Source organism: Lactuca saligna, chromosome 6, assembly GCF_052625555.1.
Source record: "Lactuca saligna cultivar CGN05327 chromosome 6, ASM5262555v1, whole genome shotgun sequence".
In the NCBI taxonomy this organism is placed as follows: Eukaryota; Viridiplantae; Streptophyta; class Magnoliopsida; order Asterales; family Asteraceae; genus Lactuca; species Lactuca saligna.
In genome coordinates, this window is record NC_136422.1 from 91,033,642 (window position 1) to 91,177,820 (window position 144,179).

Genomic DNA, 144,179 nt, shown 5'->3' on the forward strand with positions numbered 1-144,179 from the left:
AGTTTTTGGCATTTACCTCCTCAAATGCCAGAGAAATCCCATTCTTGTTGTTATTGTTTTCCTGATCCATCCTGCAATTCTTCATTTTATTACTTTCTTTCCCTATTTTACCCTCCTCACCCTCATTAGAAGGAAGCACCTTATTATTCATGATTTCATTAACATAAAAAGTAGAACCAACACATTCTTCTTTCTGATGTATAACAACCTTCTCACCCTTAGCATCCTCTTCCATTCTATCCATCACTTCCTCTTCAATCTCTCCCAAAATTTCAAACCTGTTTTTATTACTGAAGCCATCACCAGTGTTAGTCTTACTTTCCAAACTTTTATTACCCTCCTCCTTTTTATTATCCTTTTTTATAACATACCCCTGCATCTTATTCTCCTTTATCCCCTAACTACCAACCAAATTCTACCCATTAGCAAACTTCTCATAACTTCTATTCTTTTCTAAATTCCAATGACTTGTCCCCTTATTGTTCCAATTTCGATTATGCCCTCTACCATTACCACCTCTATACCCATTATGGCCTTTGGAACTATTACCCCTGTTCCAATTCCCATTCTTCCCATTATATCTTTGATTATTCGATTGTGTATAACCCTCCTGATATTTGCTAGTGCCCTCACCATTATTGCTTCCTGACACCTTCTTATAATTGACATTTGTAAATCCATCCCCATTAACCACTCCCTTCCCTTTATTATTCTTAATGTTCCCATCATCCCCATTCTTAACCACTCTCTCTTCATTCATAGCTGCAAGACACACTTTATCCACATGCCCATAGACTTTACAATGATTACATCTAGATAGAATCCAAGCATACTCTACATCAAAACTTTGAATCACAGCAGAATTAGAAACAAAATCCCATTTAGAAACTTCAATTTTCCTTTTCCATTCCTTCTCAGCTGCCATTTCAACAAGAATTCGAGCATAAGCATTTCTACCTTTATGTTCCAAACACATCTCCTCAGTAAAAGAATCAAAAGACAACGGAATCCCTATCTTGCTAGCAATGATACACAAATTTTCACCACTCCATACTTCCAAAGGTAAATCAAAAATTTTAATCCACACCGGAATTTTATCATGCCTATTCTTAGTTAAAGTCAACCCTGGTCTCCACCTTTGAAGAAATAATGGCATATTATTAAACAACAACCATGGGCTGCCCTCCAATATAGATAACATCCCCTAATCATCACTAAATTTAAAAAAGAAAAACCCTTTGCTGTTCATGAATACCTCTTCTATACCCACATTCTTTCATAACCTTCTAACCTCTTTCTGAATCACAGGAAACGCCAGCTTCTTATCAATCATATATCCACATAAAGTATTAGTATAAATACTCGCATTCTTTAAATTCTCAATCGGGATAATAACAGGTCCATCATCTTCACCATTTCCCCCTGGAATGAATCTAACATCAATCTTACCCTTATGTCTATTACCCTTTAGCACACCAGCATAAGAGTTCAACAAATTCCCCTGCATTTCACAATCCACCTTTTTGCAATTATTAGCATCACCCAAAATAGAGGGAAGCATATTAATACTATTGATAACAGTACCAGACTTCATCTTGCAACTAGGTTCAATATTTATCTTAGCATTAGCCTCTTCTTCCATTTCAATTTCCTCATCTACACTAGTCTCATCCTCATTAGCTTCATCTTCCCCATCCTCTTCAGAAGAACCATCATCTTCAGTATCACCTTCTTTCTTATTAATTTGCATCTTCAAATTTGACATATCAACATCCATTTCCTGATTCATCACACTATCTAATTCCTTCCTCATAGATGTCTCCACCTTCATATCACTAAGAAATTGAAATCCAACCCTCGGAATAAATTCTTCATTACTGACAACATTCTTATCCCCATCAGATCTAGACTTCACAACTTCATTATCAACCAACTTAGAACTTTCATTTTTATTGACATCAATCACCGCAATGTTAGGATTCACCCTAATCATTTCACTAGTAACATTCTTTAATTCCGAATTAGGACTCAATAAATCATTACTCATCTTCGAACCATCCCAATTTTTCATCAAATTAGCAGTGTTACCCGAAGGAATAGAAACAACTTGAGATCCAAATTCTTCATCTCACCAGAACCTCCATCCTTCGATCCCTTCACCTTACAATCAAATCCAAGAATATAAATGTTAGAATTCGACTCCCAAGATGATACAGATTCCAAACCATCTTCCGTTTCCTCCTCAGTAGCTTCTTCAGTGTAGTATTCCTCAGCATCCATCGAGGATATCCGATCCACAAGCTTATGAGCTCTATTCTTAACTCTGAAAGCTTTCCTCTCCATTTTCCATTCAGCTTTACCAATCCCTGAAGCAACAGCTCCAGAAGCACTTGGCTAACGACGAGCTTTATAGATCGTAGCTGAAGATTGATCAATGACCCCAGGAGGAACTAGCTCTTTCACATCCACATCAGTCCTAACATACCGAACAACATCACTTTTATCTGGAGGTTTCACTTTCACTTCCTTCAATCGATCCACTATGCACCCATTAGGACAACGAAAACAGAAGAGAAATTGCTTCACCGAACAAATGAAATTCGTCGAAAAAACAACACTGATGAACTGAAAACTAGATCACACCACCGATAGAGAGAATTAGGGGAAGAGAGAGAAAGTAGAGAGAGAAAGCGAAAAAGTCATACCTTAAAACGAGTTTAGCATTGTTTCATTCTTGAGTTCCACATTAGAAGTCTATGAAATTTAGCAAACCTTTGATGAGCATTGTTTAATTCTTGAGTTCCATAATAGAAGTAGTCTTCGCAATTTAGCAAAGCTTTGATGAGCATTTCTTTATTCTTGAGTTCCAAAATAGTAGTCTATGCAATTTAAGCAAAGCTTTGATGAGCATTGTTTCTTTCTTGAGTTCCACATTAGAAGTCTATGCAATTTAGCAATGATTTGATGAGCATTGTGTAATTCTTTAGTTCCACAATAGAAGTCGTCTTCACAATTTAGCAATTCTTTGATAAGCATTGTTTAATTCTTGAGTTCCAAAATAGAAGTCTATGCAATTTAACAATGCTTTTGTCACACCCCGAAACCACCGGCGGAAACGTTCCGGGGCGAAGATGACTTCATGTATATCATAACCAATGCACATAGTAAGCAAAGTAAACAACCATTACATTACATATGAAAATTTACAATTGTTTGAAAACAAAGTTGTACAAGTGTTATACATAAGTATATATTAGAAAAAGTTTAGACGTGTCTTCAACGCACTCCGTCTTCGTCAAAAGGATCACCAGGTACCTGTCTAATGCGGACCTGAGAATACAAGCATTTTAAAAATTAGCATAAAGCTGGTGAGTTCATAAGCGGTTTTGTTTTCTGAAAGTGTACAAGTTTCCTTTCGGTATCTGAAAAAGTTACGAACCCAAGAAAATCCCATATTTTCTTATATGTAAAGTTTAGTTAATTGTTTTGTTACACAATTATGCTTTTGTTCAGTTGTTATCCCAGGAAAATCCCAAATTTTCCTAAAAGTTGGTTACCGATCCAAAATGTAATGTAAAAGATGTATACTGAAAACCTGGTTATCCTTATCAAGTGTATGTTAGCTTACCAATCCGAAATGTAATATAAAAGATGTATACTGAAATGTATTAGTTTTAACACGTATATAAAACTAATAAGTACAAAGTAAACTAGTTACTGAAATCCATTATTACTAAAAAGTAAATCTCTGTTATCCAAATTGCGAGTTCCATAACTATACAATAGACTAGATATGTCAATAAATAGTCCAAATTACTTTATGACTTTCGTCACCCTTGAACCTTTCGGTTCGGCTGTAGCTAGCAGCTAGGTGCGGGGTACTCAGCCCCGTATAGATCTATACACTCAAGTCACGCTCCCTATCTAAGAGATTCTGGTTACAGAAGCGGTCCTCGACTCGCGTATCTCTGTGGAGTGTTCTCCGATGACGTGTCTCCAATTTATAGGAGTAACAAATTTACTAGTAATAATACAGAAAGATCCTATTACAAATGGCGATCCTCCACTCGCGTGTCTCTGTGGAGTGTTAGCGAGGACAAAACAATGTACTAAGTTTCATGTTCAAAGTTCAAATGTTATGCTTTTAACTGTTATAATGTGGGAAACCATTTGTGAAAATATAAAATACAACATTTTATAATGTTTTTCACAAATAATATGACAATGTGTTCTGTAAGTTCAAACGGTTATCTGTTATGATTGTCACTGTTAAAAGCATATGCAATATGAAACACAACACATATAAAACAAGTTTTTAGTAGAAGTATTCCTTGTACTTTGCTTGTATTCCCCCCTGAAAACAGTGAAAAACATTGAAAAATGGTAGGGGTATGAACTCACCAGACGAGAAAACATGTTGATTTGGATGCTATGTATCGGTTCAAGGCTTGATAATGCGCGAAGTTCCTATGTAAAATGAAATGATACATAATTGTATCTAATTAGACTCTGAATCGCTAATTAGATATGATTATTATACACTCCAAAACGAGAAAACACTTCAAATCAAGTGTTTGGAGTGACCCGGGTGACATCTAAGCATGTATAAGGATTGGATATGGAGTTTACTCCTCAAGAGCAAACTCATAATAGGGTTTACAGCCCTAATGACCCATTCCCCATGAGTTTACGGCCGTAAACTCATGGTGGGGTGTTCTTGGTTGCTAAATGGCCTTTAAACACTTGGGAAAGTTGGTTAGGATCAAATCTAGGGCATAGGAATGGATTAAACTCACATATGGACCATATAATGGAGTTTAAGGCAGTAAACTTGGAGTTTACGGCCGTAAACTCCCCCACACTCAATCCTTTGATGTTTTGGTGGTCCTAGGTGTCACACCCCGAAACCGAAGGCGGAAACGTCTCGGGGTGGAGGTGACTTCATGTGAATATCATAACCAATGTACATAGTAAGCGAAGTAAAACACAAAACATTACATTACATAGATTTCATTACATCAGATGAAAAGTAAAGTAGTACAAGTTTCATAGGTACATAAGTTTGAACAAAAGAAAGACGTGACTTCCATTCGCTCCGTCTTCTGCAAAAGGATGCGGGGTACATGTCTAAGTAGAACCTGAGAATACAAGCATTTTAAAAATCAGCATAAAGCTGGTGAGTTCATAAGCAGTTTGTTTTTATGAAAATGAGCAAGATTCCTTTTAGTTTCTGAAAATGTTACGACGCAAGAAAATCCCATATTTTCTTAAAAGTAATGTTTGGTTATTTGTTAGGTTACACTGATCTTGTTATGTTCAACTGTGATCCCAGGAAAATCCCATATTTTCCTAATGTGAAAGATGTAAAAGATGTAATGTAAAAGATGTAAAAGATGTAATGTGTAATGCATATGTTAGTCCACCAACCCAAAATGTAATGTAAATGATGTATACTGAAAACCTGATTATTATAGTAAACTAATTCTTATGGTTATTAATTTACTATATCCATTATTACTAAAAATGTAAATTTCTGTTATCCAAATTATGAGTTCCATAAGCATACAATAGACTAATTATGGCAATAAGTAGTCCATCTTACTTTATGACTTTCATCACACTTGAACCTTTCGGTTCGGCTGTAGCTAGCAGCCAGGTGCGGGGTAGTCAGCCCCGTATAGATCTATACACTCAAGTCATGCTCTCTAAATCCCAGAGATTCTGGTTACAGGGGCGATCCTCCACTCGCGTATCTCTGTGGAGTGTTCTCCGAGGACGTGTCTCCAATTTATTGGAATAACAAATCTACAAGTAATAATGACGAAGGTCCTGTTTAAGTTCTATCTAAAAAGACTATCCTCCACTCGCGTATCTCTATGGAGTGTTACCGAGGACAAAACGATATACTAAGTTTCTTGTTCAAAGTTCAAAGATTATATTTTTAACTGTTTATAATATGGAAACCATTTGTGAAAATATAAAGTACAATAATTTATAACATTTTTCACAAATACTATGATAATGAGATGTGCAAGTTCAAACGGTTAACTGATGTGATTAACAGTGTTAAAAACATATGTAGTATGAAACACAACACATATAAAATAGTTTTGAGTACAAGTATTACTTGTACTTTGCTTGTATCCCCCCTGAAAACAGTGAAAAGGGGTAGGGGTGTGAACTCACCGGTCGATAAGCGTGTCGGATTGGATGCTAACTATCGGTTTGGGGCTTGATAACGCGTGAGGTTCCTATGCAATATGAAATGATATGAAAATGTATCTAATTAGACTTTAAATCACTAATTAGATATGATTATACACTCCAAGACGCGAAAACACTTCAAATCAAGTGTTTGGAGTGACCCGGGTGACATCTAGGGATGTATAAGGCTCGGATATGGAGTTTACTCCTCAAGAGTAAACTCATAAGAGGGTTTACGGTTCTATGACCATATTACCATGAGTTTACGGCCGTAAACTCATGGGTGGTGTGTTCTTGGATGCTAAATGTTCTTACAATGCACAAAGGAAAGTTCTAGGGTTGATTCTATAGCTTAAGAAGTGATTGGGACTTGAAAGGGCCTTGGAAAATTAGTTTACGGTTTATGAAGATGCTCTTGGGGAGTTTACAACCTTAAACACATGAGTTTACTACCTTAAACTCATGTTTGTCCATGAATCATGCGTTTTTGTGGTTGAAGGTTACGCATACTGTGACAACCGTCAAATTCTGGTCAATTCAAAGTCAAATAAAGTCAACGAGTCAAACCGGTCAACTCAACTAACCCTTGTATACTAGGGCTTACGTTATGTATTTACTAAACAACTCGCTATTCTGATGAGAAATCATAAATCGAAAAGTACGTACAACTAGATCTCCTTAACCTAAATCTGTGGTAAGTGGCAAGCCAAACCGATAAAACAATGATGCTTACTCATCGGGAGTGTGTAAAATCCTTAAACAAGGCTTAACAGGGTTTACGAACCATGCATTGCGATGGCGGACACTCACAACTGTCCCACATGGAACCTCTCTCAATTGTTTTCACTCTATCTCTCTCTATGTCAAATCTCTCCCAAATCCCTCTAAGTATGTGAAATCTCTCTCCAATAACTCTCTGTATGAGAAATTTCTCCAAGAATGTCAAATCTCTCCCAAATCTCTCTAAGTATGTGAAAACTCTCGCAAATATCTCTTTGTATGAGAAATCTCTCCAAGAATGTCAAATCTCTCCCAAATCTCTCCAAGTGTGAGAAATCTCTCCCAAATCTCTCTCAAAAGTTCCCGTAACTTTTTGGGGTCATTCGGGTCATTCCGACCCTTAACCGGGTTAAAAACGGCTCAAAACGGGGCGAAAACGAGAAAAATAGGCTTTAGGAACCGAAACCAAGAAGAGAGGCCTCTTAGGACCAGAACCGAGCCTCTGTTGGCTGTGGCACGCGAGGACCGAGCCTCTGTTGGTTGTGGCACGCGAGGACCGAGCCTCTGTTGGCTGTGGCACACGAGGACCGAGCCTCTGCTCTGGGTCTCCCCTCTCGGTTCCCTACTCCGCCTCTCGGTTCACTTGCTTCCCTCTCTGTCTCCTCGCCTACTCTCGGTCTCTGTCTCTCTACCCGCCTCTCTGTCTTCTCGCACCTCTCTGTTCTCTCTTCCCTCCTCTCGGTTTCAGCATCAGAAGACCGAAACTCGGCCAGATTTCGGAATTTTGTCATTTTTAGCCCATTTTTGATATTTTTAACATTTTAAGCCCGTTTTTCGTGATTTTAAAGCGGGATTTTCTCCAGAAATTATATTTTAACATAATAAACTCTAAATATTCATAATTTAAACATATTTTGATGAAAATCATTATCTAAATAATAAAAATCAAATGGGTGAATTATTAAAGGTGGAGTGTTGACTTTGCCTTATCCAATGTCACAAGCAACCACCCCACACCCACTCTTTGACTAACCACACCTCCCCACCTTACCTAGGTCACTTCAATGTCCCTTACACTCAATTTACACTCATTCCCACGTTTTTAGAGCTGGAACAAACATCCTCTCTCCTCATTTCTCTCATTTGCCCTCATTTCACTAAGTATCAAACACCACTTTTCTCTCAAACTTTTTCCACTCAAATTTCAAGATTTAAGGCTGATTTTCAAGTGTTCTTCCACTCTTAGTAAGTATAATTCATCCTCCTTATGATTATTTCACTTCATTCTACTCAAATAACGGATATCTTACACAAACTCCATCATACTTGCGTTAGGGCTTCGAATCTTCAAGTGATTCTTCAAGTGTTCTTGGGTTGAACACTTCTCTTCTTCAACACTTATCTACTGAAATCACTCAAGGTGAGTTCATACCCTTACATTTTCATGTTTTCTCAAGTTTTCAGGGGGGAATACAAGTTAAAACACCAAGAACATAACTAAAATTTTCTAACAGCCTTCATCAGAAAAGTTCAACTCCATTCACGGACTGTTTTGGACAACTTAAACATTTTACTTTTTCAAAACTGTACAAGGTGCAAATAGTTCAAGTTCTTAGCTTTAAAATGACTACTTGCACATCTCCATACGATTTTTCTACAATTTATGGTGAATTTTACAAAACTGCCTATCATTTCAAACACCAATCCGGACTAGTCTGTGATTATGGACTTTTTCACCCAAATTTGAGGTCATTAAAAATCTTGATAAAAATTATGAGTAAACTAGACACATTTTGTGAACTCTCAGAATTTACGGATCTAGTTTTCAACTTCGTATGATTTTTCTATGATTTTTCTAAAACAGTGCTGAAAGACTAAGAATTAATTAACAGCTTCTAACTATTAAAACACTTTGTAACATGTTGAGCAAAGTGTTAAAACTTTGATAACTTCATACATTACATGTATTTCTTGTTATGATATATTTATATAATAGGAAATTACTTGCTGAATTTATAAGAATCATCCATCATAATCATTAGTATAAGACAAAACAAGTTAAACATAGCTATATTGTACTATACATTTGACTTCCATAGAATGAGATTCTTAAACACCACAAAGCAATATACTAAACTATAATAGGTATAGTTAGGGTACATATACATTTCAAACATTTTAATAAACTATAATAGGTATAGTTTATGATCATTTACATAACATACTCGTACAAAAAGGGGTACAAATACAAAGTGCCGGGTTTATATACAAAAAGGGGTACAAATACAAAGTGTCGGGTCTCTATACAAAAAGGGATACAAATACAAAGTGTCGGGTCTCTATACAAAAAGGGGTACAAATACAAAGTGTCGGGTCTCTATACAAAAAAGGGTACAAATACAAAGTGCCGGGTCTCTATACAAAAAGGGGGTACTGATACAAAGTACCATGTTCACTTAAGATAGTTATTATGATATTAAAACTATATATCATCTAGGATTGTTAGACTTCAACTATAATCGCTGAGCGTATATGTTTGAGTCCTATAAGAATTTAGTCTTGATTGGCCTAGAATTGGTGGTGCCCGCCTCATCTCCTGTTCCTCGTTGGGTTGTGGACCTAGGGCAGACCCACTATATTCAATGTTTTATCTAATTTAAATCTTATATAACTTATATACGCTGGTCGATTATAGAGGAACTCTACGGGTCATGCTAGGGTTCATTAATGCATCATAAAGGAATATTTCTATTCACACTTAACTAAGAAAATATTGGGTTTTCTGCAAACCAAACTATATCGATTTTACAAGGAAAACGGTTTCTACTTAAAACAAAACTCTTATGAACTCGCCAACTTAATTGTTGACACTTTTCAAAACTAGTTGTATTCTCAGGAAATCAGTGAAACAGGAAAACTTCATCGCTTTGAGGATGGGACGTTAAACCGTCAACAATTTATTCTTGTCATCATAATGTAATTGATTTTGGATCATGTAAACATATACTTTGGTATAACTTTTTCAATTATATTTATGATTGGTTGTATTTACTTTGAGCACTATTATATTCGTTGTTGTGATACTGTACATGAAGTCCTCCACCCCCGGACGTTTCCGCCATCCTTGGTTTGGGGGTGTGACAGATTGGTATCAGAGCATTGTTTATAGTGAGCTAAGTATATCGAACCACATAAGATATACAAACTATAAATGCATTAGGACTAAGGTCTCTGATTTAAAGTTTTCAAAACAACTATACCTTTAGAAATAAATAGCTTTTTGTTAAAAGTATAGATGCATGCATACATACTAAGGTCAGCATCATTTTAAGGACAAACAAAAGTAATGATTGTTGGATATCACAGGTAAGCTTGGGGATGTATGGTCAGTCTTGGGAGTGGCATAGCCTGATCAACTATGCTGGTCCGAGGAGTGATTAGCATATGCCCAAGAATGGTTGTGATGTGGCAACAAGTCTAAAAACTTACCAACACTACCATAATGAAATACCATAGGGGTATTTTGGCATTATTATAATTACATATGTGAGAACTAAATAGATTTTTATCAATAGGTCAATAGTTGCTTAGTGGATACATTAAAATTTTATGTATCCAGGACGTCATAGACTTAGAATCTGTGGATCTTTGCTCTACTTCCTGTTCTCGTTGGATTGGGGATTTAGAGTTAGGGTCGCTTATTCGAAGGTCTATCCTGTCCCGAATACATATAACTAGTATGCACTAAAGAATATGTTGAAGTACCTGATAAAGATCATCTTATAATTTTCTAATTAGTACGTCTACTTAGTTATTTCTTATATTCCCATTTCTCACGAAGATATCATGGCTGGATTCCATCCCCACGACGACCCGTACTACCCTAACCACGACAATACCAAATGGCTCGGAGAGGAGCCAGAGAATGATTACCCAACCCCTGGGAATGGTCACCAAACTGAAGGCTATGCTGATGATTCTGACTCCGATCCTGAAGTGGAGAACTTAACCCCGATGACTCTTGTTCCAAATCCTAACAAGGTTTCAAGGCCCGATGCCTCCTTGGGTAGAGTGCTTGAAACCTGGAGCTAAGAACAAGACCAACATGTGTCGTTTAATAGAGAACGGAGCTTCTACAACATAAACGAAGGAAGCTCAGCAGATAGAATTTTTCCAATCCTGGTCCGTAGAGTTGCCCGAAACGAGATTCAGGGTTGAACTGTTGGATTATGAGCATTCTAACACTCCTAAGTGTACATGCAACCCTAAATACCTTGGATCTATGTTTTCTCTATTATACATGCAAATATGAATATCCAAGGTATTATCCTAAACTAGCATACAAAACTATCAATATAACAAGATAGAATACATACCTCTTTGATGGAGCTTGTCTTCATGAAGCTTGAGTGCCTAGTGCCCCAAGTGTGACACCTCAAATGGTTCACAATCATCAAAACACTTAGAATAACTTAGAGAGAATTCTACACTTCATGAAAATCGGCTAGCCCTTTGTTACTCTCACTAGTGGCCGATTTTTCCTCAAGAATAAGATGCTTATATAGTTATACAATTAGGGTAAACTCTAATTGTCATGAATTTCCATTTCCTTGGATCCATGGGTTCAAATATACCATGGAACATCCATGGAGCATCATATGGGTTTTGGCCCAACTAGATAATCCATGGAGCATTAGCCCACTATACAAGTATGGATGATTTACACAATCAACCCATATATTTAATTAGTCTTCTTTTGATCACTTAATTAATCCTAGATTAATTCTTGATCAATACTAATTAAATAATCTTATTATTCTTATTATTAATATACTAGAACTTATAATATATTAATAACCATAAGTGTCTTATTTCTCTCATTATAGTCTATCCAAGTGCATGATGGTATGCAACCCAAATGGACCATGCCGGGTCGGGTCAAGTCTTACCAATTATAGTTATGGACTTAGACATTAATCCAACAGTCTCCCACTTGGATAAGTCTAAAACTATTATTGCGTATGACTTCAGGAACCAACTGGCAATCGTAGCTCTCAAAAGCTTCTGTCGAACTCTGACCTTGTAGATGAACTCTGATCTTGTCAATGACTTGTCCATTAGATAAGGGATCATATATTCCTCCATTCTAGATATCATATGGACTGAGACATGGATTATAATCATTCTCTCTGCCCATTTGTTGTTTCCCGATTTCCAATTTATGACGACTGACTAATTGAACAAATCAAATCAGTCCTGGCCCGACCGAGCACTTCCATTTGTCATCATCAAATCATCGAGGGGCCCACAGATATCGCTTTTATCCCGAAGGTAAAAGGAATGGATAAACTTCGACTCATATGGATTGTTCTACTACTTGTTGAATCATACACAAAGACACGTTTAATAACATCGAGTTACCAATGCATTTTCGTGCAATCAATGTACAATCAACTCATAGTAACAACTCACATCTCTAGGTTTGAAGAATATAAGATATTATCGTCTCATGATCACTCGTGATAAAATCCATGAAGTGATTCCAATGAGCGCGGGTTGAATCCAATACTCAGAACTTATGAGCACTCATGAGTGTTGCAGCCATTTGTCCAACACCTTAGACCTCTACAAGCCAACCCATGACAATCTTAATTCATATCCACTTCCAACATATGACCGACTGTGGATGGTTTGAATAACTTAGTCATTCCGGAAGAATAACCTAGTTTATTCGGGAAGTCAAAACATGCAAAGTGAAACACAAGAATAATTGAATCCAATATGGTCTCAAAACTTATGAATATAAATAAAACACTTTTTATTTATCACCATTTGATTACACATTATTCATTGTATACTGTTTCAGCTATCAACATTATTCTTGAATTTAAAACAATAGTTGTCCCATGCTCCAAGCATGTACACTATGTTTTTCTAAACACTAGTCATGCCATACACCAAGTATGCATACTATGTTTGTCTATGATCTTCACTTTGTGAACTAGATCAATTGAACATAACTTCAATGATTCTCTTTTCACACTCTCAAATCCTTACTGTAAATACAAGAATTCCAAATTCATGTCATTTACTGAAATCTATTAGATTCTAAACTTATATGCATTGATCCTCTTGTAATGATTATGCACAAAGTCAGAAAGACTTGGCAACAATCATTACAGAGTATTCCAAAGGAGATCAATTCCTTGGAAACATCCTTCTTGCATTAAGTTTCCTTAATCTTACACAGATTGAAATTTCTGACTTTGAAACATTTCCAGATTCATTTTGACTATCACTTCTGAACAAGAGTTGCCTCCTTACAGATTATGTCAATATGGTCCTTCCAGAATTATCACTATACTTCTAACTGTCCTTGAGCAACCAATCTTTGGTAAACCTTAGATTTTCCTCGACAATTGTTTAATCCTTTTAGTCATATCCAGTTCTAAACCTTTTCCCTTCTTAATGCCCTAGGCATTTGGAAAATTTTAGAAAGGATGAATATAGCACATGTAATCGGTCCTATATCCGAAGCATATGGGACACGATTCATGATGTCTCACATAAAGACTAAACCAATCTTTTGCTATAACATTTCCATTTCTATTTGCCAAGTTCTCATAATTCAGATTATGAAAAGGGATGCCGTAATCATAATTGAATTTAAGAACGCAAATAATGGACCCATATACAGAATTTCCTTATGTTGAGCCATTCCAACATGAAATTCATATATATCCTTGACTAAATGATTAAAACCTCACGATCTAAACTTATAGATTTGAGATGAAGTATAATTTCCTCTCCCTTAATTATAGCAAAACAACTTTTTCCCAATTGAAACCTTTTGTTTTCTATAATTAACATTGCTAACTTGCAATCTTTATCATAATTATCATGCTCCCACTAACATGATGATTATTAGCATAACACTTATGCTCCCACTAGCTTTGACATGTTCTCAAAAATCAGCTGGACTTCTAGAAATCAATACTTTATTGACTTTCTTACCAAAGTTCAGATTTCTGATACTAGATTTCCTTGATAAGACTTTATCAGTATCATACACCTCTCTTAGATAGCTCACATGTGTGTCTAAACAATTATGAAGAAGGATGTCGTAATCATAATGGTTAGACCTTTTTGCCACTTCTCACAAGTCCAAGTTAGTGTGCCGGTAAACCACACACGCTCCACTAACGACTTTGAGAATGCAAATATCACAATTGCTATCTAACTAAAATCTACTTAGTGAAAGTGTTTCCTCACCATCATTTTCGTGAATCGGAGAGAAACCTTATGACACTTAGATTTATATGGTGTATGAGTTCCTATCCATATGAATTTGTCAAAACCATAGTCACAAGACAAGGATAATGACAAATCCAAACTCATATGGACTGAACTCAATCTTAATTTCTTGCCACCTGGCAGCTCAAGGGCCTGCCATTGCTTCCAAGTTGTTGTGCAACACATTGAGAACTCTAAGAACTCATATGCAAAGCCAACTTTGATTAGAATGGGCACAGAATATGTCAACACGATAGGCTATAAACCTTAAGTCGTGTGCTAGTGAAGAACTTCAGGTTTTATTCTTGATTAGTTCTTGAGAATTTCAAGACCTTTAAGACTCCCACTGTCCTCTTGACCTATAAGACTCCCTTGTCAAACATCCAAGAGATAGTGTGGATTCTAATCAAGACAAACACTTCACACAATTGGCCTAAGTTGGTCTTTGTTTTATCCAAAACATCACAACTTACCAATTTCAAATGTACAAGAGTAGAAAACTTTTACTCTTACATTTATCAAGTGTTTTAAACCTTCTTTAAGACATGTCACTCAAATTACAATCTTGGAGTATGACTCTAAGACTTGTATTGGAACGAAGTATGACTCATCTTCTTGATTTAACCATTTCAACAATTCAAGATCCCTTCTTCTCAGTCATAAGAATGCACTAAGACTTCCTTAGAGAACTAATTTTGATATGGTTTCTTAATCATTAAGATGATCACAAAACTGATACTAAAGTACTCTCCCATCTTTTCAGATTTGAGGAAATTTTATCCTTCTGCCTAATTTGATTCTTCTTATTTGCTCTTCTATGCATTGAAACCTTTTCCAGTGTCTCAGAGTTACACTTAAGCTTGTAAGTATAATCATATTTACTGAGCTTTAGTAAACTATGACGAATAGCCTTACATCTTTTGTGGTGGACTTAATCAGTGCACATGACTATGTACTCGATCCCTTAGTCCATTACTTGACTCACACATCCATGTGAATAAGTAATTAGTCTTAATTTTCCAATACTTGAAAATTCTCATTCATCATGCTATACACCTTGCATGATTCCAAGTTCCGGTCCAATTGAGACTTGGGTGATGAGAATCTTTCCTTTATTTGATAAATTTAGACATTACCACAAATGAAAGAATCAATTTCATATTTCCACTCTTGCTATTAATGGAATCATATAAGCAACAATTTTTCCTCAAATGCCATTGTAAGGATATTTAAAATAAATAAAATCAAAAATTTCTTTTATTTTAAAACTATGCGGAAAAACTTATCCTTACAACCCATATGAAAACTTGTTGTTATCTATTCCTAAGCAATATCTCATAACTCCTAAGAAGTAGCTCAAGAATCCGATCTTCAAACTACGCGATAGAAATCCATCTATGCGATCAGATTCAGCATATTCTTTCTTTAAGTTCCTTTACTTTTCTTTGATTCTTAAAACATTACCATGTGACCCAGTCACATCATGTATCAGGAATCTCAGAATAGAAGCTTAACACAGTTAGATAGTGGACTTTACCTAAAGTAGAGTCAAACTTATTGACTTTAACATCCTTAGGTAAATTAGGCAGCTTCGCAACTAATGACCCTTACTTTGGCAATATAAACATGTGGACCCTTTGATAATGGTACACAGGACTATTACAGACTTAGCCTTTTTCTCTTTACCATTTGGTCAACCTAGTTGACTATGGTCAATCCCTTTCCTTAGGAAGAGAATGTTTTTTTTTTTTTTGTATTTCCAGTGTCACCATTGTCAATGTCCATAAAGTTTCAGGAAGTTGATCTTAGCAAATAGATAAGATCATTAAGGGTCTTGTCATAGTCTGTTTCATAGGTGTTCCAAAAGAACTCACTATGTGACTTAGAAAGTGATTGAACCACCAACTTTCTCAAGACTTTGACACCCAACTCTCCCGGCTTGTCAATATGTGACTACATCTCCAAGATGTGATCACACCAAGACCTTTACTTGCCAATAGGGCTCGAGTGACCTTAAACTTTTTAAGAACTTGTGGGGTAGGGAGAATAATTGGAGGAGGTGAAAGAAGTATGATTTCCATGGGACGTCATCTTCATTAGGAATGCTTGTTTCAAGAGATTTGGGAAGATCATAAATGTCTAAACCAGACATCTTTTGGGAGATATTCAAGATAGTTGATCTAAAGTCCTTAATATGACACCCAATATGAAATATTAAGACTAGGACCCAACAAACTATTTTATAACTTAGAAGAGGTATGCCGTAATCCAAGCTATAAAACAATTTGAAGGTAGGTGAATGACGATTCACCAATTTCCACCAAGATAAACGAAATGTATTATTAGGTTTTAATTGGATTTGAAACTCCTAGATCTTTTGAGATTCATTGAACTGTTCAATGGCATGTTTCAATCTCGAGTGTGCCCTTCAGGTTTTGTGACTGGGATGCCGAGGATCACAAAACAAGGTGTGAAGTAACCATGCAAATTACTTGGTACCCTTAAGTGTTTACCCCTCAATCGATGTGCCGGTTAACCACACACGCTCCATCGATACTATGATAAACATTAAGTTACCCTTTGCCTACCTTGTTAAATACGAGTTAGTGTGCCGATTAACCACACACGCTCCACTAACCGACTTAGACAAAGTGTAAAGTGTAATTTCATGGATTAGCACCTTATTCATATTTTCCTAAGTAACTAAGATTGGGTATTATTAAGAGTTTAGTTACTTAGTATTTATCATTAATACTTTTAATGAAGGTGATACGTGTATGGGCTTGATTTAGTGAGTAGGGTAGTGTTTAGGTAAATTAAGAGAGAATAGCAACCACAAATGATATGTGAATGGAAAGAAATAGATAGATTAGTATAGTAACAACTCAAGACCTATTAAGTTGTATACCGATGAAAACAATCCAAGACCTATTGGATTGAGTTCGTATCAAGTCAAGAACACGTCCCAACAAGATAATTTGAGAATTATAACAATAATTCAAGGTGAAAATAATGGTTCTTTGATTAAAATTCGTGTATTACTTTTTCCATGCATAATTTGGCTTTATATGAAGCCTTTATTACAAATTTGGTGGTTACAAGCCAACCAACCAATTATTCATTAAAACTAGTAAATAGAAATTAAGGTAACTCTTGAAAGAACACAAAAAAAGCGTCCATGAGACTTGTGAATGAAAAAAAAACGGCTATGCTTGCTTAAGGAGCCATAAGAAGCATTAAGGAGTCATTATAAGCATTAAAGTGTAACCCTAATCCACCAAAGAGTGTCAAAAACGGCTAGGAGGCTTTATGAAGCAAATAGTAACGTTTTTAGCACTTATGAAGCCTTAAAAATGTTGCCCTAGTCTTCATGCAACCTTAACTGAATTTGTGGGTTACCATGCACAACCCAACCATTGAGCCCAAACCACCTTCTAGCCCACTAGTAATCACTAATCCATCACATTTTGGGCTTTCATGATCCATGCATGGATCATCCCTTCCCCCTTTGAAAGGAATTGACCTCAATTCATCAAGTCCATCATCATCAAGATAAGGTGAAAGATCTCCCACATTAAAGGTAGCATGCATTCCATGGTCTCCTCCCAAATCCACCTTGTAACCATTATCATTTTCATAATTTGTCACTTCCACACATGTATCATTCCCTCCTTCTTCGAAAGGAATTGTCCTCAATTCAGTAAGAACGAAATTGTGTTGTTCCCCTATACGAACCTTCCCTGACAGCAAGTCTTGAAAACAAAATTTTATTGCATAATGTGACCTTTTCTTTATTTCAACTTGGTCTTTTCTCCACATACACATGTTCTTCTTCAAATAACTCAAATAACTCGCCAAATTCAATCCTAACCGTATCTTCCATTTGTGGATGAAAAACCACTTCCATACATTCCCATGAACTCGGCCCTGCAAATTAACCTTGCAATAATTTAAATGGTTAATTGTAGTCATTTTAAAGAATGGGTCATGGTTTGTATTTGTAAGTTGATGAGCAGCATGCCCCAATATCACGGCTTCCCAATTAAAGGCACACCAAAAGAATATGAGTCCAAACATCATGAGCTCCCTCCTATGTAAATAATTAGGACTTGCATCTTCATATTTTCTCTTAGAAAGATGGTTTGTAAAAAGATGGATACCATCCTTCTTCTTTCGTTCCCAACAAACTTCACGCCGTCGGTCTTGGTGTTTTTGAACAATGAATGAAGAATTAATGAAAATATGTTTTGTTTGTGGATAACATAGAAAATAGGCATAAGAATTGCCACACAATGCCTCTTTTGGTGACTGATTGATACCACCATGAACACATATTTTTTTGGAAATCATCATAATGTCTTTTGAAGGGTACAAAATTCTGCCATCATCCAAAAATAATTGGTCTTGCTGTTTTTGAGCCACGAATGAAAAGTCTCCATCTCTAATTGCACAAAACTTTTTATCAAAAGTAATACACAAGTCTTTTTTCTCCTTTTGATCAATGAATGAAGACAAAACAAAAACATCATCATTAAGATCATAATTAGTAAAATCAAACCTCTCACCAAGGCCTTCAAAATGCAAAATATAAGCATTCCATGGCCTCCAAAGTGTAAAAATCTCCCACACTTTGAAACGAAAATGAAGATGAAAAACGAATAAACCTTCTTGATCAATGAAGCTTCCAATTTGGATTTCTTTAAGATCTTTAGAAAAGAAATTATGTTCATAAAAGATATGAGAACCTGAATTTTTGTGACACTTACAGTCATTTGTTCTCGTGGTTGTAAGCTCTTGGAATGAAATTTGTTGTTCAACAAAAATCACAATTTCTTCAACAATTTTGTCCATATCAACAAAATTGATTTCTTCCACAATTGCTTCAACAAATTCATCTCCGATCACGAAATTAGTTTCTTCTTCAATTTCTTCAATAAATTCCTCTTCATCCAAGAAATTTATTCTTTCACAAAATTCCCCTTCTCCATCGGTGTCGTAGATGGGACCGGAATCTTCTTCCTCCTCTTCTTCAAATTTATCTTCCTTTATTTGTTCTTCATCATATAATTTGCGCAACATTTTTGGACAATAACTTCTGAACAACTTAAATAAAAAAATAGCAAGAATTTTTCTTGAAGAAGAACTCAGTTACACCCAATCGGAACTAGGCTTTGATACCACTTATGATACGTGTATGGGCTTGATTTAGTGAGTAGGGTAGTGTTTAGGTAAATTAAGAGAGAATAGCAACCACAAATGATATGTGAATGGAAAGAAATAGATAGATTAGTATAGTAACAACTCAAGACCTATTAAGTTGTATACCGATGAAAACAATCCAAGACCTATTGGATTGAGTTCGTATCAAGTCAAGAACACGTCCCAACAAGATAATTTGAGAATTATAACAATAATTCAAGGTGAAAATATGGTTCTTTGATTAAAATTCGTGTATTACTTTTTCCATGCATAATTTGGCTTTATATGAAGCCTTTATTACAAATTTGGTGGTTACAAGCCAACCAACCAATTATTCATTAAAACTAGTAAATAGAAATTAAGGTAACTCTTGAAAGAACACAAAAAAAACGTCCATGAGACTTGTGAATGAAAAAAAAACGGCTATGCTTGCTTAAGGAGCCATAAGAAGCATTAAGGAGTCATTATAAGCATTAAAGTGTAACCCTAATCCACCAAAGAGTGTCAAAAACGGCTAGGAGGCTTTATGAAGCAAATAGTAACGTTTTTAGCACTTATGAAGCCTTAAAAATGTTGCCCTAGTCTTCATGCAACCTTAACTGAATTTGTGGGTTACCATGCACAACCCAACCATTGAGCCCAAACCACCTTCTAGCCCACTAGTAATCACTAATCCATCACATTTTGGGCTTTCATGATCCATGCATGGATCATCCCTTCCCCCTTTGAAAGGAATTGACCTCAATTCATCAAGTCCATCATCATCAAGATAAGGTGAAAGATCTCCCACATTAAAGGTAGCATGCATTCCATGGTCTCCTCCCAAATCCACCTTGTAACCATTATCATTTTCATAATTTGTCACTTCCACACATGTATCAGAAGGGAGAATTATAGTCCTGTCAAACCCATTCGGCTAACGACCCTCCACCAGTCAAGCAAGCGGTGGGTGAGAGTGGACACCCATTAAGTTGCCATTTTATAGGCAACAACCTTATACCCACCTTATAGATCGGCTTCGTGAATGAGGCGTACTAGCGGTAAGACTGACTTTACTCTTATACATATATATATAAATATTATTAACTTATAATATTATAAAGTATAAGGGTTGAATTTTAACTTTTAAAATTCTAAGGGCTAACTTGGAATTAAAGTATTCATAAGAGAAAACTTTACAAATTCCAAAACTTGAGGGTAAGTTTTTGAAACTATTCAAAACTAATTAATTCCATAACTTATGTGTTTAAAGTAGTTTTAATCCAAAAACTCTTCAACTTCCATAACTTGAGGACAAATTATGGAAGACTTTAAACTAATAAAGAATTAACTTTTTCTTTATTTTATAACTTATGAAATTAATTAAGGTTACATTATTTTTATGTATATATATATATATATATATATATATATTTATTTAATGAAGAGACTCTTGGTCCTCCATAACTTGAGGACAAATTATGGAGTCATAACTCCAATTAATTAGAACTAGACTCTTCATTTTTGTAACCTTTGCCAACTTTATGAGTTTTATGAGTCTTTAATGTGACTCTTCATGTAACTTGAGGATAAGTTACACAAACACATTTTATACTCAACTCTTAGATTAAAATGGATTGAAAACAACTATTTCAATCAACTTTTCTATTAATCTAAGAAACTCATAAGAACAAGATAATTCAAATCAAACTTTTTCATGTAATTAGTCTAACCTTTAAACTAATACAAAACATGAATCTATTGACAATTATCTTTGAAAATGGATTAGCATGAACATTACCACATCAAAAAACAAGTTTATAAGTTCAAAAACAACTTAGGGTAATGTTCCTAGTCCATTTCTAGCCAAAAACCTCGAAAGTATGCTGTCTGGGGTCCAACTCGTCGAGTGCATGAACACAACTCGGCGAGTTGGATGCATTTTGCCTTGGACTCGGCGAGTCTGCTGGGCTGACAGCATCAATTTCGATTTTTCAGCTTCTATTGCAAGTATAACAAGAAAACAAGCCTAGGCTCTGATACCACTGTTGGATTATGAGCATTCTAACACTCCTAAGTGTACATGCAACCCTAAATACCTTGGATCTATGTTTTCTCTATTATACATGCAAATATGAATATCCAAGGTATTATCCTAAACTAGCATACAAAACTATCAATATAACAAGATAGAATACATACCTCTTTGATGGAGCTTGTCTTCATGAAGCTTGAGTGCCTAGTGCCCCAAGTGTGACACCTCAAATGGTTCACAATCATCAAAACACTTAGAATAACTTAGAGAGAATTCTACACTTCATGAAAATCGGCTAGCCCTTTGTTACTCTCACTAGTGGCCGATTTTTCCTCAAGAATAAGATGCTTATATAGTTATACAATTAGGGTAAACTCTAATTGTCATGACTTTCCATTTCCTTGGATCCATGGGTTCAAATATACCATGGAGCATCCATGGAGCATCATATGGGTTTTGGCCCAACTAGATAATCCATGGAGCATTAGCCCACTATACAAGTATGGATGATTTACACAATCAACCCATATATTTAATTAGTCTTCTTTTGATCACTTAATAAATCCTAGATTAATTCTTGATCAATACTAATTAAATAATCTTATTATTCTTATTATTAATATACTAGAGCTTATAATATATTAATAACCATAAGTGTTTTATTTCTCTCATTATAGTCTATCCAAGTGCATGATGGTATGCAACCCAAATGGACCATGCCGGGTCGGGTCAAGTCTTACCAATTATAGTTATGGACTTAGACATTAATCCAACAAGAACAACTCTCCATAGTATCGCAGAGGTCGATGCAAATGCAAGAATACATACGATCCGCACCAATCGCCTTGAGCACACTCGTGAATTGTCTGAGGGAGACCATGAAACCTTGCTGCGAGCACAGGATGAAACACGAACCGAAGTCATAGAACTCTGAGTACGCCAGAGGGTATACAAAAGGCACCTGCCTAATATGGAGTGGCAACTAGCTGAACTGAGGGTTCACAAAAGGGATGACCGCCGCCAGTAGTAGATGCCTTACTTTCTTTCCCTATTAACAAGGAAATTTTCTTTTCCCTATCTATGTCCTATGTGGCATTCTTTATGAAACCATCTTGTACTGTAAGTACTTTTAGTTAGGCCTTTAGGCGGCCAAAACTCTCCTGCTCCGGATGTGATGTAAGACCCTCTCCAAGGTCAATTTTCCCCAATTTGCTACATCTTAAACATCAATGACGTTCTCAGTCAGATGAATTTTGTGACACTCTTTGTTCAAATACTTCCTGATGAGTCTATCTGAAGCCCACTTTAGTCAAGTTGTTGGACTAGAGTAATTTAGCTCCGGGATCGTTCCCAATTTCTTTCAAAGGTTGAATCATGTTATTCACCAACCAATGGAACCCGGTTTGAATGATAAACGTCATTAGATCATTCTCTGAACTTACTTCTACTCTATAGGTGGAGAATCGAAATACATATAGGTTCAATGATAGCCCTTACTAGGAATTCTAGTTCATCAAGAAGGATTAGTAAGAATGTTATTTGTTATGATTTCCTCACTTATACATTCCCCAGTTATATATAATGAAGACTTGGTAGACAATAGAATGTGAGATTTCTAACCTAGTTTCTTTTCCTCGTTGGGATGTGAAACTAAAGGAGAATCACACATTTTACTATCCGCCCAGTCTGGGTTATATCATAATGTACATAAGCTAAGTTTTCATGTATAATAACTTATCTCTTAGTTAGAATCAAAATAATACAGAGCCAACCTTAGTCACTCACAAATTCCTTGTCTTTCGTATTACAGCATCATGTCATCATCCGGAAATAGTCAGCCGAACAATGAAGCCCCTAACCTTCATATCGACGTCGCAAAATTTCAAGCCGCGGTAACAGTTGCTGTGACAGCTGTCCTTACAAACTTCAACACTGACGACGCAATCATGACTAACAAGGGAATTGAAAATTTCGATTGTTGTATCGATCTAGGAAGCCAACAAAGGACAACAGTCTCGGACATACAAAGTCGTAAAACCGAGAAGAGGAAACGAAATCGTTGAGCTCAAAAGGAGCGTCAACAATCCCAAAGACTTGCCATGCAACAACAACAAGTGGCAACTCCTGCCCCTTCAGCAACGGCACGACCAATTCCTTAAATCCCTGGCATCGGGACAAACCCTGCACACAAGGTTGATGGTAAAACTGGACCCCATAAAAGGAAAGTTTCAAAGTGGATGAATGAGGAGGGCACCCGTGTCCATGTAACTCTAACTAAACACCTCACTTCCACCACCAATGCTAGTGTAAGCCAGATATGTCATCAATGCGGCGAGATTGGACACCTTAGAAAGGACTGTCCAATCATAAAGAACTCTGGTGCAGACGGGAGGATACTAAGGATCACTACCGCAGGAGAAACTACTCAAGGCCTCGTTAAAAACATCTAAAGCATTCGTTGTAACAGACTTATAAACTGCTTAAAACTAGTGAAACTAGAGTCTTATCTTTTGCGAGACCCCGTCCATAAAGGTGCCCTCGTGTTGCTTGCACTTATCTTTTGTAGTATACCTAGTTCGCAAAAATAGTCTTGCAGTAAATCTATAGTAGTGTAACTCTGTTAAAAGTTGCACAGTGGTGTTTTGTCTGTAACGCCTTTATGATCAAATCTAGTGCTTTATTTACCAAGTGACGTCGATTTTTTTTCATACGGCTAGAATACTAGCCAAGGATCTGGATTCACTTGAGAGCGTGAGAATCAATTGATTAGGAAGTATCCCCACTTTTTGGCTCGATTATTCATGCTTACTCCGTGCCTAAATTCAAATTTCGGGACAAAATTCCCTCTAACGGGGGGATGATGTGACAATCGTCAAATTCTGGTCAATTCAAAGTCAAATAAAGTCAACGAGTCAAACCGGTCAACTCAACTAACCCTTGTATACTAGGGCTTACGTTATGTATTTACTAAACAACTCGCTATTCTGATGAGAAATCATAAATCGAAAAGTACGTACAACTAGATCTCCTTAACCTAAATTTGTGGTAAGTGGAAAGCCAAACCGATAAAACAATGATGCTTACTCATCGGGAGTGTGTAAGATCCTTAAACAAGGCTTAACAGGGTTTACGAACCATGCATTGCGATGCCGGACACTCACAATTGTCCCACATGGAACCTCTCTCAATCGTTTTCACTCTATCTCTCTCTATGTCAAATCTCTCCCAAATCCCTCTAAGTATGTGAAATCTGTCTCCAATAACTCTCTATATGAGAAATCTCTCCAAGAATGTCAAATCTCTCCCAAATCTCTCCAAGTATGCGAAATCTCTCTCAAATATCTCTCTGTATTAGAAATCTCTCCAAGAATGTCAAATCTCTCCCAAATCCCTCTAAGTATGTGAAATCTCTCTCAAATATCTCTTTGTATGAGAAATCTCTCCAAGAATGTCAAATCTCTCCCAAATCTCTCCAAGTATGTGAAATCTCTCTCAAATATCTCTCTGTATGAGAAATCTCTCCAAGAATGTCAAATCTCTCCCAAATCTCTCTAAGTATGTGAAAACTCTCGCAAATATCTCTTTGTATGAGAAATCTCTCCAAGTGTGAGAAATCTCTCCCAAATCTCTCTCAAAAGTTCCCGTAACTTTTTGGGGTCATTCGGGTCATTCCGACCCTTAACCGGGTCAAAAACGGCTCAAAACGGGGCGAAAACGAGAAAAATAGGCTTTAGGAACCGAAACCAAGAAGAGAGGCCTCTTAGGACCAGAACCGAGCCTCTGTTGGCTGTGGAACGCGAGGACCGAGCCTCTGTTGGCTGTGGCACGTGAGGACCGAGCCTCTGTTGGCTGTGGCACGCGAGGATCGAGCCTCTGTTGGCTGTGGCACTGTAACGACCCGTTCCCGGTATGTTAATTCATTGGTAATTGTTGTAAGTTTTGCAAGAGGGACTCGACGAGTCCATCCGTCTGGGTGAAACCCTAAATCCCCGGGTTGCCCACTATTTAAACCACCTTATAGCCCCCATTCTCGCCTCCCTCACCCTGAGAACACTGTGAGAAAGAACCCTAATCCTCCCTTGTGTGAGCTAAGTGTTTTGTGCCATTTTGTGAAGGTTTGAAGAAGGAGAAGAAGAAAGGAGCAAGGAGAAGAGGTGTAGTACAAAGATCCAAGGGCAAATCTGAGTTATTTGAGGTATTTTCAGATTTCCCCTCTTGTTATATGCTTTAAACCTCCATTAGAGCTCTCCTAGGATCTAGTTGATGCTTGTTCCAAGCCTTATGTTTGCATGAATGCCTTAATAAGTCGAGATATCTTTAGATCTGAATGATTGGGTGTTGTAGAGCCCAGATCTACTGCCTTTTTGGAGTTACTTTGCATATTAACCATAGATCTACCCTTTTTATGCATCTTTTAGCCTTATTTCCCTTATTCATGAGGTTGTACACGTAAAGTTGGAAACTTTACGTGGTAAATCAGCTTTTTGGACCCAGATCTATCAATTGTATGCGTTGGATTCAAACAAAATCGAGTAAAAATCAGTTGCATGGCGGCAACTCGGCGAGTCGGGAAGAACGACTCGGCGAGTTGGGTCGCGAGTTCCCGATTCCTTCATTTTTACCAGTGTCGAGTGAACCCAATGAGCTAGAGAGTGGACTCAGCGAGTTGAGGGTAAACTCAGTGATGGAGGGACTCGGCGAGTTGTTCATCAACTCGGCGAGTCCAAGGCAATCTCCTTAAGATCAAGAACAACTCGTCGAGTTTGTTCATCCGGCTCGGCGAGTCGGATGAAGATTTTCTGAGTTCTTGGATTAAGAGGGTACTCGTCGAGTCGATGCCAGACTCGACGAGTAGCAGCGAGTAAGAGTGAAAAGTGAGAGTAGGACTCGGCGAGTTGGGTGGCCCAACTCGGCGAGTCAGTCCAAATGAGACTAACTTTGACCAAGGGTAAAAGAGTCATTTTACCCCAAGTGCAGTGTTTAGTATTTGATTGAGTGTGTTTATGGACTTGTAGCCGAGGAGATTCAGGAGCAGCAGCCATTAGCTTCCCGAGCCACACACTCAGCAGCCAGCTTACGAGGTGAGTTTCTTCCAGTAGGAACGGGTCTAAGGCCACAATGCCGGCCCGTTCAGTTAGCAGTGGTTTCCGGATTTAGGTCCGATGCAGTAGCTAGTATGTTCGATGCCTTCGTGGCTCGAACATGATTTGTGTGCTATGTTTTATGCGTTAAGTATTTTGTGTTCCGGGCTACGGCCCGATGTAGTATGCCGTATATGTGTTTATGCTAGTTGATGTGTTATGCTATGCCATATTCAGTCAGTCAGTTCCGGACTTCGGTCCGATGCAGTTAGTTCCGGACATTGGTCCGATGCAGTCGGTTCCGGACATCGGTCCGATGCAGTTAGTTCCGGACATTGGTCCGATGCAGTTAGATCCGGACTTCGGTCCGATGCAGTTAGTTCCGGACTTCGGTCCGATGCAGGGGACAAGGTCCCAGTCAGTTCCGGACTTCGGTCCGATGCAGTTAGTTTCGGACTTCGGTCCGATGCAGGGGACAAGGTCCCGGTCAGTTCCGGACTTCGGTCCGATGCAGTTTCCGGGCTTCGGCCCGATGCAGTGGGCAAGGCGCAATATGTGTTTATATGTTATTGTATGGTATGTAGTAGTTTGGGGGAGCTCACTAAGCTTCGTGCTTACAGTTTCAATTTTGGTTTCAGGTACTTCCGCAAGCAAAGGGAAGAGCTCGGGGTGACGGCATCGCACACACCACAGCTTTAGCTTTTAGCCTGGGATTGATTTAGTTTGTTTTGATTTGCCGTAGTATGATACAGTTTCCGCACAGTGTTTTCTATTATGTTGGAATACATCACGTATGGTTTTATTATATGACACACTGATTATGGTTTTGATTATATCGAAAAACGAAATTTTTGGGTCGTATTTTTGGGTCGTTTCAAGTTGGTATCAGAGCCCTGGTTTGAGGGATTCGGATACACTTCCGGGTGTATCTGAACTCAAACTAAGGGAAATAAAAGATTTTAGTAAAATAAAAATGTTTTACAAAAAGAATTTTGAAAGCACTTAAAAAGAAAGAATTGTTTTTAACAAGATAGAGGTGTGTGCATGCGGTCAGCCGAGCTCAAGTAAGTACTCCCAAATTACCCATACAAGTTATTTGTTCAGTTTCAGTTTCAGTAGAACAGCATGCTAGTATAGGGCTAAGGATCTAGGAGAATGCCTTATGTGCCTGCTTATGTGTTACAGCTTTATGAGTATTGCATGCTAGAATTGAGTAGACAGCAGTAGGATAGCCTGTTTAGGTTATGCCTGATAGTATGAGTTTAGCATCCTATGCTAGTGCAGTTTCTTGTTATGAGAATAGCTTTTGCCTGAGTCTGTTTCCCTTATCCGAATGCTGCTTGCTTCGTGCTTGGTGGGGTTCTGAGTACTGGGAGTTAGCCATTAGGTGAACACGTCACACCACATGTAATCAGGTTTGAATAATCCCAGAGTGCTGGAACTGGCCCTATTGCGCAGCTCTTGTTTGAGTCCAACTGTTGTAGGGATGGATCTTTTACTTGAAGGATTATCTGATCCTCATCACATGTGATGGTGTTTAGGTGGTGGCTAGCTGGCATTATGAGGAGACCTACAGCAGCTGAGGACCAGTCGTGTTGAGCTTGAGGTTTCCCTAGGGCAAGCCTAGGATGAGAGTAGCAGAGAATGGCAGTAGTAGAAGTGACTTGGTGGAGTCAAGGCAGTTCTTGAGGAAAGTACGGATAGATGTGGAAGGTAGTATGGGCCCGTACTACTGAAAGCAGAGGATCCGTACTCGAATCAAGGAAGGCCAAGACAAGACCAGGAAGCTAGTAGTAGTATCATGATCCATTGAGATATTTCAGTGTTCTGATGTTGTTATGAAATGTTTCAGAATGGTAGTTTTGCATCCGAGACCAGCAGTCGGCAGCTCAGATGCCGGAGGGGGATCAGGATCGGGATCAGGCTCGGAGGTCGGGCAGATGGATGAGCAGACCAGAGAGTTCCTTTCTTCTGAGGTTACCCGCATCATACTGGAGCAGACTCCTGTGATCTTCGGTTCGATCAAGGAGGGTATTTTAGAGCTGATGGATGAGAGATTGAGTACTTTCCGTGCTGAGATGGCGGCCGTGATGGGGTCGCGCACACTTACGTTCAGGGAGTTCAGGGCATGCGGAGCTCCAGACTATCATGGGGTGCGGGACCCTATAGTGAGTACCAGATGGTTGGCGGATGTGGCCAACGCTTTCCGCACTAGCAGGTGTCCCGAGGGGGACAAGGTCAGATTGGCGTACTGTCTTCTGAAGGACAGGGCACGGGATTGGTGGGAGGAGGTCGGACATGCCATCGGGGATGATGCGGCATTGGATGCCATGACCTGGGCTGATTTCTCTACCAGGTTCAGGGCGGAGTTTGCACCAGTCATTGAGGTGCAGCAGCTAGCTAGGGAGTTTCAGGACCTTACCCAGACTACAGAGACAGTGGCGGAGATCACCGCCAAGTTCAGGGAGAGGGCTCTTCTTGTTCCACAGTATGCACCCGATGAGGAGATGAAGAAGGCCCGCTATCATGAGATGTTGCGGAGTGACATCCGCATGTTTGTGAGCCGGTCCAGTTGTAAAACGCTGGACGACATGATTGCCAGAGCTAGAGAGAGGGAGATTGATCTCGAGATGGAGAAGAAGAGGAAACCGGAGGCGGTTTCGGGTTCAGGCAGTGTGGGCAAAAAGCCCAAGGTTTCAGATCACAGGTCTAGAAGTCAGCAGAGCCACGGTCGGTGTGGCAAGTGTGGGAGATTGCACGAGGGGGCGTGCAAGGCAGGGAGTTCCGGCTGCTACAAGTGCGGTCGGATTGGGCATTTGAGCAGGGATTGTACGGCCCCTGCTACTACGGTTACAGCATCAGATCTGATTTGCTTTCAGTGCAATCAGAGGGGACATAAAAAGTCCCAGTGTCCCTGTCTAACTGCAGCAGGGAAGGTGGTTGCACCTGCCCCTGCCACCTTGAGGATTACGGATGGCCGGCAGGGCCGATCTGATGCGCCAGTGGCGAAGAGCAGGGCGTTTCAGATGACAGCAGAGGAGGCGCGAGCGACTCCTGATGTGGTGACGGGTATTTATCTTCCCTTCACCTTTTAATTATCATTATCGTTTGAATATTACTTGATGATATGTTTTATTTAGGGTCGTTCTCGGTGAACGGCATCTCTGCTTTGGTATTGTTCGATTCGGGGGCTACCCGATCATTTGTATCGCTTGCGCTTAGCAAGAGATTTAGCAGAGCTCCAGGGGAGCTGGATTGTCCATTAGAGGTTGAGATAGCAGATGATAGGACCGTGAGGGTCGGCAGAGTACATAGAGGGTGTTCCCTTCAGATATTTGATGAGCAGTTTTCAGTGGACCTGGTTCCTATTCCCCTGCGAGGGAATAAAGTTATTGTGGGTATGGATTGGCTAAGCCCCAATGGGGCGGTGATTGATTGTGAGCTTCAGCTAGTGAGGGTTCGCACTCCCAGTGGGGGAGAGATAGTGATTCAGGGCGAGAGGCCCCAGCGAGGACCGATCTTTTGTTCCGCCGCAAGGGCGAGGCGCTATGTTCAGCAGGGTTGCGCCGGTTTTGTAGCTTACGTCTTGGATGCCCGGGAGAAGGGAAAGACGACGATTGACGATGTTCCTATTGTTCGTGATTACCCGGATGTGTTTCCCGAGGATTTGCCGGGGATACCTCCTGAGAGGCAGGTTGAGTTCAGGATCGACCTAGTTCCTGGTGCGGCTCCGATAGCCAAAGCACTGTATCGACTTGCTCCCCCTGAGATGCAGGAGTTGTCTACACAGCTGCAAGAGCTGTTAGACAAGGGTTTCATTCGGCCGAGCAGTTCGCCTTGGGGAGTGCCGATCCTGTTTGTGAGAAAGAAGGATGGGTCGCATCGTATGTGCATTGATTATCGGGAGTTGAACAAGGTAACGGTGAAGAACCGTTACCCACTTCCGAGGATAGATGACTTGTTTGATCAGCTTCAGGGAGCGTCTTGGTTCTCCAAGATTGATCTACGCTCCGGTTATCATCAGATGAGGGTTAGAGATGACGATGTACAGAAGACTGCTATCAGGACCCGGTATGGTCATTATGAGTTCGTAGTGATGCCATTTGGGCTCACCAATGTCCCAGCCGCGTTCATGGACCTCATGAACCGCGTGTGCAGACCGATGCTGGATCGGTCGGTGATAGTATTCATAGATGATATCTTGGTATATTCCAAGACACAGGGGCAGCACGAGGAGCACCTGCGGGAGGTGTTGGAGACCTTGAGGAGGGAGAGACTCTTCGCAAAGCTCTCCAAGTGTGAGTTCTAGTTGCGCGAGGTGCAGTTTCTTGGTCGTCTCGTCAACTAGAAGGGTATTTTGGTAGATCCGGCCAAGATAGAGGCCGTGATGCAGTGGGAGGTCCCGAAGTCTCCATCCGAGATTCGGAGCTTCCTAGGGTTGGCAGGGTATTATCGGAGATTTATTCAGGACTTCTCCAAGATAGCAGTGCCGCTCACCCGACTAACCAAGAAGTCGGTGGTATTTCGTTGGGGGCCTGAGCAGCAGGCGGCGTTCGAGACTCTCAGGCAGAAATTGTGCGAGGCTCCGATCCTTACCTTGCCAGAGGGAGTAGAGGACTTCGTAGTCTATTGTGATGCTTCGATCACAGGTATGGGAGCAGTATTGATGCAGCGAGGCCATGTGGTAGCTTATGCCTCGAGACAGTTGAAGCCTCACGAGGCTAATTATCCTACCCACGATTTGGAGCTGGGGGCAGTTGTGTTTGCCCTCAAGATTTGGAGACATTACCTTTATGGGGTCCGCTGTACTATATACACGGATCACAAGAGTTTGCGATATCTTATGGATCAGCCGAGTTTGAACATGAGGCAGAGGAGATGGTTAGACGTGCTGAAGGACTATGACTGTGAGATCCTTTATCATCCAGGGAAGGCCAATGTGGTGGCCGACGCCCTGAGCCGCAAGGTGTCGACGGCCCCTATCAGAGATCTGTGTATGAGGATGACAGTGATCACTCCGTTGTTGGAGCGGATCAAGGAGGCTCAGATGGAGGGCCTCAAGGAGGAGAGGCAGAAGTGTGAGAGGATAGTGGGCCGAGTAGCTTCATTTGTTTACGACAGTCGGGGTTTGTTGACGCTTCATGGTAGGGTGTGGGTACCGTACTGGGGTGGGGTACGGCAAGTATTGATGGACGAGGCTCATAAGTCTCGATTTTCTATCCACCCGGGAGCGACGAAGATGTATCGAGATCTTCGACCTGATTATTGGTGGCCCTGCATGAAGCGGGACGTCGCTTGGTATGTTGAGAGATGTTTGACCTGCCGGAAGGTCAAGGCGGAGCACCAGAGACCTCACGGCAAGATGCAGTCGTTAGACATTCCCGTGTGGAAATGGGAGGATATCACCATGGATTTTGTCACCAAGCTCCCCAGGACCGCACGTGGAGTGGACTCGATATGGGTAGTAGTGGATCGGTTGACGAAGAGTGCCCATTTTATTCCGATTCAGGAGAGTATATCGGCAGAAAAGTTAGCCGATATCTATGTGCGGGAGATTGTGGCACGTCATGGAGTGCCGGTATCGGTGGTGTCGGACCGAGATATTCGTTTCACGTCCAGATTCTGGAAGCGGCTCCACGACGAGAGGGGTACTCGTCTCCATTTCAGCAACGCTTTCCACCCTCAGACTGACGGGCAGAGTGAGAGGACGATTCAGACTCTTGAGGACATGCTTAGGGCATGTGTTCTAGATTTTGGGGGCAGTTGGGATACGTATCTTCCGTTAGCGGAGTTCTCGTATAACAACAGTTATCATGCGAGTATTGATCGACCTCCTTTTGAGATGCTGTATGGGAGGAAGTGTAGGACCCCGATTTGTTGGGGCGAGGTCGGTCAGCGAGTCATCGGGAGCACCGAAGTGGTGCTCAAGACGACTGAGTTGATCCAGCAGGTCCGTAGAAGGCTGCAGACTGCGCAGAGTCGGCAGAAGAGCTACGCCAACAGGAGGCGTTCGGACTTGGAGTTCCAGGTGGGTGATGTGGTTCTTCTGAAAGTCTCACCTTGGAAAGGTGTCATCAGGTTCCGGAAGAGGGGCAAATTAGGCCCCAGATTTATTGGTCCTTTCAGGGTTTTGGCCCGGGTGGGTCGGGTTGCTTATCGGTTAGATCTCCCTGAGGAGCTTAGTCAGATACACAACACCTTCCACGTGTCGCAGTTAAGGAAGTGTTTGGTGGATGAGACAGCAGTCGTTCCCCTAGAGGACATTCAGGTTGATAGCGGCCTGATTTATATTGAGAGGCCGGTCGCGATTCTGGAACGGAAGATCAAGACCTTGAGGAACAAGGTAATTCAGCTAGTGAAGGTGCAGTGGCAGCACCGGAAGGGGTCTGAATGGACGTGGGAGGCTGAGGAGGAGATGAGAGCGCACTAGCCGGAGATATTTGCAGATCCAGCCGAAGCAGACTTCGAGGACGAAGTCTGAGACAAGTGGGGGAGAATTGTAACGACCCGTTCCCGGTATGTTAATTCATTGGTAATTGTTGTAAGTTTTGCAAGAGGGACTCGGCGAGTTCATAGCCTGACTCGCCGAGTAGGGTCGCGACTTCGAGCACGCGTGAGCCGGGGACTCGGCGAGTCCATATCCCTGACTCGGCGAGTCCATCCGTCTGGGTGAAACCCTAAATCCCCGGGTTGCCCACTATTTAAACCACCTTATAGCCCCCATTCTCGCCTCCCTCACCCTGAGAACACTGTGAGAAAGAACCCTAATCCTCCCTTGTGTGAGCTAAGTGTTTTGTGCCATTTTGTGAAGGTTTGAAGAAGGAGAAGAAGAAAGGAGCAAGGAGAAGAGGTGTAGTACAAAGATCCAAGGGCAAATCTGAGTTATTTGAGGTATTTTCAGATTTCCCCTCTTGTTATATGCTTTAAACCTCCATTAGAGCTCTCCTAGGATCTAGTTGATGCTTGTTCCAAGCCTTATGTTTGCATGAATGCCTTAATAAGTCGAGATATCTTTAGATCTGAATGATTGGGTGTTGTAGAGCCCAGATCTACTGCCTTTTTGGAGTTACTTTGCATATTAACCATAGATCTACCCTTTTTATGCATCTTTTAGCCTTATTTCCCTTATTCATGAGGTTGTACACGTAAAGTTGGAAACTTTACGTGGTAAATCAGCTTTTTGGACCCAGATCTATCAATTGTATGCGTTGGATTCAAACAAAATCGAGTAAAAATCAGTTGCATGGCGGCAACTCGGCGAGTCGGGAAGAACGACTCGGCGAGTTGGGTCGCGAGTTCCCGATTCCTTCATTTTTACCAGTGTCGAGTGAACCCAGTGAGCTAGAGAGTGGACTCAGCGAGTTGAGGGTAAACTCAGTGATGGAGGGACTCGGCGAGTTGTTCATCAACTCGGCGAGTCCAAGGCAATCTCCTTAAGATCAAGAACAACTCGTCGAGTTTGTTCATCCGGCTCGGCGAGTCGGATGAAGATTGTCTGAGTTCTTGGATTAAGAGGGTACTCGTCGAGTCGATGCCAGACTCGACGAGTAGCAGCGAGTAAGAGTGAAAAGTGAGAGTAGGACTCGGCAAGTTGGGTGGCCCAACTCGGCGAGTCAGTCCAAATGAGACTAACTTTGACCAAGGGTAAAAGAGTCATTTTACCCCAAGTGCAGTGTTTAGTATTTGATTGAGTGTGTTTATGGACTTGTAGCCGAGGAGATTCAGGAGCAGCAGCCGTTAGCTTCCCGAGCCACACACTCAGCAGCCAGCTTACGAGGTGAGTTTCCTTCCAGTAGGAACGGGTCTAAGGCCACAATGCCGACCCGTTCAGTTAGCAGTGGTTTCCGGATTTAGGTCCGATGCAGTAGCTAGTATGTTCGATGCCTTCGTGGCTCGAACAGGATTTGTGTGCTATGTTTTATGCGTTAAGTATTATGTGTTCCGGGCTACGGCCCGATGTAGTATGTCGTATATGTGTTTATGCTAGTTGATGTGTTATGCTATGCCATGTTCAGTCAGTCAATTCCGGACTTCGGTCCGATGCAGTTAGTTCCGGACATTGGTCCGATGCAGTCGGTTCCGAACTTCGGTCCGATGCAGTTAGTTCCGGACATTGGTCCGATGCAGTTAGATCCGGACTTCGGTCCGATGCAGTTAGTTCCGGACTTCGGTCCGATGCAGGGGATAAGGTCCCAGTCAGTTCCAGACTTCGGTCCGATGCAGTTAGTTCCGGACTTCGGTCCGATGCAGGGGACAAGGTCCCGGTCAGTTCCGGACTTCGGTCCGATGCAGTTTTCGGGCTTCGGCCCGATGCAGTGGGCAAGGCCCAATATGTGTTTATATGTTATTGTATGGTATGTGGTAGTTTGGGGGAGCTCACTAAGCTTCGTGCTTACAGTTTCAGTTTTGGTTTCAGGTACTTCCGCAAGCAAAGGGAAGAGCTCGGGGTGACGGCATCGCACACACCACAGCTTTAGCTTTTAGCCTGGGATTGATTTAGTTTGTTTTGATTTGCCGTAGTATGATACAGTTTCCGCACAGTGTTTTCTATTATGTTGGAATACATCACGTATGGTTTTATTATATGACACACTGATTATGGTTTTGATTATATCGAAAAATGAAATTTTTGGGTCGTATTTTTGGGTCGTTTAAGGCACGCGAGTACCGAGCCTCTGCTCTGGGTCTCCCCTCTCGGTTCCCTGCTCCGCCTCTCGGTTCCCTTGCTTCCCTCTCTGTCTCCTCGCCTACTCTCGGTCTCTGTCTCTCTACCCGCCTCTCTGTCTTCTCGCGCCTCTCTGTTCTCTCTTCCCTCCTCTCGGTTTCAACATCAGAAGACCGAAACTCGGCCATATTTCGGAATTTTGTCATTTTTAGCCCATTTTTTATATTTTTAACATTTTAAGCCCGTTTTTCGTGATTTTAAAGCGGGATTTTCTCCAGAAATTATATTTTAACATAATAAACTCTAAATATTCATAATTTAAACATATTTTGATGAAAATCATTATCTAAATAATAAAAATCAAATGGGTGAATTATTAAAGGTGGAGTGTTGACTTTGCATTATCCAATGTCACAAGCAACCACCCCACACCCACTCTTTGACTAACCACACCTCCCCACCTTACCTAGGTCACTTCAATGTCCCTTACACTCAATTTACACTCATTCCCACGTTTTTAGAGCTGGAACAAACATCCTCTCTCCTCATTTCTCTCATTTGCCCTCATTTCACTAAGTATCAAACACCACTTTTCTCTCAAACTTTTTCCACTCCAATTTCGAGATTTAAGGCTGATTTTCAAGTGTTCTTCCACTCTTAGTTAGTATAATTCATCCTCCTTATGATTATTTCACTTCATTCTACTCAAATCACGGATATCTTACACAAACTCCATCATACTTGCGTTAGGGCTTCGAATCTTCAAGTGATTCTTCAAGTGTTCTTGGGTTGAACACTTCTCTTCTTCAACACTTATCTACTGAAATCACTCAAGGTGAGTTCATACCCTTACATTTTCATGTTTTCTCAAGTTTTCAGGGGGGAATACAAGTTAAAACACCAAGAACATAACTAAAATTTTCTAACAGCCTTCATCAGAAAAGTTCAACTCCATTCACGGACTGTTTTGGACAACTTAAACATTTTACTTTTTCAAAACTGTACAAGGTGCAAATAGTTCAAGTTCTTAGCTTTAAAATGACTACTTGCACATCTCCATACGATTTTTCTACAATTGATGGTGAATTTTACAAAACTGCCTATCATTTCAAACACCAATCCGGACCAGTCTGTGATTATGGACTTTTTCACCCAAATTTGAGGTCATTAAAAATCTTGATAAAAATTATGAGTAAACTAGACACATTTTGTGAACTTTCAGAATTTACGGATCTAGTTTTCGACTTCGTATGATTTTTCTATGATTTTTCTAAAACAGTGCTGAAAGACTAAGAATTAATTAACAGCTTCTAACTATTAAAACACTTTGTAACATGTTGAGCAAAGTGTTAAAACTTTGATAACTTCATACATTACATGTATTTCTTGTTATGATATATTTATATAATAGGAAATTACTTGCTGAATTTATAAGAATCCTCCATCATAATCATTAGTATAAGACAAAACAAGTTAAACATAGCTATATTGTACTATACATTTGACTTCCATAGAATGAGATTCTTAAACACCACAAAGCAATATACTAAACTATAATAGGTATAGTTAGGGTACATATACATTTCAAACATTTTAATAAACTATAATAGGTATAGTTTATGATCATTTACATAACATACTCGTACAAAAAGGGGTACAAATACAAAGTGCCGGGTTTATATACAAAAAGGGGTACAAATACAAAGTGTCGGGTCTCTATACAAAAAGGGATACAAATACAAAGTGTCGGGTCTCTATACAAAAAGGGGTACAAATACAAAGCGCCGGGTCTCTATACAAAAAAGGGTACAAATACAAAGTGCCGGGTCTCTATACAAAAAGGGGGTACCGATACAAAGTACCATGTTCACTTAAGATAGTTATTATGATATTAAAACTATATATCATCTAGGATTGTTAGACTTCAACTATAATCGTTGAGCGTATATGTTTGAGTCCTATAAGAATTTAGTCTTGATTGGCCCAGAATTGGTGGTGCCCGCCTCATCTTCTGTTCCTCGTTGGGTTGTAGACCTAGGGCAGACCCACTATATTCAACGTTTTATCTAATTTAAATCTTATATAACTTATATACGCTGGACGATTATAGAGGAACTCTACGGGTCATCCTAGGGTTCATTAATGCATCATAAAGGAATATTTCTATTCACACTTAACTAAGAAAATATTGGATTTTCTGCAAACCAAACTATATCGATTTTATAAGGAAAATGGTTTCTACTTCAAACAAAACTCTTATGAACTCACCAACTTAATTGTTGACACTTTTCAAAACTAGTTGTATTCTCAGGAAATCAGTGAAACAGGAAAACTTCATCGCTTTGAGGATGGGACGTTAAACCGTCAACAATTTATTCTTGTCATCATAATGTAATTGATTTTGAATCATGTAAACATATACTTTGGTATAACATTTTCAATTATATTTATGATTGGTTGTATTTACTTTGAGCACTATTATATTCATTGTTGTGATACTGTACATGAAGTCCTCCACCCCTGGACGTTTCCTCCATCCTTGGTTTGGGGGTGTGACACATACAAGGGTCTAGGTTCAATTCCAAGCCATACAAGGTGTTAAAGGCACTTTAACACCCATTTGAAGAGTTTATGGTCCAAAAAGATGGGTTTATGGTCCAAGGAGATGAGTTTATGGTCTAAGAATGTTCTTGGACCGTAAACTCAAGTTTGATCCATTTACATATGTTTTGGTGCGTCACTTAAAGGATTATAAGGTTCTACACTCTCATGGAAGCATCATGGAAGCATTTGGAAGTGTTTAGGGGCATTTTGACACTTTAAAAGGAGTTTATGGTCCATGAATGTGGGTTTACGGCCCAAGCATATTCTTGGACCGTAAACTCATGTCCAATACTCAAATGATACGAATTTGGGGTCCTAAGTTCATGCATCCAAGTTTCTAAGCCATATCTAAGCACTAGAATTGGTTTGGAGGGTTTTTAGGGCTTCAAAACCCTCTCAAGGGGTGTTCACGGTTTTGGGAGGGTCCCTAGGCCGTAAACACTTATTCTTGGGTGTTTTTGGAAGTTTCAAACATGAATTTGCATGCCAAACAAGTTAAACAACAAGCTAGGATGAAGTACTTACCAAATTGAAGCTTGAAATGGGGTTTTTGGATGAATTTCGAGTTCTAGAGAGAGAGTAGTGAGAGAAAGTGTTTAGAGAGAGAGAAAAAGCTTCAAAATGATGTCACTCACTCCCTTATATAGGGGTTGAGTTTATGGCCCGGTGGAATTCTACCCGATACTGCCGTTAGACGGTGCTTTTGGTCGTACCCGATAAATTGTTGTAATCACGACTTAAATGAAACTAATAATTTTCCAAATAAATATGGAAAAATATTTTAATGTTTTTAACGCATCCCAACACTTATGAAACCGAATTAAAAGTCGCAATTAATTTAATTTAACTCTAAGGTTAACGGAAAAATTTGAATACGAATGGTTTTATTTACCGGGAACGGTTTATAGTGACGGAATAAATTACGGGTTGTCACATTATCCCCCCGTTAGAGGGAATTTCGTCCCGAAATTCAAGAATTAAGATACAAGTTATGGAAAAGGATGTGGATGTGTCTGCTGTATCGGGTGTTCGCGCTCCTATGTGAATTCAGGTTCTCGCTTGGTATTCCAGCGAACCTTCACTAACGGAATGTGGCTTTGTTTCGTACGTTTGATCTCTCCATCTATGGTCTCGATTTGTCCAAGAGGGATTACTAAGGTTTCATCAGATATGCACTTCTAAATATTCAGGACGTGGAAGACAGGATGGATGTTGCTAAGTTCTGAAGGTACTCGGAGTTTGAAGCCTACGGAGTTGATCCTAACGAGGATTTCAAAGGGTCCAATTTACCTCAAGTTACGTTTTCCGTGCTTTCCAAAGTGTGTCATGCCTTTCTAGGGTGAGACCATTAATCATGACACGATCTCCAAACTGGAATTCCAGAGGTTTCCATTGTACATTGACGTAACTCTCATGTCGATCTCGTGAAGTTTTCAATTGTTCTCGGGTCTGGATGATCTTCTCGACGGTTTCGCGGATGATTTTAGAATCAGTGTGGGTATTACCATTTTCTTTAATAAAAGCAGCCTTCAACCAAGATTGGACGGAGTTATGTGGTAAAAGGTAGTTTTCCCTTAATCACTATCATTATCAAAATACTGAATTTGATTATTAAAGGAAGCACGAGAAGTCAGGGAAATAACATATGCTTCAGCAGTGAGGACTGCTGACTAAGGCAAAGGAATCATAGACTCCAGGAGAGTATCTAACGAACGATACACCTGGTTCTGTCTATCAAATGGAGACACAGACCCCAGAAGGTACCAAATGAAAGGTACAGCTGGTAAGGTCTAAAACAGTGAATATAGACCGCAGACAGTATCAAATGAAAGATATGTCTTGCAAGGTCAAAACAGAGAATACAGACCGCAGACAGTATCAAATGAAAGATACATCTTGCAAGGTCAAAACAGAGGATACAGACCGAAGACAGTATCAATGAAAGATACATCTTGCAAGGTCAAAACAGAGAGTACAGACTGCATACAGTATCAAGTGAAAGATACATCTTGCAAGGTCAAAACAGAGAACACAGACCGCAGACATTATCAAATGAAAGATACATCTTGCAAGGTCAAAATAGTGTGACTCTGAAAATGAGCTACCAGCATACATTGTAAATTGCCGGTGAAATACCGTTACCTTATGGCCATGAATTATATGGAAACCTGGGATACTCGTAACCATACTAACCGACACTAGAGTAACTGAGGCCCTACAAGCATCTATAAAATATGACATTTGTCACCCCTTGGCTTGGTGGGTCGTGGACTGTAGCTAGCAGTCAGGGTGCGGGGGTGTCAATCCCATATAGATCTATACACACAATGTCCACTCTCTCTACAGGAGACTCTGGTTACCAACTAGACGATGGAGAAGGCCGTGTCCCGAAGATGCATCCCAAATAGTGGGTAGTGGGTTTCATATGTAAGTGCTGAACTAGGGGTAGAGACTCATAACTGGACTGACTAATGTAAACCTATATGTCTATACTCGTATACATAACATATAACAAATTAACCAAACGACCTTCGGACGGCCATCCGATCCCACCAGGCCACATCTTAACGAAGAAAAGGAAATAGGGCGGACAAACCTTCCTAAGTCCTTCAATCATTATTTATATGCACCTATACAAGCACAAACATACATCTAACTACGACTGAGTGTGTAACAAGTGGAAACGCATCGTGATGTATAACTGAGTTGTGGTGTATAAACATACAGTGTTGAATAACTGAATCATAAAGTGTGGACGAATAGTGTGGAATAATTGAATCATAAAGTGTGAACGAATAGTGTGGAACAACTGAATCATAAAGTGTGAATGAATAGTGTGGAACAACTGAATCGAAAAGTGTGAACGAATAGTGTGGAACAACTGAATCATAAAGCGTGAACGAATAGTGTGGAATAACCAAATCGTACAGTGTAAACAAACAGTGTGGGATAATCGAATCGTGAGGTATAAGCGTTACCAAATATAAGCGTATCACAAAGTGGAGACGTTATCAAGTAGGAATTTAAACTAAGTAAAAGCGAAACAGCGACATCTAACAAGCAAGAGTATACGACATGAACGAGAACTTTAATGAAAACCTTGGAAAAACCTTTATACTTAAGAAAGGCACAACTTGGTATTCCTTAATAAAATAAGTTTGAAAACCTTTAGAAATTCTTTGGAACCTTTCATAAACCAGATTAAAGTGAACTTTGATAAAACAATATAAGTAAGAGTGATGAGCAAGTGAAAACATTTTAGAAAACCATTTATAGCATCCTACTCGGTAAAACAGTTTATAGTGTGGTAAATTTTTGTGCATGTGGGTTATCAATCACACGTGATTGGTATGATAAATGGCATGTTTAACTTGTATTCCCCCTATAAAACATGTAAGAACATTTAAAAGGTTCATTCAGGGGTATGAACTCACCTTGTGTAAGTAGGTCCAACGGAGGTACCGGTTGGGTGTTTGGTGTCACGTAAAGACTCGAACACACTCAATGACCTATTTAACATATGATAACATATTTTCACACACAATTATTATATTTAATACTAATTAAACACGTATACGCACTCAAAGGAGCGGAAAACACTTTGGTTAACTGTTTGGGGTGTCCCGGGTAGCGTCTAAAGGTGTGTATGGCTTAGGAATGGAGTTTACTCTCCGAGAGTAAATTCCCAAAGCTTAGTTTACAGCCCAGGGACATCTCACCATGAGTTTACGACCGTAAACTCATGGTGAGGGGTTCTAGTGTGTTTTAAGGCTTCTAACTTGTTCATGGAATTATTCTAGGTCCAAAACTATATAGTATGAATGAGTTTAAGGTCTTTAAGGGCATCTTTAGGGAGTTTATGGCCCATGAACCATCCCTAAGGGAGTTCACGGCCGTGAACTCTCATTCTTTGAGTTTATTGAAGTTTCAAGCCCTTAATACCTTCCTAGCACTTTATAGTAATAATCTAAGGCCATTTGGGGAATAAAAACCAATATTTTGGCATGTTTGAAGGTGTTTACGGCCTTGACACATGTATAGGCTGTAAACTCCTTTTACCCCTTCATTTCATTGTGTTTAATTGATCTAAACCCGAAATAGCAAGCCCCTAATTCATGTATTAAGCCTAAGGGTGTTTTAGGAGTGTGTTTGGGGCATTTTGACAAGGTTTAGAGGTGTTTACGACCTAAGCATGAGCTTGGGGCGTAAACTGTCTTTTATGCCCTATATTGATTGTTTTAAATGAGCAAACACTCCTAGGCTAAATCCTCTGTTTATTTCCAAGCTTTTAGGGACAAGTTTGGGTCTTTTTGGCCTCAATTATAGTGTTTACGGCCTAAGGAGGATCTTAGGCCGTGAACTCCTTTTCAACAGCTTAAATGGTCGAATTTTAAGCTATAATCACGTGTTATAATGTTTAGAACAAGCTAGGGTAAGTGGACTTACGATTTGGAAGCGTTTGGTTGCGGATTTGGGTCAAAAAACAAGTCTAGAGAGAGAGTATAGAGAGAGAGCGTGGAAAAGGCTCAAATGGAGTTTACTCCCCCTTATATATGGGTGGGAGTTGGAGCTCAATGATATTCTACCCGATACTGTCGTTTAACGGGGCTTTTGGTCGCATCCGATTTAGTGGTCGTGATAATAAAAACTAACTTTTCCATTTAAATGGAAATGTGTGTTATGTGTTTTTATTTCCTTTTATCACGACTTAACGCATATTAAATATAAACAAATGAAATGTTTATTTAATTGATGACCTCTAATTAACGGAACTTTTATAAACTGGAATATTTCGTTAACGGTAACGGGGAAATGTAACGTAACAACTTGGGTTGTCACATCATCCCCCCGTTAGAGGGAATTTCATCCCGAAATTCAGGTCTAGGCAAGGTAGGAGGTATGAATGGCCAAGTAGAGGTAAGAGAGTACTTCCTATACGGTTTTTCCTCGCATTCCCAAGTGAACTCTGGTCTATGTTTGTCATTCCAACAGACCTCCACGTACAAGATGCGGGTTTCGTCTCGTATAGCTAGTGTGTTCCGACTGGTGTATCTACGAGGGTGGAGTTCTCAATGGTTTCCATCAGGATGAGTGAGGCACGAAGAGTGACGTTGGGTAAACACATACCAAGTCTCGGAAGTGGATCGATCTGGTGTGAAACTTGTGGAATATCCGAAGGTAGTAGCAGCCTGAAAAGGGTTGGACCAAGTCTCCATGAGGATTCTCAGATGGTCCTAAACTCTCGGCATGGTAGAGCTTTTTCAGTACTCAAAACATAGTGTACTCCTATGGCGAAATCATCACTGGCGTGATTGCCATTCCAAAGTTCCTAACATTCTCACTCGTACTGGGTGTGTAGTCCTTTAGGTTGGTTCTTAGGAAGCTCGGGTGGTCTTTGGTCTCGCGGTTCCTGTCAACTGGCTGATAGAGACTTTCTAGGTCGTCGAGTGGGTTGCGTGACTATGGTTATCTGTTCTCTATAGAGTGTCTATCTCAAGCTGGTGCAAAATGAACCTGCACTAAAGAATCTTGAGATACGGAAACTCTGAGAGTCGGGGAGATAGGGTTTCACCATACGAGTGTTGGACTATCTCGGGAGGTGGTGCTACTATTTTTGTGTGAGATAGTATTCGTGGAACACCTAATAGTCCAATGAATTCTCTAAGACTTTGGTTTATTCTAGTGCGGAAAGCGCATGTTCCTGCATAACCCTTCGACTAACACCAAGGCTGGTGTCAAGTCTATAATCTCTTCGGGACATAGGTCATAAGGCTTAATGTAACTACTTTCGCACTTGATTAGGTATTCTTGGCTGCGAAGGTTATCCTGTGGTTCTCGGTATCCTAGTGTTCACTTCGGAGAATGTATTTTATCGTCTACAGGGTGACGACGATTTCCTCCATGCAAGAGGGTGGAGGATGATAGGCACTACTAGTCTATAACAAGGTGGACGAAGTGCCTGAGTAGTGCGAGCATCTACTGCAACTACTCTTCCGAAGGTTCTGAGTTTTCTCGGTGTAAGTCAAATCTAGTGGATATAGGTTCCCATCACGGTGAAGCAATATCTTTCATTATTCCGTTGATTTAATGGGAGTATCTTCCAAATCGGATAGATTGAAGGACGTGAAGGTTAAACCTCCGGATAAAAGTGCTGCAGTTCGTTATACAAAAACTGAAATGGAGGTGAATGATCTTCTTCCTCCTGGGGTAATTGAACAATCATCTGCCACGATCTATAAAGCTCGTCGCAAACCAAGTGTGACTGGAGCTGTTGCATCTGGGATTAGCAAAGCTGGATGGAAAATGGAGGGGAAATCTTTCAGGATTAAGAACAGAGCTAGGAAGAAGGTGGATAAATTAGCTCAGATGGATACGGAAGAGTTCTTCAATGAAGATGGTTCAGAGGAGGAAACGGGAGAAGAATCGGAATCTGTCTCAGTTTGGGAGTCGGATTCTAACATTTCTATTCCTGGATCTGAAGGAAAGGAGAAGGAATTGAAGATAGGGTTGTCTGGTGATTCTAAAAAGGTAAGTTCTCATGTTGTTTCTATCCCAACTGGTAATACTGCTAATTTGATGAGAAATTGGGATGGGTTGATGATGAGTAATGAAGTTTTGAGTCCAATCTCTGAATTGAAGAATGTTATTAGTGAAATGGTTAATGTGAACCCTACCATATCGGTGATGGATGATAAAATTCAGAATAACTCTAATAGGGAAGATAATGAAGTTGTGAAGATTATAACTGATGGGGATAAAAGGGCTAATGATAATGAAGATTTCATTCCAGGAGTTGGATTTCAATTTCTGAGTGAATTGAAGGAAGAAGGACAGGTGGGAAAGGGAGTTGAGAAGACTATGGGGAAAGATTTAGATAGTGAGAAGAATCAGAAAATGGATGTTGATATGTCAAATTTGGAAAAGAAAGACAAGGAGATAGAAGGTAATACTGATGATGATGAGAATACTGACGAGGAAGGGGATAATGATTCAAGTGAGGATGATACTAGTGGGGATGAGGAAATTGAAATAGAAGAAGAGGTTAATGCTAAGAGTAATATGGATACTAGCTGCAATGAGAAGTCAGGTACTGTTATTAATAGCATTAATTTACTTCCTTCTATTTTGGGAAATGCTAAGATTAGCAATAAGGAGGAAGGAGGAATGCAGGGGAATGTGATGAACTCTTATGTTGGTGTGTTAAAAGGTAATAGACATAAGGGTAAGATTGATGTTAGATTCATTCCAGGGGAGAAAGGGGAAGAGGATGGTCCTGTTATAATTCCAATAGAGAATCTAAAGAATGCAAGTATTCCTTTTACTAATACTCTTTATGGTTATATGATTGACAAGAAGTTGGCGTTTCCTGTAATTCAGAAAGAAGTTAGAAGATTGTGGAAGAATGTGGGTTTGGAAGAGGTATTCATGAACAGCAAAGGATTTTTCTTCTTTATATTCAGTGATGAAAAGGGGATGTTATCTGTTTTGGAGGGTAGTCCTTGGTTAATGTTTAATAATATGCCTTTATTTCTTCAACGATGGAGGCCTGGTTTGACATTAACTAAGAACAAGCATGATAAAATTCCTGTTTGGATTAAAATATTTGATTTGCCCTTGGAAGTTTGGAGTGGTGAAAACTTTTGTAGAATTGCTAGTAAGATAGGTATTCCTTTGGCTTTTGATTCCTTTACTGAGGATATGTGTTTGGAACATAAAGGAAGGAATGCTTATGCTAGAATTCTTGTTGAAATGGCAGCTGGGAAGGAATGGAGAAAGAAGATTGATATAGCTACTTGGGATTTTGTCTCTAATTCTGCTGTGATTCAAAGTTTTGATATTGAATATGCTTGGATTCCTTCTAGATGTAATCATTGTAAAGTCTATGGGCATGTGGATAAAGTTTGTGCTACTGCTATGAATGTTGAGAAGGAGGATAATAATGGAGAAGTGAGAAATTTAAAGAATAATAAAGGGAAGGAAGTTGTTAATGGGGATGGTTTCACAGAAGTTAAATATAAAAAGGTAATGGGTAACAATGATGGTGAAGGCACTAGCAAGTCTCAAGAAGGTTATAATCAATTGAATAATATGAAGAATAAAGGGAAGAATGGGAATTGGAGAAGGAGTATTTTCTCTAAAGGCAATAATGGGAACAGAGGTGGAAATGGTAAAGGGCAAAATTGGAATTGGAGTAATAAAGGAGTAAGTCACTGGAATTTAGAAAAGAATAGAAATTATGAGAAGTTTGTTAATGGGCAGGATGTTATAGGTAATAGGGGGTTGAAGGAGAATAATAAGCAGGAGGTTGTAGTTAAAAAGGATAATAAGGCAGAGATGGGCAATTTTAGTCTTGGTAGTGGGAATATAACAGGGGAGGGATTAAGTAATAAAAACAGTTTTGAAATCTTGGGAGAGATTGAAGAGGAAGTTTTGGATAAAATGGAAGAGGATAATAAGATTGTGAAGACAGTTGCTAATCAAAATGTTGATAGTGGTGATGCTGGAATGAGTTCTAATGATAGCAAGAATAACAAATTGATTTCTTCAATCAAGGGAGAGGGGAAGAAGAAAGGAAATGAAAGTAATAAAGTGAATAAAGATAAGTTGGAGTCGGATAATAATAGCAGTAAGATGGGGAGTTCTCAGGCATTTGAGGAGGTAAATGCCAAAAATACTATTAATTCCCAATGATGTCTGTTGGTGCTTGGAATGTTAGGGGATTGAATAAATCTGTTAAGCAGAAGGAGGTTATTGATGTTATTAGGTGTAATAACCTTGGTATTTGTGCTGTGATTGAATCTCATGTCAAAATCTTAAATCTCAAGAGTGTTTGTGCTAAGACTTTTGGACAATGGGATTGGGTTTCTAATAATAGTTGTTGTGAGGCTGGAACTAGGATCATAGTTGGATGGAATCCTAGAATTGTGGATGTGATGGTGATTTCTCAATCTAGACAAGTTATTCACTGTTATGTTAGATTCTGTGAATCTAATTATAGCATGTATTTGTCTTTTATTTACGCTGCTTCCAATTATCTGGATAGAAGAGATTTATGGGAGAATTTGAAGAAACATAAACTGGTGGTTAAAGAGGATGCTTGGGGATTATTAGGAGATTTCAATGTTGCTTTAAAACATTCGGAATATTCTGAAGGATGTTCTAGTTTTCCTAAAGGTGTTGAAGACTTTATTGAATGTATTAACTGTTTAGATATTGAGGACCTGAATTCGACTGGTTTTCAATTTACTTGGAATAAAACTCCTGCTGGAAGTATGGGCCTCCTGAAGAAACTGGATAGAGTGATGACTAATTTGAAGTTTGTTTCGGATTATCCTTTGGCTCATGCTATATTCAAACCCTATAGAATTTTAGATCACTGTCCGGCTGTTCTTAATATACCATTGAGTAAAATGAGATGGCGACCTTCTTTCAGATTTGCTAATTTCATTACTGAGAAGGAAGAATTTTTACCTATGGTCAAGGAAGTTTGGGATGAAAACATTGAAGGGTTTTATATGTTTAAGGTTTGTCAGAAATTGAAGATTCTTAAAAAACATTGTAGGGATCTTTGTAACAGCTACAGAGAATATGGGAAGCGAATTCTTGAGCTAAGGAAAAAGCTGGAAAGTAAACAAGTGGAGATTGATTGTAATCCTTATGATTATAAGATTAGGAATGCGCATGCTGATCTTTTGTTCAAATTTAATGAAGCTTGTAATGATGAAGAGAAGCTTTTATTCCAAAGAGCTAAAATTAAATGGATTCAGGAAGGCGATAATAATACTAAGTTTTTTCATAGTATTGTGAAGAGCAGGGGCAATAAAAATAGAATTATGAGGGTTTTGGATGAAGATGGAAGATGGGTTAGTGGAATTGCTTTGAAGGATAAATTTGTTTCGTATTTCAAAATTTTCTTGGGGTGTAAGGATGATTTTGTTAAGCCGGAGTTAATTGAAGATATTTTCCAAAATAGGTTAGACAGTACTGATGCTACTAATATGATCAGAGTGGTGACAGATGAAGAAATTAAAGCAGCTATGTTTGAAATTGATGACAATCGTGCCCCTAGGCCTGATGGATATTCTTCAAAATTTTTCAAGAGTGCCTGGAATATTATTGGATCGGAGGTTTGCAAAGTAGTGAGAGAATTTTTTTGGACAGGGAAGCTTCTTAAAGGGATAAATGCTACGAGAGTTATTTTAATTCCTAAAGTGGATATGCCGAGGAAGGTTGCTGATTTTAGACCTATAGCCTGTTGTAACACTTTATATAAGTGTATTAGTAAGGTTATAGTGAATAGAATTAGAAGCTGTTTGGGGAAAATTGTTAGTAAGAATCAATCTGCTTTCATTCCTGGAAGATCGATCTTGGATAATATTCTTCTTGCGCAGGAATTGATGGTGGGATATAATAACAAGAGGGGAGTTCCAAAGTGCACCTTAAAAATTGATATTCAAAAAGCATATGATACAGTGGATTGGTAGTTTCTTAATAGAAGTCTTAAAGGGTTTGGATTTCATCCGATTATGATTCAGTGGATTATGGCTTGTGTGTCTTCCCCGTGGTTTATGATCAATTTTAATGGTGAAGACCATGGGTATTTTGAAGGAAAGAGGGGTCTTAGGCAGGGTGATCCACTGTCACCTTACTTATTTACTATAGTGATGGAAGTATTCAATAAGATTCTTGGTAAGAAAATAGAAGACAGCCATAATTTTAAATACCATAATAAGTGTGAGGTGCTTAGCATTTCTCACTTATGCTTTGTTGATGATCTTCTGGTATTTTCTTATGGTAATGGGAATTCGGCTAGAATCATAAGGGAAGCTCTTGATGATTTCAAAAATGTTTCTGGGCTGAAGGTTAGCATGGAAAAGAGCCAGATCTATTTCAGTTGTGTTAAACCGAATATGAGGAGAATTATTTTGGGAATTCTTCCTTTTGATGTTGGGAAATTTCCTTTTAAATACTTGGGTGTTCCTATGTGTGTTACTAAACTTTTTGAAAGAGATTGCAAGAAGTTGTTAGAAAAGATTAGAATGAGAATTTTCAACTGGAAATGCAAAACTTTATCGTTTGCTGGAAGATTGCAGCTCATTAAATCTGTGTTGACTTCTATTCATGTGTATTGGGCTTCAATTTTTAAAATTCCCATTGCAACTATAAAAGAGATTGAAAAGATGTGTAGAAGCTTCTTATGGGCTAATGGTGAAAAAGTTAATGGGAAAGCTAAAGTCAAATGGGATGATGTTTGTAAACCTAAAGATTATGGAGGATTGGGGATTAAGAATTTAAGGAAATGGAATGATGCTTTACTTGCAAAACATGTGTGGAATGTTGTTAATAATAAAAATTCTTTATGGGTGCAATGGGTGAAAGCTTATTACATTGGAAAGAGGAATTTTTGGGATATAATGCAAAAGAAAAGCATGAGCTGGACCTGGAAGAGATTTTTGGAAATTAGGAAAATTGTTAGACCTCATATTGTTGCTTGTGTGGGAAATGGGAGGAACACCTCTTTATGGCATGATTGGTGGCATCCTTTAGGTATTTTAAGCACTATCATTCCAAGAAGAGAATGGTTTAGTAATGGATTTAATGACTTTTCTTTGGTTAGTGATGTGCTTGATTATGATACTTATTGTTGGCCTGTAAATTGGGTTGATAAATTTTCAGGTCTAAAGGATGCTCCTATATTTTGTATTGATCCTAATATGAGAGATGTTGCTGGTTGGAGAGATAAGGAGGGTAATTGCAAGCAATTTTCGTGTAATCAAGTGTGGAGAGATATTAATAATTTTGGGAATAAGGTGCCATGGAAGGAAATCGTTTGGTATGGTAAGGGCATTCCTAGAAATTCTTTCATTTTATGGATGGCTATCTTGAATAGATTGAAAACTCAGGATCGTGTTAGAGTTTGGGAAACTTCAGGAATTCTCCTCTGTCCTTTTTGTAATCTTATTCCTGATTCACATGATCATCTCTTCTTTAATTGTGAATTCTCACAAAGTATTTGGAGACATTTTTGTGATAAGATGAGAATTAATTTGGTGATGGGTGGCTGGAATGAGCTGATTCTGAAGTGCTGCAAACTGTTGTACAAGGATTCTGGTGAGAATTTAATTAATAAATGTATTCTTGCGAGTTGTGTGGCACATATTTGGAAGGAAAGGAATGCTAGGATTTTTAATAAGAAGAGATTAACAGCTGAAGGAGTGATAGCTTGTATTGAGAATGAAATCAGATTAAAGCTGTTGGGTTTAAGGAATAATAACAATTTGATTAATGAAAAAATCTATAAGGATTGGGGCATTTATGGAAAGGACAAAAATAAGAGATGATTTACTGGTTCAGAATTGTGAAGTCGATGGTTGATGTGATTTTTAATTGGGGTTGGCAGTGGAGAAATTATTTTGAGTTTGTTCTTAGTATTGGTTTTAGATGGGGGAAATTTTGGAATAAGTGGTTTTACAAAGGAATTGACGGAAATTGTCAATGGTTGGGGAGTTCTCTCTCTAATCATTTGACTTGTACCATTGGGATTTTTAATTTGGATATGATCTTTTATGTGATTATTCAAATTGAAAATCCTAGACATATGATTGATGCCATGTCAAGGCTGAAACTTATTCTGAATTTCCGGAGTCTCGGTATTGGTTTTTGGTTCATTGGGTTTTGTATTCTTTGCAGGAATCTATTGCATTGGATGAAGATGGACAGTAGTGAAAAGAAGGAAGAGAGTTTCATGCAGAAAATCAAGAGGAGGATGAAGAACTGGAAAAGGGACAGAAGAAGTGATTTTGGTCAGCTCTTGGAGTTTAATAGGGATTGCATTGTTATTTTGTTTAGCAGTTTTAAATATGTTTGGTTTTTATTTGTGATTTGTTGGTTGAGGTTTTTGGTCTTAGTTGGATTTTCCTTAAAGTTTAGTCTTTGGACTGAGGGTTTTTTTAAGGGCCTTATCCCTTGCTATTTCTTTTATGGTTCTCGGAGTTTTTGGAGGTGCAAGGGGGTGAAGTTACCTTTTTTCCCTCATTCAATAAGTCCTTGGGCTAACTTTAAGGATTTTAGGGATTATTGGGGTTGTGAGTGGTTAGTTCTTATTCTTAGGAAGTGGTTTGGTAGTTGGTTATGGATAGGCTGGTTATTTTTGTTATTTGTTTGAATTTTTGGTGATTGTATTCTTTTATTCTTTTTAATAATGTTTGTTGAGCTTTGGCTCTTTCAAAAAAAAAAAAAAAGGTTCCCATCACTCGGAACTTTAATCTCTTTACTAACTGAGGGTGTTAGTTATCATGTGAGCTTAACCGGAATGACCACACATTTATAGTAGCTCAATTTGCAGTGGTTATCTTGACTCCAGCTCCTATTTTATGGAATAGGATGAAGGGCTTTGCTATGGGGTTCGTGGTAGAGCTCATACTCGGCTTAACCACTAATACTTGGTGTATGCAAGCCATATATAATTGAGATCGACAGGATGTTCAGTTGTGCGACTCCACCCTAGACCCACAACCCAACGAGGAATAGGGTGTAGGGAGGAAGCACACATCTTAAATCTTTTTGATCTCAACTATATACCACCTTTGTGCATATACCTGGTTATAGCGGTCAGTCCCATGAGTTGTATCCTCTGGGTTAACGAACCTGATGTGCGAGGTGCGAAGGGTCTTTCTGGGGAATCTATGAAGTACGCTTCGTATGGTTATCGCCTTCTGGAGTATCTTGCAGTGTCTTTCATTTCAGTGTCCATCTGACTACGAGGGGTCGGTCAACGGTGCGGGGTACCCTCTCTTGGGTACTTCGGAAGGTTTGAGATAAGAGGGACGATTGACGGCTCGCATTAGGTTTGATTATTTGTGTTAGGTTTAGGTTCGGGAGAACCTTTATTTGCCAACATGGCTACGGAGAAAGTTCTTTTTACACAACACTAAGGATGTACACATGGCTGCACTATGTCAAACCATGACCGATAGAGTCGTCGAAGTTGGCATACTTCGACATGATATATAATGAGGATCAATAGAGTCATGCGCCGAACAGGCACACAAGTTCTAGGCATCTCGGGTTTCTTCCTATGTATCACTGCTGCGGATACTTGGACCGATAGAGTCGATGCATAACTATAGAGAGTCCTAAGTGTTTCCGAATAGAGTACCTTTTCATGAATGGATTCTCACGAGGCATTTCTATAATCGCCTCACATATACTAGTCATGCATAGTTAAGATGGGGACGACTGTTGACTGAGCGACTCCGTCTTAAATCCACAACCAAACGAGGAACAGGAAATGAGGCGGCATTCACTCACTCTAGGTCTATCCATCTCAATTATGCATGGCTGTAACGTATATGTTTAGCCATTATAGTTTTACCTGATGAATTTTAAATTTTATAACAGTGTTGTGACTTTCGCTTTAATGGGAAATAGTTACATTTTGAATTAGTCTTTTAATGTTTTCGGTTTAGTTATCTGAGATTGAGAGACGTACCAAGATCTACCAGTTTCCTTGATGCTTCTCCCTAAGCATTATAGTTAGACCCCTTCTGTGTCCTTGTCTTTTCCTTCGGTCGGGCAGTCCCTTTTGAAGTGTCCAATCTCACCACATAGACGGCAAACTGCATTGGCCGCCAAATTGGTGGTTGATGTAATGAACTCAATTAGGGTTCTGCAGACGCGAGCAGTATGCCCCAACATGTGGCACCTAGCACAATAGAGCTCCCGACAGACACCATGATGATGGTAGCTGCACTTGCTGCAATGGGGAAGGTTTCCTAAGTATGGTCTCCTAGGTGTAGAGATGGAAGAGTTGGCAGGGATATCCACTATCTCAGCTCGTTGCCCTTCGGAAGGTCCTTGAGCCGAGGTACTTCCCTCCTCAATCTTGATCTTTCTCTTCCGTGGATTTGAGTGAGGTTCTTGGGTGGCTGGGTACGCAGGGGTTGGTTGTTGTTGTCCATTGCTAGGATTGGAACTCCCGATAGGGCTCTTACTAACATTAGCGTTGTTAGCATTCAGGTGAGCCATGACAGCTACTACAGCTGCCGAGACTGCAGCTTGGAACGTAGCTTCATCGAATAGGATAGTAGGTTTCTTGCTTGCGGACTGGTTACGCTTCTTCGGAAGCATGATTTCCTACACGGAAAGGAACACAAGGTAATGAGAGACGATGACTAACCCTGGATATATCTGTCCCGACTGTATTAGGCTTAAATTTTTCCCATGCCTCGGATACTGGTTGACTGAGTGTCGACCTACATCCCTATGATGTAGTCTTGGTATGCAAGGTAGGAGTGTGAGTATCGGAAAAAGGCCATAAGGTAGGAGTCGTTCCTACTAAGTTACCTTTATACTGGGAAAGGTTTCACTCTCTGGCCTGGAGAGATTTGAGAACAGTTTGGAACGATGACCGTAGAAAGAAAGGTTCATGAAGACTTATGGCTAAACAACCTCAACTGAGGTGTGGGGATCTGCTCTAATCGTGTTACTGGCAATGGGAAAAGACGATTTACCTAACACATAGCATGAGTAGTGTAACCACTAACTCACTAAATTGTATTATTTTATGGGTGTATTCGCGTGACGAACACGAGGAAAAGACACTTCTTGGGTTCCATACACTGGCTCCCTCTGTCTGCCTCGTAGCTTTGACTGGAATCGGCGTTGGTTTCCTTCGCGTAGCTACCTAGGGTTCTCTCCTCGTATGGACATATTGCATTTCTACTCCGCCTTCCTTCTGTTTCCGACTCTAGGTGTCATCACTTCATGATGGATGATTGGAATCTCGGAAGTTTAGGCAAATTTCTCCAGCGGTGTCCCTAAAAGATATAGGCACTTGGTGAATTCAATAGTCTCGACCTAGTTCATTCGTTTCCGAGCTGGAAATCTTCTCAATGAACTTCTTCGGGGTCGGAATCAACTCTTCTATCGAGTACTGAAGTGGATAGGGTTTTCTATAGGGTTCGTGCAAGAATGAAGATGTCTAAAGAATCCTAAGAGATTATTAACATTTCGCTGAGTGATCCATACCGAGTCCTGCTACAATTACATAGGGTATACAAATCATATATAGCTTAGATCCGATAGGCCTTCGAATATGTGATACTACTCTAGAACCACATCCCAACGAGGAAAAGGAAATAGGGCGAAACCACACATTCTTAGCCTATGGGATCCTTATTATATATAACCTTGGAAGTGTACTCTCTGTAGTTGTAAGTATATCAATAAGGATCTTTTAGTTCTTCACATAAGGTTATAAATGTATCCTAAAATACCCCTATGGTATTTTAATTTCTTGTTTGTTTTCTTATCTTCTGAATATGATTATGGGATTTATGCGAGTCTTTTAGTGTTCCAAAATACTCCTATAGTATTTTAACTTTATGTTTGGCTCTAGCATTCCTAGTTGGTAAGTTTCAGACCTGTTGCAACACCACTATCACTCCCAAGCACACGTTCATCGCATCTCGAATAAATGTAGTTGATCAGGTTACATTTATTCTAGCGTACGATTACATAACTGCCCAGGTTTGACTGTAGTGCTCAACATCCGAAGACTTTTATTATTGTTCTTCTTGTGATACTTGTGTTCAAGTGTTCAGATTCTGGATGTTATTATACTTTGGTAAAATATGTATATATTTTAAAGTATATTTCTTGGTCAGAGTGTTTTATCCCTTTGTATTTATAGGCTGTATATCTTTTATGAATTGATATACTTAGCTCACTATAAACAATGCTCTGATACCAATCTATCACACCCCAAAACCGGAACGGCGGAAACGTTCTGGGGTGGATGACGCCATGTCAAGTATCACAACACATGCATTATAGTAATCAAAGTACAACAAAACATTGCATTAATAGTAATAGTTTTACATAGTTTACATAACAGGGTATCAAAGTAATACAGACAAATGTAATAAGAACAACATGGTACTAAGCTATCTTCATCAACAGCTCCGGGGATGTACCTGTCTAATGCTAACCTGAGAATACAAGTTATTTGAAAATTGAGTATCAGCATTTTTACAAATGTTGGTGAGTTCATAAGTAATTAGTGACATTTATTCAAATAACTTTATAATGTAGTAGTTTAAGAGTTACAGTGTATTAGAGTTCTTTCCAGAAAATCCTATATTTTCTTTAATAAAAGCAGCCTTCTACCAAGACTAGACGGAGTTATGTGGTAAAATGTAGTTTTCCCTTAATCGCTATCATTATCAAAATACTGAATTTGATTATTAAAGGAAGCACAAGAAGTCAGGGAAATAACATATGCCTCAGCAGTGAGGACTGCTGACTAAGGCAAAGGAATCATAGACTCCAGGAGAGTATCGAACGAACGACACGCCTGGTTCCATCTAACAAATGGAGACATAGACCCCAGAAGGTACCAAATGAAAAGTACAGCTGGTAAGGTCTAAAATAGTGAATACAGACCGCAGACAATATCAAATGAAAGATACGTCTTGCAAGGTCAAAATAGAGAATACAGACCGCAGACAGTATCAAATGAAAGATACATCTTGCAAGGTCAAAACAGAGGATACAGACCGAAGACAGTATCAAATGAAAGATACATCTTGCAAGGTCAAAACAGAGAGTACAGACTGCATACAATATCAAGTGAAAGAGACATCTTGCAAGGTCAAAACAGAGAACACAGACCGCAGACAGTATCAAATGAAAGATACATCATGCAAGGTCAAAACAGTGTGACTCTGAAAATGAGCTACCAGCATACAGTGTAAATTGCCGGTGAAATACCGTTACCTTAAGGCCATGAATTATAAGGCAACATGGGATACTCGTAACCATACTAACCAACACTAGAGTACCTGACGCCCTACAAGCATCTATAAAATATGACATTTGTCACCCCTTGGCTTGGTGGGTCGTGGACTGTAGCTAGAAGTCAGGGTGCGGGGGTGTCAATCCCGTATAGATCTATACACACAATGTCTGCTCTCTCTACAGGAGACTCTGGTTACCAACTAGACGACGGAGAAGGCCGTGTCCCGAAGATGCATCCCAAATAGTGGGTAGTGGGTTTCATATGTAAGTGTTGAACTAGGGGTAGAGACTCACAACTGGACTGACTAATGTAAACCTATATGTCTATGCTCGTATACATAACATATAACAAATGAACCAAATGACCTTCGGACGGCCATCCGATCCCACCAGACCACATCTCACCGAAGAAAAGGAAATAGGGCGGACAAACCTTCCTAAGTCCTTCAATCATTATTTATATGCACCTATACAAGCACAAACATACATCTAACTACGACTGAGTGTGTAACAAGTGGAAACGCATCATGATGTATAACTGAGTCACGGTGTATAAACATACAGTGTTGAATAACTGAATCATAAAGTGTGGATGAATAGTGTGGAATAACTGAATCATAAAGTGTGAACGAATAGTGTGGAACAACTGAATCATAAAGTGTGAATGAATAGTGTGGAACAACTGAATTGTAAAGTGTGAACGAATAGTGTGGAACAACTGAATCATAAAGCGTGAACGAATAGTGTGGAATAACCAAATCGTACAGTGTAAACAAACAGTGTGGTATAATCGAATCGTGAGGTATAAGCGTTACCAAATATAAGCGTATCACAAAGTGGAGACGTTATCAAGTAGGAGTTTAAACTAAGTAAAAGCGAAACAGCAGCATCTAACAAGCAAGAGTATACGACATGAACGAGAACTTTGATGAAAACCTTGGAAAAACCTTTATACTTAAGAAAGTCACAACTTGGTATTCCTTAATAAAATAAGTTTGAAAACATTTAGAAATTCTTTGGAACCTTTCATAAACCAGATTAAAGTGAACTTTGATAAAACAGTATAAGTAAGAGTGATGAGCAAGTGAAAACATTTTAGAAAACCATTTATAGTATCCTACTCGGTAAAACAGTTTACAGTGTGGTAAATTCTTGTGCATGCGAGTTATCAATCACACGTGATTGGTATGATAACTGGCATGTTTAACTTGTATTCTGTCACACCCCCAAACTAGAACGACGGAAACATTCAGGGGCGGAGGACGTCATATTCAGTATCATAACTTTTTCATATGATGTCCGTTTCGGGCGTTCTTTTTATGTACATTTGTAGTTTAACAATATCTATGACTTTCATTTAGACACCTAAGGTCAAAAAGTATTTTATTGAAAATTTGCGTTTTTACGTAACTTCGTATTGCCGGTTTTTGTCGGAAAACTTAGAATGGTCATAACTTCTTCGTTATAACTCGGATTTTAGTGTTCTTCATATGCTTGGAAACCTTAAGACGATATTTACTACATAGCGTACTCTAAACAGAGCTTTTGAATACTTCATTTTTCGATGATATTCTAATCCCTTTTTCAAAGAGGTTACAAGACTCAATCTTCAATGACCTAAAATGATGGGTTGTTACATCATCCCCCTGATAAAGGGAATTTCATCCCGAAATTTTAATACAAAGAAAAGTCTTAGGGGCCGAGGAAGAGGTGTGGATACTTCTGTTGCATTTGATCTTCTCGTTCCCACGTGAACTCAGGTCCCCTTTTAGCATTCCATCGGACCTTTACTATTGGAATGCGGTTCTGTTTAGTTCGTTTAACTTCCCTATCCATGATCTCGACGGGTTCTTCCACAAAGTTAAGATTTTCATTTAGTTCGATTTCATCGAGTGGAATTACAAGTGTTCTGTAACACCCCCCTTTGGCACGTATCACAATATTGTCCGCTTTGGGCCACTCGGCACGAGGACTTCCCAGGGGGTCACCCATCCTGGTACTACTCCCACCCGAGCACGCTTAACTGCAGAGTTCTTATGGGATCTGCTGCCCTCACGGCTTTAAAACGCGTTGTGATAGGGAAGGTATCCACACCCCTTATAAGGAATGCTTAGTTCTCCTTCCCAGCCGATGTGGGATCAGATCTAACCCACTTTCACCCCCCATTATAGGGTTCGACGTCCCTTGTCGAACACATCGACCCGTGCCCTAGCTCTGATACCATTTGTAACATCCCCCTCTGGCACGAAAGCGGACAATATTGTGATACGTGCCAGAGGGGGGTGTTACACTGATCCCCCGCCTCTGACATCATAAAAGTCTCGGCACATGCCGTAGGGAGGGCATAAGCTTTGTTGTTGGCTCCAATGGTGGAGGTGACTTCCCCACACAGGAGTGGGTCCTTGGAAGTTCCTCACATGGACGGGAGGTTGTGGGATCAGTGGATTGATAACTTCTGGCTCCGAATCTGTACCAGAGTCATCTCCTTCCTCCAACTCTATAGGCTCTTCGTCTTCTTTAGGATCTTCTTCGATCCATCCTCCATTACCTTGGTTGGGGTAGTAGGGGTCATTGGGGTGATGGAATCCCGCCATTGAGTCTGTACGAGAATAGGGTTAAGAATTTACTATAAGCTAGAGCACATGAAACTTACCCTTAAGTTTAATGGTTGATGACAACACAAAAACACCCTTAGTATTATGTAATGATGTGCTTTTGGTAAGCTTTAAAATTGTTGTCCACTGCAGACACTCCTTGGCATACGTTAGTCGTCTCTCGGACAAATATAGTTGATCGGGCTATATTCTTCCCAGTTCCGATTACATGTCCCAAGGCGTACCTGTACTGCACAACTTATTTATAATACTTCTAAAATTATTCGATATGAAACTGTTATTAGTATGAAATGAGTGCATGCTTACCTTAAAAACTAAATAAATTTAATTTCAAAAGTATGACTCTTCTCAGAGTGTTTTTGCCCAGTTGAGTTTATAGTTGTATACCAAAAAGAAATGGTTTTGAGTTTATCTACAACTTTCGTTTAGATTTCGTCGGCAAATTCCGAAATTATTTTTATTATGAATTTTTAACGAATTTTCTTACCCGACCTTTTAAAACAAATAAATAATAAAAATAATTTCGGAATTTGCCGACGGAATCTAAACGAAAGTTGTAGATCTTAGTCTCACCTACGCGTGGATATAAAGAACGTCGAAAACGGGGTTCGTATGAAGGAGATATGAATTTTTGAAGTTTGATAAATAATTAATATATATTTTTATTGAAAACTTCGGTATTATCCGAAGTCTGAGTCATGCGAGTATGGCCTGCGTACACGAGTACGCCCAGCGTACTCAAGGCCTTGGCCCCGGTTCGTCCACGTCGCCCCCTATGCGAGCTACGCACCGTCCCATCCGAACTCCGGTGCAGTCGAGGACTCGGTCATGCATGACGCACGGGTACGCCCCGCATACCAAGGCCTCTCAGCCCCTATAAAAGGGATGCGAGGGTTCCGGGAAACTTGCTCATTTCCTCTCATTCTTCTTGCGTTTTGCCTCGTTTTCCGTGCCCGTGCAAACCTGTAGCCCTAGTCACTTAGCTCAAGTTCCGAAGGTCGTTTATACTCCCGAGATTCCCGAGAATCCCGAGAAAATCCGCTTTTTCAAGCCAAAGTTCTGCTCGGTTTTCGTCACACCTTCTTCAAACTATCAAGTGAGTTCATACCCCCTTCAAACACATTTTAAATACATTTTAAATGCTTTTATACTCTTTTAGGGGGGGGGGGGAATACAAGTAAACATACGGTTATTATCGTGTATTTTATAAAGTTTCACTTCACTTGTTTTTATCAAATAAATCACTTGGAATTCATCACTACTATGGAAAACTCTTGTCATAGTTTGCGTGCATTAGACTTATACAAAGTATTTAGTGATTTCAAAGTACCTATCGTTGCTAAGTCGTTTTATACATTCTAAAAACTTATGATTTATGCTTTGTTAAACATTGTGAAAAAGGATAAACTTTGCATACAAAACTATTACTTTAATACAGACTTAGTTGAGAATCCATCAGACGTGTATATCTTCAAATACTACCTTCTTGTTAGAAAGTAATACTACAAGTCCTGTCTATAACCAGAGTCTCCCGTTAGGAGAACGTGTCAAATGTGTATAGATCTATACGGGAAGTCATGATCCCACGCCCTGACTGTTAGCTACAGTCCGTCCTTTGGGGTGATAGTTGTCATAACGCTACGACGCCTGAAGAACGTCGCTACAGGCATATTATGTTTAGTATGGTTATAAAACTCATCGGATACACAATTATTATAGTACTTCTGATTGATGAACGAGTAGCTATTAAAACTATTCTTTATCTAACAAACGGAAATCTTCTGATAGGTTTATTATATAAATCTATGTTTAAAATCTTCTAAAGCATGTGGCTTGCTTCCAATTTTTAGTCTTGGACATTAAACAAACTATTACTTTAGGAAAATATGGGAATTTCCTTTATACAAACCAAACAACTATTTGGAAAATAAGGGGTTTTCTTGGTTCAACTATCTACATTTTTCAACACAAATACTCTCATGCATTTCATACTTTTATAAGAAAATAAGGGATTTTCTTGGAAAACATACACCCATTTTGAAATGGCATTCAATTTTTCTAAACCACTTACGAACTCACCAACTTAATTGTTGACACTTTCTCTTTGAAATAACTTGTATTCTCAGGGAACCGCTAAGCAGGTTTGGAAATCAACTTTTGGGATTAACGCGTTGGCGTTAATTACTTCTTTTGGAAGATGTTTATGTATTTATCTTTTGAACATGTAATGAATACAATTATGTAAACATTTTTAAAACCTTTATATATGTATGGTGGTGTGTACCTTCCTTTCTATGAACTATTATGATACTAAATATGACGTCCTTCGCCCCCGAATGTTTCCGCCGTTCTGGTTTGGGGGTGTGACATATTCCACCCCTATAAAACATTTAAAAACATTTAAAAGGTTCATTCAGGGGTATGAACTCACCTGGTGTAAGTAGGTTCGACGGAGGTGCCGGTTGGGTGTTCGGTGTCACATAAAGACTCGAACACACTCAATGACCTATTTAACATATGATAACATATTTTCACACACAATTATTATATTTAATACTAATTAAACACGTATACGCACTCAAAGGAGCGGAAAACACTTTGGTTAAGTGTTTGGGGTGTCCCGGGTAGCATCTAAAGGTGTGTATGGCTTAGGAATGGAGTTTACTCTCCGAGAGTAAATTCCCAAAGCTTAGTTTACAGCCCAGGGACATCTCACCATGAGTTTATGGCCGTAAACTCATGGTGAGGGGTTCTAGTGTGTTTTAAGGCTTCTAACTTGTTCATGGAATTATTCTAGGTCCAAAACTATATAGTATGAATGAGTTTAAGGTCTTTAAGGGCATCTTTAGGGAGTTTATGGCCCATGAACCATCCCTAAGGGAGTTCACGGCCGTGAACTCTCATTCTTTGAGTTTATTGAAGTTTCAAGCCCTTAATACCTTCCTAGCACTTTATAGTAATAATCTAAGGCCATTTGGGGAATAAAAACCAATATTTTGGCATGTTTGAAGGTGTTTACGGCCTTGACACATGTATAGGCTGTAAACTCCTTTTACCCCTTCATTTCATTGTGTTTAATTGATCTAAACCCGAAATAGCAAGCCCCTAATTCATGTATTAAGCCTAAGGGTGTTTTAGGAGTGTGTTTGGGGCATTTTGACAAGGTTTAGAGGTGTTTACGGCCTAAGCATGAGCTTGGGTCGTAAACTCTCTTTTATGCCCTATATTGATTGTTTTAAATGAGAAAACACTCCTAGGCTAAATCCTCAATTTATTTCCAAGCTTTTAGGGACAAGTTATGGTCTTTTTGGCCTCAATTAAGGTGTTTACGGCCTAAAGAGGATCTTAGGCCGTGAACTCCTTTTCAACAGCTTAAATGGTCGAAATTTAAGCTATAATCACGAGTCATAATGTTTAGAACAAGCTAGGGTAAGTGGACTTACGATTTGGAAGCGTTTGGTTGCGGATTCGGGTAAAAAACGAGTCTAGAGAGAGAGAGTATAGAGAGAGAGGGTGGAAAAGGCTCAAATGGAGTTTACACCCACTTATATATGGATGGGAGTTGGAGCTCAGTGATATTCTACCCGATACTGTCGTTTAACGGGGCTTTTGGTCGCATCCGATTTAGTGATCGTGATAATAAAAACTAACTTTTCCATTTAAGTGGAAATGTGTGTTATGTGTTTTTATTTCCTTTTATCATGACTTAACGGCATATTAAATATAAACAAATGAAATGTTTACTTAATTGATGACCTCTAATTAATGGAACTTTTATAAACTGGAATATTTCCGTTAACGGTAACGGGGAAATGTAACGGAACAACTTGGGTTGTCACACAATAAGACTGTTTTTACTAGTAATCAAATGCGTTTTTAAGGTTAGATTGTTGTTAAACTAGTTCAAAACTATGTTTCAACTACTTTTCTTTTAAAAATATATCTATATTAATTAATTTATATAAATAAGACTTGAAGGACTTAGGACCGATAGCTGGCCTTATTTCCTGTTCTTGTTTGATGTGGTTTTAGGGTATTGGTTGTCCGTCCGACTGTCGTTGAATTCTTAATTATATATCATATATATTTGTGTTGGATATGAATGTTTTTATCTTATTCGTTATTACTATTGATCAGAAGCAAGAATTCACATACTCTATTTAACTATAATAGGTATAGTTAAGGCTACTACTAGTTACCTCTACTACTACTATACACACCATAAACTGCTAATATTACAAGCTAATGCAAGCATAAGAGAACATTCTACTTACTATACTAAAAGACTATCAAACTAAAGCATAAGATAATTCACTAATACAAAGAATATCACACTATCTCCGTATAAGGCACCCTACTGCACTCACACCATGTGACCAGGGCTTCCCGAAAGGAAAGCAACACTACATGTATAGAACTATACGGAGCTGACGCTTTTACATCCCGATTGTTAACTACGGTCTGTGCCGACTAGGCTAGGGGTGGCACTACATTACTTCACTACGCATTATTGGGAAGGTCATCGGTACTCTACTAATTCACAATTGGTCATATGAGAAGTTAAACCTTCATCCAAATAAATACACTAAGACTTAAGGTCTGAATTAATATCCCGAAGAAATTAAAGATCTATTACTAACTAAAGTTACAACACTACTACTGTAAACAAGCATAACTTTTCTTCAGCCATATTACTTACATGAGATTTATTATCACACTTTTACAATTGAAGGTTTCAACAATATTACTTTTACACACTGAAAAGATTGACTTACAAATGTACTTTCTGGAAAATATAGGATTTTCTAGGGATTTCTACTACTCATAAATACAAATTTCAGTTTTTATACTATAAGTTTGCAAACACTTTTATACTACAATGACACTAAACTCTTATAAACTCACCAACTTTATGCTCATATTCATTTTCAAAATAACTTGTATCCTCAGGTCAAAGATAGATAGGTACAGGGCAGCTTTTGGAAGAAGATGGAGCATATACAAGACTCATCTATTATTTTGTTATACTTTTGGTGTCTATTAAACTTTACATAACACAATTGTAGTTATTATCACTATATATAAGAAATGGTTGTTGTTTATTGTTTTTACTATTATGCAATTGTAATGATACTGTACATGACGTCCTCCACCCCAGAACGTATTCCACCGTTCTCGGTTTTGGGATGTGACAGATTGGTATCAGAGCATTGTTTATAGTGAATCAAGTATATCAACCCATAAATGATATACGAACTATAAACACTTCGGGACTAAAACACTCTGACCAAGAATATATACTTTTAAATAGTAAAATATTTAATTAAGTATATACATATACATTCACCAATACAAAGGGTCAGTATCATTCTAGAACAGAACAGAAGTGTTATAGATTGTTGAACAACACAATTAAGCTTAGAGACATATAGTCACATCTGGGTGGATGTAGCCTGATCAACTACATCTCTCTAGGAGTGACTAGCATGTGCCTAAGAATAATTGTGGAGTTGCAACAAGTCTAAAAACTTATCAACACTACCACAAGCTTGTTAGAATAAGAATACTACAGGAGTATTCTGCACTCTACTAACTACATATGTGATAACTAAAAGGATCGTTACTAGTAGGACAATAATTTCTAAGTGGATACACCATGGTTACATGTGACTAGGGCGCTATAGACTCAGAATCTGTGACCTTTGCTTCATTTCCTGTTCTTGTTTGATTGGGGATCTGGAGTTAGGGTTGCTTATTTGAAGGACTATCTTGCTTCGGTTACATGTAATTGGTATGCACTACACAAGTATTGGCTCGACTAATAATGATCCATCTTATAAGTATCCTAGATTAGTACGTCTATTAACCTTTTCTTTCCCCCTTTCTCGCGTAGTTAGCATGGCTGGCTTCCACCATCCCGGCGATCCGTATTATCCAAACCAGGGAAATAGAGGATGGCTCGACGAGGAGCCAGAAGATGATCACCCGATCCCTTTGGATGATCACCATGCTGAAGACTTCTCGGATAGCTCCAGCTCTGAGCCAGAAGTTAACAACCTGCCCCCACTAGCTCCAAATCCTAACCCCCGTCAAGTGTTTCGAGGCCCTACTCCCATGTGGGCAATAACCCTGAACCGATGGAGCGATGAGCAGGGTCAAATGGTACCTTTCGATGGAGATCGAAGATTCTACAACATAAGCGAAGGAGGATCAGCGGACCGAGTCTTGCCCATTATGGTCCGAAGGATTTACAGGAATGTCGAGCAAGGTCAAGCAGCAATTGGCCGAGTTGTGGAGGTTTATGCCAACTCAAACCTCAACACAGTTCGCATCCACCAACTGGAAGAAGTTATGGTTAGGACAAGGAGGACCAACAAGGCTCTGCAGCAACAGCTAGTTGCATCTCGAGCCGAAGTTAGAGAACTCCGAGCACGTCAGAGGGTTTAGGAGAGACACCTTCAGGAAGTGGTTCGCTTATTAGATGATCTTAGGGTTCGTCCAACGAATGCCCGTCGTCAGTAGAAGATGTCTACCTGTCTTTCCCTTTTGTTTAAGGAATAGCCTTTCTCTTTCTATGCTCGGTAGAGCACTTGTTTGTAAACGTTCATGACCTTGAAAGTACTCTAATTGGACCTCTAGGCTGCCAACATTTTCCTTATGATTTGATGTAAGACCTACTGTTAGGTCATTTTTCCTGAACCCATATTACATCATTAATATCATTAATATTGACAGTTAACTACTCTATTGCTATGACTCTCTCTCTGATTTTGAACTATGTTGATTTAATCCATGAAACACTCTTATCATACTTGCAATAGACTCTTACTATTGCTATCAATTCTATGAATTTTCAATAAAAGATGCCTCCTCGCAAGCGCCCAACCAGAGGCAGACCAACAACTCATACCCCTCCCCCACCACCCCCCTCATATGCAGTTCGATCCAGTGTTGTTTCAAACAGCTATAACTGTAGCTGTGATGGCAGCCATAGCTCAAATGAACTCTGGTGATGCGAGCGGTGGCAACTCTAGATTTGGTGAAGTCCATCAAAGAGTGCAGAGATGTACTTATAAGGACTTCATGAACTGCAAACCTACCTTCGCCGATGGTACCGAAGGAATTTTTGCATTGTCTTAGTGGTTCAAAAGAACTGAGGCTGTCTTTGAAATGTGTTCATGTCCCGAGGAGAGCAAAATAAAATTCGCTACTGCCACCCTCACTAATAGGGCTCTGACATGGTGGAATGGCCACATCAGTGCACTCTCTTTGATAACAGCCAACACCATGGGCTGGGACACACTAAAGGACCTCATGAGAAGGGAGTACTGCCCTAGGGGCGAAATTCAGAAACTTGAGGAGGAACTCTGGAACCTCAAGATGAAAGGGACCGACATAACAACTTACACAGCTAGGTTCTGCGAGTTGGCGGCTATGTGTCCCAACATGATCCCCTCGGAGAGCAAGAAAATCGAATGAAACATCTGGGGTTTAGTGCCCCTGTATCAAGGAAATGTTATATCCTCTAATCCTGCAACCTTTGATAGCACCAAGGAGTTGGCCCATAGATTGATCGATCATGAAGCTCCTCCCACTCCAGCAACAACAACTACAACTGCCACTGTACCACCCAAATCATCCGACAACAAGAGGAAACGTGGGGATCGGAAGAAGGACAAAAGAACTCAATCTTCTTCCAAAAACCAACAGATCGTGGTTGTCCATGCTGCCACCACTCCTGCTACTCCTGCACCGACAAAAGCTTATGTTGGGAACCTGCCCAAGTGTCCCAAGTGCCCCTTCCATCATTACAGCCCCTACCGTGAATTACAATGCACCAACTGCGGCTGGAAGAGCCATACTGTTCGATTGTGTAGAGCCCCACCCAAACCTATCACGCAAGTCCTTAGTCAGGAGTGACCCAGACCTGTTATGGCTGCAGTGAAGCGGGCCATTTCAAGAAGAACTGTCTGAATGCTGGGAATATGGAACGAACTGGAAGACTACTTGCTATTGGTCACAATGAAGCAATAGGAGACCCCACAGTAGTCACGGGGACGTTCCTTCTCAACAACTCTTATGCCTGTGTCTTATTCGATAGTGGTGCAGAAAGAAGCTTCATAAATCAAAACATTAAGCACTTACTTAAACAATCCCCGTAACCACTAAAAGAAACATTCGTCGTAGAGATGGCTAACGGAAAGACCGAAAGCTCTAACGAAATTTACATAGGTTGTACCCTCACGTTAGACGATCATTCATTCCCAATCGATCTCATACCGGTCTCGATCAAGAGTTTCGATGTCATTGCTGGCATGGGCTAGTTGAGTCTTCATCGCACTGATATTCTATGCTTCGACAAATCCATCCGCCTAAATCAACTGAATCGCGAAACTCTGTTAATCTACGGAGACAAACTCGGTACGAGCCTTCGTATCATCTCAAGTATTCAAGCCCATAAGTACTTGCGTAAGGAATATTGCGCCTTCCTTGTACATGTCGTCGACTCAAGCCAAAAAGTGAAAGATCCAAAAGACATCCCTGTTGTATGCAATTTCCCTGACGTCTTTCTGGAAGACCTTCCAGGTTTACCTCCCAAACGTCAAGTTGAGTTCAGAATCAACCTAATCTCAGGAGCTACTCCCAAACGTCAAGTTGAGTTCCATATGTGCATCGATTATAGGGAGCTCAACAAACTCACGGTCAAAAACCACTACCCTCTTCCTCGTATAGACGACCAATTCAACCAACTACAAGGGGCGAGTTACTTTTCCAAGGTTGATCTTAGGTCCGAGTATCACCAGTTACCAGTCCTTGAGGAGGATGTTCTGAAGACAGCCTTTCGAACTCGTTACGGGCACTACGAGTTCATAGTGATGCCCTTCGGACTGACTAACGCACCCACAGTGTTCATGGACTTGATGAATAGGGTGTGTCGTCCATACTTAAACCAGTTCGTCATCGTCTTTATTGATGATATACTCGTCTACTCTCGGAGTGAGGAAGAGCACAGAAATCATCTACGACGAGTCTTGGAAACCCTGCGATCGGAGAAGTTATACGCAAATTTCTCTAGGTGCGAATTTTGGATCCGAAGAGTTGAATTCTTAGGACACGTGGTTAGTGAGGAAGGAATCAATGTAGACCCGTCCAAAATTAAAGCCATCGAGAACTGGTCAGCACTAAAGATGCCTACGAAAATTCGTCAGTTTCTAGGCCTCGTTGGCTACTACCACAGATTCATTTAGAACTTCTCTCGGATTGCGAAACCTCTCACTACGTTAACACAGAAATGCGTACCATTTGACTGGGAAGAGAAACAGGAGAAGGCATTCTAGACCCTGAAGTGAGCCCTTGCAGCACACCGGTGTTATCCCTTCCCGGAGGAACATAAGATTTTGTGGTATACTGCAACGCATCGAAACAAGGGCTCGGTTGTGTCTTGATGCAACAAGGTAAGGTCATCGCCTATGCCTCAAGATAGCTGAAGACACACGAGATCAACTACACCACGCACGACCTCGAGTTAGGGGCAGTTGTATTCGCTCTGAAGATCTGGAGACATTACCTCTATGGAACGAAGAGCACAATATACAGTGACCACAAAAGCCTCCAACACATACTGAACCAAAAGGAGCTCAATATGAGGCAACGACAGTGGGTCGAACTACTCAATGATTACGACTGCGAGATTCGCTATCACCCGGGAAAAGCCAATGTAGTAGCAGAGGCGCTAAGTAGAAAAAAGTATTTTGGCCGAAGAGTCAAGTCACTAACAATGACTATCCGTTCACATCTATCCGCACAGATTAAGGAGGCTCAACTCGAAGCCTTAAAGCCCGAGAATGTGGCGGGAGAGTCCTTGTGTGGAATGGATAAGAACTTGGAGGTCAAGGGTGACGGAGCCTATTATCTCATGGACCGAATGTGGACCCCGCATCGCGGAGATTTTAGAGACTTGGTCATGAAGGAAGCACACAACACTCGATACTCTGTTCACCCAAATTCAGATAAGATGTATATGGATCTCAAAAAGCTATACTGGTGGCCTAACATGAAAGCAGAGATTGCTACCTCCGTGAGTAAATGCCTTACTTGCGCAAAGGTCAAGGTTGAATACTAGAAGCCATCAGGTCTCCTCCAACAACCAGAGATACCGGAATGGAAGTGGGAGAGGATCGCCATGAATTTCATAACCAAGCTAACCAAGACAACGGGTGAATTGGATACCATATGGGTCATCGTTGACAGATTGACCAAATCCGCGCACTTCCTACCCATCAAGGATACAGACAAGATGGACAAACTCACAAGAACATACATTAAGGAGATAGTTCGACTGCATGGTGTCCCTGTATCTATTATCTCGGATAAAGATAGTAGGTTTACTTCGAGATTTTGGTAATCACTGCAAAAAGCATTAGGGACGAGGCTGGACATAAGTACAGCCTACCATCCGCAGACTGACAGACAAAGTGAGAGGACGATCCAAACTTTAGAAGATATGCTACGAGCCTATGTGATTAACTTTGGTAAGTCGTGGGATACACACTTACCCCTTGTTGAGTTCTCCTACAACAATAGTTATCACACGAGCATCAAGGCAGTCCATTTGAAGCCCTCTACTGCCGGAAGTGCAGATCCCCTCTATGCTGGGCTGAGGTGGGTGACACTCAGTTAGCTAAAGGAAAATTTCCTGACAATGCTCTCACGGGTCTGGAAATCATCCGAGAAACGATCAAGAAGATTGTACAGATTCGCGAATGATTAAAAGTTGGAAGGGACCGACAGAAAAGCTACGCAGACAAACGACAAAAACCTTTGGAATTCCAGGTGGGAGATTGTGACAACCCGATATTTCGAGACAATGTAATGTAAAACCAATCAAATTTAGATCAAAATATAACTTTCCTAAAATCTTATTTGGGTTAAATAAAGTAGTAGGAATCGTATCAAGGTTTTCGTACATATAAAGAACCCTAAAATCCGAGTTATAACGAAGAAGTTATGACCAACCGAAGATTCTCGGCAAAACCAGCAACATCGATTAAACGAAAAACACGAAGTTTCAATACAATAGTTTTTAGCCTTAAGTATCTAAATGAAAGTTATAGATAACCTCAAACCGTGAGCGTACATAAAAAGAACGTCCAAATCTGACTTCGTATGAGAAAGTTATGATTTTTCCAAGATTCGGGTATAGCAGTAGACAGCTAAAAACTCGAAATAGAGCTCGAGATTCTTTTGACCAAAACAACCTAAATGAGAATCTAAGGTCTCAACATTAGTAGCGCAACAGCGAAAAGTCTGACGAAAACGGACACCGGATGAAGAAGTTATGGATTTTTAACGGACTTTTCATGTCCCGGCCCGTTAGAAGTAAATAATTAAAAATAAATTCAAAATTTGCCGATGAAGTCTAAACGAGAGTTGTAGATAACATTTTCAGCTACGCGTGCATATAAAGAACTTGAAAACGGAGTTCGTATGCGAAAGTTACGGATTTTACAAGTTCGGGGTCCAAAATCCGAGGCTGTCAGGGCCCCATGACGTGGCACAGCTTGGCCGCGACCCGGCAAGTGACTGAGGGCGTCCAATCAACGGAAGGGGATAAGGCTTGCTCCCCACGATGTGGCCAACCTTAGCCATGACATGGCACACCAGAAATGCCCGTATAAATATAACTCTTGGGGTGCCGGGTTTAGGTGCTCCATTCTTCCATCTCTCTTGCTGAAACTCTGCGGTTAAGCTCCCGAAGCCCTGGTTTTCACCTTCAAGTCCCGAAGGAAGGTTTTGTGTTCCCGAGATTCCCGAGATTTTCCCCCGCTTTCAACTCTTCTTGTCAAAGTTCTGCTTGATTCTTCTCTAGACTATTTCAAATCAACCACTTCAATCATGTGAGTTCATACTCCTTAACTAATGTTTTAAACTCTTTTTAAATGTTTTATGGGGGGGGGGGATAAAAGTAGAATCATGCTACTTATTATGTCAATCACATGTGATTAGTAAGTAGGATTATATTACTTATTACATCAATCACATGTGATTAATATACAACATTCAAATGATTTGGCTACTCATTAGCCGTTTTATCAAACAGTTTCCTTCAAATGACTTTTTATAAACATTTTATACGTTTTAAACTCCTTTTTACACTGTACAGCTTACTCCGTACATTACCTTTCAAACTTATTTACAACTGTGTTTCAAACAAATGTTTCCTTATACTTAAACTGTTTTATTAAACGTATGCCTTCAAATTGTTTTACAGATTGACATCAAGTCGATCTTTTCTTAAAATAATACTTATATTTCAAATGTCTTACAAAACTTATTTATGCTTTTATATTATAAATTGCATGCCTCTATATGTATGGTTATATAAGAAATGTTTAAAAGACTTAGGAAGGCTATCCACCCTATTTCCTTTTCGCGCCTTGAGATGTGGTCTAGTGGGATATCGGGTATTCGTCCGAAAGTCGTTTAAATATTAGTTATATATCATGTGTACATATATAGTCATAAAAGGTCCTTTCAGTTTAACATATGCCCTTGGGTAGCGAGGGTATACATCCATATCCATACTTACCAGATAGATTACTAGTAAACTACCATATGGGTAGTTTAGGAAGATACTAGAATAATTACTAGAACGCGATATCATATAATGAGTCAGTTCATTCATGAGTCAATACTTTCTAGAACTTTTCAGTACATTACATATACAACTATACTAGGACGAGAACATATACAACTATACTAGGACGAGCTATACTAGAATGACTACATTACTATACTTGCTAGATAGAGAGAACACACATTACAGCTAGCACACGTAGAACATTACAGTACACTACTGTACTATTACATGATCACACTTACATGAGTACAATTACATGATCACATATACATGAGTACACTTACATATACATAGAATAGACGTCACTAGGGGCTATAGCACGGAACCAGTTCAGGATCTAACTATACTGATGAATCACACCGCAATTGTGATAGTTATATCGAGTATACATGATCATTAGTAATGTGGATGCTCACGGCTTGCATTCATGCAGGGGTCGTGGGTAGGTCCCAAAATCCCTTTGATAGGGGAGCGTATAGTCTGGGATCTAGACATCACATTATACCTTATCCCTCAAATAAGGCAGTTGAGTATCGATGTAGTTATTTATATCAAATACTACAGTACTTGGAAGTATTACCCTTGATTTAAGGTAATAGGTACGGTTGTAGTTCGACACTACACCATAGTACTACATTGATTTTTCCATTACATATTTTTAGTGATAACCTCACTTAAACATTAATGTACAAACTATATTTTTGGATAATGATAGTTATACTTTGGAAAATACATCCTCTTACAAGAGACACACAGACACAGAATAGTTAGGTCTTGGTAGAAGACACCTTCATATACTAGAAGGAATCATAGGGATTCTAGGGTTTTTCAAACACTTACAATTCATATACACTTTCAAATTCTTACAATACATAGACTTACAAATTCTTACATACAAATTAAGACACTAAATACTTATGATCTCACCAGCTTCAAAGCTGATACTCGCTTTCAAAATTACTTGTATCCTCAGGTCATCATAGACAGGTACCGATGCAAGGAGAAAGGAAGATGGAGCTTGTTCAAGACTTATCTTTCATTTTGATTTATGCTTTAGTGTTTATCAAAATTTGACAGAATACAATTGTATAATAATTATTTTATTAAGGCAATGGATGATGTTGTTGCTTGTTTACTACTTTACATTGTTGTTGATATTATACATGACGTCCTCCGCCCCAGAATGTTTCCGCCGTTCCTGGTTTTGGGGTGTGACAGATTGGTATCAGAGCATTGTTTATAGTGAATTAAGTATATCAACCCATAAAAGATATACTAACTATAAATACATAAGGGATTAAAAATACTCTGACCAAGAGTTTATACTTTAAATAGTAAAATATTTAAGTAAATATACGTGCTGCATTCATACTAAAATCAGTGTCACTAGGACAGTACAAAAGAATTACGATTGTTGGACAACACAAGTGGGCTTAGAGACATATGGTCAAAATTGGGAAGATATAGCCTGATCACCTATATTATCCGAGGGTTGACTAGCATGTGCCTAAGCTTAAGTGTGTGGTTGCAACAATGCTAAAATCTTACCAACCCTACCACAATGAGAACAATAGTACATAACATTAAATTTTAAAATACTATAGGAGTATTTGGTGTTACTAGAAGTACTTTATACTTGAGAACTAAAACGGGATCTTCATTTCTAAGTTGATAGTTGCTAAGTGGATACACTAAGGCTATATGTAATTAGGATGTTATAGACTTAGAATCTGTGATAAGTTTGCCTTACCCCTATTCTGTGTGAATTTGGAAATTAAGGTCACTTATTCGAAGGTCTATCCTGTTTAGATTACACATAGCTAGTATGCACTTCACAAATAGCGATGTAACTAATAAAGGTTTTCTAAATAATTATCTAGATAGCTCGTCTAATAATTATTCTCTTACCCTTAAATTCTCGCATAGAAAACATAACTGGACTCCATCCCCTCGACAACCAGTACCTTCCAAATGAAGTCATAGCTGGTGGGTTTGGAGAATAACCAGAGAATGATCATCCTTTTCCTCTTGAATGATCACCATGATGAACACTTTTCGTATGATGCTAACTCTGAAGCAGAGGTTGAAAACCTACCCGAGCAGCTCCCTTTCCAATTCCTAACCCTCGTCCGGCTTTTTCATGGCCCGACCCTGAGTGAGTGGAATGCTTCGAAATATGGAGCCAAGAACAAGATCAATCTATGCTATTTGATGGCGACCGAAGCTTTTCCGACTTGAGTAATGGGGGCTCAGCAGATAGAGTCTTGCCAATCTTGGTCCGCAGAATGGCCCGAAAGGAGATTCAAGGCAGCACAGCCCTAAATCAGATTACAGAAGTAGTCGCCTATGCTAGAATGCATACCCTCCACACCATTCATCTAGAAGATGCTCACGAGAGATCAGAGAGAAACCATGAAACCCTACTGCAAGCACTGACTGAATCACGAGCCGAGGTCATAGGGCTCCGAGTACGCCAGACGGTGTGCGAAAGACAACTACGCGACGTGGAACGTCAATTGGCTGAAGTAAGCGTTCACCAGAGGGAGGACCGTCGCCAGTAGTAGACGCTTTACTTTATTTCCTTATAAAGAGGAATCGTATTTTTCTGTCTATGCCTGATGTGGCATTTTCTATGAAATTATCTTGTACTGTAAGTACTTTAGTTAGGTCTTTATGCTGTCAGGAACTATCACCTGTGGCTATGATGTAAGACCTTTACAAGGTCATTTTCCTGAACCTTTACGTCGTAAATATCCAAGATATTGACAGCCGGCTAACTTTTGTGTCATTTCCTTCATTCAAGTACTCTTATCGTACTCTCATTGGAGTCTATCTGAAACCTGCTTTAGTTAAGTCATTGGACCATAGCAAGTTAGATACGGAGACATTTCCAAGTCTCTTTCAGTGGTTGGATTTTGTTATTCACCAACCCACGATACCTCAACTTGTACAACAAACGTCTTGAGACCATTCTACGAACTTACGTCTACTCATTACTAGGACTGCATCATAGGGATGTAGGTCAAACCTTCGCGAACATACTTTCATTCTGTACTAGGATTAGGGATGTAGGTCAAACATTCGAGAACATCGTCGTACTCTTTACATGAACAATCTAAGTACATCAGGGTCAACCAGAATCGCTCACAAAATCCTTACTTTTCGTGTTACAGAATCATGTTGTCATCCAGAAGCAATAAGTCGATCAGCGAAACCCCCACTTTTCCTATGGATGCCGCTACCTTTCAAACAATAGTTACAGCTGCCGTGGTGGCTGTCGTAACCGTGGTCCTTGCGCACCGTAGCACTAACAGCACAGTCAATGCTATTGATGGGAATGAAGTTTCCAATCGTGGTATCCATCCAGGAAGTCACCAAACGGTAACGGCCTCAGGCCCGCAAAGCCAAAAACCAAAGAACAAGAAACAGAAGCGTCAAACTCAGAAAGAACACGAGAAACCCCGAAAACTTTCCATGCAACAACAGCAAGCGGAAACCTCTGCCATCCTAGTACCGAGCAGACCATACAAAGGAACACTCCCGAAGTGCGACCGGTGCAATTACCACCACGAGGGAATCTGCCGAGCCTTGCAATGCAAAAATTGCAACAAAAAGGGGCACACCAAACGTTACTGCAAGAGCCTATCAAAACCGATCAACAATTCGCCCAACGCCGATGGGAACCAGACTTGCTATCATTGTGGAGAGTTTGGGCACTATAAGAGAGATTGCCCGAAAAAGGAAAGAACCTGCGTCCCCATAACTCCTACTCGACGTTTCACTTCCACCACCAATGTGGGTGTTGTCCATATATGTTACCAATGCGGTGAAATTGGACAACTCCAGAAGGATTGCCCGATAACACAAAACTCTGGCGCAGACGGGAAGATTCTCAGGATCACAGCCGCAGGAGAGCCTGCTCTGGAACCACATTAAATGTAATTTAGGCGTTTCGTTGTAACAGACTTATAAACTATCTAAAACTAGTGCAACTAGAGTCTTACCTTTTGCGAGATCCTGTCTGTATAGGAATTCCCGTGCTGCGTATACTTGTCTTTTGTAGTATATCTTATTCGCAGCAATAGTCTTATGGTAAATCTAAAGTACTGTAGCTCTGTTCATGGTTGCACGGTTGTGCTTTGTCTGTAAACGTCTTATGTTCAAATCCAATGTCTTTAAGTTTCAGTATGATTTCGACATTATCATACGAATTGATTCAGTTTGATCCTCACGAAAACAGCTTCATACGTACATCTCTTTCTGCTAGATCACTTTTCTAGCGAAACCGTCACATCAGAACGCTGAAGTACTCATTCCAGGAGTACCTATTAGTTATTTTCTTTCCGAAGAAATCCCCGAAGTACCACTCGTGCAGTACGTCAAGTTTAATCCAGGGATTCATGCGGTTGATCTATCACTGAAGAATGTATGCATAAGAGTGATATATAATCAAGGTTCTACAGGTTTAGAATTGATGATTCCACTTTAAATTCTTTTTCCCTGATGGGATGTGAACTTAAAGAAGAACCAGTTATTCGACTACCTTTTCAACCTTAATTATATACGACTCGTATACACGAAAGGGTGATTGTGAAACTAGGTATGAATTCTAATATGAACTTCAGGACGAAGAACTGCCTAAGTACGAGTAATCACATCGTCATGAGAACAAGCATAGAACATAGAACCCAATATGACTCCCGTAAACAGATCACCTTATAGTTTAAACACCCACGGAGATACAAGAACAGTTTGGACAACTTAGCGAACTACACATAAATAGAATTAGAAGACTAGGTTTCTCACCCTAGAGAACCTCGGTCATATTCTTCCAGAGATCAACGGATCGCATTGCATGTACCTCGGTTATCGAAGACTCCGTCGAGATTTTTCATTAGAAATCGTTATCTCTGCCGCGCGTAGACAAAATGGTTGAGCAAACGCAGAGAAAGAAACTACTTCCAGGAATGGATCCGGGATCCGAATATCACCAGTTCGAGTGTTAGGGAAAGATGTCCGGAAGACTATCTCCTGAACTCGATGCGGACACTTCGAGTCCGTAGTGATACACTTCGGATAGGACCAATACGCCCATAGCTTTTATGAGCTAAACGAGTAGGTAAGAAGGAACCCATGGGAAAACATTTCCTTCAAAGGAACTTTTAGCGATGTTCTCAAAGCATGAGTTTTGAAATTGAAGAGTCAAATTTCCAAAGACACACTGTTATTAATGTGAGAAATTATGAGCACTCTTGCAATTTGTCAAAACCGTTGAGCATTTATCGACATCAGAGACGCCGACAGTCTTTCGCCAGATTCTAGGTCTTACCGACCTACCGCCTTAGTTCATTCAGAACTCCTCGCAAGCTACAAAACCTCGTACGACTTTGACCCAGCAAGGGATGGCCTTTGACTGGGAGGTTACGCAAGAAAAGGAACCTTTGAGATTCCAAGTGAGTGACCAAGTTCTTTAGGATAACTCACTCTGGGAATGGCTTAATACGCTTCGTAAAGCGTGGAAAGCTAAATCCAAGTTAGACAGGACCTCCGAGATTCTTATCAGAATCGGTCCTATGCCTCACACAAACTAGACCTACTCCGCGAACTCAGTAACATACTTTCTACTCTTCGCATCTCGATCGTGAAACCATACCTTTCCGTTAGGAATCTTGCAAGTCCACTCGTCGAGATCCTCACCTTCGTATTAGAACCGTAGTCACCCTCGACCGAGAGGTCAAGCAGACGAAGAAACGTCATCGCCAGTTAGTGAAGGTTCGTTGGAATGCCAACCGAGAACCCGTTATCACTTAGGTGCACTAGAACCAATCGATTAGGAAGTTTCCTCCTCACGACTCGATCATTCGTGAATACTTCCTTGCTTAAATTCTAATTTCGGGATGAAATTCCTTCTAACGGGGGGATAATGTGACAACCCGATATTTCGGGACAATGTAATGTAAAACCAATCAAATTTAGGTCAAAATATAACTTTCCTAAAATCTTATTTGGGTTAAATAAAGTAGTAGGAATCGTATCAAGGTTTTCGTACATATAAAAAACCCTAAAATCCGAGTTATAACGAAGAAGTTATGACCAACTGAAGATTCTCAGCAAAACCGGCAACATCGATTAAACGAAAAACACGAAGTTTCAATACAATAGTTTTTAGCCTTAAGTATCTAAATGAAAGTTATAGATAACCTCAAACCGTGAGCGTACATAAAAAGAACGTCCAAATCTGACTTCGTCTGAGAAAGTTATGATTTTTCCAAGATTCGGGTATAGCAGTAGACAGCTAAAAACTCGAAATAGAGCTCGAGATACTTTTGACCAAAACAACCTAAATGAGAATCTAAGGTCTCAACATTAGTAGCGCAACGACGAAAAGTCTGACGAAACGGACACCGGATGAAGAAGTTATGGATTTTTAACGGACTTTTCGTGTCCCGGCCCGTTAGAAGTAAATAATTAAAAATAAAATTAAAATTTGTCAATGAATTCTAAACGAGAGTTGTAGATAACATTTTCAGCTACGTGTGCATATAAAGAACGTCGAAAACGGAGCTCGTATGTGAAAGTTACGGATTTTACAAGTTCGGGGTCCAAAATCCGAGGCTGTCAGGCCCCCACGACGTGGCACAGCTTGGCTGCGACCCGGCAAGTGACTGAGGGGCATCCAATCAACAGAAAGGGATAACGCTTGCTCCCCACGATGTGGCCAACCTTAGCCACGACGTGGCACACCAGAAATGCCCCTATAAATAGAACTCTTGGGGTGCCGGGTTTAGGTGCTCCATTCTTCCATCTCTCGTGCTGAAACTCTGCGGTTAAGCTCCCGAAGCCCTGGTTTTCACCTTCAAGTCCCGAAGGAAGGTTTTGTGTTCCCGAGATTCCCGAGATTTTCCCCCGCTTTCAACTCTTCTTGTCAAAGTTCTGCTTGATTCTTCTCTAGACTATTTCAAATCAACCACTTCAATCATGTGAGTTCATACCCCTTAACTAATGTTTTAAACTCTTTTTAAATGTTTTATGGGGGGGGGGATACAAGTAGAATCATGCTACTTATTATGTCAATCACATGTGATTAGTAAGTAGGATTATATTACTTATTACATCAATCACATGTGATTAATATACAACATTCAAATGATTTGGCTACTCATTAGCCGTTTTACCAAACAGTTTCCTTCAAATGACTTTTTATAAACATTTTATATGTTTTAAACTCCTTTTTACACTGTACAGCTTACTCCGTACATTACCTTTCAAACTTATTTACAACTGTGTTTCAAACAAATGTTTCCTTATACTTAAACTGTTTTATTAAACTTATGCCTTCAAATTGTTTTATAGATTGACATAAAGTCGATCTTTTCTTAAAATAATACTTATATTTCAAATGTCTTACAAAACTTATTTATGCTTTTATATTATAAATTGCATGCCTCTATATGGATGGTTATATAAGAAATGTTTAAAAGACTTAGGAAGGCTATCCACCCTATTTCCTTTTCGTGCCTTGAGATGTGGTTTGGTGGGATATCGGGTATTCGTCAGAAAGTCGTTTAAATATTAGTTATATATCATTTGTACATATATAGTCATAGAAGGTCCTTCCAGTTTAACATATGCCCTTGGGTAGCAAGGGTATACATCCATGTCCATACTTACCAGATAAATTACTAGTAAACTACCATATGGGTAGTTTAGGAAGATACTAGAATAATTACTAGAACGTGATATCATATAATGAGTCAGTTCATTCATGAGTCAATACTTTCTAGAACTTTTCAGTACATTACATATACAACTATACTAGGACGAGAACATATAATAAAAATTTTACTTATTTCCTCCGAACGAAGATTGCAGGAGATAACAAATTAGGCCGGCTAATACGATGGCAAGAGTGGTTCTCACGATATACATTCACTGTTGAACATCTCGCAGGAAACAAAAACGTACTGGCAGACTGCCTCACTCGTGACTTCAGGTATGCCTTACATCATCCATGATCTCACTCGCTCCTCTCGAGCCCTATAAAAGGATATGATCCTCATGACATATTTCCTCACAAAAACTTCACCTACAAAAAAGAGAGGGGGAGATTAGAGAGAAAAGTAAACAAAAATTGAGTTTACAAAAATGGAAGACCTCAACATTTTGAGGATGAAGAAACAAATGCTCCTCATAGAGCTATCTGCAATTGAGCAGAAAATCAACTTGTATGAACAAGTAACAACGGTCACCAATGTACCGGAAAGCGAAAGCTCAAAAACAAAGGCTATTCCAGTGCAAACGGCACATGGTAAAGAATCAACAAATCCGTTGAAAGCTGATGCTTTGCTAAAAAGCATAATAAAGGAGACAGCTACTCCTCTTCCTAATGGAAAAACTAGCTTATTGGTTGATCCCAATCCTTGTACTGAAGGAATCAGTAAAATGACAACTTTGTCACCCACTAACAAATTTGTGCAGGAGTTTACACCAGATTACAAAAAAGCTCTGAACAAAGAAGCTGAAAGATTTTATGTAATCTATAAAGGACCCCATGCTGGTGTTCATACTGACTGGGGAATTACAGAAACCTTCTGTAAAGTTGATAAAGTTACTTGCAAAAAATTCAGAAATGAAACATCTGCAAGATTAAGCCTTGCCACTTATCAAGACGATACAAGCAAGACTAACCAACCACTTCTTCGACCAAAAATTCAAAAAGTCAAAGAAGCCCACAGAGACCAAAGGTTTGACGTTCCAATTGACGTTCAACAAATGGTTAACTATCCTGAAATCTCTTTTGAAGATTTCAGAACAATCTGGAAGAAAGCAAGAGCTGCATGCCCAGAAGACCTTGTTCATGAAAAGTTTTTCACTACGGACAAGAAAACAAAAAGTCTGTTCAACTTTCTCGAAGGAGCAGATGCAAAATTAGTCTACCAAGCCTTTCAAGCTGGACTAATCGACAATATCTACCCAAGTTGCAACCTTCAAGAACTCAAATTCTTCCTAAGCAGCATGGTAGAATCCATTAAGAACTTTCGAAAGAAAGTACTTAAAGCAAAAGATAATCCGATCTACATCAGATGCATCTCTTCACTCCCAGAATGGATTCAAGAATCAACTCTTTCTCCATACCACTTTCTGGAAATTGGTCTTTCTAAAGCCAACAGAGAGATTGAACAATCTCAACCAATGGAAGATAAAGATTTACCTTTCACAGAAATTCTTCATCCCAATCGCATCAATGGTTTAAGAAGAATATCAGAAAAAATCATTGAAATTATCTCTGGTTCAAAAAAGAAGATTAATTATACCGATTCACATTGTATAATTACAAGCTGGAGTTACAACAACACCAGCCAAGAAGATCTTCGTCAAGCCTCCAAGTTTGGAGAAAAATTCATGAAAAATAACATGGAAGTATCCAATGCTACACGCCAGCACTTCTGCCGACATGCAGAACAACTTTTCGAAGAACATCTTTGTCACTTTTGCGAAAGCAAAGATTCGGAGACAAAGGAGGGACCCCCCTCTGAAGATGACAAATCCTCATCATCTTAAAGAAAGATGCTTCACGTGTCAAATGGCCCCGCCACTCAAAATAATAATGCCTTTTCTCCATTATTAAGAGCTTTCCAGTTGTCCACAATAATGTAATATTTAGTGGATAAAAACGTCATGCCTGACATAATAGGCAAAGATCAGACCCTCTCAATGTATCTATAAATTGAGAGTTATGTTTTGTTTTAGGGACATCGCAATAACGAGTGCAACAAAAAACACTCTCTATCTATTAAATTTTCAGTTCAATGTCTAGTGAGTAATTCCTCCCTTAGAAGGGATAAAATGTAAAATATTGTAAGAGTTTTCCCTTTTTGGGAACTCTTTTATCAATAAATCTTTGTTTTGTTATTTTTGAGTGTTCATACAAATTAGAGTCATGAAACTTGTAAGTGACAGAGTGTCAGGTCGATGATGATTAACAGTACCACAGGCACGATGCCAAAAGGGAAAGCAACCACACAGACCAAAGAACGACACAGGCTGGCTTGAATAGTTTCTATCTATGTAAGTTTATCACTCACTATATTACAATCACACATTTATTGATATAAGAGTCTTCTTTCACAAATTTTATATTTATTCCCTTCTTTGTTAAACAACAAATTTCTTACACATCACACACCCAAACTGGTATCAGAGCCTTGATAAAAATGGCATTACATTATAATAAAACACTTTACAGTGTAATTTTTGAAGATATTCATAATAAAGAAATTGAAATTTCTCAACATAAAGAAATACTTTTCAATAATAAAAAAGATTTAGTGCATATAAATTTCAGAATTCTACAAGCACAAAATAAACATACTCACGAATATATACCAAACTTGGTTAGTATACGTAAGTATCTCCTACATAAGCAAAAAGTTCATCAAGAACATCTTGATAGAAATAAAAAATTAGTTTCAGAACTCAGAAAATTTATTTTAACTTATTAAAATTTTCTTAAAATGAATAAAGAAATTTTCAACAACACTGAAGAAAATAATTCAGAAGAAAAACAAATCTTAACTTATGTTGAAGATGAAGATGGCTTTCATGCAAATCTTTTAATAAAACAAGACCTTCTCTCTCGAGTTAAGAAAATAGATTTAAAAATAAAGAAAGAAAACATTTTCAAAAATGTTCCTTCTAAACTTAGTATTTTAAATCCTCTTAAAAGGAAAAATGAAATCTTCTACTTTGTTAGTACTAAAGAAATGTCAGTAGACATAAAAGATACAATAGGAGCTGTCTTTCTACCCCTTTTAACTAAGGAACAAATAAACAATAACTTAAAAAGTATTCCAGTTGAGATTAGATCAAAAATTAGAATGGTCCATATCAGAGCTGTAAAAATTTTGCTAAAATCCCAATTCCAAGCAGGAATAAATTCTCCCATAAAAATGGCCTTAATTGATAACAGAATTACTGACAGACAGGACTGCATCTTAGGTGCTGCAAAGGGAAACCTTGCTTACCAAAAGTTTATGTTTTCAGTCTATCCAAAGTTTGCTCTGGATTTAAAATCTGCAAATATAGATAAAACCTTATCTTTTATACATCACTTTGAAAGAAGTGACCTTATGAGTCCAGGTGATAAACCATTCACCATAACATATCTTATAGGATATGCCCTGACCAACAGTCACCATAGCATAGACTATAAGAAAGACGAGTACATCGAACTTGATGATGTCTTTTCAGAAATAGGCCATGTCAAAGATAAACAATTCTGCGACATAAATCCTCAAGAAAACTCTTGGGTTTTAAATATAGCTAGAAATAAAAAAGCTCTAGGAGAAACTCTTAGACCAAGAATTTCTATGGATTCACTCCACATAGGAGAAAGCTCGGAAAGAAAAGATAATAATTTAATAAGAAACATGTCTTTAAAAATTGATAGTCTACGCCAGAATATCAAACAAATCACTGACATTATAAATGAATAATAAAATTGATTTTCCTCATTTCTATAAAAAAGGTAAAACAGTCAAAATTAAAACTCTTGACGATAATACTGAAAAGAAAGAATACGTTTTCTCTACTTCAGGAAAAGCCGGTATTCAAACAATTGTAAATCATTGCAATAATCTCAACCAGATCATTGCAAGATGCCTCTTAAAAACTTCAAAAATAAGCCATTATCTTGGTATTTCAAAAGATATTTCTGAAGATATTTCAAAAAATAAAATACCTTTTAACCAATTTAAAAACGATTTAGCCTTTATGGTTAAAAACAATCTTGATAAAAAAGATTTAGAAAAATTCTTGGAAGTTATTGAAAGACAAAATAAATTAACTATCAAGTTAACCCAGTCTATTGACAAACATTCTATTCTTTTAGAAAACTCTTTAAAAAACAACCAATTTGTAGAAGAAGTCGCCAAAAAGGCAAATATTGAGGGCACTCTTAAGGAAATCAACCTTAAGATCACTAATATACATGATCAGTTAAAACAACTAATAGGATGACCTCGATACCCGAGCTGAATAGATCAACCACCTCGATACCCGAGCTCAATAGATCAATCAACCTCCTTAATGAAAAAATAGATGGTCTGATTATAAACTTGGACTTAATAGTCAATAAATACGTAACCATTGCCCAGTTGGAAGTAGCATCTGCAAAAATTATTGCAGACATTATTAAGGAGTTATCTGAAAAGATTGACTCTTGCCCTTGTAATAAAGACATTCTTGAGCACATCAAAAATATCTCCATCATAGAACAAAAATCCAAGCCAGGAAAATATTCAAGTCTTAAGAAATACTCACCTCCCAATCCTAGTGTTGGAAACCCTGACTTAGGAAGCTCAAAATGGCATTACACTGGGTGTGTGATGTGTAAGGAATTTGTTGTTTAACAAAGAAGGGAATAAATATAAAATTTGTGAAAGAAGACTCTTATATCAATAAATGTGTGATTGTAATATAGTGAGTGATAAACTTACATAGATAGAAACTATTCAAGCCAGCCTGTGTCGTTCTTTGGTCTGTGTGGTTGCTTTCCCTTTTGGCATCGTGCCTGTGGTACTGTTAATCATCATCGACCTGACACTCTGTCACTTACAAGTTTCATGACTCTAATTTGTATGAACACTCAAAAATAACAAAACAAAGATTTATTGATAAAAGAGTTCCCAAAAAGGGAAAACTCTTACAATATTTTACATTTTATCCCTTCTAAGGGAGGAATTACTCACTAGACATTGAACTGAAAATTTAATAGATAGAGAGTGTTTTTTGTTGCACTCGTTCTTGCGATGTCCCTAAAACAAAACATAACTCTCAATTTATAGATACATTGAGAGGGTCTGATCTTTGCCTATTATGTCAGGCATGACGTTTTTATCCACTAAATATTACATTATTGTGGACAACTGGAAAGCTCTTAATAATGGAGAAAAGGCATTATTATTTTGAGTGGCAGGGCCATTTGACACATGAAGCATCTTTCTTTAAGATGATGAGGATTTGTCATCTTCAGAGGGGGGTCCCTCCTTTGTCTCCGAATCTTTGCTTTCGCAAAAGTGACAAAGATGTTCTTCGAAAAGTTGTTCTGCATGTCGGCAGAAGTGCTGGCGTGTAGCATTGGATACTTCCATGTTATTTTTCATGAATTTTTCTCCAAACTTGGAGGCTTGACGAAGATCTTCTTGGCTGGTGTTGTTGTAACTCCAGCTTGTAATTATACAATTTGAATCGGTATAATTAATCTTCTTTTTTGAACCAGAGATAATTTCAATGATTTTTTCTGATATTCTTCTTAAACCATTGATGCGATTGGGATGAAGAATTTCTGTGAAAGGTAAATCTTTATCTTCCATTGGTTGAGATTGTTCAATCTCTCTGTTGGCTTTAGAAAGACCAATTTCCAGAAAGTGGTATGGAGAAAGAGTTGATTCTTGAATCCATTCTGGGAGTGAAGAGATGCATCTGATGTAGATCGGATTATCTTTTGCTTTAAGTACTTTCTTTCGAAAGTTCTTAATGGATTCTACCATGCTGCTTGGGAAGAATTTGAGTTCTTGAAGGTTGCAACTTGGGTAGATATTGTCGATTAGTCCAGCTTGAAAGGCTTGGTAGACTAATTTTGCATCTGCTCCTTCGAGAAAGTTGAACAGACTTTTTGTTTTCTTGTCCGTAGTGAAAAACTTTTCATGAACAAGGTCTTCTGGGCATGCAGCTCTTGCTTTCTTCCAGATTGTTCTGAAATCTTCAAAAGAGATTTCAGGATAGTTAACCATTTGTTGAACGTCAATTGGAACGTCAAACCTTTGGTCTTTGTGGGCTTCTTTGACTTTTTGAATTTTTGGTCGAAGAAGTGGTTGGTTAGTCTTGCTTGTATCGTCTTGATAAGTGGCAAGGCTTAATCTTGCAGATGTTTCATTTCTGAATTTTTTGCAAGTAACTTTATCAACTTTACAGAAGGTTTCTGTAATTCCCCAGTCAGTATGAACACCGGCATGGGGTCCTTTATAGATTACATAAAATCTTTCAGCTTCTTTGTTCAGAGCTTTTTTGTAATCTGGTGTAAACTCCTGCACAGATTTGTTAGTGGGTGACAAAGTTGTCATTTTACTGATTCCTTCAGTACAAGGATTGGGATCAACCAATAAGCTAGTTTTTCCATTAGGAAGAGGAGTAGCTGTCTCCTTTATTATGCTTTTTAGCAAAGCATCAGCTTTCAACGGATTTGTTGATTCTTTACCATGTGCCGTTTGCACTGGAATAGCCTTTGTTTTTGAGCTTTCGCTTTCCGGTACATTGGTGACCGTTGTTACTTGTTCATACAAGTTGATTTTCTGCTCAATTGCAGATAGCTCTATGAGGAGCATTTGTTTCTTCATCCTCAAAATGTTGAGGTCTTCCATTTTTGTAAACTCAATTTTTGTTTACTTTTCTCTCTAATCTCCCCTCTCTTTTTTGTAGGTGAAGTTTTTGTGAGGAAATATGTCATGAGGATCATATCCTTTTATAGGGCTCGAGAGGAGCGAGTGAGATCATGGATGATGTAAGGCATACCTGAAGTCACGAGTGAGGCAGTCTGCCAGTACGTTTTTGTTTCCTGCGAGATGTTCAACAGTGAATGTATATCGTGAGAACCACTCTTGCCATCGTATTAGCCGGCCTAATTTGTTATCTCCTGCAATCTTCGTTCGGAGGAAATAAGTAAAATTTTTATTATCTGTACGAACCAGGAAATTTACTAGTGTTAAATATACAGAGAATTTTGTAATAACTCTTTTTACAGCGAGTAATTCTTTTTCATTGCTATGGTAGTTTTTCTCAGCTGCTTTGAAACTGCCAGAGGTGTACCTGCAAATTTGTTCTTCGTTTTTGGGGTTTTTAGCTTTTAAAACACCTCCCCAAAATTCATCAGAAGCATCAGTTTCAATAATTAAACTGTCTTCAATGTTTGGAAGATAAAGTTTTGGAAAATTGATTAAAACTTTCTTTATCTTTTTTATGTAGTCTGTATCAGCACTTGACCAAATCCAAATGACATCTTTTTTTAATTTTGCCTGTAAAGGTTTTCTCATGGCTGCAAGTTTTTCAATATATGTTTCAGCATAAGTCAAAACACCAAGAAATCTTTGTAGTTGCTTTTTGTCTTCTAAAACATTTGGAAAGTCATGTAAATGTTCAAGAATATGCTTTTGAGGACAATGAGTACCCTCATTTATTTCTAAACCCAAAAAATTGATTTTTGTTTTGAAAAGATGAGCTTTCTTTTTTGAAAGTATTATTCCATATTTTAAAATAGTTCTGAGAACCTGTGTGACATGAACATAGTGTTCTTGTTCATTTTTGCTGAAGATCATGATGTCATCAACGTATACAGTGCAGAAACCTTCAAGGCCTCGAAGAGCGTTCTGCATGTGTCTTTGAAAAATACTAGAAGCTTGTTTAAGCCCAAAGGGTAGTACTTTCCATTGAAAGAGTCCATCAGGACATGTGAAGGCAGTGAGAAGCTGCGATTCTTCATCAAGTAGAACTTGCCAGAAACCTGACTTGCAGTCAAAACTTGAATAAATATTTTTTCCTCTTAGAAGAGTCAAGAGTTCGTGCATATTGGGAAGATTATGCGAGTCTCCAATAGTTGCATCATTGATTGCTTTGTAGTTGACAACCATGCGCTTCTTTCCTCTTCTTTTCTCTGCTTCTTTATTGACAAGAAAGGCAGGAGACATATGAGGGGATTTTGATTCTATAATTAGTCTCATATCAAGTAATTCCTTAATTTGTTTGGAAAATTCTTCTCTATCTTGTAAAGAGTAAACCATAGGTTTTTCTCTAATAACCGTCTTGGGATTAATAAGCTTAATTGAAGCTTTCATCCATCCTTTGGTTTTATTTGGATCAATAGGATTTTCAGAACAAACTTTTTCAAGAAGATCCTCAATCTGTTTGAACCTGGTAGTTTGAATAGAAATAATCTTTTCTTTATTAATCCCTTCATGGGTTATATTAGTACCTGGAATTTGTTTTTCTTTAGAACCTTTTTCTTGAGTTTCAAGAAAACCTGGTTTTCCTTTGCTATAGGCCTCTGTAACCTTTTTTATAATTACCATATCATTATTAAGATGAAAGGCGATTCTATCTATCCATTGTATGAATGGTCCATAAACTTGACAGAAGTTGTTCCCAATTATGATATCAATTCCTGAATTTTGTTGGTAAATAGTGGGAACGTTGAAATGTTCTCCTGAAAGTTCGAGATTAATGTTTCTACAAACTTTATTAATTTTTATGGTTTCACCATTTGCAATAGTGGCACTAATTTCTTTGGGAGCGTTTTCCCAGAGTTCATCCGGAATGATGAATTTGCTTGCAAGACATAAAGATGCACCTGTGTCTACAAAACAATGTACTCTAAATTTTTTATATCCTTTAAAGTTAAGGAAGGCAGAAACATAGATAGAGTTTGGATTAGTAAGATTCATGATAATGGAATCATCAATCTTCTGGAGGTTTGCGCAAAAATGGTTAATCTCCTCCTCCCTGAAAAGTGGGGTCTGTATGGGACTAGTCTGAGTCATCCGTTGTTGATTCGTATTCATCAGTGTCTGATGAAGATTCTGTCTCAACATGATATATAAAAACATGTTGTGTACCATCATACTCTTCTTCAAGAGCTTCATAGCCCCCATTGTTAGCGGTTTGTAAAACCTTGACTTTGTCAGGGTATTTCTTTCTATTTGGACATTCATTGGCGTAGTGTCCTTCTTCATTGCAGATCCAACACCTACATTTTTTCTTTCCTTGCGGACAGGAAGTAGTCTTCTTAGGTGTTTCTTTTGAAGGTTTTTTGAAGTATTTTCCTGGAGAAAATTTTCTTCTTTTCTTTTTCCAAAAAGATTTGAATTTCTTTTTGTTTTTATACTTTTTCTTATTATAATTTTTCTTTCCAATATCAAAGTTTTTGAAATCAGAGAGAATGCTACAACAATCTTTGCTTATTGTTTTAAGTTTTTGTTGTTTATATCTGTCTTGACAGATTCTATCAATTTCTTCTTTTGCAATTTTTGTTGCATAAGAAAGACTGGTTTGCTGGATTTCTCCAGTAACTTCTTTTTTCCATCTGTCTGTACAGGTTTCTCCAATAATTGGAATCTTCATGAGGTAAGCAGATATCCATTGTGCATATTCACTTCTTTGTGGAATATCATATAGATATGATTCATACATACAAGTGTATTTGTCGAGAAGACTAATATCATGTAATTGGAGTTTTGTCATTGAAACTCTTGCTATGTCAACTTTCTTATTAATGGTGTAGTCTTTATTAGAAATATAATCAAGACCTAAGAAAGTAGTGTATATGACATTTATGATATTATCAAAAAGATCTGAACCATGCATTTCTTCATTCCAATTATTATTTCTTAGGAATTTTTGTACAATTCCATCAGTTTTGTGTTCTAAAAGTAGTAGAACATTTTTTGCTTTTTCAAATTCATCTGGGTTTGTCTGTAAGATTAGTGAAATCTCAGTAACCCATTTTTCTACAACTCTTTTTCTGAGTTTTAGATCTTGGATACAATCAATATTGAGTATATTGATCGTATTGGATCCTTGACCACTATTTGGAATACCATTGTGGACAGGCATTTTGAACTCATATTTCTTTTTATTGCCTCTTCTTGTAGCTGTATAAGAAGATTCTGCTTCATCATCTTCCATATCCGAATATTCGAACTTAACAGTCTTTGTATTTGTTTTAAAGTTATCTTCTTCTTCTGATTCAGTGTCAGGTTCATTTATTTTAGTCATTCTAAAATATTGATCAAAAAGTTTGGGTTCTTTTTGATATAATTTTTCACATTCTTCAGTTTCTAATGATAAAAGTTGAATAAGTTTTTGGTCAGCTTTATCATAATCTTCAAATTGAAGGTTAAAGAAATATTTCTCGAGTTTCTCAGAGATTGTTTCTTTCATTTTTACTCTTTCCTGAAAATGTCAATTTTCTGGGAATTTTTTGAGCTTCCTAAGTCAGGGTTTCCAACACTAGGATTGGGAGGTGAGTATTTCTTAAGACCTGAATATTTTCCTGGCTTGGATTTTTGTTCTATGATGGAGATATTTTTGATGTGCTCAAGAATGTCTTTATTACAAGGGCAAGAGTCAATCTTTTCAGATAACTCCTTAATAATGTCTGCAATAATTTTTGCAGATGCTACTTCCAACTGGGCAATGGTTACGTATTTATTGACTATTAAGTCTAAGTTTATAATCAGACCATCTATTTTTTCATTAAGGAGGTTGATTGATCTATTGAGCTCGGGTATCGAGGTGGTTGATCTATTCATTTATAATGTCAGTGATTTGTTTGATATTCTGACGTAGACTATCAATTTTTAAAGACATGTTTCTTATTAAATTATTATCTTTTCTTTCCGAGCTTTCTCCTATGTGGAGTGAATCCATAGAAATTCTTGGTCTAAGAGTTTCTCCTAGAGCTTTTTTATTTCTAGCTATATTTAAAACCCAAGAGTTTTCTTGAGGATTTATGTCGCAGAATTGTTTATCTTTGACATGGCCTATTTCTGAAAAGACATCATCAAGTTCGATGTACTCGTCTTTCTTATAGTCTATGCTATGGTGACTGTTGGTCAGGGCATATCCTATAAGATATGTTATGGTGAATGGTTTATCACCTGGACTCATAAGGTCACTTCTTTCAAAGTGATGTATAAAAGATAAGGTTTTATCTATATTTGCAGATTTTAAATCCAGAGCAAACTTTGGATAGACTGAAAACATAAACTTTTGGTAAGCAAGGTTTCCCTTTGCAGCACCTAAGATGCAGTCCTGTCTGTCAGTAATTCTGTTATCAATTAAGGCCATTTTTATGGGAGAATTTATTCCTGCTTGGAATTGGGATTTTAGCAAAATTTTTACAGCTCCGATATGGACCATTCTAATTTTTGATCTAATCTCAACTGGAATACTTTTTAAGTTATTGTTTATTTGTTCCTTAGTTAAAAGGGGTAGAAAGACAGCTCCTATTGTATCTTTTATGTCTACTGACATTTCTTTAGTACTAACAAAGTAGAAGATTTCATTTTTCCTTTTAAGAGGATTTAAAATACTAAGTTTAGAAGGAACATTTTTGAAAATGTTTTCTTTCTTTATTTTTAAATCTATTTTCTTAACTCGAGAGAGAAGGTCTTGTTTTATTAAAAGATTTGCATGAAAGCCATCTTCATCTTCAACATAAGTTAAGATTTGTTTTTCTTCTGAATTATTTTCTTCAGTGTTGTTGAAAATTTCTTTATTCATTTTAAGAAAATTTTAATAAGTTAAAATAAATTTTCTGAGTTCTGAAACTAATTTTTTATTTCTATCAAGATGTTCTTGATGAACTTTTTGCTTATGTAGGAGATACTTACATATACTAACCAAGTTTGGTATATATTCGTGAGTATGTTTATTTTGTGCTTGTAGAATTCTGAAATTTATATGCACTAAATCTTTTTTATTATTGAAAAGTATTTCTTTATGTTGAGAAATTTCAATTTCTTTATTATGAATATCTTCAAAAATTACACTGTAAAGTGTTTTATTACATTGTTGTTGATATTATACATGACGTCCTCCACCCCAGAACGTTTCCGCCGTTCCTGGTTTTGGGGTGTGACAGAGATTGAGCCCTGTTGAAAGTCTCACCTTGGAAGGGCATGATACGCTTTGGAAAGCATGGAAAGCTGAACCCAAGGTATATAGGGCCTTTTGAGATTCTCGCTAGAATCAGCCACGTAGCTTACAAACTCAACCTACCCCACGAGCTAAGTAACATACACTATACCTTCCACGTCTCGAACCTGAAAAAGTGCTTATCTAATGAAACCCCTGGTGATCCCACTAGATGAGATCGAGATCAATGAAAGCCTCAACTTTGTAGAAGAACATGTGGAAATCATGGATCGGGAGGTCAAACGAACGAAACTAAGCCGCATTTCGTGTAACAGTCGTGTTTCTAGCCTAGGCATTTATATTAATTTGATAGTCTGGGTTAACCTTTGTAACTCATTTTGAAGAAATGAAAAGGAATTATGTGAATATTATGTGAATTATGTGTTTTATGCTTAATTATTAGGGTTTATTTAATTAAGAATAAAAATAAGTGTCAAAATTAAAGTTTGAGATAAGCCCGATATCTTTACATAAACTTGTAGTGCTCGAAACAAGGATTTCAGAGATATAAAGAATGCCGAAATCCAAGTTATAACGAAGAAGTTATGACCTGTCGAAGTTTCGCGATAAACCGACACGGTGCTGAGTGTCGTAAAAAAAAGTGAGTTTTTGATAAACTACTTTTTAGCCTTAGTGATCTAAACGAAAGTCGTAGTATTCGTTAAACCGAGAAGTTCGACAAAAAGAACGCCCAAATCTCACTTCGTATGAGGAAGTTATGATTTTTCAAAGTTTCAGCTCAATAGTAGACAGCTAAAAACTCGAATTTTAGATCGAGCAATTTTTAGCCGACACAACCTAAACGAGAATTCAACGACTCGTCATTAGGAGCACAACGGTAAAAATTCTGATGAAAACGGACGTCGGATGAAGAAGTTATGAATTTTTAACGGATTTCCTGTCCCGGTCTGTTAAAAATAATAATATAAAATTTAAATCAAAATCAGCCGACGAAGTCTAAATAGAAGTTGTAGAGCGTAATTTTAGCTATGCGTGCATATAAAGAATGTCAAAAACAGAGCTCGTATGCAAAAGTTATGGATTTTAGAAGTTTTTGCACACAAAACCGAGAAAATTCGCATATGTGGCTTCGGCCACGTCACCCTCGCAGGATGCTTGCCACATGTCCTCGCTCCGCATGCACCATGTATCCGAGCTGCTGAGTCACCTCGAATGCGAGATTGCCACGTGGCGCCCCGTGTCCTCTTCTGATTCGACCAAAGGGAGGCCCAATCCGAAGCTCGCAACTGGACCGAGCCTCGCACCACCCTAGCTCCGAGCCTCGCATAGGCTAGCCCCAAACCTCGCATGTGCAGCAGTAGACCAGGGTCCAATCAAAAGCTGCCAGCGAGGCCTTCGTACGTGCAGTCCTCGTGCGAGCGACCCCCCTGCGAAGCCTCTCAGCCGTCGGATCAGAACCTTCTGAGCCGTTGGATCAAGACTTCGGAGCCTATAAATAGAAGGGTACCTACGAAGCCTCTTGGGTACTTTTGAGATTTTACCATCTTTCACCCTTATCTTCATATTTTCTTCATCTTAGAATCCCCCAAAGCCCCGGTATCGATTGTAAAGCCCGGAATACCCCACGAAGTGCCCAAGAAGCCCGGGAAATTTATCTTTTCGGTTTCGAAGCCCGACTTTTGCAAAGCTCGGTTTCTCAATAAAACTCCCGGTTTTATTAGAAACGATCGTTTTAGGAAACGAATTGCTGCCCGATTTTCATCAAATCAAGTGAGTGTATAGTCACTTTCATTTTACACATAGATATGAAGTATTTACCTTATAATACGTGCTATGTGTAGATATATTAATTGTTTATTTGAGGTAACTGTTGAGTTGATGTTTTATACAAGTTTTAAACTGTATAAGTATTTTTATCTACAAATATGTTGGGTAGAACATGGGTAGATAGTGATGTGTGATAAAATATAATTGATGAGAGGCCTCGATATGTTTTGAAATCTAGTCATCTAGCGGAGTTTGGATGACGACCACGGACTTTCTAGACAGTCAAGTGGGAAACATTAGCAGGTACGCAACTTGTAGGTGTTAATGAACCGAGAGTGTTCATTCGATGTACTCCATCCCCCTCATGGTTGCCTTTAGGACATGTATGGCTGAGGAAACCCCTTAGCAGTAGTGTCCATCCCGATGATATTCTTTAGGCTAGGTCCCTTGTGATAAGTGTTTAGAGACGTAGAGTGAGGATAACGGGAACGGGTAATCAGGGTTATTGTTGATTGATGAACTTAGTAAGTTTCTTATTATTGTGGGTTGAAAACCCTATATGCTCACCATGCTCCCAAGCCTGACCCACTCAGCTTTTTATGTTACAGGTAGTGGACCCCGAGCATAGTCGGAGGATGAACAGAAATTTTTGGATTATAGGCCAGTAGTTGTAAATAACTGTTGAAAGGCTTATAATGTCTTGTTTATGCTTTTGATCTGTATCGGAACATGACATCCCGAGGTTTTGATATATATATATATATATATATATATATATATATATATATATATATATATATATATATATATATATATGGAAAGTATATACCTTCTTAATGAAGGGTTTTGATAAACTTTTATCATATTTTGTTTGGGGACCAATTCTGCAACATCTTTAAAAAAATTTCTCTGGTTTTATTTTAAAATGCATAAATTAAATCGGTCTTTTCTGGCCGAGAAATTAAGGGATGTCACAGTTGGTATTAGAGCATTAGTTTAAGCGAACTAAGAAATTGTAGAATTTCTAGACTTGAACTTACAATGCTAAGTGATGATTGTGAGATGAGTGTCTACCGTATTTTAGACACGAGCACTAGTTTATTTTAGGGAAGATGCCTAAAATTCCCTTATGTGCTAAATGTTATGTGTTTGTCGTGTGTGCCATTATTTGTTCGGATCTATGGTCTGTTGCCGACCGGATCGGGAAACCCTATGTGTGTAGGATTCTAAGCGTATGATTACGAGATTAGAACTAACATGTAAACGTTTCGGAGTGATAAGGGAATTGACATGTCTAACAAGGATAAAGACCTAAATTCGCCTTATTCGTTATATCGATTGTAATGGCCAGAACTCATAGAGGAGCTGCAAATGCAAACGGAAACAGGGATCAACAACCTCAACCTCAAGTAGTTGAGCAAGTACCTGTTGTAGGAGCTGCACCTGAGCCAATGACGATGGATGGGGTACAAGCAATGATACAAATTATGTTAGATCGTCAAATGGAGGAGACAAGGCGATTACTACAACAGCATAGGGAAGAGACTACGATGCCTGTTGAACAGCCCATATTGAATGAAGGGTAATTAGTAGGAGGGAACTACAGTAGGACTCTTGGTCAAGCCAACCCACCGATAGTTAGACAAAACAACCAGGATGGAGGAGTTGATGGATGCGGATGCAAATACAAAGATTTCATGGCATCTAAACCACCGTGTCTATCTGGGAGTCCGACACCGGTGGAAGTCATGAATTGGATCTCCGAAATGGAGATGATGTTTGAAAGTTGCGAGTGCAGCAACAAACAAAAGACTGCACTTGCAATCCCTCTGTTAAAGTCTGGTGTGTTGAGCTGGTGGAAGTTACTAGCTGATTCGATACCTAAGGGTGAAGCTAGTAAGATGTCTTTGTTGGATTAATGTCTAAGTCCATAACTATAATTGGTAAGACTTGACCCGACCCGACATGGTCCATTTGGGTTGCATGGCATCATGCACTTGGATAGACTAAAATGAGAGAAATAAGACACTTATGGTTATTAATATATTATAAGTTCTATTATATTAATAATAAGAATAATAAAATTATTTAATTAGTATTGATCAAGAATTAATCTAGGATTAATTAAGTGATCAAAAGAAGACTAATTAAATATATGGGTTGATTGTGTAAATCATCCATACTTGTATAGTGGGCTAATGCTCCATGGATTATCTAATTGGGCCAAAACCCATATGATGCTCCATGGATGTTCCATGGTGTATTTGAACCCATGGATCCAAGGAAATGGAAAGTCATGACAATTAGGGTTTGCCCTAATTGTAACACTATATAAAGATATTATTCTTGACAAAATCGGCACTAGTATTATTCTAGAGAGGGCTAGCCGATTTTATGAAGTGTAGAATTCTCTTAAGTTATTCCAAGTGTATTTGATGTTGTGTGAACCATTTGAGGTGTCACACTTGGGGCACTAGGCACTCAAGCTTCATGAAGACATTCTACATCAAAGAGGTATGTATTCTATCTTGTTATATTGATAGTTTTGTATGCTAGATTAGGATAATACCCTGGATGTCCATATTTGCATGTATAATAGAGAAAACATAGATCCAAGGTATTTAGGGTTGCATGTACCCTTAGGAGTGTTAGAATGCTCAAAACCCAACAGTGGTATCAGAGCCTAGGTTTGTTTTCTTGTTATACCTGCAATAGAAGCTGAAAAAACGAATTTGTTGTTGTCTGATCATCAGACTCGGCGAGTCCATCAGGAGACTCGGCGAGTCCATGCCTAAAATATGATCAATTCGATCCAACTCGGCGAGTTGGTTCATGCACTCGACGAGTTGGACCCCCAGACAACATATTTTCGTGGTTTTTGGCTAGAAATGGACTAGGAACATTACCCTAAGTTGTTTTTGAACTTATAAACTTGTTTTTTAATGTGGTAATGTTCATGCTAATCGATTTTCAAAGATAATTGTCAATAGATTCATGTTTTGTATTAGTTTAAGGTTTAGACTAATTACATGAAAAAGTTTGATTTGAATTATCTTGTTCTTATGAGTTGCTTAGATTAATAGAAAAGTTAATTGAAATAGTTGCTTTCAATCCATTTTAATCTAAGAGTTGAGTATAAAATGTGTTTGTGTAACTTGTCCTCAAGTTACATGAAGAGTCACATTAAAGACTCATAAAACTCATAAAACTTGGTAATGGTTACAAAATGAAGAGTCTTGTGTCATTGAATATTTTTTTATGACTCCATAACTTGTCCTCAAGTTATGGAAGTTCAAGAGTCACTTCATTAAAGAGTAAAAGTGTAACCTTAATTAATTCCATAAGTTATAAAAATAAAGAAAAGTTAATTCTTTTATTAGTTTAAAGTCTTCCATAAGTTATGGAACTTGAAGAGTTTTTTGGATTAAAACTACTTTAAACACATAAGTTATGGAATTAATTAGTTTTGAATAGTTTCAATACTTGCCCTCAAGTTTTGGAATCTATAAAGTTTTCTCTTATGAATACTTTAATTCCAAGTTAGCCCTTAGAATTTTAAAAGTTAAAATTCAACCCTTATACTTTATAATATTATAAGTTAATAATATATACATGTATAAGAGTAAAGTCGGTCTTACCGCTAGTACGCCTCATTCATGAAGCCGGTCTATAAGGTGGTTATAAGGTTGTTGCCTATAAAATGACAACTTAATGGGTGTCCACTCTCACCCACCGCTTGCTTGACTGGTGGAGGGTCGTTAGCCGAACGGGTTTGACAGGACTATAATTCTCCCTTCATTAAAAGTATTAATGATAAATACTAAGTAACTAAACTCTTAATAATACCCAATCTTAGTTACTTAGGAAAATGTGAATAAGGTGCTAATCCATGAAATTACACTTTGCACTTTGTTTAAGTCGGTTAGTGGAGCGTGTGTGGTTAACCGGCACACTAACTCGTATTTAACAATGTAGGCAAAGGGTAACTTAATGTTTATCATAGTATCGATGGAGCGTGTGTGGTTAACCGGCACATCGATTGAGGGGTAAACACTTAAGGGTACCAAGTAATTTGCATGGTTACTTCACACCTTGTTTTGTGATCCTCGGCATCCCAGTCACAAAACCTGAAGGGCACACTCGAGATTGAAACATGTCATTAAACAGTTCAATGAATCTCAAAAGATCTAGGAGTTTCAAAACCAATTAAAACCTAATAATACATTTTGTTTATCTTGGTGGAAATTGGTGAATCGTCATTCACCTACCTTCAAATATTTTATAGCTTGGATTACGGCATCCCTCTTCTAAGTTATAAAATAGTTTGTTGGGTCCTAGCCTTAATATTTCATATTGGGTGTCATATTAAGGACTTTAAAATCAACTATCTTGAATATATCCCAAAAGATGTCTGGTTTAGACATTTATGATCTTCCCAAATCTCTTGAAACTAGCTTTCCTAAATGAAGATAATGTTCCAATGGAAATCATACTTCTTTCACCTCCTCCAATTATTCTCCCTACCCCACAAGTTCATGAAAAGTTTAAGGTCACTCGAACCCTATTGGCAAGTGAAGGTCTAGGTGTGGTCACATCTTGGAGATGTAGTCACATATTGACAAGCCGGGAGAGTTGGGTGTCAAAGTCTTGAGAAAGTTGGTGGTTCAATCACTTTCTAAGTCACATATTGAGTTCTTTTGGAACACCTATGAAACTGACTATGACAAGACCCTTAATGATTTTATCTATTTGTTAAGATCAACTTCCTCAAAACTTGATGGACATTGACAATAGTGACACAGGAAATCCATAAAAACATTCTCTTCCCAATGGAAAGGGATCGGCCATAGTCAACTCGGTTGAACAAATGGTAAAGAGAAAAGCTAAGTCTGTGATAGTCCTGTGTACCATTATCAAAGGGTCCATATGTTTATATTGCCAAAGAAAGGGTCATTAGTCGCGAAGCTGCCAAATTTACCTAAGGATGTTAAAGTCAATAAGTTTGACTCTACTTCGGGTAAAGTCCACTATCTAACTCTGCTAAGTTTTTATTTTGAGATTCTTATTACATGATGTGACTGGGTCACATGTTGATGTTTTATGAATCAAAGAAAAAGTGAAGGAACTTAAAGAAAGAATATGCTGAATCTGATCGCATAGATGGATTTCTATCGCGTAGGTTGAAGATCGGATTCTTGAGCTACTTCTTAGGAGTTATGAGGTATTGCTTAGGAATAGATAACAACAAGTTTTCATATGGATTGTAAGGATAAGTTTTTCCGCATAGTTTTAAAATAAAAGAAAATTTTTTGATTTTATTTATTTTAAAATATCCTTACAATGGCATTTGAGGAAAAATTGTTGCTTATATGATTTCATTAATAGCAAGAGTGAAAATATGAAATTGATTCCTTCTTTTGTGATAATGTCTAAATTTACCAAATAAGGAAAGATTCTCATCATCCAAAGTCTCAATTGGACCGGGACTTGGAATCATGCAAGTTCAATAGCATGATGAATGAGAACTTTTAAGTATTGGAAAAATTAAGACTAATTACTTGTTCACATGGATGTGTGAGTCAAGTAATGGACTAAGGGATCGAGTACATAGTCATGTGCACTGATTAAGTCCACCACAAAAGATATAAGGCTATTCGTCATAGTTTACTAAAGCTCAGTAAATTTGATTATAATTACAAGCTTAAGTGTAACTCTGAGACATTGGAAGAGGTTCCAATGCATGGTAGAGCGAATAAGAAGAATCAAATTAGGCAGAAGGATATAAGTTCCTCAAATCTGAAAAGATGGGAGAGTACTTTAGTATCAGTTTGTGATCATCTTAATGATTAAGAAACCATATCAAAATTAGTTCTCTAAGGAAGTCTTAGTGCATTCTTATGACTATGAAGAAGGGATCTTGAATTGTTGAAATGGTTAAATCAACAAGATGAGTCATACTTCGTTCCAATACAAGTCTTAGAGTCATACTCCAAGATTATAATTTGAGTGACATGTCTTTAAGAAGGTTTAAAAACACTTATCAAATGTAAGAGTAAAAGTTTTTTACTCTTGTACATTTGAAATTGGTAAGTTGTGATGTTTTGGATAAAACAAAGACCAACTAAGGCCAATTGTGTGAAGTGTTTGTCTTGATTAGAATCCGCACTATCTCTTGGATGTTTGACAAGGGAGTCTTATAGGTCAAGAGGACAGTGGGAGTCTTAAAGGTCTTGAAAGTCTCAAGAACTAATCAAGAATGAAACCTGAAGTTCCTTACTAGCACACGACTTAAGGTTTATAACCTATCGTGTTGACATATTCTGTGCCCATTCCAATTAAAGTTGGCTTTGCATATGAGTTCTTAGAGTTCTCAATTGGTTACACAACAACTTGGAAGCAATGGCAGGCCCTTGAGCTGCTAGGTGGCAAGAAATTAAGATTGAGTTCAATCCATATGGTTTTGGATTTGTCATTATCCTTGTCTTGTGACTATGGTTTTGACAATTCACATGGATAAGAACACATACACCATTAAATCTAAGTGTCATAAGGTTTCTCTCCAATTCATGAAAATGATGGTGAGGAAACACTTTCACTAAGTAGATTTTAGTTAGATAGTAATTGTGATATTTGCATTCTCAAAGTCATTAGTGGAGCGTGTGTGGTTTACTGGCACACTAACCTGGACTTGTGAGAAGTGGCAAAAAGGTCTAACCATTATGATTACGGCATCCCTCTTCATAATTGTTTAGACACACAAGTGTGCTATCTAAGGGAAGGTGTATGTGTTTGATAAAGTCTTATCAAAACAATCTAGTATCAGAAATCTGAACTTTGGTAAGAAAGTCAATAAAGTATTGATTTCTAGAAGTCGAGCTTTCTGAGTACATGTCAAAGCTAGTGGGAGCATAAGTGTTATGCTAATAATCATCATGTTAGTGGGAGCATGATAATTATGATAAGTATTGCAAGTTAGCAATGTTAATTATAGAAAACAAAAGGTTTAAATTGGGAAAAAGTTGTTTTGCTACAATTAAGGGAGAGGAAATTATACTTCATCTCAAATCTATAAGCTTAGATCGTGAGGTTTTAATCATTTAGTCAAGGATATATATATGAATTTCATGTTGGAATGGCTCAACATAAGGAAATTCTGTATATGGGTCCATTATTTGTGTTCTAAAATTCGATTATGATTACGGCATCCCCCTTCATAATCTGAATTATGAGAACTTGGCAAATAGAAATGGAAATGTTAAAGCAAAAGACTGGTTTAGTCTTTATGTGAGACATCATGAATCGTGTCCCATATGCTTCGGATATAGGATCGATTACATATGCTATATTCATCCTTTCTAAAATTTTCCAAATGCCTGGGGCATTAAGAAGGGAAAAGGTTTAGAACTGGATATGACTAAAAGGATTAAACAATTGTCGAGGACAATCTAAGGTTTACCAAAGATTGGTTTCTCAAGAACAATTGAAAGTATAGTGATAATTCTCGAAGGACCATATTGACATAATCTGTAAGGAGGCAACTCTTGTTCAGAAGTGATAGTCAAAATGAATCTAGAAATGTTTCAAAGTCAGAAATTTCAATCTGTGTAAGATTAAGGAAACTTAATGCAAGAAGGATATTTCCAAGGAATTGATCTCCTTTGGAATACTCTGTAATGATTGTTGCCAAGTCTTTCTGAATTTGTGCATAATCATTACAAGAGGATCAATGCATATAAGTTTAGAATCTAACAGATTTCAGTAAATGACATGAATTTGGAATTCTTGTATTTACAGTAAGGATTTGGGAGTATGAAAAGAGAATCATTGAAGTTATGTTTAATTGATCTAGTTCACAAAGTAAAGATCATAGACAAACATAGTATGCATACTTGGTGTATGGCATGACTAGTGTTTAGAAAACATAATGTACATGCTTGGAGCATGGGACAACTATTGTTTTAAATTCAAGAATAAAGTTGATAGGTGAAACAGTATATAATGAATAATGTGTAATCATATGGTGATAAATAAAAGGTGTTTTATTTATGTTCATAGGTTTTGATACCATATTGGATTCAATTATTATTGTGTTTCACTTTGCATGTTTTGACTTCCCGAATAAACTAGGTTATTCTTCCGGAATGACTAAGTTATTCAAACCATCCACAGTCGGTCATATGTTGGAAGTAGATATGAATTAAGACTGTCATGGGTTGGCTTGTAGAGGTCTAAGGTGTTGGACAAATGGCTACAACACTCATGAGTGCTCATAAGTTCTGAGTATTGGATTCAACCCGCGCTCATTGGAATCACTTCATGGATTTTATCACGAGTGATCATGAGACGATAATATCTTATATTCTTCAAACCTAGAGATATGAGTTGTTACTATGAGTTGGTTGTACATTGATTCCACGAAACCGCATTTGGTAACTCGGTGCTATAAAACGTGCCATTGTGTATGATTCAACAAGTAGTAGAACAAGCCATATGAGTCGAAGTATATCCATTCCTTTTACCTTCGGGATAAAAGCGATATCTGTGGGCCCCTCGATGATTTGATGATGACAAATGGAAGTGCTCGGCCGGGCCAGAACTGATTTGATTTGTTCAATTAGTCAGTCGTCATAAATCGGAAATCGGGAAACAACAAATGGACAGAGAGAATGATTATAATCCATGTTTCAGTCCATATGATATCTAGAATGGAGGAATATATGATCCCTTATCTAATGGACAAGTCATTGACAAAGGTCAGCGTTTATCGATAAGGTCAGAGTTCGACAGAAGCTTTTGAGAGCTACGATTGCCAGTTGGTTCCTGAAGTCATACGCAATAATAGTTTTAGACTTATCCAAGTGGGAGACTATTGGATTAATGTCTAAGTCCATAACTATAATTGGTAAGACTTGACCCGACCCGGCATGGTCCATTTGGGTTGCATGGCATCATGCACTTGGATAGACTAAAATAAGAGAAATAAGACACTTATGGTTATTAATATATTATAAGTTCTAGTATATTAATAATAAGAATAATAAGATTATTTAATTAGTATTGATCAAGAATTAATCTAGGATTAATTAAGTGATCAAAAGAAGACTAATTAAATATATCGGTTGATTGTGTAAATCATCCATACTTGTATAGTGGGCTAATGCTCCATGGATTATCTAGTTGGGCCAAAACCCATATGATGCTCCATGGATGCTCCATGGTGTATTTGAACCCATGGATCCAAGGAAATGGAAAGTCATGACAATTAGGGTTTGCCCTAATTGTAACACTATATAAAGATATTATTCTTGACAGAATCGGCACTAGTATTATTCTAGAGAGGGCTAGCCGATTTTATGAAGTGTAGAATTCTCTCAAGTTATTCCAAGTGTATTTGGTGTTGTGTGAACCATTTGAGGTGTCACACTTGGGGCACTAGGCACTCAAGCTTCATGAAGACATTCTACATCAAAGAGGTATGTATTCTATCTTGTTATATTGATAGTTTTCTATGCTAGATTAGGATAATACCTTGGATGTCCATATTTGCATGTATAATAGAGAAAACATAGATCCAAGGTATTTAGGGTTGCATGTACGCTTAGGAGTGTTAGAATGCTCAAAACCCAACAGTCTTGGGAAGATTTTGTGGTACAACTGAAATTGCAGTACTGCTCTGAGCAGGATCTTCTGGAAATCAACAATGAATTCAAGAATTTAAAGAAAGGAAAGATGAGCGTTACTGAATACACTGGTAGTTTTATGGAAAAAGATGAAGCTTGTTCCTCATCTAGTTCCAACTGAACTCTCTAAGGTCAACAAGCTTGCCCTCGGATTACCAGTGGACTTTGGTCCGATGGTTAAGCAAGCAACCACTTTGAAAGCCGCCATCTGGGCTGCTAAGAATGTTGAGTTTCAGATCAGAGAGAAGGGTCTGGAGAGGGCAGAAGTTGGTGAAAAGAGAAAATTTGAAGGAACTTCAGGTTCCAACAAGAAAAGAAAATTTTCTAAGTCCAAGAAGTTTGGAGGAGGAGGAGGAGGTGAAGTGAAATGGTGTGAGAAGTGCAAGAAAAAGCACTCTGGGAGATGCAGTGAGGAGGTGACTTGCTTCAATGTGGAAAGACTGGGCATTATGCCAATGTGTGTCCATCCGGTAAGAGGGTATGTTTTGAGTGCCATGAAGTAGGGCACATTCTTAAAGGCTGTCCAAAGAGGAAGGATGCAGCAAAGCCCAATCTACCACCAAAGCCGAAGGCGAGAGCCTTTCAGATGACACTTGAAGCTGCAAAAGAAGAAGTCGATGTCGCTTCAGATACCTTTCTCGTAAACGAATTGCCTGCCCAAATTTTGTTTGATTCTGGAGCCAATTACTCCTTTATATCGCATGAATTTGGTAGAAAGCTAGCTTTGCCTGTAGATAGGTTAGTTAATGCCTTATTAGTCGAGATTGCTAGTGGCAAGTTTGTACCTGTTAGCCATCGTATGAAAAACATCCTCATTGACTTGGATGGGAATAAGTTCCAAGAGGAATTATTGCCTATCGAGTTAACTAAATTTGACATAGTTTTAGGAATGGATTGGCTTAGCGCCAACGATGCAAAAATATTATGTAGAAAGAAGATAGTAAAAGTAAACCCGCCAGGGAAAGAGTCGTTTATGGTGTATGGAGACAAACGCATAGTAAATTCTGGAATCATTTCCCTAATGAAAGCCAGAAAGTGTTTGGCCAAGGGATGTACATCATATCTACCATTCGTGATCGATGCTAAGATGGAAAAGAAGGAGGTGCATAATATTCCGGTGGTGTGTGATTATCCGGAAGTCTTTCCTGAAGATCTTCCCGGATTGCCCCCTGATCGACAAGTAGAATTTCGTATCGACTTGTTACCAGGAACGATGCCGATACAAAAAGCACCCCATCGATTAGCACCAACAGAGATGATAGAAATTATGACACAACTTTAGGAATTATTGGACAAAGGTTTCATTCGACCTAGTTCATCGCCTTGGGGAGCCCCTGTGTTATTTGTAAAGAAGAAAGACGGGAGCATGAGAATGTGCATCGATTACAGAGAGCTGAACAAAGTGACGATAAAGAACAAGTACCTGTTGCCAAGGATCGATGACCTGTTCGACCAGTTACAGGATTCGAGCTATTTCTCGAAGATCGATCTTAGGTCGGGATACCATCAACTAAAGGTGAGAGAGAAGGATATCGAAAAGACTACGTTTAGAACAAGATATGGACACTATGAATTTTTGGTTATGTCATTTGGACTAACGAATGCCCCAGCAGCTTTCATGGATTTGATGAATAGGGTTTGTAAACCATTCCTAGATAAATCCGTGATAGTATTCATAGATGACATCTTGATTTATTCGAAAAGCAAGCAGGAGCATGAAAAGCATCTGCGCGAAGTGCTAGAAGTCCTGAAAAGGGAGAAGCTGTATGCAAAGTTCTCCAAATGTGAATTTTGGATTCAAGAAGTCCAATTTTTAGGTCATGTGGTTAACCAAGAAGGAATAATGGTTGACCCAACAAAGATTGAAGCTGTAATGAAGTGGGAACAACCAAAAAGTCCTACGGAGATTCGAAGCTTTTTAGGATTAGCTGAATATTACCGAAAGTTTATCGAAGGCCTTTTCTTCGATTGCTACTCCATTAACAACTTTGACCCACAAAGGAGCTACTTATGCTTGGAATGAGAAGCATAAGGAAGCCTTTGAGAAGTTGAAGAAGAGATTATGTGAAGCACCGATTCTTTCGTTGCCTGAAGGAGTTGATGACTTCACAGTTTATAGCGATGCATCTGGAGTTGGGTTAGGTTATGTTCTGACCCAAAGCGATAAAGTGATAGCATATGCATTAAGGCAATTGAAGGAACATGAAAAGAACTACCCCACTCACGATTTGGAGTTGCCAGCGGTTGTATTCGCCCTAAAGATATGGAGGCATTATCTTTATGGCACAAAGTGTAAACTTTTCACTGATCATAAGAGTCTCCAATATCTCTTTAATCAGAAGGAATTGAACATGAGGCAACGACGCTGGCTAGAGTTACTCAAGGACTACGACTGTGAGATATTTTACCACCCTGGTAAAGCAAATGTGGTTGCTGATGCTCTCAGTCGGAAGGTAAACCTTGAAAAGAAAAGGCCAAGAGTGTTGAGAATTGAAGTTGTCTCGACAATTGTGGAAAGTATAAAGAAAGCTCAAGAGGAGGCTTTAGAGAAAAGTAACCGAAAGGAAGAACATTTGGGCAAAACGTTAGTGTTCGGTACAAACAACCAAGGGTTGAAGGTATTCCAAGATAGGATTTGGGTACGTAAGACGGGTGGAGTAAGAGATCTTCTGATGGAAGAAGCTCATAAGACCATGTACTTGATTCATCCCGACAGTACAAAAATGTATAGGGATCTAAAACCCTATTATTGGTGGCCGACGATGAAGCTCGATGTTGCTAAGTATGTGGTCGAGTGTGTAACTTGTGCTAGGGTTAAAGCACAATATCAGAAACCGTATGGGAGTTTAGAACCTTTACCTGTACCCATAGGTAAATGGGAAGACATAACCATGGATTTTGTGACTAAACTACCCAGAACAAGGAACGGTCACGACATGATTTGGGTGGTCGTTGATCGCTTCACTAAGAGTGCGCATTTCAATGCAGCCAAAGAGAAATGGTCTATGGATGAACTTGCGAATTCTTATGTGAAGGAAGTTGTGAGGCTTCACGGTGTTTCACTAACGATTGTATCCGATCGTGATAGCCGTTTTACCTCAAGATTTTGGAAGAGTCTACAAGAAGAATTGGGTACTAAGTTGTGTTTGAGTACAGCTTACCATCCGCAAACCGATGGTTAGAGCGAACGAACGATTCAAACATTGGAGGATATGCTGAGAGCATGTACCCTAGAATTCCAAGGTAACTGGGATGAACACTTACCTCTAGTAGAATTCTTCTATAATAATAGTTTCCACTCAAGCATTAAGATGATACCTTATCACGCTGTGTATGGGGAAAAGTGTCGAACGCCATCATGTTGGCTGGAAGCTGGGGAAAAGCAGTTTATGGGACCTGAAATAGTTCATCAGACTGTCGAAAAGTTGAAAGTGATAAGAGAAAGGATGTTAGCTGCTCAAGATCGATAAAAGAGTTATGCTGATAAGAAAAGATGACCGATAACCTTTGAAGTTGGAGATTCGATTTTACTTAAAGTCTCGCCGTGGAAGGGACTTATTAGATTTGGGAAACGAGGAAAGTTGAGTCCAAGGTTTATTGGACCGTTCAAAGTTCTTCAGAAGATCGGGAATCAAGCTTACAAGCTAGAATTACCGGAAGAAATGGAGGGTATTCATAACACCTTTCATGTGTGTTACTTGAGAAAGTTCACGGGAGATGTGCCCGACATAATTCTGATTTCTGAGTTATAATTAGATGAAAACAAGAGGATGATCGAAGAACCTGAGGCAATCGTTGACCGTAAGACTATGAAGTTGCGATGCAAGATGGTTAATTTAGTGCTTATACGTTGGAAACATACGAATGGACCAAATCTCACTTGGGAAACAGAGAGTGCCCTAATGAGTCGCTACCCGTAGTTATTTGGTGATATGTGAGTCCGGGGACGGAATCATCCTAAAGGGGAGAGAATTGTAACACTCGTGTTTCTAGCCTAGGCATTTATACTGAGTTGAAAGTCTGGGTTAACCTTTGTAACTCATTTTGAAGAAATGAAAAGGAATTATGTGAATATTATGTGAATTATGTGTTTTATGCTTAATTATTAGGGTTTATTTAATTAAGAATAAAAATAAGCATCAAAATTAAAGTTTGAGATAAGCCCGATATCTTTACATAAACTTGTAGTGCTCGAAACAAGGATTTCAGAGATATAAAGAATGCCAAAATCCGAGTTATAACGAAGAAGTTATGACCTGTCGAAGTTTCGCGATAAACCGACACGATGCTGAGTGTCGTAAAAAAAGTGAGTTTTTGATAAACTACTTTTTAGCCTTAGTGATCTAAACGAAAGTCGTAGTATTCGTTAAACCGAGAAGTTCGATAAAATGAACGCCCAAATCTGACTTCGTATGAGAAAGTTATGATTTTTCGAAGTTTCAGCTTAGCAGTAGACAACTAAAAACTCGAATTTTAGATCGAGCGATTTTTAGCCAACACAACCTAAACGATAATTGAAGGTTTCGTCATTAGGAGCACAACGGTAAAAAGTCTGACAAAAACGGATATCGGATGAAAAAGTTATGAATTTTTAACGGATTTCCTGTCCCGGTCTATTAAAAATAATAATATAAAATTTAAAGTCAAAATCAGCCAACAAAATCTAAACAGAAGTTGTAGAGCGTAATTTTAGCTACGCGTGCATATAAAGAACATCAAAAACGGAGCTCGTATGCAAAAGTTATGGATTTTAGAAGCTTTTGCACAAAAGCCGAGAAAATTCGCATATGTGGCATCGGCCACGTCACCCTCGCAGCATGATTGCCACGTGTCCTCGCTCCGCATGCACCACGTATCTGAGCTGCTGAGCACCTCGAATGCGAGACTGCCCCGTGGCACCCCGTGTCCTCTTCTGATTCGACCAAAGGGAGGCCTAATCCGAAGCTCGCAGCTGGACCGAGCCTCGCACCACCCTAGCTCCGAGCCTCGCATAGCCTAGCTTCGAACCTCGCATGTGCAGCAGTAGACCACGATCCAATCAGAAGCAGCCATTGAGCCCTTCGCACGTGCAGTCCTCGTGCGAGCCACCCCCCTGCGAAGCCTCTCAGCCGTCGAATCAGAACCTTCTCAGCCGTTGGATCAAGACTTCGGACCCTATAAATAGAAGGGTACCTCCGAAGCCTCTCGGGTACTTTTGAGATTTTACCATCTTTCACCCCTCTCTTCATTTTTTCTTCATCTTAGAATCCCCCAAAGCCCCGGTATCGATTGTAAAGCCCGGAATACGCCACGAAGTGCCCGAGAAGCCCGAAAAATTTATCTTTTCGGTTTTGAAGCCCGACTTTTGCAAAGCCCAGTTTCTCAATAAAACTCCCAGTTTTATTAGAAACGATCGTTTTAGGAAACAAATTGTTGCCCGATTTTCATCAAATCAAGTGAGTGTATAGTCACTTTCATTTTACACATAAATATGAAGTATTTACCTTATAATACGTGCTATGTGTAGATATATTAATTGTTTATTTGAGGTAACTATTGAGTTGATGTTTTATACAAGTTTTAAACTGTATAAGTATTTTTATCTACAAATATGTTGGGTAGAACATGGGTAGATAGTGATGTGTGATAAAATATAATTGATGAGAGGCCTCGAAATGTTTTGAAATCCAGTCATCTAGCGGAGTTTGGATGACAACCACGGACTTTCTAGACAGTCAAGTGGGAAACATTAGCAGGTACGCAACTTGTAGGTGTTAATGAACCGAGAGTGTTCATTCGATGTACTCCATCCCCCTCATGGTTGCCTTTAGGACATGTATGGTTGAGGAAACCCCTTAGCAGTAGTGTCCATCCTGATGATATTCTTTAGGCTAGGTCCCTTGTGATAAGTGTTTAGGGAAGTAAAGTGAGGATAACGGGAATGGGTAATCAGGGTTATTGTTGATTGATGAACTTAGTAAGTTTATTATTATTGTGGGTTGAAAACCCTATATGCTCACCAGGCTCCCAAGCCTGACCCACTCAGCTTTTTATGTTACAGGTAGTGGACCCCGAGCATAGTCAGAAGATGAAGAGAAAATTTTGGATTATAGGCCAGTAGTTATAAATAACTATTGAAAGGCTTATAATGTCTTGTTTATGGTTTTGATCTATATCGGAACATGAGATCCCGAAGTTTTGATATATATATATATATATATATATATATATATATATATATATATATATATATATATATATATATATATATATATATATATATATATATGGAAAACATATACCTTCTTAATGAAGGGTTTAGATAAACTTTTATCATATTTTGTTTGGGGACCAATTCTACAACATCTTTAAAAAAGATTTCTCTGATTTTATTTTAAAAAGCATAAATTAAATCGGTCTTTTCTGGCCGAGAAATTAGGGGATGTCACATTCCGATTGTGAAAGTTCGATGGAACGCCAAGCGAGGGCCAGAATTCAGTTGGGAACGCGAGGATCAAATGAAGCTTAAGTATCCCCATCTTTTCGATTAATTATCTTGTGATGACATTATAGTTTGAACTTGAATTTCGGGATGAAATTCCCTCTAACGAGGGGATAATGTGACAACCTGGAGTTGTTCCATCGCTACAACCCGTTCCGTCGGTAAAACTCGTCTTAAGCGAATTTTTCCGTATTCGTTTTTGGATTAGGTCAATTAAATTAAGACTTTTATTTTGACTTTGTAAGTATCCAAACATGTTAGAAACACCAGAAAACGTCTCAAACTAGTAATTAGAAAATCTTTAGTCTTGACCATATCAGGTGATGACAACTTAATCGGGTGCAACCAAAAGCCTCGATTAACATCAGTATCGGGTAGAATTCCACCGTGTCTCAAATCCAAACCATATATAAAGTGGTTTAAGCCTCCTTTGAACACTTTTTCACTCTCTCTCTAACCTCTCTCCTCAATCCAAGATCTAGGTCCAAAAATCACACTTTTCAAGCTTCAAATCACTAAGGTAACTTCCCTAACTCATAGATTAGCATCTTAGACCTGCAGATTCGTGGTTAAACAATCAATTAGGACCATTTTCATGTGTTTATGGCCCTGGAACATGCTTGGGGCATAAACACACATATAAGGGGGTTTTGAGCCTTTAAGCACTTCCAATCGACCTTTGGAGCTTAGATATGGCTATATGACTTAATGTACTGGACTTAGAACACCTTGAAACAAGTTTTTGGAGAGTAAACATGAGTTTACTGCCCAAGAACATGCTTGGTCCGTAAACTCACCTTCATGGGGAGTAAACTCATATTTGAGTGCTTAAAAGCCACTTAAACACACCAATAGCCTTGGATTAAATTCTAGAATCAACCACCAACAAGTTAGGGACCTTAAACTTGATTAAAACAACTCCATATGGAGTTCACAGTCATAAACCCCTCATGAATGGGTTCCTAGGCCGTAAACGCCTATAAAGGTGTTAAATGGTGCCCTAAACTCACCCCTTGACTTGTAAAATTGAGTAGAACCACTTATGATTAACCTATGGCCTTCAAAACACATAAGGAATGTGTGGGTGAGAGTTTACGGCTGTAAAATCATAGTTTACTATTGTAAACTCATCAAATGGTCCATATGTTTAAATTAGTCCCTTTCTAATGCCCTAGAACAAAACCTAACATCATCCCTCAATTGATAAAAGGCCATTTAGCACTCAAGAACCTCATCCATGAGTTTACGGCTATAAACTCATGGGGATGAGGTGTTTAAGGCCGAAATCTCTTCTAAGAGTTTACTCTTGAAGAGTAAACTCCTTATCCAAGCCATACATGTCCACAAATGTCACCCGAGTCACTCCAAACACTTGAATTGAAGTGTTTTCACGACTAGAGGTGTATATCCTCTATTAATTAGTGATTTAAATCTAGTTAGATACAATTGTGTATCATTTAATATTACATAGGAACCTCGCACATTTTCAAACCTCGAACGGACGTTTAACGACCTAGTTGATACATTCCTTGTCCGGTGAGTTCATATCCCTTAATGAACCTTTTAAATGTTTTTACATGTTTTAGGGGGGGGGGGATACAAGTACATTATTACATGTTTTATTATCAAATCATATGTGATTTACAATCTATCATCAAAAAGGGATTACTCTACAGTTTTAGATACTTATCAATAAAACTGTTTTTACTAGTTATCAAATGCATTTTTAAGGTTAGATTGTTGTTAAACTATTTCAAACCTATGTCTCAACTAGTTTTCTTTTAAAAATATATCTACATTAATATATTTATATAAATAAGACTTAAAGGACTTAGGACCGATAGCTGGCCTTATTTTCTGTTCTTGTTTGATGTGGTTTTAGGGTATTGGTTGTCCGTCAGACTGTCGTTGAATTCTTAATTATATATCATATATATTTGTGTTAGATATGAATGTTTTTATCTTATTCATTATTACTGTTGATCAGAAGCAAGAATTCACATACTTTATTTAACTATAATAGGTATAGTTAAGGCTACTACTAGTTACCTCTACTACTACTATACACACCATAAACTGCTAATATTACAAGCTAATGCAAGCATAAGAAAACACTCTACTTACTATACTAAAAGACTATCAAACTAAAGCATAAGAGAATTCACTAATACAAAGCATATCACACTATCTCCCTATAAGGCACCCTACTGCACTCACACCATGTGACCAGGGCTTCCCGAAAGGCAAGCAACACTACATGTATAGATCTATACGGAGCTGATGCTTTTACATCCCGACTGTTAACTACAGTCCGTGCCGACTAGGCCAGGGGTGGCACTACATTACTTCACTACGCATGACTGGGAAGGTCATCGGTACTCTACTACTTCACAATTGGTCATATGAGAAGTTAAACCTTCATCCAAATAAATACACTAAGACTTAAGGTCTGAATTAATATCCCGAAGAAATTAAAGATCTATTACTAACTAAAGTTACAACACTACTATTGTAAACAAGCATAACTTTTCTTCAGCCATATTACTTACATGAGATTTATTACCACACTTTTACAATTGAAGGTTTCAACAATATTACTTTTACACACTCAAAATATTGACTTACAAATGTACTTTCTGGAAAATATAGGATTTTCTAGGGATTTCTACTACTCATAAATACAAATTTCAGTTTTTTGTCACACCCCCAAACCAAGGATGGCGGAAACGTCCGGGGGTGGAGGACTTCATGTAGAGTATCACAACAATGAGTATAATAATGCTCAAAGTAAAAACAACCACCATAAATATAATTGCAAAAGTTACACCAAAGTAAATGTTTACATCTTTCAAAAGCAATTACATTATGATGACAAAATAATTTGTTGACGGTTTAACGTCCCATCCTCAAAGCGATGAAGTTTTCCTGTTTCACTGATTCCCTGAGAATACAAGTAGTTTTAAAAGTGTCAACACAAAGGTTGGTGAGTTCATAAGAGTTTTGTTTGAAGTAGAAACCGTTTTTCCTTGTAAAATCGATATAGTTTGATTTCCAGAAAATCCAATATTTTCTTAGTTAAGTATGAATAGAAATAATCCTACATGATGCATTAATGAACCTTAGAGCAATCCGTAGAGTTCCTCTATAATCGTCCAGCGTATAAAAGTTATATAAGGGTTAACTTAGATAAAACGTTGAATATAGTAGGTCTGCCCCAGGTCCACAACCCAACGAGGAACAGGAGATGAGGCGGGCACCACCAATTCTAGGCCAATCATGACTAAATTCTTATATGACTCAAACATATACGCTCAGCAACTATAGCTGAAATCTAACAATTCTAGAGGAAATATAGTTTTAATATCATAATAACTTTGTATAGAGACCCGGCACTTTGTATTTGTACCCCTTTTTGTATAGAGACCCGGTACTTTGTATTTGTACCCCTTTTTGTATAGAGACCCGGTACTTTGTATTTGTACCCCTTTTTGTATAGAGACCCGGTACTTTGTATTTGTACCCCTTTTTGCATAGAGACCCGGTACTTTGTAATTGTACCCCTTTTTGTATAGAGACCCGGTACTTTGTATTTGTACCCCTTTTTGTATAGAGACCCGGTACTTTGTATTTGTACCCCTTTTTGTATAGAGACCCGGTACTTTGTATTTGTACCCCTTTTTGTACGAGTGCGTTGAGTGATGTATCATAAACTATACCTATTATAGTTTATCTAAAATGTATGTAATATGTATGAATTCTTTTATGGAAATGTATTAGTATTGTGAATTTATCCAAACTATACATTTTATAGTCTAATAATACGTGTTCCAAAATGAATGAATAATATTTAATATTTAATATGAATGTCTTAATTCCAGTTCATAATGATAAACTAACACGGAAACACATTCAAATATTAGAACTTATGATTATACACTTTGCTCAACATAATACAAAGTGTTACGATATTTACATGCTGTTGGCTAACTTTAGCCATTCTGCCCTGTATTTGGAAAAATCATAGAAAAATCATACGAAGTCGAAAACTAGATCCGTAAATTCTGAGAGTTCACAAAATGTGTCTAGTTTGCTCATAAATTTTATCTCAATTTATAATGACCTCTAACTTGGGTGAAAAAGTCCAAGATCACAGACTGGTCCGGATTGTTGTTCGAAATGATAGGCAGTTTTGTAAAAATCGCCATAAATTGTAGAAAAATCGTATGGAGATGTGCAAGTAGCCATTTTAAAGCTAAAAACTTGAACTATTTGCACCTTGTACAGTTTTGAAAACAAAAATGTGTAAGATGCCCAAAACAGTCCGTGAATGGAGTTGAACTTTTCTGATGAAGGCTGTTAGAAAAATCTAGTTATGTTCTTAGTGTTTTAACTTGTATTCCCCCCCTGAAAACTTGAGAAAACATGAAAATGTAGGGGTATGAACTCACCTTGAGTGATTTCAGTAGATAAGTGTTGAAGAAGGAAAGTGTTCAACCTAAGAACACTTGAGGAAACACTTGAAGATTCGAAGATCTAACACAATTATGATGGAGTTTGTGTAAGATATTCATGATTTGAGTAGAATGAAGTGAAATAATCATAAGGAGGATGAATTATACTTACTAAGTGTGGAAGAACACTTGAATCCAGCCTTGGATCTCGAAAATTTGTGTAGAAGAGTTTGAGAGAAAAAGTGATGTTTGTTACTTAGTGGAATGAGAGAAATGAGAGAAAATGAGGAGTGTGGTTGATTGTTCCAGCTCAAAAACGTGGGAGTGAGTGAAATTTGAGTGTAAAAGACATTGATGTGACCTAGGTAAGGTGGGGAGGTATGGCTGGTCATAGAGTGGGTGTGGGGTGGTTGCTTGTGATCATACGTCTTTGGACTCAAAAGTCAAGAACAATGTCTTATAATAGTCTATATCCCATTTTTAGTTTAATTTTCTAAATATATGTGTGGTTGTCTATGTGTGTGCATCTCTTTAAAAAATTCTGCAATTTCATCATTTTATGACCCCCATTTGCGAAGTTGAGTATTTATTTCCAAAAATGCGAAACTCCAGGGACAATATTTGAAATCTTCTGTTTTCTTCCCCAATTCGCATTCTACTGTGAAATACTTCGCATCTTCATTCTTACACCCTTCGCATCCCTTCGCATTAATCACCTTCGCATTTTCATTCTTACACCCTTCGCATTCCTTCGCATTAATCACCTTCGCATTTTCATTCTCACACCCTTCGCATCCCTTCGCATTAATCACCTTCGCATTTTCATTCTTACACCCTTCGCATTCCTTCGCATTAATCACCTTCGCATTTTCATTCTTACACCCTTCGCATCCTTCGCATTAATCACCTTCGCATTTTCATTCTTACACCCTTCGCATTCCTTCGCATTAATCACCTTCGCATTTTCATTCTTACACCCTTCGCATCCTTCGCATTAATCACCTTCGCATTTTCATTCCAGATGCGAACACTCGATTGTTTTACCTTCGCAAAATGAGCATCAACAACTCCACAATCGAGTTTTTAAATTCTTGCAACCAACAATTTCATAGTCCTTGACTTCGCGTTTTTCTTCACGAATCATCCCTCAATCATCAATCCAATTGCGAATCAAAAACTCATATGTTCTTGCTTTATCGATTCATCGACTACACTCATACAAATGCGAACATAACACTAACCCTAATACACAAGGTTTAATAGAGTTGACCGGCTTGACTTGATGACTTGACTTGACTCAAGATTGACGATTGTCACAAATTGACCCGAATATGACGGTTGTCACATCATCCCCCCGTTAAAGGGAATTTCGTCCCGAAATTTGCACTTCGAATGGGGATCCAGGAATTTAGAGGAAAGATGGGGATGACTTTTCGTAGTACCAGAATTTGATTATGGCGAGGAATAACTCGCCCGATGTCACATGATTACTACTATGCATGCTTTAATCGATGCTAGATTTATCATATAAAGAAATTCGGGATTTAAATGTCGATGTTAGAAACACGTACTGATATTTGCGGGCAGTTCCGGAGTGGTTTCTCCCTCGGTGATTGCAAACACCCTCCCGCCACCACCAGCATCTCTTGTTCTTGGGCATTCCCTTTTAAAGTGCCCTGTTTCTCCACACTCGTAACAGGTTGGGCTTACTCTAGAGCCGGGTACCTGGTTGATAGGTCGTGCTGGTGCCTTACAGAAACGAGCAGTGTGCCCCTCTCTGTCGCAGTTTTTGCAATGCATCTTTCGGCAAGCCCCAGTGTGATGGAAGTTACACTTGTTGCATTTTGGAAGTGTTCCAGCGTATGGTTTCATGGGAGTTGGTGTGGTGAGGGTTGTGGCAGCATGAACAGCAAGGATCTGTTGCTTCTTAGCGAGGCCTTGGGTTGATTGATCTTTCTTGTTGTCCCAAAACTTTCTTTCGTTGTTCCCTCCTCTTGCTTGGGTATGGGTGGTTGCCATAGTGTCATGGTGGGCATGATGGTCAATGAGTTGTTGTGCTAACTCCTTGGCGCTGTCGAAGGTAGTTGGTCTTGAGGCGAGCACGCTATCTTGAATTTCGGGGGACAATCCCCAGAGGTAACGCTCCAACTTTTTGTCTTCCGGGGTGACCATAGCGGGACAAAGGAGTGCTAGATCACAAAATCGGTTGGTGTAAGTTGTAAGGTCGGAGCCTGCCATTCGGAGATTCCATAGCTCTTGCTCCAGCTTTTGCACTTCACCTCTTGGGCAATATTCCTTCAACATCATCTTCTTTAGGTCCTCCCAACTTAACGAGTTAGCCACTGCAAGCGTAAGCGACTTAACTTTGCCGTTCCACCAAGTGAGAGCTCTTCCGATGAAGGTGAATGTCGCGTACTTGACTTTGCTCGCTTCGGGGCAAGCACAAATCTCAAAGATTGCTTCGGTCCTTTCGAACCATTGAATTAGTGCGAGGACACCCCCTCTTCCATCAAAGGAATCGGGTTTGCCATTTGTGAAGTCCTTGTAAGTGCATTCCCTTGTGCGTCCTGCACTATCCCCGTGGTTAGGGTTTGTGGCTCCAGATCCAGCACCACCAGTGCTATTTGTGCCAATTTGTGACATTGCAGCTACCACGGCTGCTGTCACTGCAGCTTGGAACATTTCAGGATCAAACTGGGGAGGTGGCGTTGGAGGTGGTGGCGTTGTGCTGCCCGAAGGTCTGGGTCTTTTCCTTGGTGGCATCGTTCTGTCATGAGTTTGCAAAAAGGAAAACTGATCAGATGGTAAGTTCCTACTAGTAAAGACAAGTCAGTTGTTATAGAATTTGATTTTTCCTGCATTTTTCTTCGATTTAAGAATTCCTTATATATAATTCATAAAGGAAGTCCATATTAATGAACTTCACGAGTTAGTGGGTTTTGTGGTCTCTCTTAGATTTTTCGCGAGTGTGCTCAAGGCGATTGGTGCGGATCGCATGTATTCTCGTTATTTGCATCAACCTCTGCGATACTATGGAGAGTTGTTCTACCCTGAATCTCGTTTCGGGCAACTCTATAGACTAGGATTGGAAAAATTTTATCTGCTGAGTTTCCTTCGTTTATGTTGTAGAAGCTTCGTTCTCTATTAAACGACATATGTTGGTCTTGTTCCTTTGCTCCAGGTTTCCAAGCACTCTACCCAAGGAGGCATCGGGCCTTGAAAGCCGGTCAAGGGTTGGGATTCGGAACAAGAGTCATCGGGGTTAAGTTCTCCACTTCAGGGTCGGAGTCAGAACCATCAGCATAGCCTTCAGCTTGGTGACCATCTACAGGGGTTGGGTAATCATTCTCTGGCTCCTCTCCGAGCCATTTGGTATTGTCGTGGTTAGGGTAGTACGGTCGTCGTGTGGATGGAAATCCAACCATGATATCTTCGCGAGAAATGGGGATATAAGAAATAATTAAGCAAACGTACTAATTAGCTAATTATACGATGATCTTTATCAGGTACTTCAACAAATTGTTTAGTGCATACTAATTATATGTATTCGGGACAGGATAGACCTTCGAATAAGCGACCCTAACTCTAAATCCCCAATCCAACGAGAACAGGAAGTAGAGCAAAGATCCACAGATTCTAAGTCTATGACGTCCTGGATACATAAAATTTTAATGTATCCACTAAGCAACTATTGACCTATTGATAAAGATCTATTTAGTTCTCACATATGTAATTTTAATAATGCCAAAATACCCCTATGGTATTTCATTGTGGTAGTGTTGGTAAATTTTCAGACTTGTTGCCACATCACAAACATTCTTGGGCATATGCTAATCACTCCTCGGACCAGCATAGTTGATCAGGCTATGCCACTCCCAAGACTGATCATACATCCCCAGGCTTACCTGTGATATCCAACAATCATTACTTTTGTTTTGTCCTAAAATAATGCTGACCTTAGTATGTATGCATGCATGTATTCTTTTAACAAACGTTATTTATTCTTAAAGGTATAGTGGTTTTGAAATCTTAAAATCAGAGACCTTAGTCCCAATGCATTTATAGTTTGTATATCTTATGTGGTTCGATATACTTAGTTCACTATAAACAATGCTCTGATACCAATCTGTCACACCCCCAAACCAAGGATGGCGGAAACGTCCGGGGGTGGAGGACTTCATGTAGAGTATCACAACAATGAGTATAATAATGCTCAAAGTAAAAACAACCACCATAAATATAATTGCAAAAGTTACACCAAAGTAAATGTTTACATCTTTCAAAAGCAATTACATTATGATGACAAAATAATTTGTTGACGGTTTAACGTCCCATCCTCAAAGCGATGAAGTTTTCCTGTTTCACTGATTCCCTGAGAATACAAGTAGTTTTAAAAGTGTCAACACAAAGGTTGGTGAGTTCATAAGAGTTTTGTTTGAAGTAGAAACCGTTTTTCCTTGTAAAATCGATATAGTTTGATTTCCAGAAAATCCAATATTTTCTTAGTTAAGTATGAATAGAAATAATCCTACATGATGCATTAATGAACCTTAGAGCAATCCGTAGAGTTCCTCTATAATCGTCCAGCGTATAAAAGTTATATAAGGGTTAACTTAGATAAAACGTTGAATATAGTAGGTCTGCCCCAGGTCCACAACCCAACGAGGAACAGGAGATGAGGCGGGCACCACCAATTCTAGGCCAATCATGACTAAATTCTTATATGACTCAAACATATACGCTCAGCAACTATAGCTGAAATCTAACAATTCTAGAGGAAATATAGTTTTAATATCATAATAACTTTGTATAGAGACCCGGCACTTTGTATTTGTACCCCTTTTTGTATAGAGACCCGGTACTTTGTATTTGTACCCCTTTTTGTATAGAGACCCGGTACTTTGTATTTGTACCCCTTTTTGTATAGAGACCCGGTACTTTGTATTTGTACCCCTTTTTGCATAGAGACCCGGTACTTTGTAATTGTACCCCTTTTTGTATAGAGACCCGGTACTTTGTATTTGTACCCCTTTTTGTATAGAGACCCGGTACTTTGTATTTGTACCCCTTTTTGTATAGAGACCCGGTACTTTGTATTTGTACCCCTTTTTGTACGAGTGCGTTGAGTGATGTATCATAAACTATACCTATTATAGTTTATCTAAAATGTATGTAATATGTATGAATTCTTTTATGGAAATGTATTAGTATTGTGAATTTATCCAAACTATACATTTTATAGTCTAATAATACGTGTTCCAAAATGAATGAATAATATTTAATATTTAATATGAATGTCTTAATTCCAGTTCATAATGATAAACTAACACGGAAACACATTCAAATATTAGAACTTATGATTATACACTTTGCTCAACATAATACAAAGTGTTACGATATTTACATGCTGTTGGCTAACTTTAGCCATTCTGCCCTGTATTTGGAAAAATCATAGAAAAATCATACGAAGTCGAAAACTAGATCCGTAAATTCTGAGAGTTCACAAAATGTGTCTAGTTTGCTCATAAATTTTATCTCAATTTATAATGACCTCTAACTTGGGTGAAAAAGTCCAAGATCACAGACTGGTCCGGATTGTTGTTCGAAATGATAGGCAGTTTTGTAAAAATCGCCATAAATTGTAGAAAAATCGTATGGAGATGTGCAAGTAGCCATTTTAAAGCTAAAAACTTGAACTATTTGCACCTTGTACAGTTTTGAAAACAAAAATGTGTAAGATGCCCAAAACAGTCCGTGAATGGAGTTGAACTTTTCTGATGAAGGCTGTTAGAAAAATCTAGTTATGTTCTTAGTGTTTTAACTTGTATTCCCCCCCTGAAAACTTGAGAAAACATGAAAATGTAGGGGTATGAACTCACCTTGAGTGATTTCAGTAGATAAGTGTTGAAGAAGGAAAGTGTTCAACCTAAGAACACTTGAGGAAACACTTGAAGATTCGAAGATCTAACACAATTATGATGGAGTTTGTGTAAGATATTCATGATTTGAGTAGAATGAAGTGAAATAATCATAAGGAGGATGAATTATACTTACTAAGTGTGGAAGAACACTTGAATCCAGCCTTGGATCTCGAAAATTTGTGTAGAAGAGTTTGAGAGAAAAAGTGATGTTTGTTACTTAGTGGAATGAGAGAAATGAGAGAAAATGAGGAGTGTGGTTGATTGTTCCAGCTCAAAAACGTGGGAGTGAGTGAAATTTGAGTGTAAAAGACATTGATGTGACCTAGGTAAGGTGGGGAGGTATGGCTGGTCATAGAGTGGGTGTGGGGTGGTTGCTTGTGATCATACGTCTTTGGACTCAAAAGTCAAGAACAATGTCTTATAATAGTCTATATCCCATTTTTAGTTTAATTTTCTAAATATATGTGTGGTTGTCTATGTGTGTGCATCTCTTTAAAAAATTCTGCAATTTCATCATTTTATGACCCCCATTTGCGAAGTTGAGTATTTATTTCCAAAAATGCGAAACTCCAGGGACAATATTTGAAATCTTCTGTTTTCTTCCCCAATTCGCATTCTACTGTGAAATACTTCGCATCTTCATTCTTACACCCTTCGCATCCCTTCGCATTAATCACCTTCGCATTTTCATTCTTACACCCTTCGCATTCCTTCGCATTAATCACCTTCGCATTTTCATTCTCACACCCTTCGCATCCCTTCGCATTAATCACCTTCGCATTTTCATTCTTACACCCTTCGCATTCCTTCGCATTAATCACCTTCGCATTTTCATTCTTACACCCTTCGCATCCTTCGCATTAATCACCTTCGCATTTTCATTCTTACACCCTTCGCATTCCTTCGCATTAATCACCTTCGCATTTTCATTCTTACACCCTTCGCATCCTTCGCATTAATCACCTTCGCATTTTCATTCCAGATGCGAACACTCGATTGTTTTACCTTCGCAAAATGAGCATCAACAACTCCACAATCGAGTTTTTAAATTCTTGCAACCAACAATTTCATAGTCCTTGACTTCGCGTTTTTCTTCACGAATCATCCCTCAATCATCAATCCAATTGCGAATCAAAAACTCATATGTTCTTGCTTTATCGATTCATCGACTACACTCATACAAATGCGAACATAACACTAACCCTAATACACAAGGTTTAATAGAGTTGACCGGCTTGACTTGATGACTTGACTTGACTCAAGATTGACGATTGTCACAAATTGACCCGAATATGACGGTTGTCACATTTTTATACTATAAGTTTGCAAACACTTTTATACTACAATGACACTAAACTCTTATGAACTCACCAACTTTATGCTGATATTCGTTTTCAAAATAACTTGTATCCTCAGGTCAAAGATAGATAGGTACATGGAAACTTTTGGAAGAAGATGGAGCATATACAAGACTCATCTATTATTTTGTTATACTTTTGGTGTCTATTAAACTTTACAAAACACAATTGTAATTATTATCACTATATATAAGAAATGGTTGTTGTTTCCTGTTTTTTCTATTATGCAATTGTAATGATACTGTACATGACGTCCTCCACCCCAGAACGTATTCCACCGTTCTCGGTTTTGGGGTGTGACACATTGTTTCATTCATGAGTTCCAAATTAGAAGTCCATGCAATTTAGCAAACTTTTGATGAGCATTGTTTTATTCTCGAGGTCCACAATAGAAGTAGTCTTCACAATTTAGCAAAGCTTTGATGAGCATTTCTTTATTGTTGAGTTTCAAAATAGTAGTCTATGCAATTTAAGCAAAGTTTTGATGAGCATTGTTTCATTCTTGAGTTACACATTAGAACTCTATGCAATTTAGCAAAGCTTTGATTATCATTGTATAATTCTTAAGTTCCATAATAGAAGTCGTCTTCACAATTTTGCAAATCTTTGATAAGCATTGTTTAATTCTTGAGTTCCACAATAGAAGTCTATGCAATTTAACAATGCTTTGATGAGCATTGTTTCATTCTTGAGTTCCACATTAGTAGTCTACGAAATTTAGCAAAGCTTTCATGAGTATTGTATAATTCTTTAGTTCCAAAATAGAAGTCTACGCAATTTAAGCAATGATTTGATGAGCATTGTTTCATTCTTGAGTTCCACATTAGAAGTCTACGCAACTTAGCAAAGCTTTGATGAGCATTGTTTAATTCTTGAGTTCCACAATAGTAGTAGTCTTCGCAAATTATCAAAGCTTTGACAAGCATTTCTTTATTCTTGAGTTGCACGATAGTAGTCTGTGCAATTTAAGCAAAGCTCTGACGAACATTGTTTCATTCTTGAGTTCCATGTTAGAAGTCTATATAATATAGCAAAGCTTTCATGAGTAATGTTTAATTCTTGAGTTTCACAATAGAAGTCTATGCAATTTAGCAAAGCTTTCATGAACAATGTTTCATTCTTGGTTTCTACATTTGAAGTCTACACAATTTAGCAAAGCATAATGAGCATTGTTTAATACTTTAGTTCCACAACAGAAGTCTATACAATTTAAGAAAAGCTTTGATGAGCATTGTTTCATTCTTGAGTTCCACATTAGAAGTGTATGAAATTTAACAAAGCTTTGATGAGCATCGTTTAATTCTTGAATTCCACAATAAAAGTATATGCAATTTTAGCATAGCTTTGATGAATAAGGTTTGATACTTGAGTTCCATAATAGAAGTCCATGCAATTTAGAAAAGCTTTGATGAGCATTGTTTCATTCTTGAGTTCCACAATAGAAGTCTATGCAATTTATGCAAAGCTTTGATGAGCATTGTTTCATTCTTGAGTTCCACATTAGCAGTCTCTACAATTTAGCAAAGCTTTGATGAGCATCGATTCATTCTTGAGTTCCACAATAGAAGTGTATGCAATTTTAGCAAAGCATTGATGAGCATTGTTTGATTCTTGAGTTCCACAATAGAAGTCTATGCAATTTAGCAAAGCTTTCATGAGCATTGTTTCATTCTTGAGTTCCACATTAGCAGTCTGTGACTTTCCTGATGTCTGTCCTGAATAGCTTCTGAGAATCCTTTCCGAACGTCAAGTTGAGTTTCGCATCAACCGAATCCCTGGAACTAACCCCGTAGCCAAATCTCTGTATCGCTTAGCTCCAGCAGAAATGCAGGAGTTATCTTGTCAACTTAATGAGTTCACCATCAAAAACGATATCCTTCTTCCTCGAATAGATGACCTTTTCGATCCACTTCAGGGAACCAGTGTAACAACCCGAAATTTTCGTACCACTTCTTGTAACTCTTTCGTAGTTCAATTCAAGCAACCAATCGTTGTTTTCAAATTCGATTCCGATTTTCTTGTTTAATTAAGTCATTAATTTGTATTGATCTAAAATGAGTTAATGGGTGTCTTAATACAATTAGAAATCGTTTTAACAGCCCATATTAGTGATCGGAATATTTCTAGAATTTACCATATCGGGTTACGGCAACCTAATCGGGTACGACCAAAAGCCTCGCTTAACGCCGATATCGGGTAGAATTCCACCGTGTCCAAAACTTAGACACTATATAATGTGTTCTAAGCCTTCATTTGAAGCTTTTGGCTTTATCTCACTACTCTCTCTAACCTCTCTCCTCATCCAAATCAAAGGTCCAAAAACAAAGATTTAAGGCTCCAAATCAAAGAGGTAACATCCCTAACTTGTTATCTAACCTCTTTAGCCTTCAAATTGATGTTTAAATTAGGATTTAGGATCTGGAACATGTGTTTACGGCCAAGGATGAAGCTTGGGCCGTAAACACACAATAATGGGGTTTTTGAGCCATTTAACCCTTCCAAATCATAGTTGGGACTTAGATATGACCTTGAGGCTTACTAACCTGGACTTGGAACACATTAAACATACATTTTGAGGGACAAACAAGAGTTTACGGCCAAGGCATGTGCTTGGGCCGTAAACTCCTCAAAAATGGGGATTTAACCCCTTAAAACATGTCAAAATGCCTTGTAACTTAACCAATAGCCTTGTGGTAAATCCAAGAACCATCTAAAAATAGTTTGGGGGTTTGTAACATATCAAAATACCACATATAGGATTTTACGGCCTAGGCACATACCCTTTGGCCGTAAACTCATAAAACCATGTCAAATGATGCCCCTAATTCACCCCAAAGGCTTGGAAAAATTTCTAGAATCACATGTGATTGTTTGAAGTGTCAAAAATTAATTATTCATAAACATGGGAGAGTTTATGGCCATGGTATGTGTACTTGGGCCGTAAACTCCCAATTTGATGTTAAATGGTACCCAAAAGTGATACAAAACCTTGGAAAATTAATTAGAATCACATGTGATTGCTCCTTGTGCCTCAAATCAATTTTTCTTAACCCTAGGAGAGTTTATGGCCGTAAACTACAAGTTTACATCCGTGAACTCCTTCTTAAATGGTACTAATCCATTCAAACCATTCCAAGGCATTTTAGTAAGTCATTCCAACAATCCCCAAGTCCAAATAAGCCATTAAACCCTCAAAACCACACCCACATGAGTTCACGGCCGTGAACTCATGTATGTACGTGTTATGTGGTTGTAAACTCACTTAAATGTTTACTCTTGGGGAGTAAACTCAAGTCCCAAGTCCCTAGTACCAATACACGTCCGTAGATGTCACCCGGGTCACTCCAAACGCTCGTTTTGAGGTGTTTAACCTCGTTGGAGTGTAATGTTCCATATAATTAGTGAATGTATCCCTAATTGAATATATATGGACATTATTTCATTTTACATAGGTACGTCGCGAGTAATCAAACCCCGATCCAACGTCTAGTGTCCGAAACCGTCGCATTCCCGAGTCTGGTGAGTTCATACCCCTACCCTTTTTCACTGTTTTCACTGTTTTCAGGGGGAACACAAGCAAAGTACAAGGGATTAATTGTAATCAAAATGTGTTTTCAAATGTGTGTTTCACATTTTATATGCTTTTAACACTGATTACTACAATTGATAACCGTTTGAGCATGCAGATCACGTATCATATATTTGTGAAATAGGTTTTAAACTGTTATGTTTTACATATGTTTCACAAATGGCTTTCCACATTTTATCAGTTAAAAGCATGACATTAGAACATTGGAACATAAAACCTGTACTGTTTTGTCCTCGGTAACACTCCACATATATACGCGAGTGGAGGACTATCATATTATTACTAGTAAATTTGTTAATCCTATATGATTGGAGACATGTCCTCGGCGAACACTCCACAGAGATACGCGAGTGGAGGACTACACCCGTAACCAGAATCTCTAGGATTTAGAGAGCGTGACTTGAGTGTATAGATCTATACGGGGCTGACTACCCCACACCTGGCTGCTAGCTACAGCCGAACCGAAATGGTTCAAGGGTGACGAAAGTCATAAGTATGTGGACTACTTATTACCACAGGTTTAGTCCATTGTATGGTTATGGAACTCGCAATTAGGATAACAGAGATTTACTTATGGTAATAATGAATAACTTTATACAATTCACAAGATAACCAGTTCTGTAGTATACATCTTTCACATTGGAAACCGACTTTCAGGAAAGTATGGGACTTTCCTAGGGAAACATTGAACATAACCACGTATTCGAAAAACATCTTTTACATATAGTAATTGACATTCAAGAAGGTATGGGACTTTCCTGGAAAACCTTGTACATAACCAAGTCTAACAAGAATACATCATTTACATACGGTAACCAACATTCAGGAAAGTATGGGACTTTCCTGGGGAAACGTTTACATAACCAGAAAGGATAACAAACCAGATAACTATACATCTTTTATAATTGATAACATATCAGGAAAGTATAGGACTTTCCTGGGAATACATTGGTACATAACCAGAACAGTATGTCAATTCAGATAACCTAACTATACATCTTTGCAAGAGAAAACATGCTTTTTAGTGTACAACTTTACTTTACATGTTGACAAACGATAGCCAGCCTTTTTAAGAAAATATGGGATTTTCTTGGTGTGCGTAACATGTAAAAAACAGAAAGGAAACTTGAACGATCTCACAAACCAAAAAAAACCGTTTATGAACTCACCAGCGTTATGCTGATTTTCAAACCGCTTGTGTTCTCAGGTCAGCATTAGAACAGGTACCCGAAGAATCTTTTTGCTTGAAGACGGAGTACTCAGAAGACCCGTTTCATCTTGTTTATATATATATGCTATGTATTACAACTGTACAAACTTTATTTTTGAAACAACTGTAAAACTTTTCTTATGTAATGTAATGGTTGTTTTACTTTACTTACTATGTGCATTGGATTTGATACTCAACCTGGAATCAACCCCGGAAATGTTTCCGCCTTCGGTTTTCGGGGTGTGATAGATTGGTATCAGAGCCCTTGTTTATAGTGAATGAAGTATACCAAACCTTACATGGTATAAAACTATAAACACTAAAGGGCTTAACTGCTTTGAATCAAAAGTATCTTCAAACTACAAGTATTTTCAAAAAGTATACAAGTATACCGAATCATCACGATCCGTAACCACAAGTAGAACAAAACATAAGTAATTGGGTGTTGTGTACTACGGTTAAACTTGGGCAGTTATGTTGTCGTGTTTAGGGTCAATATAGCCTGGCCAACTATATTCATTCGAGACACGGCCAACATGTGCTTGGGAGTGACTGTGGTGTGCGGCATGCCTAAAACTTACCCTAATATCCCAAACATCGAACCAGTGTCGCAAACAAATTATGAAATACTATGGGAGTATTTCTCGACCCAATCCTCTGTACAGATCCTCACTCTAGTGGCGTTCTGTGATCATTCTTAGCGATAAATTATCTGTTTTATTAACTCTTTCCTGCTTTATCGCTTATTCGGAACATATAACTACCATATCTATCGATTCAATGTAGAGGACTTACCATCCTCTATCTTTCTTGATCTTATTAGATCAAGACGCCTCCCAGAAAGAGACCCAGCTCAAAGAACAACAACAATCCTTCTTCACCACCACCTTCTCCCCAATTTGACCTTGCATCGCTCCAGACAGTCCTGACTGCTGCAATGGTGGCAGCCATGTCACAAGTGAACCCTGGTGGCTCAGGAGGTGGCCCCCAATCCCAGAACCCCGAAGTTAGCTAGGGACAACAAAAAGGGGGTTCCTATAAGGATTTCATGAACGCAAAACCAACATCCTTCAATGGCGCTGGAGGTGTCATTTCCTTGTCCCGATGGTTCGAGAAAATCGAATCCATCTTCGAAATCTGTGCCTGTGCGGAATCTAATAAGGTCAAGTTTGTAGCATGTACCTTCGTTGATAAAGCCTTGACTTAGTGGAATGGCCGAGTCAAATCTCTGACCCTACCCGTAGCCAATGCCATGGGCTGGGAAGCCATGAAAGAACTCCTCATAGCTGAGTACTGTCCCCGTGGTGAAATGCCGAAACTAGAGCACGAGCTCTGGAACCTAAAGATGAAAGGTTCTGACATTGCTGCATACACTTCCCGATTCGATGATCTCGCACTTCTCTACCCGGGATTAGTCACTCCTGAAAACAAAAAGATCGAAAGGTTCATTTGGGGGTTATCCCAACCGACAAAGAGTCATGTCTTGGCTGCCCGTCCAGATACCTATGATAGTGCCAAGACTTTAGCTCAAACCCTGATTGATCATAGCGATGATGTTAAGGAAATCACTACCACTTCTGAGCCAACTCAAAGGAGTGGTGAAAAGAGAAAATTCTGGAAGAAGAAGAAGGGTCAATCTTCCCAGGGATCTTCCAAGAAACAGCAGACTATAGCAGTCCATGCTACTACTACCCCTGTTGCTGCTGCTTCTGTCGTGGGATCCATAGCTCCAACTCCTACCAGTAGATATGTTGGTAAGCTTCCTCTATGTGACAAGTGCAAATACCATCACAATCCTGGCCCCTGCTGAGAACTAGCCTGTACCAACTGTGGTAAGAAAGGGCACACAGTTCGATTCTGCAAAACTCCGGCTCAATCGGCCAACCAATCATCTGGAGCAAGCGTTATTCAAGCTTGCTACAACTATGGAGAGGTTGGGCACTTTAAAAGGAACTACCCCAAGAAGTCAACTACCGTAAACTCCTCAAATGGTCCTTAAGGTGCTCTAATCTCATTCAAAAGCCATGAAACCAAGTCTAGCATCAACCTACAAGTGTTATAAGGCCATTTAGCAACCAAGAACACCACCACCATGAGTTTACGGTCGTAAACTCATGAGGAGTTGGTCATTTGGACCATAAACTCCTAAAGGAGTTTAGTCTTGGGGAGTAAACTCCATATCCAAACCATACACATCCATAGATGCTACCCGGGTCATTCCAAACACTTGAATTGAAGTGTTTTCACGTCTAGAAGTGTTTAATCCTATCTAATTAGTGATTCAAAGTCTAATTAGATACAATTATGTATCATTTCATTTTACATAGGAACCTCGCACGTTATCAAGCCCCAAACCGACACATAGCATCCAAACCAACACGTTTTCTCGTCTGGTGAGTTCATACCCCTACCCTTTTTCAATGTTTTTCACTGTTTTCAGGGGGGAATACAAGCAAAGTACAAAGAATACTTGTAGTCTAAACTTGTTTTACATGTGTTGTGTTTCATATTACATATGCTTTTAACACTGACAATCATAACAGATAACCGTTTGAACTTGCAGAACACATTATCATATTATTTGTGAAAAACAGTATAAATTGTTGTACTTTATATTATTCTCAAATGGTTTTCCACATTATAATAGTTAAAAGCATAACATTTGAACCTTCATCATGCAACTTAGTGCATTGTTTTGTCCTCGGTAACACTCCACAGAGATACGCGAGTGGAGGATCGTCATTTGTAATAGGATCTTTCTGTATTATTACTAGTAAATTTGTTATTCCTATAAATTGGAGACACTTCCTTGGAGAACACTCCACAGAGATATGCGAGCGGAGGACCGCCACTATAACCAGAATCTCTTAGATAGGGGGCGTGATTTGAGTGTATAGATCAATACGAGCTGACTACCCCGCACCTGGCTGCTAGCTACAGCCGAACCGAAAGGTTCAAGGGTGAAGAAAGTCATAAAGTGATTTGGACTATTTATTGCCATATCTAGTCTATCGTATGGTTATGGAACTCTCATTTTGGATTACAAACATTTACTTTTTAGTAATAATGGATTTTAGTAACTAATTTACTTTGTACTTATTAGTTTTATATACGTGTTAAAACTAATACTTTTTAGTATACATCTTTTACATTACATTTTGGATTGGTAACTAACTTTTAGGAAAATATGGGATTTTCCTGGAATAACAATTGTACATAACCAGAATCGTGTAACAAAACAGTTAACTAAACTTTACATATAAGAAAATATGGGATTTTCTTGGCTTCGTAACTTTTTCAGAAACCGAAAGGAAACTTGTACACTTTCAGAAAACAAAACCGCTTATGAACTCACCAACTTTATGTTGATTTTTAAAATGCTTGTATTCTCAGGTCCGCATTAGACAGGTACCCGATGATCCTTTTGACGAAGACGGAGTGCCAAATCGATGAACTAAACTGATAAAACCATGTTGCATACTCATCGGGAATGTGTAAGATCCTTAAACAAGGCTTAACAGTGTTTACGGACCTTGCATTGCGAAGCCGGACATTCACAAATGCCACACTCGAAACCTCTCTCAATCGTTTTCACTCTATCTCTCTCTATTTGAAATCTCTCTCAAATTTCTCTTTGTATGAGAAATCTCTCTAAGTATGTGAAATCTCTCCCAAATCTCTCTAAGTATGTGAAATCTCTCCCAAATCTCTCCAAGTATGTGAAATCTCTCTCAAATATCTCTCTGTATGAGAAATCTCTCCAAGAATGTCAAATCTCTCCCAAATCTCTCCAAGTATGTGAAATCTCTCTCAAATATCTCTTTGTATGAGAAATCTCTCCATGAATGCCAAATCTCTCCCAAATCTCTCCAAGTATGTGAAATCTCTCCCAAATCTCTCTCCAAAGTTTCCCGTAACTTTTTAGAATCATTCGGGTCATTCCAACCCTTAACCGTGTCAAAAACGGCTTAAAACGGGGTAAAAACGAGAAAAATGGACATTAGGAACCAAAACCTCTCGAGAAGAGAGAAGCTTCTTAGGACCCGAAGGTCCTCTTAGGGACCGAGAGCAAGGAGGAGCCGAACCCTCCTGAGCCGAAGGTCCTCTCAGGGCCGAACCTCGCCCAGGAGGAACCGAACCCGAACCCTGCTTAAGAGGAACCGAACCCGAACCCCGCTTAAGAGGAACCGAACCTCGCCCCGGAAGAACCGAACCCGAAGGTACTGTTCACCACTGTTCGTTCGTCACATTTCGGTCGGACGCGTCGCCTCTTATCTCCGGACCGAACGCCCCCTCGCCTTCACCTTCGCCTCCCTTCGCTTCCTCGCCCCCTTTCGCTTCCCTCTGTTCGTTTCGTTTCCAGCTACAGCCCTAGTAAGGACCGAACCTCGGCCTAGGGACCGAGAGGTCTCGCTGGGAATGCCTTTCTTCCCGGTTTTTATCTTTAAAAATTATGAGTAAACTAGACACATTTTTTGAACTCTCAGAATTTACGGATCTAGTTTTCGACTTCGTATGATTTTTCGTTTTGTGTTTAAGGCCCGTTTTTAATTATTTTAACTGCATAATTTTTGTCACGATTTTAATGACCTTCATCAGAAAAGTTCAACTGCATTCACAGATTGTTTTGGGAATCTTAAACATTTTTGTTTTCAAAACTGTACAAGGTGCAATTAGTTCAAGTTTTTATCTTTAAAATGACTACTTGCAAATCTCCATACGATTTTTCTACAATTTATGGTGATATTTACAAAACTGCCTATCATTTCAAATAACAATCCGGACCTAGTTTTCGACTTCGTATGATTTTTCTATGATTTTTCCAAAACAGTGCAGAAAAGCTAAAGTTAGCCAACAGCATATAAATGTCATAACACTTTGTATTACGTTGAGCAAAATGTATAATCATAAGTTCTAATTATTGAATGTGTTTCTTTGTTAGTTTATCATCATGAACTGAAACTAAGTCATTCGTAATAAATATTATGCATTCATTTTAGAACAAGTATAATAAACTATAAAGAGTATAGTTTGATAAATTCATAACACTAATACATTTCCATAAAAGAGTTCATACATATTACATACATTTTAGATAAACTATAATAGGTATAGTTTATGATACATCACTCAACACACTCGTACAGAAAGGGTACATTCACACAGAAAAGATTTATATCCACATACATTTCACGTAAACTTGTTAACCTATATTGTGAGACTCTCTCTCTTTCTCTCTCTCTCTCTCCCCGTACGTCCGAGTGCGGGATATAATTCCTGGTAGTTATAATCAGAATCTCCTTGAGGGAGAACGTGATACTTGTATATAGATCTATATTGGGTTTGACACCCCACACCTTGCTGCTAGCTACAGTGGGACCTGCAGGTCTACGGGTGACAAATGTCATTTCATTTTTGCGACGCCTGAGAAACGTTGTGGCAGGTTCACATAGTCACAGTATGATTATAGCGACTCACCTAGGGAGATAACAATTCATAAATGTGACAACCCAAGTTGTCCCGTTACATTTCTCCGTTACCGTTAACGGAATTTTCCACTGTTCAAAAGTTCCGTTAATAAGAAGCCGTCAAATTTAATAAACATTTCAATTGTGGATGTTTACATGTCGTTAAGTCGTGAAAAAGGAAATAAAACACAGGACACTCATTTTCATTCATTTGGAAAATGTCAAGTTTTATTATTACGACCACTAAATCGGGTGCGACCTAAAGCCCTGTTTAACGGCAGTATCGGGTAGAATTTCACTGTGCCCCGACTCAAAACCCTATATAAGGGTGAGTGGAGTCTATTGGAGACTTTTTAAACTCTTTCTCTATACTCTCTCTAGACCCGTTTTCGCCCCGAATCCGCAACCAAACGCTTCCAAATTGTAAGTCCGCTTACCCTAGCTTATTCTAAACATAGTGATTTATGTTTATAGCCCAAAAATCATCCAAGAAGGCATGGAATAAGGAGTTTACGGCCCAGGAACACTCTAGGGCTGTAAACCCCTAAAATGGTGCCAAACATGCCTCTAAACTTGTCCATAAGCTTGGGAATAATTAGGGGATATAGCCTAGGGGTGTTTAAACACTAAAATGCATGGATTTAGGACTCAAAGAAGAGTTTACGGCCCAAGCACATGCTTAGGCCGTAAACTCCCCAAGTCATGGTCCCAAATGCACTCCAAACTCATCCTAGGGCTTATTACATAATTTAGGGACTTATCCTCTTGAGTTTAGACACTTGAAACACTCCAAAATGATTAAAGAAAGGAGTTTACGGCCCAGACAAAGGTCAAGGCCGTAAATACCCTAAATCATGCCCAAAAGTTAGTTTTTGTCCCCAAATGACCATAGGCTATCTCTATAAAATGTTAGGAAGGATCTAAGGGCTTAAACACAAGGAAAATGAGGGATTTCTTGGAGTTTACGGCCCAAGCATTTATCTAGGCCGTAAACTCCCCAAAACCCCCTCAAATGTTGGTTTTAATCACCCAAAATAGCATCAAACTTCATAAGAAAATTCTAGGAAGGCAATAGGGGCTTAAAACTTCACTAAACTCAAAGGTTGAGAGTTTACGGCCGTAAACTCCCTTGGGAGAGTTCCTAGGCCGTAAACTCTTGTTTAGTACCCTTAGAGGCCTCAATTCCACTCATGCCCTTTAGGAAAAATGCTTAGAATAATTCAATGAACAAGCTAGAAGCATCAAACACCCAAGAATAGAACCTTAGGAGTTTACGGCCGTAAAATCCCTTAGGTTGGGCCGTAAACTCCTTGTTTGGTCCATGTTGGTGTTTTAAATCCATTTACACACTTGATATGTGTGTATAGCAAAGTCCCACAACTGATAAGAGACCCTTAGTACCCGTAAACGCTACCCGGGACCCCAAACACTCAACCAAAAGTGTTTTTCCACTCCTTTGAGTGTGTATAATTGTTTAATTAGTATATTATATGCTAATTGTATGTGAACATATGTTATCATATGTTAAAATAGGTCCTTGTGCGTGTTCAAGTCCTTGCGTGACCCCGAACGCCCAATCGGCACTCTCGTCGGACCTACTTACACCAGGTGAGTTCATACCCCTGAATGAACCTTTTAAATGCTTTTAAATGTTTTATAGGGGGGAATACAAGTTAAACATGCCATTTATCATGTCAATCACATGTGATTGATAACCCGCATGCACAAGATTTAACCACTTTACACTGTTTTACCGAGTGGGACACTATAATGATTTTTACTTATTTCATAACTTTTACTTATACTGATTTATTCAAATTCATCCTAAATTGGTTTATGAAAGATCCTCTAAGGTTTTAAACATATTTTACAAAGGAATACAACTTGTGATTTTCTCTGTACATAAAGGCTTTTCATTAAAGATTTCCCTTTTTTGACGTATACTTTTACTTGTTAAACACTGCTGCTTCACTTATACTTATTTTGTACTCTGACTCGGTAACACTTTCACTTATACCTATAGTCGCTTATACTTGATGACACTTATACTTATTCACGCTCTTACTTAGTGATACGATTTCTCCTTCACTTATACTGGATAACGACTTTACTCCACTTATACTTGATAGACGTTCTTACATCACTTATTGTCGTCTCTGCTTCGTGATACACTTATACTTGGTACGCTTATACTTCATGGTTCGATTACCCCACACTGTACACGTATACTTCACGACTCGGATGTTCCACTGTACTCTTATACTTCACGACTCAGATGTTCCACTGTACTCTTATACTTCACGACTCAGATGTTCCACTGTACACTTATACTTCACGACTCAGATGTTCCACTGTACTCTTATACTTCATGACTCAGATGTTCCACTGTACACTTATACTTCACGACTCAGATGTTCCACTTACACTTATACTTCACTGTATGATACACACTCAAGCATAGTTAGATGTATGTTTATGCTTGTATAGATGCATATAAATAATGATTGAAGGACTTAGGAAGGCTTGTCCGCCCTATTTCCTTTTCTTCGTTGAGATGTGGTCTGGTGGGATCGGATGTCCATCTGAAGGTCGTTCGATTCATTAGTTATATATTATGTATACGAGCATAGACATACGAGTTTTCTTCAGTCTGTTAAGAGTCTCTACCTCTAGTCTACACTTACATTAGAAACCCACTCCCTCTTAGTAACACACTATCCTCTATTTGGGATGCATCTTCGGGACGCGGTCTTCTCCGTCGTCTAGTTGGTAACCAGAGTCTCCTGTAGGGAGAGCGGACATTGTGTGTATAGGCCTATACGGGATTGACAACCCCGCACCCTGACTGCTAGCTACAGTCCACGGCCTACCAAGCCAAGGGGTGACAAATGTCACAATATATAGATGCTTGTAGGGCGTCTAGTACTCTAGTCAGTATGGTTACGAGTATCCTGGGTTGCCTTATAATTCATGTCTTTAAGGTAACGGTATTTCGTCAGCAATTTACACTGTATGCTGATGTCACCTTTTTCAGAGTTACATTGTTTGACCTTGCTAGACGTGTCTTTCATTTGATACTGTCTGCGGTCTGTAGTCACTATTTTGACCTTGCGAGATGTACCCTTCATTTGGTATCGTCTGCGGTCTGTCTTCACTGTTTTGACCTTGCGAGATGTACCCTTCATTTGGTATCATCTGCGGTCTGTCTTCACTGTTTTGACCTTGCGAGATGTACCCTTCATTTGGTATCGTCTGCGGTCTGTCTTCACTGTTTTGACCTTGCGAGATGTACCCTTCATTTGGTATCGTCTGCGGTCTGTCTTCACTGTTTTGACCTTGCGAGATGTACTTTTCATTTGGTACCTTCTGGGGTCTGTGTCTCCACTTGTTAGACTGAACCAGGCGTGTCGTATGTTTGATACTTTCCTGGAGTCTATGGTTCTTTGCCTTAGTCAGCAGTCCTCACTGCTGAGGCATATGATATTCCCTGATGTCGTTGCTTTCCTCAATAATCAAATTCAGTATTTTGATAATGATAGCAATTTAGGGAAAACTACTTTTTACTCTACATCACTGACCAGTCTTGGTAGAAGGCTGCTTTTATTAAAGAAAATATAGGATTTTCTGGAAAGGACTCTAGTACACTGAAATCTTTTAAACTACTACTTTCTTAAGTTATTTGAATGAAATGTCACTAAATGCTTATGAACTCACCAGCATTTGTAAAAATGCTGATACTCGCTTTTCAAATAACTTGTATTCTCAGGTTAGCATTAGACAGGTACATCCCCGGAGATGTTGATGAAGATAGCTTTGTACCACGCTTTATTTATACTATTACTTGTATTACTTTAAAGTGTTGTAATGTAACCTTGTAAAAACTATTACTATTAATGCAATGTTTTGTTGTACTTTGATTACTATAATGCATGTGTTGTGATACTTGACATGACGTCATCCACCCCAGAACGTTTCCGCCGTTCCGGTTTTGGGGTGTGACAATAAAGTTTACGGGATTTCATAAAACCTAAGTAGGTTTTAGGTTGATTTAAAATTTACTTTCCATATCAATTCAAACTCACGACATTTCTACTAAGTAAGAATGATTGCTTATACATTTTGGTCTTTGGTTATAAGGCGACATTATACGGATTTTAAGGAAAATATCGGATTTTTCTGAAACAAACGCGACATTTACATGTGAAAGACTTCTACTAAGTTTTATAATAAAAGCTTATGAACTCACCAACCTTTGTGTTGACACTTTTCAAATAACTTGTATTCTCAGGAAATCACTAAACAGGTAATCAAGTGTTTTTGAGGATGGGACGTTAAGGTGTCAAACTTTTCATATTTTGTCAACATATTGTCATTGATTTTGAAACATGTAATTCATACAAGTGATGTAACTTTTTCAATTATATATATGTTGGTTGTGTTTGCTTAAATTACTATTGAAATTGTGGTTATGATACTATACATGAAGTCCTCCACCCCCGGACGTTTCCACCGTCCTTGGTTTGGGGGTGTGACAGATTGGTATCAGAGCGCGGTTTATAGTGAATTAAGTATGTCAAACCACATAAGATATACAAACTATAAACACATTTGGGACTAAAAGTCTCTGATTCTTAAAACGCTTTAACGAATTGTACTTTAGAAAACAAATAATTTCTTGTTTTAAAGTATACTTACATGCGTTATATACTCGCATGGTGTCATAACATAGGAGAACATAAATTGAAAGAGGAGGAGTCGAACATTATTAGTACGACTTAGCATGTGTAATCAGTTCTGGGAGGGATATAGCCTGATCAACTATATCCGTCCGAGAAGTAACTTACGCACACTAAGGAATAGTCGTAATGAGCGACAAATCTGATAACCTAACTACACTCCATAAAGAACACGCTAAGAACCAAATATAAACATTTAAAAATACTATAGGAGTATTTGTATGTTTCTATAGCGCCAGGTTATTATTTTCCGATATGTGCTTCTTAACCCCCCCCCCCCCCCCCCCCGTTTCTCGTGCAGACGACATGGTAGGATTTCATATACCCGGGGACCCATATTTTCCCAATCAGGGAAACGCGGGATGGATTGATGATGAGCCTGAGGAGGATCCCGAAGAGGATCCCGAGGAGGATCCCGAAGAGGAGCCCGAGGAGGAAGACGAACAAGAAGAAGAAGAGGAAGACGACCAAGAAGAAGAGGAGGAAGACGAAGAGGAAGAAGAGGAAGATGATGAGATAGTCATGTTTGGGAACGAACTGGAGGAACCACCAGAAGTATTCAACTCTCCCTACATCGCGAGGGTACCCGCGCACCGTTTTGGATACAACGAACCTGAACCCCCTTGGGTAACAACGATCGAAAGATGGAGCCGACAACAACGCCAGCGGTCACCATATGGCTACCAACGAGGTTACTATGATCTCACTCATGGTGGACCGGCTGACAGAGCTCTCCCCGTCACGATACATCGAATAGCAAGTATGGAAGATCGTGGTAGGGCGACGACCGATCAGGTTCGGGAGCTAAGCGCCATCGTACAGTCTACTACTGATCGTACCAGAGACCTGGAACGAGAATCCTACCACAGAGACCAACTCATTCAAGACCTTCTCACTGCTCAAGCAGAAACAAGAGAGTATCGGGAAAGATACATAGCACTCGAAGAGAGAATGGTTGCACCCGAACGGAGATTGGTGGAACTACAGGGCGCATCAACATCATCACAACCTCCGTCAAAGAAGGGTCGCAGTGATTTGAACTCGTTACTATTCTCACGTCTTGGTAATAAAATTTTATGAGTACGCGTTGGTGCTACTCTTGTATGTAGATCGACCCTACGACTAAGTGATTACACTATTTAAAGGGTTTTCGTAATGCCAAAGCTATCTTTTGTAACTATGTAATGTAGACCCTTATGTGGTCAAACTTTTCCCTCTAAACATTATGTACTAAAAGTTATCAATGAAATATGGGATGCGTTTTATTTATTGAATGTTTGGCACCAGACATCCTATCCTGATCACACAAACAGTTTATGAATAATAAAGTTTTGATAAAATACAAGAGGGATGAAACCAGTAACACTCGACTCGTTATCACTATTGAAGTGTTACCGACTGGTCATTTTTTTATAACAGAACCATGCCACCAAGGAAAAGACTAAGACCTTCCAACTACACGGTGCCGCCTCCACCACCACCCCCGCAGTTCGATCCTGCGATGTTTCAGGCTGCAGTAACGGTAGCCGTGGCGGTAGCAATGTCGCAAATGGGTACCAATGGTTCTGGCGGTTCTGGATCAGGAGCTACCAATTCCATTCATGGGGACAGCACGGGGCGTACGAGGGAGTGATCTTACAAAGACTTCACGAATGGAAAACCCGACCCTTTCAATGGAAGCGGGGGCGTCATCACGCTGGTGCAATGGTTCGAAAGGACCGAGGCAGTTTTCGAAATCTGCGCTTGTCCCGAAACGAGCAAAGTCAAGTATGCGGCATTCACTTTCACTGGAAAAGCACTTACTTGGTGGAATGGCCGAGTTAAATCACTTACTCCTACAGTAGCTAACGCTATCAGCTGGGAGGATTTGAAATCCTTAATGTTAAAGGAATACTGCCCGAGGGGCGAAATACAAAAACTTGAAGAAGAACTTTGGAACCTCAGAATGACAGGCACTGATCTTGAAACTTATACTGCCTGTTTCAATGACCTAGCACTTCTTAGTCCAACAATGGTCACTCCAGAAGAGAAGAAGGTGGAACGATACCTCTGGGGGCTGTCATCCCAGATTCAAGATAGTGTATTGGCCTCGAAACCCACTACCTTTGAGAGTGCCAAGGAATTGGCACAACAACTCATAGATCACAGGGCAAGCCGTGGTACCGTGATAACCACTGCCGACCGAACAAAAGGAGGGAACAACAAGAGGAAGTTCTGGGGCAATAAAAAGAAACAACCAATGCAGGACCCCACCAAAAAGCAACAGATTGTTGCTGTCCGTGCCACCACTACTGCTGTCACTCCAGCACCGCCGAAACAGTACACGGGAACTCTTCCCAAGTGCAACAAGTGTAACTACCACCATAACGGTGCTTGTCGAGAGTTACACTGCAATAACTGCAACAAGAAGGGACACACCGCATGATTCTGTAGAGTGACTACCCAACCCACCGCTCAAGCCGCTATGACCGCCAACACCGGAGCAAGCCAAACCTACTATGGATGTGGTGAAACGGGACACTTCAGGAGGAACTACCCCAAGGCACGAGCCCCTAATACTGGGGGTGTAGGGAGAGTCCTAACTTTAGGGCAGGGAGAAGCAGTCAAGGATCCCTCTGTGGTTACTGGTACGTTCCTCCTCAATAACTCTTATGCATGCGTACTTTTCGATAGTGGGGAAGAAAGAAGTTTCGTAAGTCACCAATTCAAACATATACTTAAGCAAAATTCCCAACCACTAGAAGATTCTTACGTCGTAGAAATGGCAAATGGAAAGGTTGAGCGCGCTAACGATATTTACATAGGGTGTACTCTCACTCTAGACAACCATTTGTTCAAAATTGACCTTATGTCGGTCACCATTAAAAGTTTTGACATAATCATTGGTATGGATTGGTTAAGCCTTCATCGTGCCGACATTCTATGTTACGAAAGGGTCGTCCGCCTCAATCTGCCGAATGGCAACATTCTCACCGTTTATGGCAATAAACCTAGTGCGAACCTACAAATCATCTCTTGTGTTAAAACCCAAAAGTACCTCTGAAAGCAATACCATGCATTCTTAGCCCACGTCGTATACAAGAAACAAGAGGTGAAGGACATCAAAGAAATTCCAGAAGTATGCAACTTCCCTGATGTATTCCCAGACAATCTGCCTGGTGTACCACTCGCACGACAAGTCGAATTTCGGATCGACTTAATCCCAGGAGCTACCCCCGTCGCCATGGCTCCATATCGCTTAGCACCGACAGAAATGCAAGAACTATCTAGCCAGTTGAATGAACTGTTGAGCAAAGGGTTCATCAGGCCAAGCTTCTCGCCCTGGGGAGCACCAGTCCTATTTGTAAAGAAGAAGGATGGATATTTTTGCATGTGCATAGACTACCAAGAACTAAACAAACTCACTATCAAGAACCGTTATCCCCTACCCCGAATCGATGACCTCTTCGACCAGCTCCAAGGAGCCAGCTACTTTTCAAAAATCGACCTGAGGTCGGGCTATCATCAACTACGAGTTCAGGAAGAGGATATACCCAAGACGGCATTCAGAACTCACTATGGGCACTACGAATTTGTAGTGATGCCATTCGGGTTAACAAACGCGCCTGCGGTGTTCATGGATTTGATGAACCGAGTGTGTCGACCCTTCTTGGATAAATTCGTCATCCTATTCATCGATGATATCTTGGTCTATTCGAGAAGCGCAGAAGAGCATAGACAACACCTACGACTAGTTCTGGAGATTTTAAGAACTGAGAAGCTTTACGCCAAGTTCTCAAAGTGTGAGTTTTGGCTCCGTGAAGTAGGATTCCTTGGCCACGTAGTAAGCAAGAAAGGAATACATGTGGATCCCTCAAAGATCAAAGCAATCGAAGATTGGTCAACACCTACAACACCAACAGAAATCCGACAGTTTTTGGGACTCGCAGGCTACTATTGAAGATTCATACAAAACTTCTCCAAGATCGCTAAGCCTCTCACCACCTTTCCTCAGAAAGGCATGGTGTTTGAATGGGAAGATAAACAAGAAGCCGCCTTCCAGACGCTAAAGCAAGCCCTATGCAGCGCACCAGTCTTGTCTCTTCTAGAAGGAACCGATGATTTTGTGGTGTATTGTGATGCTTCAAATCAAGGCCTCGGCTGTGTGCTCATGCAAAGGGGAAAAGTCATCGCTTATGCATCAAGGCAACTTAAGACACATGAAGTTAATTATACAACCCACGACCTTGAACAGGGAGAGGTGGTGTTCGCCCTGAAGATATGGAGGCACTACCTCTACGGCACCAAGTGCACCATCTTCACTGATCACAAAATTCTTCAGCACATTCTCAATCAGAAAGAACTTAACATGCGCCAAAGAAGATGGGTGGAATTACTGAATGACTACGAATGTGAAATTTTCTACCACCCGGGCAAGGCCAATGTAGTAGTCGATGCCTTAAGGAGGAAAGAATACTCGGGTCGCCGAGTAAAATCCCTAGCCATGACCATCCACTCCCAACTGGCCACACAGATCAAGGATGCCCAATTAGAAGCCTTGAAACTAGAAAACGTGGCAAGCGAAGCACTAAGAGGGATGGACAAGAACATGGAAGTGAAAGAGGATGGAACTCATTATCTCATGAATCGAATCTGGACACCGAAGTTCGGTGGGTACCGAGACGTTATAATGAACGAGGCCCACAAGACTCGATACTCCATTCACCCTGGGTCAGATAAGATGTATCTAGACCTCAAAAGGTTATACTGGTGGCCAAACATGAAGGCTGACATTGCTACTTATGTGAGCAAGTGCCTCACTTACGCCAAGGTCAAGGTGGAATATCAGAAGCCATCAGGACTACTTCAACAACCGGATATACCCGAGTGGAAGTGGGAGCGAATAACCATGGACTTCATAACCAAACTGCCTAAAACATCAGGTGGGATGGATACCATATGGGTTGTCGTGGACAGATTGACCAAGTCCGCGCACATTCTGCCAATAAAGGAAACGGACAAGATGGAGAAGTTAACCAGGACGTACATTAAAGAGATCGTGCGACTGCATGGTGTACCAACATCCATCATCTCTGACCGGGATAGTAGATTCACCTCGTGATTCTGGCAGTCCCTACAGAAGTCTCTGGGAACTAGGCTTGACATGAGTACGGCCTACCATCCACAAATTTACGGGAAAAGCGAGAGAACCATCCAGACATTGGAAGACATGCTGAGAGCCTGTGTGATAGATTTTGGTAGGACATGGGATACCCATCTGCCGCTTATCGAATTCTCTTATAATAACAGCTATCACCCTAGCGTTGGAGTCGCTCCATTCGAAGCTCTCTACGGTTGCAAGTGTAGATCACCTCTGTGATGGGCCGAAGTCGGGGATACTCAGCTAGCCAGGGGGAAAATCCCTGATAGCACCCTTATTGGGCCTGAAATCATAAGGGAAACCACAGAAAAGATCATTCAAATTCGGGAAAGACTAAAGGCGTCTCGTGATCAACAAAAGAGTTACGCGGATAAGTGACGCAAACCTTTAGAATTCCAGGTCGGAGACCGAGTCCTACTAAAAGTTCCCCCCTGGAAAGGAATGATACGTTTCGGTAAACATGGGAAACTAAACCCAAGGTACATCGGACCGTTCGAAATCCTTGCTACGATTGGTCCTGTGGTGTACAAACTTCGACTACCACAAGAACTTAGTAACGTACACCTTACCTTCCACGTATCCAACTTAAAGAAGTGTCTGTCTGACGAGACACTCATAATACCGCTCGACGAAATCGAAGTTAATGAAAATCTCCACTTTGTGGAGGAACCCGTTGAGATCATGGATCGAGAGATCAAGAGAACGAAACATAGTCGCATTCCCATAGTGAAGGTTCGTTGGAATGCGAAACGAGGGCCTGAGTTTACCTGGGAACGCGAAGATCAAATGAAGCAAAAGTATCCGCATCTTTTCCCAAACCCTTGAAGTCCCAGCCGAATTTAAATTTCGGGACGAAATTCCCTCTAACGGGGGGATGATGTGACAATCGTCAATCTTGAGTCAAGTCGAGTCATCAAGTCAAACCGGTCAACTCGATTAAACCTTGTGTATTAGGGTTTGTGTTATGTTCATACTGTATAACTTGCTATATTAATGGGAAAACATCACTTGGGAAAAATCTTGTGTTAAAATTTCCTGAGCCTTAGAGCAAATCGATGAACTAAACTGATAAAACCATGTTGCATACTCATCGGGAATGTGTAAGATCCTTAAACAAGGCTTAACAGTGTTTACGGACCTTGCATTGCGAAGCCGGACACTCACAAATGCCACACTCGAAACCTCTCTCAATCGTTTTCACTCTATCTCTCTCTATTTGAAATCTCTCTCAAATATCTCTTTGTATGAGAAATCTCTCTAAGTATGTGAAATCTCTCCCAAATCTCTCTAAGTACGTGAAATCTCTCCCAAATCTCTCCAAGTATGTGAAATCTCTCTCAAATATCTCTCTGTATGAGAAATCTCTCCAAGAATGTCAAATCTCTCCCAAATCTCTCCAAGTATGTGAAATCTCTCTCAAATATCTCTTTGTATGAGAAATCTCTCCATGAATGCCAAATCTCTCCCAAATCTCTCCAAGTATGTGAAATCTCTCCCAAATCTCTCTCCAAAGTTTCCCGTAACTTTTTAGAATCATTCGGGTCATTCCGACCCTTAACCGTGTCAAAAACGGCTTAAAATGGGGTAAAAACGAGAAAAATGGACATTAGGAACCGAAACCTCTCGAGAAGAGAGAAGCTTCTTAGGACCCGAAGGTCCTCTTAGGGACCGAGAACAAGGAGTAGCCGAACCCTCCTGAGCCGAAGGTCCTCTCAGGGCCGAACCTCGCCCAGGAGGAACCGAACCCGAACCCTGCTTAAGAGGAACCGAACCCGAACCCCGCTTAAGAGGAACCGAACCCGAACCCCGCTTAAGAGGAACCGAACCTCGCCCCGAAAGAACCGAACCCGAAGGTACTGTTCACCACTGTTCGTTCGGCACATTTCGGTCGGACGCGTCGCCTCTTATCTCCGGACCGAACGCCCCCTCGCCTTCGCCTTCGCCTCCCTTCGCTTCCTCGCCCCCTTTCGCTTCCCTCTGTTCGTTTCGTTTCCGGCTACAGCCCCCAGCAAGGACCGAACCTCGGCCTAGGGACCGAGAGGTCTCGCTGGGAATGCCTTTTTTCCCGGTTTTCGCGTAGTTTTGCGTTTAAGGCCCGTTTTTAATTATTTTAACGCGGGATTTTCACCCAAAATCATATTTTAACATAATAAACCCTAAATATTCACAATTTAAGCATATTTTCATAAAAATCTTTATTTAAATAATAAAAGCAAGTGGGTAAAGTACAAAGAGGTGGAGTGTTGACTTTGCTTTACCTTATGACACAAGCAACCACTCCCACACCCACTCTATGACCAGCCACACCTCCCCACCTTACCTAGGTCACTTCAATGTCCCTTACACTCAATCTCTACTCATTCCCATGTTTTTAGAGCTGGAACAAAACACCCTCTCTCCTCATTTCTCTCATTTGCACTTATTTCACTAAGTATCAAGCACCACTTTTCTCTCAAACTTTTTCTCCACAAATTTCGAGATTCAAGGATGATTTTCAAGTTTTCTTCCACTATTAGTAAGTATAATTCATCCTCCTTATGATTATTTCACTTGTTATACTCAAATCATGGATATCTTACACAAACTCCATCATGGTTGTGTTAGAGCTTCGAATCTTCAAGTGATTCTTAAAGTGTTCTTGGGTTGAACACTTCTCTTCTTCAACACTTATCTACTGAAATCACTCAAGGTGAGTTCATACCCCTACATTTTCATGTTTTCTCAAGTTTTCAGGGGGGGAATACAAGTTAAAACACCAAGAACATAACTAAAATTTTCTAACAGCCTTCATCAGAAAAGTTCAACTGCATTCACGGACTGTTTTGGGAATCTTAAACATTTTTGTTTTCAAAACTGTACAAGGTGCAAATAGTTCAAGTTTTTATCTTTAAAATGACTACTTGCACATCTCCATACAATTTTTCTACAATTTATGGTGATTTTTACAAAACTGCCTATCATTTCAAATAACAATCCGGACCAGTCCGTGATTTTGGACTTATTCCCCCACGTTGGAGGTCATTAAAAATCGTGATAAAAATTATGAGTAAACTAGACACATTTTTTGAACTCTCAGAATTTACGGATCTAGTTTTCGACTTCGTATGATGTTTCTATGATTTTTCCAAAACAGTGCAAAAAAGCTAAAGTTAGCCAACAGCATATAAATATCATAACACTTTGTATTACGTTGAGCAAAGTGTATAATCATAAGTTCTAATTATTGAATGTGTTTCTTTGTTAGTTTATCATCATGAACTGAAACTAAGTCATTCGTAATAAATATTATGCATTCATTTTAGAACAAGTATAATAAACTATAAAGAGTATAGTTTGATAAATTCATAACACTAATACATTTCCATAAAAGAGTTCATACATATTACATACATTTTAGATAAACTATAATAGGTATAGTTTATGATACATCACTCAACACACTCGTACAGAAAGGGTACATTCATACAGAAAAGATTTATATTCACATACATTTCACGTAAACTTGTTAACCTATATTGTGAGACTCTCTCTCTCTCTCTCTCTCTCTCTCTCTCTCTCTCTCTCTCTCTCCCCCCGTACGTCCGAGTGCGAGATATAATTCCTGGTAGTTATAATCAAAATCTCCTTGAGGGAGAACGTGATACTTGTATATAGATCTATATTGGGTTTGACACCCCACACCTTGCTGCTAGCTACAGTGGGACCTGCAGGTCTACGGGTAACAAATGTCATTTCATTTTCGCGACGCCTGAGAAACGTTGTGGCAGGTTCACATAGTCACAGTATGATTATAGCGACTCACCTAGGGAGATAACAATTCATAAAGTTTATGGGATT